This window comes from Gorilla gorilla, chromosome 9 (assembly GCF_029281585.2).
Source record: "Gorilla gorilla gorilla isolate KB3781 chromosome 9, NHGRI_mGorGor1-v2.1_pri, whole genome shotgun sequence".
NCBI classification, from domain to species: Eukaryota; Metazoa; Chordata; class Mammalia; order Primates; family Hominidae; genus Gorilla; species Gorilla gorilla.
In genome coordinates this window covers 70,208,545-70,330,440 of record NC_073233.2, presented here as the reverse complement: position 1 = coordinate 70,330,440, position 121,896 = coordinate 70,208,545, and the positions used below count along the sequence as shown (strand labels likewise).

The 121,896-nt window shown below is 44.8% G+C and overlaps 1 protein-coding gene and 2 pseudogenes across 3 annotated transcripts; all 3 read right to left on the bottom strand.

Annotated features, from left to right (window-relative positions):
- Positions 1-10,176: 10,176 nt before the first annotated feature.
- Positions 10,177-72,327, bottom strand: ASRGL1 (asparaginase and isoaspartyl peptidase 1). 3 transcript variants are annotated; one of them, XM_031016246.3, is made up of 6 exons: positions 72,138-72,327; positions 54,531-54,673; positions 53,856-54,013; positions 22,539-22,657; positions 20,159-20,269; positions 10,177-10,409 (listed from the first exon to the last, which is right to left on the bottom strand). In XM_031016246.3, exons 1-6 carry the CDS (start codon positions 72,325-72,327, stop codon positions 10,345-10,347), a joined length of 786 nt encoding a protein of 261 aa, XP_030872106.2. In that variant the 3' UTR covers positions 10,177-10,344. The 3 variants fall into 3 exon arrangements, with proteins under 3 accessions (XP_030872106.2, XP_030872104.2, XP_055210278.2); XM_031016244.3 differs by lacking the exon at positions 10,177-10,409 and adding an exon at positions 18,382-19,712; XM_055354303.2 differs by lacking the exon at positions 10,177-10,409 and adding an exon at positions 19,747-19,996.
- LOC109028716 (protein RCC2-like) lies at positions 34,769-40,737 on the bottom strand (annotated as a pseudogene).
- Positions 72,328-78,497: 6,170 nt separating the features above from the next.
- Positions 78,498-79,374, bottom strand: LOC101144156 (nucleophosmin-like; annotated as a pseudogene).
- Between the last annotated feature and the right edge of the window lie 42,522 nt (positions 79,375-121,896).

Sequence of the window (121,896 nt, the reverse complement as noted above, 5' to 3'; positions counted from 1 at the left end):
CTTTCCCTGTTTCTGCAGATGGAGCCCAGGGTTTCAGGGAGGGAGGGGGCAGGCTGGGACCTGTTGGGGATCTGGGCACTTTCTCATGCTCCTTGAGCTGCAAGTCATAGAAGGAGTGGGGTGAGAGCTGGGAATGTACCTTCCCAAGGCCACCAGCAGAACCAGCAGGCCCTTTGCTCTGGGATGAGCTCCCTCTGAGGGGTGGGGACAGTAAAGCGGACCGAAGTCCCTGTTCTGCGGGATGGAAACTGGCTCCCCTCCATTGTACAGGCCAGCTCTGGGGATTTGGGCAGCAGATTTGGGGTTGACAGCAGAATGACATGATCACCAGTTGACCTTGGCCAGGATGCCAGCTTACTTTCTCGCTTACTTCTGCAGGTTCTTTGTTCTGCGGGTGAGTCACCCAGGTCCTGCCCTCCGTGCCTGTCTGCCCTCTCCCACTTTCCCTGCCCTGAGCTTGTTCCCACTTGTAGATTTGGCAGGTCACTGCCAAGGCCCCTCTGCCCCCAACATGGCCAGTGCCCTAAGGGTGGGTTGTACAGGGAGGAGCTGGCGTGGTCAGTAGACTTGAATCAGGGACAGCTCGGCTGCTGAAGGCTGAGGGGGCCTTGCAGGGCTGCAGGTGCCTTGTGCACACAGGGAGTGGGTAGAGAAGGCAACCAGGGGCTCCTTCAGGCCTTAATGCTCTGCAGCCCAGTGAGGCTGTGCCCAGGGAGTCTGGCGAGGCCCTGGTCTGCTCCCCCGGCCAATGGCCTGATGCTGTTCCATCTGGGCACCCTGTCACTTTTCGTTCATCAGGGAGTACAGGGTGATTCAGGGTCTCAAATGCAGGTGTTCATGAAATGAAATAGAACTTCCCTTTATCCCCGTGCTTCTTTTTCTTTTTATAACAAATATACATCGTTATATTTTATTTTTATATTTATGTATTTTATATATATGTGACATCTACTACATGATAGAAAATATTTATGTCCAGGCAAGGTGGCTTACACCTGTAATGCCAGCACTTTGGGAGGCTGAGGCAGGCGGATCACCTGAGGTCGAGAGTTGGAGACCAGTGTGACCAACATGGAGAAACCCCGTCTCTACTAAAAATACAAAATTAGCCGGGGGTGGTGGCCCATGCCTGTAATCCCAGCTACTCGGGAAGCTGAGGCAGGAGAATCGCTTGAACCGGGGAGGCGGAGGTTGTGGTGAGCCGAGATTGCACCATTGCACTCCAGCCTGGCAACAAGAGATAAACCCCGTCTCAAAAAAAAAAAAAAAAAAAAAAGAAAAAAAAAAAGAAAAAAATATTTATAATGTAACTAATATAGCTAAAATAAAATGTAATTTCAGTCTCAAGCCTTCATTCTGTTAAGGGGACAGAAACTTAATCTTGGTCATCTTGGGGTCTCCCTCCCTGGGGCTGTGCCTGACTTCCAGGGGGCTTGGCGTTGGCAGGATTTCTGGTGCTTGAGGTCACCTGTCAGCCTGTCTCTTGTCATTGGCTATCCGCCGTGCCATCTGCTCCTGTGTGTCCTTGGCACTGTTCACGTCTCCAGCTCGCTGGCTTTCTCTGCCACCTTGGAGCCACTCCTGGGTGCACAGGAGTCTTACTGCTCCCACGCTGTGCTGGGGCCTGGGAAGACTGCTGTGGCCTACCTGCCTCAGTGTAGCACACACACCCATTTCTTCTTCTTCTTCTTCTCCTTCTCCTTCTTCAGACAGAGACTAACTCTGTCACCTAGGCTGGAGTGCAGTGGTGCCAAATTGGCTCACTGCAACCTCCGCCTCCCGGGTTCAAGCGATTCTCCTGCCTCAGTCTCCCGAGTAGCTGGGATTACAGGCACACGCCACCATGCCTGGCTAATTTTTGTATTTTTAGTAGAGATGGGGTTTCACCATGTTGGCCAGGCTGGTCTCGAACTCCTGACTTCAAGTGATCCACCTGCCTCAGCCTCCCAAATTGTTGAGATTACAGGCATGAGCTGCCATACCCATCCTGTTCTTGGAGGGCTCTTCTCTCTGTTCTCAGACTCTTCAAACCCACTCAGGAGCTCTGCCACCTCACTAAGGCTTAGTCTCTCTGGTAGCTTACCTGGAGAATTGGACACCTGGGGAGGATCATTTTTTAATGATCCTCCTGAGTAGCTGGGACCACAGGCAAGTGCCACCATGCCCTGCTATTTAAAAAAAAATTTTCAGCCTGACCAACATAGTGAAACCCTATCTATACTAAAAATACAAAACTTAGCCGGGTGTGGTGGCAGGTGCCTGTAATCCCAGCTACTCAGGAGGCTGAGGCAGGAGAATGGCGTGAACCCAGGAGGCGGAGCTTGCAGTGAGCCGAGATCGCGCCACTGCACTCCAGCCTGGGCGACAGAGCGAGACTTTGTCTCGAAAAAAAAAAATTTTTTTTTTGTGGAGATGGGGGTCCCACTATGTTGCCCAGGTTGGTTTTGAACTCCTGGACTCCAGCAATCCTCCTGCTTTGGCCTCCCAAGGTGCTGGGATTACAGTCATGAGCACTGTGCCTGGCTGATTTATCCAATAGTTTTTATATTTACCTAACCAGATTTTGATATTTTGGTTATCATCTGATATAGTAATATTTTATGTAAATAATTATTGAGTAATGCCGGGTGTGGTGACTCACTCCTGTAATCCCAGCAATTTGGGAAGCCGAGGCGGGCGGATCACCTGAGGTTGGGAGTTCAAGACCAGCCTGACCAACATGGAGAAACCCTGTCTCTACTAAAAATACAAAATTAGCCGGACATGGTGGCGCATGTCTGTAGTCCCAGCTACTCGGGAGGCTGAGGCAGGAGAATCGCTTGAACCTGGGAGGTGGAGGTTGTGGTGAGCTGAGATCATGCCATTGCACTCCAGCCTGGGCAACAACAGGGAGACTCTGTCTCAAAAACAAAAACAAAAACAAACAAAAATTCTCGAGTACCCAATAAGTAAATTTTTTTGAAACCAAAATGTCTATAAAATCTATAAAATTTAGGCAACTACTAAATGGTACCATTGATGTGATGTTTTACTTTTTTGAGTTGTTCTTTAGTTCTAAAACAAATACCATTGGGAAGGAATACATTTCAACTGTAAAGATATTAAAATACAGTAAAATATTTCCTGTATGAACTAAAATGTTCGCTTAACAAATATTATATCATACACTCTATCATTATTTTGAATGTGTTTTTTTTTTTTTTTTTTTTTTGAGACGGAGTCTCGCTCTGTCCCGCAGGCTGGAGTGCAGTGGCGCGATCTCGGATCACTGTAGGCTCTGCCTCCCGGACGCCCACCACCACGCCTGGCTAATTTTTTTGTATTTTTAGTAGAGACGGGGTTTCACCGTGTTAGCCAGGATGGTCTCGATCTCCTGACCTCGTCATCCGCCCGTCTTGGCCTCCCAAAGTGCTGGGATTATAGGCATGAGCCACCACGCCCGGCCCATTATTTTGAATGTTAAGCCCACATAGAAACTCTAAGTGGTCTCATAGAAGAACAGAATTGGAGTCCAGGTGCGGTGGCTCACGCCTGTAATCCCAGCACTCTGGGAGGCTAAGGTGGGTGGGTCACTTGAGGTCAGGAGTTCGAGACCAGCCTGACCAACATGGCGAAATCCCGTCTCTACTAAAATTACAAAAATTAGCTGGGTGTGGTGGTGCACACCTGTAGTCCCAGCTTTTTGGGAGGCTGAGGCAGGAGAATTGCTTGAACCTGGGAGGCAAATGTTGCAGTGAGCTGAGATCATGCCACTAAACTCCAGCCTGGGTGACAGAGGGAGACTCCGTCTCAAAAAAGAAAAAAAAATAAAAAGGGACACAATTGAAGCAACTCAAGTTCTACTTCTTGGTCTTTGCAGTCACTGTGCTTTTGCTGCTTATGTTGAATCTGTTTACACACAGGCATGGGTAGCACCCAGGAGGAGTTGAGATGAGAACCAGCTCTGAAGCCGCCTCCAAGGATTCTAGACCTTCATGAATTTACTCATGAAATGAGTTAGCTGGGCAAAAAAATGAGTAGGCAAAATGATGGCATTGTACCCTATAAATATATAGAATTATTACTTGTCAATATAAACAAATAAATCTGTATTTTTAAAAGACAAATGAACCTGTTGGGGATCACCCGTATAACGGGGAGTTCTGAGAAATAATTTCCATGTCAAATATAATGTCTACTTAAAAATAAGTAATAAACATGTTAATTTCTAGCTTGCATATATTATTATTATTATTTTGAGACAGGGTCTTGCTCGTCGCCTAGGCTGGAGTGCAGTGGCGTGATCATGGTTCACTGCAGCCTCAACCTCCAGGGCTCAAGCAATCCTCCCACCTCAGCCTCCCTAGTTGCCGGGACTACGGGCATGTGCCACCATGCCTGACTTTTTTTTTTTTTTTTTTTTTTTTTGGTAGAGACAGCGTTTTACCATGTTGCCCAGGCTGGTCTCAAACTCCTGGGGTCAAGCAATCCTCCCGCTTCAGCCTCCCAAAGTGCTGGGATTACAGGTGTGAGCCACTGCTCCCAGCCTTATCATTGTTTTTAAAGCCTTTTACAGAAGGTCACTGGTCTCAGCAGGGACCAACACTTAGTAACTCTTGCTCTTTACCTCCTGGCCACCCTGGGAATCCTTTTCTTGTCTGGGGGTGGGGTGGGGGTTCTGGAAGCCTGGCTCTTACACAAAACCAGCACCTGCAGGTCTTTCCATTCCTCCAAAGGACTGGGCTTTTGAACTGTACAGCCAGGAAAAGACTCCCTCTTCCTCTATCCTTTCCCTGGGGAAAGCAGCCTTTCCCTGGGGCTGCCTTGGCTTCCAGAGTCAGGGGAAGCTCTAAGAGAAGAAAGGAAAATAAGGCCAGGCATGGTGGCTCACGCCTGTAACCACAGCACATTGGGAGGGCTAGGCGGGAGGATCACCTGAGGTCAGGAGTTCAAGACCAGCCTGACCAACATAGTGAAATCCCATCTCTACCAAAAACACACAAAAAATTAGCCGGGCATGGTGGCGGGCGCCTGTAATCCTAGCTACTTGGGAGGCTGAGGCAGGAGAATCACCTGAACCCGGGAGGTGGAGGTTGCAGTGAGCTGAGACTGTGTCACTGCACTCCAACCTGGGCAACAAGAGCGAGTCGACTCCATCTCAGAAGAAAGAAAAAAAAAAAAAGAAAAAGAAAGGAAAATAAGAGGAAAGATACTATGGGTTAATGTTTCCAAAATTTGCCAGTGCAAGAGGAACGGCTTGGATGGTCTCGGCAGCTGCCTCTGGCTTGCCCCAAATCTGAACTCCTGGGAATTCTATCCTCTAGTCACTGCCCTGGAAGAAAGTAGGGAAGAGCTACTCCACCATCTGCTCTGGAGAAGAGATCTCAGGCCTAGAGAGGAGCTGTAATTGATGGGAAGTCGCATAGAGAGTTAGGGGCAGAGCCAGAAATGGTATCAGGTCCTAGGGTCCTCACTCTAGGAGTCTTCCTGCTGTTCTGAGCTGCAGAGCATAGCTCTGTCCCTGCCGTTTATTGCTCAGCTGTAAATGCACGCAACATCTTACCAGCAAACACAGTTCAATGCATTTATGCTCTGAACGTGATGCAGCTGTGGGGCTTATAAAAGCTGAAAAACAAGCACTATTGGCTGCTATTTGCTTTCCTCTAAAATCACTTGTGGGTCTTTCCTGGGTGGATTCATAATGCCAGAAAACATGATAACTGGAGAACATGCATCCCCCAGCCCCAAGGGCTGGAAATGGAGATGCCCTGGTCAGGCAAGGGGCAAATGTAAGCAACCTGTTCCCCAGGGTCCCGGGAGGGGCCCGGGCCTGGGTGAGGGGGCTACCTCTGGCTCAGCAGGGGATTCATGTCCAAGGTCAAGGTTGCCATCCACAGTGGCCCCATGAAGTCCGTTCTCCTGTAGCAACCACGGTGATCTTTTTTTGTTTGTTTGTTTGTTTGGTTTTTTTTTGAGACGGAGTCTCGCTCTGTCACCCAGGCTGGAGTGCAGTGACACCATCTCGGCTCACTGCAAGCTCCGCCTCCCAGGTTCATGCCATTCTCCTGCCTCAGCCTCCCGAGTAGCTGGGACTACAGGCGCCCGCCACCACACTCGGCTAATTTTTTGTATTTTTAGTAGAGACGGGGTTTCACCGTGTTAGCCAGGATGGTCTTGATCTCCTGACCTCGTGATCCGCCCGCCTTGGCCTCCCAAAGTGCTGGGATTATAGGCGTGAGCCACCGTGCCCAGCCGGTGATCTTTTAAAAATGTAAATCAGGTCATGTCCCTTCTCTGTGTAAACTCTTCCTGGCTCCCCATAACACTTAGAATAAAACTCCAGACCTCATGTGACCTGTTCCCACCTGTCTCTCCAGCCTCATTTTGTGTCACTACCGCCATATCCCTCTAGCACCCTGTGGCCACACTGGCCTCCTTACCTCCAGGGTACGGGACACCCTCGGAGCACCTCCGGCCTTCACTCTTGTTTCCCCTCTGCCTGTCCTCCCTCCTCCAGTTTATTTCCTGATTGCACCTTGTTCTCATCATAGGTAAGTCTTCTCTGATTACCGTGGGGCACCCTCCCCCACCCCCTGGGATCCCAGGGTCTGGCTTTCTTCCCTTCATCACCTTTGTCACCGTCTGAAATGATTTTGCTTCTGTGTTTCCTTGTGTAATTATCTACCTCTCCCTCTAGAATGTAAGCTGCATGCTCACCTTCGATTCTCCAGGGCCCAGCTACCTGGTAGGTGCTTATGAAATATTTATTGAATGGATGATGGGCTCTGAGCCTTTCACCCTACAGCCGCATTTCCAGGTGTTCTGGGAGCATCAGTGGGAAGGACGTGTCCAGTGCTCAGAGCGGTGTGTGGTACATACTAAATACTCAGCGTCCCACCGTGACAACAGCAGCGATAACCAACACCTCCATTCTGCCAGGCCCTGTGCTAAATGCAGTATCTCATTTAACCTTTGCAGTGATCCTCTGAGGTAGGCACTGCTCCTGTCCCCATTTTAAAGATGGAGAAACTGAGGCTTAGGAAGCTGCCCAAGGCCCTATAGTCAGCAAGGAGAGGAGCTAGGATTTAAACACCAGGAGGCTGCCCAAACCCACTGTCCATACCTGCCTGCTGAGTTCACTGTCCAAACCCACTGTCTACACCTGCCCTGCTGAGTCTATTGTCCAAACCCACTGTCTACACCCGCCCTGCTGAGTCCATTGTCCAAACCCACTGTCTACACCCGCCCTGCTGAATCCACCATCCTCCAGCCCTACCTCACCTCTCCCCTCGCTTGCAGCACCGGTCCCTGCTGGTTGCCTTCCATTAAGCATCCTCATCTTGAGGCTGAGTCCTTCTTGCTGTTCATAGAACCTCTGTACACCCTGAGTCTCAAAAACTGTTGCTGGGTGAAATGGAATTTAATTCTGGCCCTTCTTCCCTCCACCTGAAGCCCCTTCCGTTTTGGTTCCCTTCTTTTCTTTCTTTTTTTTTTTCTTGAGACAGGATCTGCCTATGTTGCCCAGGCTGGAGTGCAGTGGCGCAATCTCAGCTTACTGCAGCCTCTGCCTCCTGGGCTCAAGCGATCCTCCTGCCTCAGCCTCCTGAGTAGCTGGGACTACAGACATGCATCACCACGCCCAGCTACTTTTTGTAATTTTTTTGGTAGAGACGGGGTTTTACCATATTGATCAGGTTGGTCTTGAACATTTGAGCTCAAATGATCCACCTGTCTCGGCCTCCTAAAGTGCTGGGATTAACAGGCATAAGCCACCGTGCCTGGCCTTTTTAAAAAATTTTTATTTTAGAGACAGGGTCTTGCTCTGTCACACAGGCTGGGATGCAGTGGCTTGATCATAGCTCATTCACTCCTGAGCTCAAATGATCCACCCACTTTAGCCCTCTGAGTAGCTGGCACTGCAACAGCACCTCACCACCCCCAGCTGATTTTTTATTTTTTATAGAGACAGGGTCGTACTATGTTGCCCATGCTGGTTTTAAGTAATCCTTCCATCTCGGCTTCCCAAAGTGCTGGGATTACAGGCATGAGCCACCGTCCCGGCCTTAGTCCCTTTCTGAGGTGGTGATGGAGTTGACAGGGTGGTGACGGATGGGGTGGTAATATCATCCTTTCTTATATTATTCTTGCCAATAAAAATTGGCTTCATAGAATCAGATATAAAAGTTTTGAAGGAAAAGATCATGCCATGGGAGGGACTGATAGAACTTTGACAAACAGAAAGCAGTTGCTGTAAATGTCATCTGAACATTTTCATGAAATAACAGACTTCTCTGTAGTCTAAGCTGCTAAAGAGTAAGTTTTAAAATATGACCCTGATTAAAGTAATGAAGTCCTCTTTGTCTCTCTTTCTTTCCTTTGAAGGGTGGGACCTTCATGTGAAATGTTCAGGCCCTAAGGCGGGCACTTCTGGGACTCTGTCCCACAAGAGTCTACATAGTGCCAAGTATGTGGACGTTTGGAAGGATGCTGAACTTTCCGCTTTTTTTCTCTAAGCCTCAGAGGTCTTATCTGTAAATTGGGGCTGATGGAGGCCACCAGCCTCCACATCAGAGGGGTGGGCTGTCACAGCTTGTTAGGTGATGGGAAGAATCAAAGCTCCCAGAGGGTGTGGACTGGTGTGGCTGAGGGGCTGGTGTGGCTGAGGGGCTGGTGTGGGAAGACACTGTTGTGGGTTGGGCCCAGGGGCTTGGGGCTGCCTTAAGGGTCTCACAGTTGAATGGGGAGGCAGATGGACAAATCTGGCCATAGTTCATGGGAAGTCCCCTAAGAATTGCTCAGAGGAAAAAAAACACAACTTCTGGGAGAGTGCAGAAGGCTTCCTGGAGGAGGTGTCTTTGGGCTGGGTCTGGTGGGGGCTGGGATAGACCTCATGGGAGGAAGCAAGGTCAGAGCTGGGAGAAGCCAGGAGCCTCTGTCTGGTGCTTTTTCATCCCACACACATAAGAAGGCCCTACTACGCACCACGCCTGGTGCTAGCACTGGGCCACTGTCTAGAGGGGGAGACAGATGCTCATTGCAATTGCGACCGTTTCCAGGAAGGAGAGATTCAGGGGTGTTGGAGGGATCATCGGGTGAGGGGGTCGGAGGAGGTGGCCCTGAGTGAGCTGTATCGGTGTCTGAAGTGGGGAGGAAGAGCGCTGTGGGCAGAGGGAAGAGGGTGGAGCTCGGTGGTGGGAGGAAGCGGAGCACGTGGCACAGAGGCGCCAAGCGCTCACAAGGCTGCGACCCCGGGGAAGGGCCAGACCATAGCTGTGAGTGCCAAAGAGGCGTTGAGGTTTCACTTGGGAGTCCATGGGACACTACGAAAGGCATGAAAGTGGGGTCAAAGGAGGCGGGGCTGGGGAGGTAAGGGCAGCGCTCATGGGAGGAGGAAGTGCCCCCAGGGACTGGAGAATGGGGTTTGTTGGGGGGTCGGAGGGAGGGGGACACAGCCAGGCGCCAGGGCCACAGTTCAATTCAGGGTCTTTTTGAGCTCTGCGTGCTGAGCTCTCCTGGCCAGCAGCAGGCGGGTTAGGATTGGGGTGGAGTTTGGTTTCATTGTTATTTCTGCTTTGTGGCCATGGCTGTTGTTATGTGTGTTAAATGAATGTGAATGATCCCTCTGCCTGGGCTCATGGACTTGGATCCCACCCCACATGCACCCACGCAAGCCTGAGCCCTGCCATGGCCTCCCCTTGCTCCACACAGCCTGGCTCTGCCCTCAGCCCCACGGGCCTTCCTGTAGGCAGCAGCACCTTGTACACTGGGCCAGTGACTTGGGGGCCCCCAGGTGTGTACTCCTGTATCCCCCTGTTCTGTTCTCAGCTTCTCACCACCCCCACATTTGCTCCCTCCACCCCAACTCTCGTTCTCATGGAGCCCTGCCCTCTCTCTTCCTGCAGGCCCTGACCTGTTGGGGACCCTCCCGTAAGAGCTTCACCAGCGATTGGGAGCTGAGCTCTTGTCCTCAAAGGCAGGGGAGGGAGAGAGGGCAAGGGGACCCCAACCCTGTGAAGTCACTGGTGCAGATGGAGTTGCCCTGTAGGCTGTGGGGTTAGGAGGGGTGGTGGGCAGGGCTGGCTGTGTTTCCCAGGCCTCAGGGTGGGCTTGCCTCAACCAGGCACCTTCGCAGCCAGGGCTGAAGCACCTGTAATCCCGCCTTCCTCAGGACAAGTGAAGGACGCATCTAGGGATTCATTCTTTCATTTCACAGATATTTATTGCACATGGTGCCGGAGAATGGCTATGAGCAAGACAGAGGTGGTCTCTGTTCTCAAGGCAGCTACAGAGGGACAGCCACTACCCCAGCCCCCAACTATGAGCTTCCCAGAACTGTCCTGAAGGTGCAGCTGCAATGATACGGGCTCACATCCTGGCATCGTCATTTGCTAGCGTGAAAATCGCATTTCTCCAAACCTCGGTTTTCTCATCTGAAAAACAGGCACAGCACCTAGTTTGCAGGACTGGGAAAGTTACAGAGGGTTAATGGCAATGCGGTTGGCCTTGGGCACTCCTTGTTCTGACCTCTGGAGTTCGGCTGCCCTGCGGTCTGGCCCTGGCTCTGTGGAGAGGCTTTCCCAGGCCGAGGGGCTCACCAGGCCTTCCCTAGTGAGGAGCTCTTTCTGCCAGAGCTGAGCTCATGGGCAGGGCGGGGCGCAGAGGCCACATATCAGCCAGCTGTCCTCCCTTTCCTGGGAGCTGGTCCAGAGACGAGGGGCAGGGCGTCTGGTTTTCATTGTGCGGCCGTCTCTAATTCCTCTGGCATCTGAGCTACTTTTCAGAAGGAGGGAGACGCACTTAACTGGTTGTGACCCAGCTTGGTGCTGAGGAAGAAGCCCTGGGCCTGGGATCAAGCAGAGTTGAACTCGAAGCCTGCCTCAGCCACTTACCTGCTGTGTGACGCGGGTAAGGCACTCCACAGCACTGAGTGTCAGGGGCCCCGATTGGAAAATGGCAATGATGATTTCTGCCCTGGCTACTCCACAAAGTAGAAATAGATGCAAACGTGTTTCATAAAACATAAAATATGAAGCTGGGGTTCTCCTCTGTGTTAATAGCATGGAGGGTTGGGGTTCTGCCCAGTGCCCAAGCCCTGCACAGAAATAGCCGCGCCCCTGCTGGTCCATGTGTCCAAAATGGTTAAAGCAACTTTGGGTCCATGGAACAGAGGTGCATTTCAGAAGCTGCTGGCTGGTGACCATGAGGAGGGCCAGGGCTCAGAAAAGGAACGGCTCACTCTGGTTGGTATGGTTAATAAAATAATAGCTAACATTTACCGACGGCTTATGAAGGGGCAGGCACACTTCTGAGAATTTTCCAGTTGTTAATCAATCCTCATAACAACCCTCTCAGAGAGGTAACTATTGTTCCCCCTGTGAGGACCTTTGACGGAGGAAAGGCATTTCTGGAGAGGGAATTGGGTGTGCAAAGGCCTGGGGAGCCCCTCATATCCTGGGGGGCAGTGGAGGACCTGGCCTACAGCCAGGAGGGGCTGGCCTATGGGGCCTTGAAAGTCGGCCAAGGGGTTTAGACTGGATCCAGGCAGCAGGAGGAATCCCTGGAGCGCCCTGCGTGACCTCATTCTGGAGGATGGGTGGGATAGCGCTTCTGGGAGGGGCTGTGATGGACTGGCGTGGGTGGAGAGTTCAGGGAAGGAGGTGGGATTTCCTTATTCTTGGGTCTTCATCCTTGAGCACAGGCCCAGCTGCCACCCTAGTGGCCGCCACGGGCAGCCTCGATGCTGAGATGGGCTCAAAAGCCAGGCTGTGTGTGGTATGGGGTCTCAGAGCCCAGGCAGGGCCAGGGTGGCACCAAATGGCCTGCAGCTTAGTCCTGATGCTGCTTGTGCCCTAGCCCTCACAGGTAGCTCTCCAGGGGCCAACTGTACCCCATCCTGGAAGCTGACCCCAGGAAGGTCAGGGCAGTGCTGCCCGCTGGGTCCTAGAGGTGCCTGGAACATCTTGCTCACACCAGCAGGACACTCATGCCTTCCCCATCTGAGCCCGCTGCAGGCAGACCCTGGCCAGGGGCTGGCTGAGTTGGGGAGGGGGCAGGAGGGCTGTAGCCATGGTGGTTAGAGACAGGAGCAGTGTTGGTACCCTTTCTCTCAAATAAAATGAAGCCCCTTGCCAGGGAGGCCACGTAGAGCTGGCACGAAGGAGGCTTCCTGTCTGAAGGAGCTGGTGCAGACACACCGGTGGGGCACCCGGCAGAACAACAGCAGAGGATCTGCAACCACACGAACTGGCTGCCTGTTCTCTACACGAGTCCAAGTGAGAACTCTGGGCTGGGAATGCTAAGGAGGCGAGTGTGGGGAGAATTCTCAGTTCTGCAGGGTGCCTTGCCCTGAGTCCTGACCCTTTGTGCTTGAGAGCAGTGGACAAATATGTTGGAAGTTCTTTTTTTTTTTTTTTTTTTTGAGTTGGAGTTTTGTTCTTGTCGCCCAGGCTGGAGTGCAGTGGCATGATCCTGGCTCACTTCAACCTCTGCCTCCCGGGTTCAAGCAATTCTCCTGCCTCAGTCTCCTGAGTAGCTGGGACTACAGGCATGTGCCACCACGCCCAGTTAATTTTGTATTTTAGTAGACACGGGGTTTTGCACCACCACGTCCAATTAATTCTGTATTTTTAGTAGACACGGGGTTTCACCATGTTGGCCAGGTTGGTCTTCAACTCCTAACCTCAGGTCATCTGCCTGTCTTGGCCTCCCAAAGAACTGAGATTACAGGCATGAGTCACTGCGCCTGGCCATATATTGGAATTTCTAGGGAAGACAGGGAAAGGGCTTGGGGAAAGTGATGGACTTTTAGTCATGAGGCATCCAGGGTGTGATATTTGTGCCAGAGCCAGAGATAAGACAACAAAGATGGCCCAGAAGATTGTGAGGCCTGACAGAGAAAGGCCAGATCTGGGGTGAGGTCACCGGGGAGACATGCCGGTCTGCAATGAGCCGCCGCCGCTAAGGCGGAGTGGGCCCAGGGGAGGGGCGGGGAGCAGATGGGAGGAGGAAGGGAACTGGCCTTGGTGTTTCTTACTTTTAAAAAAGATGAAATACTTGGTGTCTGCAAAGAAAGTTGGGAGAATTTGGGGGTTCGAGCCCCCGGGGATCTTCACTGGGTAGCCAGGGAATGTGATTCTATGCCCGAGGTAAATGTTCCTGGATTTGGTGTGAGTGGCCTCCACCTGGGATAATTTGTAAACACTTCTGAAAGTGGCCCTTTGGCCAACAAGCACTTGGGGTAGCTCTGGCTCCTAGCTGGGTGGGAAAGGCTGAGGTGAGGGGAGTTGGGAAGGGAGCACACACGCTTTTTGTATGAGGGGAAGTGACCTGGGAAGAGGCCGCTGAGGAAGGGTGGGGGCAGGTCCTTTCCTGGTGGTGGCGCAGGGTGGACTTGCTCCCCACCTGCTCTTCTCACTCCAAGTCACCCTTTGCCAAACTTCTGGGTGGGGCCTTGTGCTTTGGCACAACCCATATTTCCCTTTCCAAACCCTCCCCAGCCCACAGGCCAGCACTGCATGGCTCCTGTGGTGGCAGGGTGTCGACATTTCTGTTTGAAATGGTCGGCCTGGCCCCTAGCACCTGTGGTGGTGTTCAGCCAGGTGCTTCCCTCACTCAACGAGGGGCAGCCTGACAAGCAGAAGATGCGACGCCGAGGGGCCCGGGGCCCTAACTACCCAGCAAGCAGTGCCAGTAAGAAAGGTGCCGGATTTGAACAATTCTGCTAAAAAGACAATTTTTGAGAAAACTGGGGAAATTTGAATATTGGCCAAATATTAGGTAAGGTGAACATTTCTTGGCAAGCAATGGTGGAGAGTGTTAACTGAAACATACATGGCATGGTCTCACTTTTGAAAAAATAATTATGCATATACACACCCAGAAAAAGATCTGCAAGAATATACAGTAAGATTTTAATAGTGGTATTCACTGGCTGATAGGAAATTTTTTCCGTTTTTTTTTTTTTTTTTTTTTTGAGACGGAGTTTGATTCTTGTTGTCCAGGCTGGAGTGCAATGGCGTGATCTTGGCTCACCACAGTCTCCACCTTCCGGGTTCAAGCAATTCTCCTGCCTCAGCCTCTCCAGTAGCTGCGATTACAGGCATGCATCACCATGCCCGGCTAATTTTGTATTTTTAGTAGAGACGGGGTTTCTCCATGTTGGTCAGACTGGTCTCGAACCCTGACCTCAGGTGATCTGCCCGCTTCAGCCTCCCAAAGTGCTGGGATTACACGCATGAGCCACCATGCCCAGCGTCCCCCATTTTTTGTTGTTGTTTTCTCACATGTGCTTTACATTTTTCATTATTCTTGGCCGGGCACGGTGGCTCACGCCTGTAATCCCAGCACTTTGGGAGGCCGAGGTGGGAGGATCACGAGGTCAAGAAATCAAGACTATCCTGATCAACATGGTGAAACTCCATCTCTACTAAAAATACAAAAATTAGCTGGGCATGGTGGCATGTGCCTGTGGTCCCAGCCACTCCGGAGGCTGAGGCAGGAGAATCGCTTGAACCCAGGAGATGGAGGTTGCAGTGAGCCAAGATCGCGCCACTGCACTCCAGCCTGGGTAACAGAGTGAGACTCCGTCTCAAAAAAAAACAAACAAAAAAGTTTAATAACAAACTGCTGCCCTGCAAGGTGACAATCCAGGGCCAAGGGGGGCAGGCATGAGGCCGGTGGCTGCTGAGAGGAGCCTCAGTATTACAGAGACAGGACAGGAAGACAACCTCTTTTCTCCTTGGCTGCCTGCTGTGGGTAAGAACTCTAACCCTTATCTGAGTTCTGCACATGATCCAGAAAGTGCTGATAATTGCATAGCAAAAAAGTTAACTCTTGAGATGATCAGTGATTAAAAAAAAAAAAAAAATCACCCCAGGCTGGTTTCCCCTATCAGCAGAGTCCATGGCTGGCCCCTACCTCTGTCACTGAAAATCCAACTTCATTTAAATAGTGGTTTGTAAAAATCCCAGAATTTTGAAAGCTAGAGCTGTCCATGTGTGCTGTTCTTTCTTGCTTTTCGCCTGGGGCCCTCTTGGGGCTGCCTCTAGATCTAGGAGCAGCAGCTTAGGGGTGAGAGCCGGAGGATTTGAAAATAGGGAAGGCTGAGTTAAACTTCACTTTAACCTGAGAGGGACAAGAGACCGTGGAAACTCCAATTTTTCTAGGCCTTATTTTCTCATCTTCCAAAAGGGTAGAATAATTCCTATGCCTCCTCCTGCATATTTTTAACTTCTCAGAAGAGATGTGCTATGGACAGCTGTGGCTCAGCTCTTTGTGGGGGTGTGGATGTGGGGTGGGGTGAGGTGGAAAGGCTGGTTTTGTTTAATGGCATTTACACTCTGGATGCAGCCACTAATGGGCACCCCCACCACCTCCCCCAACCTCCACTGTGTTCCAGGCCCATACTCCCACCCCCATTCCTAGGCCTGGTTCTGCCTCTGTCCTTCTGCCCATCCCCATTCCTCTCTGGGTCACGCCTACACCTATGCAAAAGGGAGAGGACACCTGCATTTTTTTTAGCCAGACAAGGTTGATGGGGCCACTTCCTTGTTCCCATGAAACAGCTACAAAGGCCGGGTGCGGTGGTGCTGTAATCCCAGCACTTTGGGGGGCCGAGGCGGGTGGATCACTTGTGTTCAGGAGTTCGAGACCAGCCTGTCCAACATGATGAAACCGTGTCTCTACTAAAAGTACAAAAAAATGAGGCAGGCATGGTGGCAGGCGCCTGTAATCCCAGCTATTCGGGAGGCTGAGGCAGGAGAATTGCTTGAATCTGGGAGGTGGAGGTTGCAGTGAGCTGAGATCGCGCCACTGCACTCCAGCCTGGGTGACAGAGCAACACTCCGTCTCAAAAAAAAAAAAGAAAGAAAGAAAGAAAAAGAAACAGCTACAAAATCCAAATGCAGTGATGGTTTTGTGCAAAGATGAAGGCTGATGGGAGGACTTCAGAGGAGCAGGTGGGGGGCGGGAAGAACGAGTGTCCCTTCCCAGCCTTCCCCACACACCATCACCTCTGACAACAGGACACTGAAGGGGACTAACGTGTGCCCCACTCCTTCCTTTGGTCTCAGAGTTTACAATCCCTCAAGCTAGAGAGGAAGAAGTCTAGGAATATTATTTGAGAAAAATGTGTATTATGCAACAGCTACGAGGTCAAGGCCCTTCCTTACCCAGGACTCTTCTCTGCAGCCCAGCAGTGGGGCTGAGTCCTGACTGCAGCATCTCCTGCGTGGGGACACTTGGCCTTGGCTCAGGGCCCGTCTTGTGCTCCTTATTATCCCACCATTTTGGTGGGTGAGCCACATGACGATGTATCTGTCTTCCTGGCTGGAAGGAGCAAGTGGGGGCGGGGCCGGGCTGCTAGAGGTTGTTCACCGTGGGATCTGGCATCCGGCATCTGGCAGCGCCCAGGGCAGAGCGAGCTTCCATTGTTGATCTGGGTGGGTTCTTCGGGCCATTTACTAGCGTTTGTGTTTTGGACAATTCTGCTCTAAAATAAATTGTAGTATTTGGACGAAAATGAAGGTCAGGAAGAGGAATGTTCTTTTGGTTCCAAATTTTCTAAGTAGACTGCTCTGATCCAGATAGAGTACCTTCCCTTTGGGCGGCTGAAGCCATGGATAGTTTATAGTTTGCTGCCCTCTTGTGGCACAGAAGTGATAAAAAGATTGTCTTCCCCTTTCAGATGCTGTCAGGCTCGTTTCTCTGTTTTGACAGTGAGCAGTCCATGGACAAGCTGTGGGGCAAAAGCAACAACTGTACGTGGTCTCCATTTACAGAACTCCTAGGCTGGTGGAGGTGGCTTTTGGTACAACTCAGGTCTGAGGGCAAAAATACACACTTTGGCTTTGCACAAAGGAGCTGACGACACCGTACGTACTCCGGTACCTGGGCTGCCCAGCCAAAGAGGTCAAGTGGCCACAAGCTGAGCCTACAGTAATCTTTAATCTAGAGTAAATTTCCTTGTGAACTGGAGAATTGGTAAGACAAGCTCAAAACCAGATCTTTGAACTGGCCTCCCTATCCCCCAGCTCCCTCCTTCCTTTTTTCTATCTCCTTAGCGATTGTTGTCTTCTCCAAAGTGTCTCCCCTTTCCAAACCCCAACATGATTCTGTTTTGCCTCCTGTTATGGGCTGAATTCTGTCCTCTCCCAAATTCACATGCTGAAGCCCTAACCCCCAGTACCTCAGCATGTGAGTGTATTTGGAGACAGGGCCTTTGAAGAGGTGATTAAGGTTAAATGAGGTCATTAGGGTGGACCTTAATCTGACTAATATTATAATTTACATATTATATATAATATATATTATAAATTATAAATCATATATTTTTATATAGTATATATTATACAATATATGATATATAATATATAGTATATAATATATATTATATAACAAATTATATATAATACATAAAATATATAATATATATTATATATAATTATATAATCATAGTATATAATTATATTATATATCATATATTATATATAATAGTATATATATTTATATAATATATGATATTATATCATATAATATATGAAAATATATAACATTATTTATATAATATATATTATATCATATATTATATATAATAGTATATATATTTATATAATATATGATATAATATATATTATATAATGTTATATATTTTATTATATATAATATATTATATGTAAATTATAATATATATTATATATTGTATACATTATAATACATAAATACACCATATTAGATATATTGTAACTTATATATTATATAATTTATATATTACATAATATATAAATTATAATATATATAATATATAAATTATATCTAATATGGTGTCCTCATAAGAAGAGGGGATTAGGACATATAGAGACAGATGGCAGGGCTGTGCACGTACAGAGGAAAGACCACGTGAGGACACAGTGAGAAGATGGCCAGCTATTACACAAGCCATGGAGAGAGGCCTCGGGAGAAACCAACACGGCCGACACCTTGATCTTGGACTTTTAGCCTCCAGAGCTGAGAAAATATTAATAAATTTCTGTTGGTTAAGTCACTTAGTCACTTAGTCTGTGGGATCGTGTTGTGGCAATCCTCAACTAATACACCTCCTAATAAAATACTTGTTTCTAAAGGGGGAGTTGTTGCATGTTGAGGTTTTTACTGTGCACCTCTGTCTGGGGTGAATGCTGGCAAACTGCAGGAAGACTGAGCCATAAACCCTATCATGGTTTGGCTTCTTCCTTGACCCACTCAGAAAAAGTTCAGTTCTTCTGAAAAACTCACGAGTACTCCACAAGGCGGCACATATCACCCTCCACACCATCCTCATCTCGAGGTCTCTGTAGTACACCTGAGACCAAGGGGGGAGCTCGTGTACATTCTGGTCTTTGTCAACAGTGACTCCCAACCACACCCTTATTCTTTCAAAATATATTTTATTAGCGGCACATGGAATGTCAAGTTAAGCAAATTCTTTCCAGAGAGAAGGTGAGCCTGACAGACTAAAACGTTGAGCATGGATGATACAGCAGAAATAACATTTTCAGTGTAATGAGAGATAAAGGGGAATACTGTCCACCGAGGAAATGACTTTCTTCACCATGCTGACCACACTGCACAGCGCCCGATCTGGCTGGTGAGGATGGGGAGGTGGGAAGAATCTCAAAGCACTGGACAGGGTGAGGACTCAGGAAGTCATGGGGTCAGCCCTATAGCATCAGCTCCTCTCTGTTGTTGGAGAGGCCCTGAGCCCCATTACTCACTATACGAGGACCAGAGCGTCTTTGGCAGGTGGAGGCTGGCTCACGGGAGAACACCAAGTGAGGGGGCTCCTCTGTGAACCCAAGGAACTTCAAGGAACCCCACAGCGTCTCCACTATGACCTCCCATCTCCAGGTTAGGAAGCTATGGATTCCCAGAGGGTCCTTTGGAAGTATCTAGAAATGTCCAGGTAAGTCAGAGAAGAGCTGAACTTTCTTAGAAAAATCACTTTAGTCTCTCATACAGGAAGAACATTTTCCTTAAAGGACTCTGGTTCTTTTCCCTGATGTTCTTGTGCAACGTTCTGAGGGTCATCTGGACTTCGCCCACCACTGCTTCTACTGCTGCTGTGTCACTTTCAAACACCTCCACCTCCACCGGCCCCTCCCTTCCCACCTTTCAGCTCACAGTGTCTGCAGGCTGTGGGTCTCCCACATCTGTCATGTCAGGATCATGCTGCTGCTTTCTTTCTTTTTTTCCTTTTTTTTTTTTTTTTGATACAGGGCCTGGCTCTGTTGCCCAGGCTGGAGTGCAGTGGAGTAATCATGGCTCACCTCAGCTTTGACCTCCAGGGCTCAAGTAATCCTCCTAATACGGGCATTTCTCTCATCACTTCAGAACCCGCCCCACAACCAAACATTCAGATGCTTATTAAGGCAACAAAACAAGTGACAGACGGGACAATTTTTCCAATTCTAGATCTAATTGATTAGGCTATGTCTCATGAGGAGACTGTACTTGACCTCTAAGCTAGCATCTGGAATACAATCTTCCAGCGGCTTAGGGAAGGTCGGTGATAGTAGTATCGTCAGGATCAATTCCGAAGTGCAGCTTGCCGTCCTTGGCGGCTGCCCAGGGCATGGAGGTGGAGGTCCACTTTGCCACCCAGTCTCCTGTTTTGCTAACCACGATGAGGCCACCTAAACCTTTAACCCTTGACTTCATATAACCCAACGATAGGTCCGCAGCCTCTTCTACCGTCTTTCCTGAAAACAAGGAAGGGTTGAGAAACAACACACGTTACTGAAAGGAATCTCATGGGAAAATCACTTGCCATTTGAAATGCCAAAGTGAGCTAGCAAGGATTTTTGGTAAATGAACGCCTGAATGCTTAAAAGGAGGGTCCTCACCTCCTTGCCCTGAGACAGCGCCCTAGCATCAGCCCGAGCAGAGGGGTCTTCCCTCCCACATCCAGGCTCAATGTCTCTCTACTGCCCCCTTCTCCTGAGATGTGGAAGATAACAGTACTCAATGCTCTCCCATTCCAGACCTAAGGGAAGGCGGAGAGTCAAAACAAGGTGTTAACGGCCTGAAAGCAACATCTGTAGCCAACAGGAAAGGGTTTCCTACACTTCTCCATGCGCTTACTTATCAAATACCTTCTATGCACTTATCTTCACAAATTATTTTACTTGTCCTGTGGTCTGTGTACCTTGTTCTATGTGGAACAGGGTGAGTCTGGCCAGGTTCACCTTCAGGATGCTTTCCCCATGCCCTGTGGTTGAGATGGCTCCGATGTCATTGTCGGCATAACCTCCAGCTCCTGCTCAAAAAGGGTGATTGTTCTGAGCAGTAACAGTCAAGAAATTCAAATCCATATTAGAAGTCGGACACTACATGAAAGTTAAATCGCGAAGGGTGCTCAAGTACAGACAAAGGTCAGGTTAGTAGCCATGATCTGCGGAGGCAAAGGTGGACTAGAAAGCGTCATGTAGATGCCCCAGAATTTAGGAGGATAAAGGGAGCCTCAGAGGGGCAGGCCTGATCTTTCACAGAGCAGCTACAGCAGGACAGCATCTCCTTGGCCCCAAAGCATAGCCATTCCTTTTTGCTCAATGAAGCCACCCTCTCCCTGTCTCCTCCTCAGGCCCCACACACTATGGAGGAAGAAACAGCATGACTGCATTATATGGATCTCTAGCAGGGCCATCATGTTCCAGTGATTTGGGGAAAACGATACCCACAACCTAACATCCATGCACACTGTCTAATGGAGGGCAGTTGTATTTGTTGAGGGTGGGCATAATTGGACCTGAGGGAACTATTCTGGGCTATCCACTTAAGTGGGGGTCTGGAGTGAAAGCTACTTTGATAAGATTTCTTCCTTATTTTGGGCTTGGATTAAGCAACCTTACAGCCTTCTCTGAGTCATTCTTGTATCTGTTCACACACAGCTACCAGCCTCAGAGTCCTTTAGCCTTGGAAGGATTTGCCTTTACCCTCCCACAGTTGATACAGAAGCACAGAAGATTGACATTTGCCTTACTTATTGATGCTGGACATGGGGCAAGGACTCAGGAGTTGAGATGCCGCACTGGATTGTCACAAGGCCCCAGAGGTTCTCAAAGGCAGATAATCCCTGGCTCTGGTTCTGGAGGGAGCTGACACTGGGCAGCCAATGAACTGCTGCAGTGGGAGGAGGCGCCTTTACTTTTTCTTATAAGCTTCTGCTGGGGAATTAACTGACCAGGTCCCATGGTGTCAATGTGCCCTAATATTTGGAAGCAGCCAAGTCTTTGCTTACTTTTCAGTTACTCTAGGACCACAGAAGGCCAGCTGTCTCCAAGGGTGGTCCTGGCACAGGCATCGGGTGTGTGAAGGTGTCCTCCCCGCCACATGCACTTCTCAGGACAAGTGCATTGCCTGAGGTGACCACTGCTGAGCCTAGCACCATCCCCCCTGACTGTCCAGGCGGGGGCCTGGCCAGTGGCAGTGCTCCTTGGGGAGGCTCCTCAGAAGGCCAGGCAGAGCACACCTGGTGCTCACAGCTGGACAGAGTCCTGAGAATTTAGCTTATGCCTTTTCTTGTCAAGATTTACCACTGTAACTCAAGCTTAAAATTAATTTCTAGGATCTAACCTGGAGTGGCCCCGTGGCCTGGTCTGAACGCAGCTGAAGCAAGCTGCACTACTGACCAGGCATACTTTGGTGGGATTTTTGCCAAGGAGAAAGAAAGGTAGACTACTTCACATCTCTTGGGTGATATACCAAGGAGAAGAGGAGTTACCAAGCCTCTACTCTTTTTAAGGAAGCTTCCAGTGTCTCTGAGCTCATGACAGAAAAAGGGTGTCAAGAATTGTCAAGAGTGTAGATTATTACTAAAGACTAGAGCAACACATTAAAAAGGGAAGGTAGGGCTAGTTTTCCTCTAAAAGAATAAGCTGCTCTTTAGGGCAGATGGAACAATTTAGCTGCTTCTCAAAACTTCAGTCACCTGCAGGGGTTCATGAGGATTCCTGCATGACAAGTGTGAAAGTCTGCATGGAGTGAAACATAACAGCCCCCCGGCCCTGCCTCTCACCCACTCCCAGGAATGAGATGGCGTGCTTCCCCGTTAACGTAAACAACATCTCAATCTATAATGTGTCTGTAGAAGTATGTCACTTTCATGCTGCTCAGATCTAACAACTGCAGTCTCAGATTTCTCAGATTGCTAATCAGAGCCCATGTCTCGGGAGTAAGTCTTACTCAAGTAAGTCTGCAGATCCTGAAACTGTGGCTAAAGAGAAGACAGAATCACGACAGGGTAGACTGGGGGCAACGTTAACATCCCTGTCTCCACTTCTCTCCCCAAGTTGTTCCAAAAAGGCATGCAATCTAGTAAAAACAGTGGCGCCAGATACAAACACCCTCTCAAGGCAGCACCCCGAACAACCCCTTCCAACCCCATTGTCACTCCCAGACATCCTGGAGATGCACCAGAAGCAGAAAGGGAACGCAGCAAGAAACGGAGAGGGGCAGGGAATAGAGAGTGAGGAGAGCCTGAGGGCGGGAGAAGAGGGGAAGGGGCAGGAGCCATCCCTTGGTCCTACCTAGACACGGTGAGTCCCCAACGCGGCCGACCATTTTATTAACGATACCGCCTGTGGAGGTTGCGTAGGCTACATTCCCTTTGCAGTCCAAGGCAACAGCACCCACGGTTCCCAAGTTTCTGCCAAAAATAAACAGAAAAAAAGCGACAGGCTGAAAATGAGAATGAACACCATAACCAACAATGTACCTTAAAACCACTTAAAGTTTCATGTTATATGTTGATGGGGCACCCATTTAATTCCAACATTCTAGAGAGAACCTGCTTGCTTCTCATTCTACGTGTAAGTTACAGGTGGATTGCTGGACACTCCTCCACACCTCAGCTTTAAAAGTACATCCAATCCCAACACCACTGTTTTCTAGCTGTGACGCTAAGTTTTATTTTGTGTCTAATTGTCCCCATCATAAAATGGGGATAAAAGTAAGAGTGCTTCTCAAACTTTAGTGTGTATAAGAATTCCTGGGGTGCTTGGGCCCACAGAGACTCTGAAGCTGCCACCAAGAGGAGAAAGGAAAGGAAAAAGTGAGTTGGTAGATACAGGCTGGGACCCAAAATCCTGCTTTTTTTTTTTTTTTTTTTTTTGAGATGAAGTCTCACTCTGTCGTCCAGGCTGGAGTGCAGTGGCACAATCTTGGCTCACTGCAACCTCTGCCTCCCGGGTTCAAGTGATTCTCCTGCCTCAGCCTCCCAAGTAGCTGGGACTACAGGCATGCACCACCACACCTGGGTAATTTTTATATTTTTAGTAGAGACGGGGTTTCATCATCATCTTGGCCAGGCTGGTCTCAAACCTCTGAGCTCAGGTGATCCGCCTGCCTTGGACTCCCAAAGTGCTGGGATTACAGGCGTGAGCCACTGTGCCTGGCCGATCCTGCGTTTCTGACAACTTCCCGGGTGTCGCTGATGCTGCCTGCCTATGGACCCTGTGCATGGGGTTGTCGTAAAGATCAAATCCGTTAATTTTCCCCTAACATTTTATTATGAATTCTCGAATACAGTCATGTGCCACCTATGATATTTTGATCAACAGACTGCATATAGGATGGTGGTCCCATGAGATTATAATACTCTATTTTTACTGTACCTTTTCTATGTTTAGATACACAAGTACTTACCATTGTGTGACAACTGCCTAGAGGATTCAGGACAGTCACATGCTGCACAGGTTTGTAGCGCAGCAGCAACAGGCCGGACCACATAGCCTAGATGTGTATTAGTCTCTCCTATCTGGGTTTGTGTGAGTGCACCCCTATGATGTTTGCACGGCCATGAAATTGCCCAACTATGCATTTCTCAGGATGCATTTCTTGTCCTGTCATGAGACGCGTGACTGTAACAAAGTTGAAGAAATTGTACACGAACACCCCATACCCACCAGCAAGGTTCTATAATGAATTGTATTTGAAGCACTGTTTTAAGTGCTGGGACACAGTGGTAAAGCTAAACAAAGTCCCTTCTCCCGTGGAGCCTGCATTTGGGGTAGAGGGTGGTAGTAACAGGGCAATAATATGTCAGGTGACAAAAACAAAACAAAAAAACAAAAAACCCAACCAAAAAAAACAAAGAAGCACCAGGGAAGAGTGATGGTGGGGAGGTGCTGTTTTACACAGGGTGTCTCTGCAGGACAGAGGGGCAATCACGCCATCCCAGCTGCTGGGGAGGAGTGTTGCTGACGCACAAACATGCCTGCCATGTGCACGGAATTTGAAGGAGGCCAGTGTGGTTGGAGAGAATAAAATGAGGGAGAGCGTGGTAGGAGAATGATCAGAGGGACAGCCAAGGCCAGATCACGATATCTCTTGACAAGTGGGGTGACCATACACACTAGTTACCCAGGCCAGTTCAAATGTATGCCTGCTGTCATGGCTTAATTATTAATAGTGCCACTTTTACTCTCAAAATTAAGTTCCAGTTTAAACACTAAAGAATATAATCATCCTACCTTTAGGCCATTGCAAAGGCTTTTATTCTGAGTTAAATGGGAGGACGCTGGGCAGTTTGAGTTAAGAAGTGACACAACCTGAGTTCAATCTTAAAAATAATCATTCTTGGCCAGGCGCGGTGGCTCACACCCGTAATTCCAGCACTTTGGGAGGCCGAGGCAGGCTGATCACCTGAGGTCAGCAGTTTGAGACTAGCCTGGTCAACATGGTGAAACTCTGTCTCTACTAAAAATACAAAAAAAAAAAAAATTAGCTAAGTGTGGTGGCGTGTGTCTGTAATCCCAGCTATTTGGGAGGCTGAGGCAGAAGAATCACTTGAACCCAGGAGGCGGAGGCTGCAGTGAGCTGAGATTGTGCCATTGCACTCCAGCCTGGGTGACAGAGTGAGACTCCATCTCAGAAAAAAAAAAAAAAAAATCATTCTTTCCACTCCACCCGCCCTCCAGTAGAATGGCTAAAATGAAGAGGCACATCAAACCCGGCAAGGATGTGCAGGAACTGGAACTCTCATTCAGTACTGCTGTTAGTGTCAATTGTACCAACATCTTTGGAAAAGCATTTCACAGTATCTACTGAAACTGATCATATGCACATTCCATGACTCAGCAATTATACACCTGTGTATCTGTCCATCAGAAATGTGGACAGGTGTTCACCATAAGCACATACTCAAGTGTTTACAGCAGCAGTAGGTGTAAAACAGTAGTCCCCCCTTATTTGCAGGGGATACGTTCCAAGACCCTCAGTGGATGCCTGAAACCTCAGCTAGCGCTGACCTCTATAAACACTATGTTTCCCCCTATACTGTATGTACATATCTATGATAAAGTTTAATTGATAAATTAGGCACAGTAAGAGATTAATAATAAAATAATACAATTATAACAATATACTATAGTAAAAGTTATGTGAATGTGGTCTCTTTCTCAAAACATCAGACCGTAGTTGAGTGTGGGTAACTGAAAGCACAGAAAGTGAAACTGCAGATAAGGGGGAGCTACTATAACCCTAAACTGGTACAGTCTCTAACTCCTGACCTCAAGTAATCCACCTGCCAGAAAAAAAAATTAAAATCTGTTTTTATTTTATTTTTATTTATTTATTTTTGAGATGGAGTCTTACTCTGTTGCCCAGGTTGGAGGGTAGTGGCGTGATATCGGCTCACTGCAACCTCTGCCTCATGGGTTCAAGCTATTCTCCTGCCTAAGCCTCCCGAGTACCTGGGACTACAGGCGTGTGTCACCATGCCCAGCTAATTTTTGTATTTTTAGTAGAGACGGGGTTTCACTATGTTGGCCAGGCTGGTCTCGAACTCCTGACCTTGTGATCCACCCACCTCAGCCTCCCAAAGTGCAGGAATTACAGGCGTAAGCCACTGCACCTGCACCCAGCCTATTTTATTTCATTTTTGAGATGGAGTTTTGCTCTTGTTGCCCATGCTGGAGTGCAGTGGTGTGATCTTGGCTCACTGCAGTCTCCACCTACTGGGTGCAAGTGATTCTCCTGCCTCAGACTCCCAAGTAGCTGGGATTACAGGCATGCATCACCATGCCCGATTAATTTTGTATTTTTAGTAGAGACGGGGTTTCACCATGTTGGTCAGGCTGGTCTCAAACTTCTGGCCTCAAGTGATCCACCGCGCCTGGCCCTAAAATCTTTTATATGGCAAAAATACCATAGCAAAAGCAAAATAAAAACAGCAGATTTGGGATTTTTTTAAATTTTATTTACAGCAGAACATAACCTTAAGGCTCATAAGAAAGAGCCAGGTACAGTGGCTTGTGCCTGTAGTTCCTGCTACTCAAGAGGATGAGGTAGGAGGACCACTTGAGCCCAGGAGCTCAAGGCCAGCCTGAGCAACATAGAGAAATCCCATCTATCTATAAAGAATGTTAAAAAAGTAAAAGAAAAAACAATGAGACTGATAAGAAAGGGAAAAAATAATTCAAAGGAAAAAATGAGTGTAGGACAAAAATAGGCAAATTTGTAAAAAGGAAAAACCCATATACAAATGTAAAATGCTCAAACTCATTAATTGTCAGGGAAGAGCAAATTAAAGTAACAGTGTTACCCTTTACCTGTTAGATAAGGAAGGAGGGTTCTCCCAGTCCCTGCTGGTGGTGGGCCCACCTCTAACATTTGCAAGGGGCCATGGCAACAATACAAATACAATTGGAGGCCCACATACCATATATTTAATATTGGGAAGTTATAAGCATGTTCTATCCTGTTACTGTGGTAAACGTATCTTGAAAAATCGGTATTTTTCTTGTATATATGTTTCACTGTATATAAGGTGAACTTTATTATTTTTTTTTTTTGAGACAGTCTTGCTCTGTGGCTCAGGCTGGAGTGCAGTCGTGTGATCTCGGCTCACTGCAACTTCCATCTCCCAGGTTCAAGTGATTCTCCTGCCTCAGCCTCCTGAGTAGCTGGGATTATGGGCATGCACCACCACTCCCGGCTAATTTTTTGTATTTCAGTAGAGACGGGGTTTCACCATGTTGGCCCCAGGGTGGTCTTGAACTCCTGAGCTCAGGCAATCTGCCTGTCTTGGCCTCCCAAAGTTCTAGGATTACAGGCATAAACCACCGCACCCAGCCATAAATGTTTTGATATACATAGTGAAATTATGATTACAGTCAACCAGAATAACATACCTATCATCTCACAATTACCTTTCTTTATTTTTTTGTGGTAAGAGTACCTAAAATCTACTTTTTTAATTTTTTTGAGATGGAGTCTTGCTCTTTCGCCCAGGCTGAAATGCAGTGGTGCCATCTCAGCTCACAGCAACCTCTGCCTCCCGGGTTTAAGGAATTCTCTGCTTCAGCCTCTCGAATAGCTGAGATTACAGGCGTGTGCCACCACACCCAGCTAATTTTTCTGTGTTCTTAGTAGAGATGAAGTTTCACCATCTTGGCCAGGCTGGTCTTGAACTCCTGACCTCATGATCTGCCTGCCGTGGCCTCCCAAAGTGCTGGGATTACAGGTGTGAGCCACTGCGCCCGGCCTTTTTTTTGTTTTTGAGATGGAGTCTTGCACTGTTGCCCAGGCTGGAGTGCAGGGGTGTGATCTTCGCTCACTGCAAGCTGACAAACTACCAATGATGACTTAACTTAGTTATTATTGTGCATACCAGGGTCATTTGTTAATCGGCTGGTGATGGCAGACGAATGGCAAACACACACACACACACACACGTGCATGCACACACATGCACACACACAGACGCATTTAATAAATTATGTATTTATTCCATTAAAATATTTTTTCTTGGCTTCATTCCAGGGAGTACTGATTTTCTTTTTTTTTTTTTGAGACCGACTCTTGCCCTGTCGCCCAGGCTGGAGTGCAGTGGTGCGATTTCGGCTCACTGCAACCGGGTTCTAGCAGTTCTCCTGCCTCAGCCTCCTGAGAAGCTGGGACTACAGGTGCACGCTGCCACGCCTGGCTAATTTTTTATATTTTTTAGTAGAGATGGGGTTTCACCATGTTGCCCAGGCTGGTCGTGAACTCCTGAGCTCAGGCAGTCCACCCACCTTGGCCTCCCAAAGTGCTGGGATTACAGGCGTGAGCCACCAAGCCCAGCCTGATGATGTTCTTATACTTAACGTGAATTCTATTGACAAAATGGCAAAAGACAAGCTTTCTTGAGTCAACATAGTTTTTAGCAAGTTTTTAATTTATTTTAATTTGGAGAAGCTTCCCTCTGCTGAAGCAGCAGCAACTGGAATTACCAACAAAATTCTCAAAGCAGTACTTAGATTTAGAAATGAATACTGATTTTTACATTATCACACTCAAATACTATATGGATTTGTGGGGAAACGAAAGAGAGATCATGCTGTTACTGTGTCTATGTAGAAAGAAGTAGACATGAGAGACTCTATTTTGTTCTGTACTAAGAAAAATTCTTCTGCCTTGAGATGCTGTTAATCTGTAACCCTACCCCAACCCTGTGTCGCAGAGACGTGCTGTGTTGACTCAAGGTTTAATGGATTTAGGGCTATGCAGGCTGTGCTTTGTTAAAAAAGTGCTTGAAGGCAGTATGCTTGTTAAAAGTCATCATTCTCTAATTTCAAGTACCCAGGGACACGATACACTGCGGAAGGCTGCAGGGACCTCTGCCTAGGAAAGCCAGGTATTGTCCAAGGTTTCTCCCCATGTGATAGCCTGAGATATGGCCTTGTGGGAAGGGAAAGACCTGACCGTCCCCCAGCCCGACACTGTCCCCCAGCCCGACACCCCACCCATAAAGGGTCTGTGCTGAGGAGCATTAGTAAAAGAGGAAGGCCTCTTTGCAGTTGTGATAAGAGGAAGGCATCTGTCTCCTGCTTGTCCCTGGGCAATAGAATGTCTGGGTTTAAAACCCGATTGTATGTTCTATTTACTGAGATAGGAGAAAACAGCCTTAGGGCTGGAGGTGAGAGGTGCTAGCAGCAATACTGCTCTTTAATGTTTGTATACATGCACATCAAGGCATAGCACCTTTCCTTAAGCTTATTTATGACACAGAGACATTTGTTCACGTTTTCCTGCTGACCCTCTCCTCACTATTACCTTATTGTCCTGCCACATCCCCCTCTCCAGATGGTAGAGATAATGATCAGTAAATACTGAGGGAACTCAGAGACTGGTGCCGGTGGGGGTCCTCCGTATGCTGAGCACCGGTCCCCTGGACCCACTTTTCTTTCTCTATATGTTGTCTCTGTCTCTCCTGCCTCAGCCTCCTGAGTAGCTGGGACTACAGGCACCCGCCACCGGGCCCGGCTAATTTTTTGTATTTCAGTAGAGATGGGGTTTCACCCTGTTAGCCAGGATGGTCTCCATCTCCTGACCTTGTGATCCACCTGCCTCGGCCTCCCAAAGTGCGGGGATTACAGGCGTGACCCACCGTGCCCAGCCTCTTATTTCTTTTCTCAGTCTCTCGTCCCACCTGATGAGAAACGCCCACAGGTGTAGAGGGGCTGGCCACCCCTTCATCTGGTGCCCAACGTGGGTGCTTTTCTCTAGGGTGAAGGTACGCTAGAGCGTGGTCATTGAGGACAAGTTGATGAGAGATTCCCAAGTACGTCTACAGTCAGCCTTGTGGTAAGCTTGTGCCCTCGGAAGAACCTAGGGTAACAATGGGGCAAACTGAAAGTAAATATGCCTCTTATCTCAGCTTTATTAAAATTCTTTTAAAAAGGGGGGAGTTAGAGTCTACAAAAAAATCTAATCACGCTATTTCAAACAATAGAACAATTCTGCCCATGGTTTCTAGAACAGGGAACTTTAGATCTAAAAGATTGGGAAAAAATTGGCAAAGAATTAAAACAAGCAAGTAGGGAGGGTAAAATCATCCCACTTACAGTATGGAATGATTGGGCCATTATTGAAGCAGCTAATTTAGAACTGTTTCAAACAGGAGAAGATAGCGTTTCAGTTTCTGATGCCCCTGAAAGCTGTGTAATAGATTGTGAAGAACAGGCAGGGATAGAATCCCAGAAAGGAATGGAAAGTTCAAAAGTTCACATTGTAAATATGTAGCAGAGTCTGTAATGGCTCGGTCAACGCAAAATGTTGACTACAATCAATTACAGGAGGTAATATATCCTGAAGCATTAGAATTAGAAGAAAAAGGTCCAGAATTAGCGGGGCCATCAGAGTCTAAACCACGATGGCCAACTCCTCTTCCAGCGGTAACATTACAACCTCAAATGCAGGTTAGACAAGTACAAACCCCAAGAGAATATCAAATAGAGAAAGATAGTCTCTGTCACGGCAATGCCAATCCAAATACAGTATCCACAATATCAGCCGGTAGAAAATAAGACCCAACCGCCAGTAGCCTATCAATACTGGCCGCCAGCCGAACTTCAGTATCGGCTGCCCCCAGAAAATCAGTATGGACAGCCAGGAATGTTTCCAGCACCACAGGGCAGGGCGCTATATCCTCAGCCGCCCACTATAAGACTTTATCCTACAGCACCACCTAGTGGACAAAGTAGTGCATTACATAAAATTATTGATAAGGCAAGAAAACAAGGAAATATTGAGGCGTGGCAATTCCCAGTAATATTAGAACCGATGCCACCTGGAGAAGGGGCCCAAGAAGGAGCGCCTCCCCTAGTTGGGGCCAGATATGAGTCGTTTTCTATAAAAATGTTAAAAGATATGAAAGAGGGAGTAAAACAGTATGGACCCAACTCCCCTTATATGAGAACATTATTAGGTTCCATTGCTCATGGACATAGACTCATTCCTTATGATTGGGAGATTTTGGCCAAATCATCACTCTCACTCTCTCAATTTTTACAATTTAAGACTTGGTGGATTGATGGGGCACAAGAACAGGTCTGAAGAAATAGGGCTGCCAATCCTCCAGTTAACATAGATGCAGATCAACTATTAGGAACAGGTCAAAATTGGAGCACTACTAATCAACAAGCAATAATGCAAAATGAGGCCATTGAGCAAGTTAGAGCTATCTGCCTTAGGGCCTGGGAAAAAAATCCAAGACCCAGGAACCACCTGCCCCTCATTCAATACAATAAGACAAGGCTCTAAAAAGCCCTACCCTGATTTTGTGGCAAGGCTCCGAGATGCTGCTCAAAAGTCAATTACCGATGAAAATGCCCCCTGTAAGGTCATAGTGGAGTTGATGGCATACGAAAACGCCAATCCTGAGTGTCAATCAGCCACTAAGCCATTAAAAGGGAAGGTTCCCACAGGATCAGATGTAATCTCAGAGTACGTAAAAGCCTATGATGGAATTGGAGGAGCTATGCATAAAACAATGCTTATGGCTCAAGCAATAACGGGAGTTGCTTTAGGAGGACAAGTTAGAACATTTGGGGGAAAATGTTATAATTGTGGTCAAATTGGTCACTTAAAAAAGAATTGCCCAGCCTCAAATAAACAGAATATAACTATTCAAGCTACTACCACAACAACAGATAAAGAGCCACCTGACTTATGTCCAAGATGTAAAAAAGAAAAACACTGGGCTAATCAATGTCATTCTAAATTTGATAGAAATGGGCAACTATTGTCGGGAAACAGCAAAGGGGCCAGCCTCAGGCCCTGCAACAAACTGGGGCATTCCCAATTCAGCCCTTTGTTCCTCAGGGTTTTCAGGGACAACAACCCCCACTGTCACAAGTGCCTCAGGGAATGAGCCAGTTACTACAATACAACAATTGTCCCCTGCCACAAGCGGCAGTGTAGCAGTAGATTTATGTACTATACAAGCAGTCTCTCTGCTTTCAGGGGAGCCCCCACAAAAAATTCCCACAGGGGTATATGGCCCACTGCCTGAGGGGACTGTAGGACTAATCTTAGGAAGATCAGGTCTAAATCTAAAGGGAGTTCAAATTCATACTGGTGTGGTTGATTCAGACTACAAAGGTGAAATTCAATTGGTTATTAGCTCCTCAATTCCTTGCAGTGCCAGTCCAGGAGATAGGATTGCTCATTTGTTACTCCTGCCTTATATTAAGGTTGGAAACAGTGAGATAAAAAGCAAGGAGGGTTTGGAAGCACTGATCCGGCAGGAAAGGCTGCATATTGGGCAAGTCGGTTCTCAGAGAGCAGACCTGTGTGTAAGGCCATTATTCAAGGAAAACAGTTTGAAGGGTTAGTAGACACTGGAGCAGATGTCTCTATCATTGCTTTAAACCAGTGGCCAAAAAATTGGCCTACACAAAAGGCTGTCACAGGACTTGTTGGCATAGGCACTCCTCAGAAGTGTATCGAAGTACTATTACATTGTTTAGGGCGGGATAATCAAGAAAGTACTCTTCAACCAATGATTACTTCAATGATTACTTCAACCAATGATTACTTCATCTGTGGGGTTGAGATTTATTACAACAATGGGGTGAGGAAATCACTATGCCTGCTCCATTATACAGCCCCACGAGTCAAAAAATCATGACTAACATGGGATATATACCAGGAAAGGTACTAGGAAAATATGAAAATGGCATTAAAGTTCCACTTGAGACTGAGAGAAATCAAGAAAGAAAAGGAATAGGGTATCCTTTTTAGGGGTGGCCACTGTAGAGCCTTCTAAACCCATTCCATTAACTTGGAAAACAGAAAAACTGGTATGGGTAAATCAGTGGCCGCTACCAAAACAAAAAGTGGAGGCTTTACATTTATTAGCAAAGGAACAATTAGAAAAGGGACATATTGAGCCTTCATTCTCACCTTGGAATTCTGTGTTTGTAATTCAAAAAAAATCTGGCAGATGGCATAAGTTAACTGACTTAAGAGCCGTAAACGCCGTAATTCAACCCATGGGGCCTCTCCAACCCGATTGCCCTCTCCGGCCATGATCCCAAAAGACTGGCCTTTAATTACAATTGATCTGAAGGACTGCTTTTTTACCATTCCTCTGGTGGAACAGGATTGTGAAAAATTTGCCTTTACTATACCAGCCATAAATAATAAAGAACCAGCCACCAGATTTCAGTGGAAAGTGTTACCTCAGGGAATGCTTAATAGTCCAACTATTTGTCGAGCTCTTCAACCACTTAGAGACAAGTTTTCAGACTGTTATATCATTCACTATGTTGATGATATTTTATGTGCTGCAGAAATGAGAGACAAATTAATTGACTGTTATACATTTCTGCAAGCAGAGGTTGCCAATGCAGGACTGGCAATAGCATCTGATAAGATTCAAACCTCTACTCCTTTTCATTATTTAGGGATGCAAATAGAATATAGAAAAATTAAGCTACAAAAAATAGAAATAAGAAAAGACACATTAAAAACATTAAATGACTTTCAAAAATTGCTAGGAGATATTAATTGGATTCGGCCAACTCTAGGCATTCTTACTTATGCCACGTCAAATTTGTTCTCTATCTTAAGAGGAGACCCAGATTTAAATAGTAAAAGAATATTCACTCCAGAGGCAACAAAAAAAATTAAATTAGTGGAAGAAAAAATTCAATCAGCACAAATAAATAGAATAGATCCCTTAGCCCCACTCCAACTTTTGATTTTTGCTACTGCACATTCTCCAACAGGCATCAATGTTCAAAATACTGATCTTGTGGAGTGGTCATTCCTTCCTCACAGTACAATTAAGACTTTTACATTGTACTTGGATCAAACAGTTACATTAATTGGTCAGGCAAAATTACGAATAATAAAATTTTGTGGAAATGACCCAGACAAAATAGTTGTTCCTTTAAACAAGGAACGAGTTAGACAAGCCTTTATCAATTCTGGTGCACGGCAGATTGGTCTTACTGATTTTGTGGGAATTACTGATAATCATTACCCCAAAACAAAAATCGTCCAGTTCTTAAAATTGACTACTTGGATTTTACTTAAAATTACGAGACATGAACCTTTAGACAATGCTCTGACGGTGTTTACTGATGGTTCCAGCAATGGAAAGGCAGCTTACACAGGGCCAAAAGAGCAAGTAATCAAAACTCATTATCAATCGGCTCAAAGAGCTGAGTTGGTTGCAGTCATTACAGTGTTACAAGATTTTAATCAACCTATTAATATTGTATCAGATTCTGCATATGTAGTACAGGCTACAAGGGATGTTGAGACAGCTCTAATTAAATATAGCATGGATGATCAGTTAAACCAGCTGTTCAATTTATTACAACAAACTGTAAGAAACAGAAATTTCCCATTTTACATTACTCATATTCGGGCACACACTAATTTACCAGGGCCTTTAACTAAAGCAAATGAACAAGCTGACTTACTGGTACCATCTGCATTCATAAAAGCACAAGAACTTCATGCTTTGACTCATATAAATGCGGCAGGATTAAAAAACAAATTTGATGTCACGTGGAAACAGGCAAAAAATATTGTACAACATTGCACCCAGTGTCAAGTCCTACACCTGCCCACTCAAGAGGCAGAAGTTAATCCCAGAGGTCTATGTCCTAATGTGTTATGGCAAATGGATGTCATGCATGTACGTTCATTTGGAAGATTATCATATGTTCATGTAACAGTTGATACTTATTCACATTTCATATGGGCAACCTGCAGACAGGAGAAAGTACTTCCCATGTTAAAAAAAAAACATTTATTATCGTTTTGCTGTAATGGGAGTTCCAGAAAAAATTAAAACTGACAATGGACCAGGATACTGTAGTAAAGCCTTCCAAAAATTCTTAAATCAGTGGAAAATTACACATACAACAGGAATTCCCTATAATTCCCAAGGACAGGCCATAGTTGAAAGAACTAATAGAACACTCAAAACTCAATTAGTTAAACAAAAAGAAGGGGGAGACAGTAAGGAGTGTACCACTCCTCAGACGCAACTTAATCTAGCACTCTATACTTTAAATTTTTAAAACATTTATAGAAATCAGACTACTACTTCTGCAGAACATCTTACTGTGAAAAGAACAGCCCACATGAAGGAAAACTGATTTGGTGGAAAGACAACAAAAATAAGACATGGGAAATAGGGAAGGTGGTAACGTGGGGGAGAGGTTTTGCTTGTGTTTCACCAGGAGAAAATCAGCTTCTTGTTTGGATACCCACTAGACATTTAAAGTTCTGCAATGAACCCATCGGAGATGCAAAGAAAAGCGCCTCCGCGGAGACAGAAACACTGCAATCGAGCACCATCGACTCACATGATGAACAGAATGGTGATGTCAGAAGAACAGACGAAGTTGCCATCCACCAAGAAAGTGGAGCCACTGACTTGGGCACAATTAAAGAAGCTGACACAGTTAGCTAAAAAAAAAAAAAAGCCTTGAGAACACAAAGGTGACACAAACTCCAGAGAGTAGGCTGCTTGCAGCTTTTATTTATTTATTTATTTATTTTGAGATGGAGTCTTGCTCCGTCACCAGGCTGGAGTGCAGTGGTGCAATCTCAGCTCATGGCAACCTCCACTTCCCAGGTTCAAGCAATTCTCCTGTCTCAGCCTCCCGAGTAGCTGGGATTACAGGCACATGCCACCACGCCCAGCTAATTTTTCTATTTTTAGTAGAGATGGGGTTTCACCATGTTGGTCAGGCTGGTCTTGATCTCGTGATCTCGTGATCCACCCGCCTCGGCTTCCCAAAGTGCTGGGATTACAGGCATGAGCCACCATGCCTGGCCGCTTGCAGCTTTGATGATTGTATCAATGGTGGTAAGTCTCCCCATGCCTGCAGGAGCAGCTGCAGCTAATTATACCTACTGGGCCTATGTGGCTTTCCCGCCCTTAATTTGAGCAGTCACATGGATGGATAATCCTACTGAAATATATGTTAATAATAGTGTATGGGTACCTGGCCCCACAGATGATCGTTGCCCTGCCAAACCTGAGGAAGAAGGAATGATGACAAATATTTCCACTGGGTATCGTTATCCTCCTACTTGCCTAGGGAGAGCACCAGGATGTTTATTTTTTATTTTTATTTTTTTTCAGTAGATAATGATGTTGTTTATTTAAAATGTTTACTCCAAGAAATATATATATATATAAATAAGACAATTACAGCACTAAACCAGGCACCTTCGACCAAATCACAACCTCCTCTTTGATTCCCCTTCACACTAAGCCTCTTTCGAATTCTTTTTCCTGAGCTAGAAGACCAGTCAGATGCTCGCAGGGATGTGCCAAGCACATTCCCAGCCGGGCAACTGTGTACCTTTCTCTAGGAGTGCACGGCACCCTTCCCCCACAACTCTTTGTTTTAAAGGATTTAACCCATCAGGAAGCCCATTTTTCAATCTAAGCCAGAAGGAGGTGCGGGACAAGGCAGTCCTCACTTTGAAGGTCCCTTTCCTGCTCCAGTCCCTGGGCTAGGGTTCTAGAAGAGGCTGGCTGCCGGGTTTACATGAGGCCACCGAAGATCTAAGTCCAGCTCTGCCCAGGGCAGCTCCTGCAAAGGCTGGGACCTCAGGTGCTGCGTCCTCAACCCTCTCGGTGACCACGACTCAAAGGAGAGACCTCAAGGGTTCCAGGAGCACAGGTGCCTGGGCTGCGTTCCAGGAGAGACCTGTCCAGGGAAATGGATCAGGCTGTCGCATGGAAGCTTGAGTCAGAGATGGTGGTTTTGGGGTGATTTGGACAAATTAGGTTAGTTTAGCAAACTCTGAAGTGGCAGAAGCTTCTCCCCTGGACTACTGACTGAACACAGATCAAGAGATGCGCGTGGCATCAGACTAAGTCTTAGAGAGATGCAGGCCAGTCTCCTCCCACATGGCCTTGGGACTGGCTGGACAGACACTGCTACATGCCCTCCAAGGGCAGGAGTCATGGTAAGGAGCGACTGGGGTGGAAAATAGGGAAAAAAGGTAACAACAACTAGATCATTTTTGGCATTTTACATGGAGACAGTGACAAGTGGTAACAATAGCTAAAGAAAAAACTTGAAGAGACCAATATTTAACTTTCCCGTCCACCCAAATCTCACACTTAAGTTCTAGTCCCAACTCCCCCATAAGAACCACTGAAATAAGTATCTATTTTAAAGCACCCAAACCAGTCCAGACCCTCTGGAAACCAAGAGCCCCAGCTCCAGCTGTTGCCTCTCTTGGGTCCAGGCAAGAGGAGGGTTCTGGGAAAGGCACCTCATAACTCACTCAGCGCAGCGCACACAGCGGCTAGCTTGGGCACGGGCACTTGACGGGGACGCGGGTGGCAGTCACGGCATCCGTGCTGACGTGTGAGGAAGGGGACTCTTTGGTAATCCCAACTACTTGGTACTAGAGCCAAGCAAATGTGACTAAAGGGAGCTGGGTCAGCAGAACGGTACCCCGAGTCTCAGCAACAGGATGGCCCGCACGAGGCAGGATCCAGGCAGGGGAGAAAAGAAGACCAAAGCACAAGGCGATCGAGGCTGGTACAGCAAGGGCTGATCCTTCTTGCAAGGACTGGAGAATGCATTTGACTGCTGGCTGATCAATCTCTAATTGGCGAGTGCGCGTGACAAGGCTCAGCCCTGGCTCTGCAGGGAGCCATGAAGCTGACTCAACTGATACAAATGTTCCCACCTCTGCCCCATCCCCAAGTCCCCATGGTTCCACAATCACCTGATTTTCCTTTGGACTTCTTTAACAGCTAAAGTAGATATAAGTGGCTAAACACAGATCCCCAATCCCCCACCAGGGGGGACACAGCTGATTCTACAATGTTGCAGCCAGAAGGCTGTGGGTGTACAGGCAGCCAAGAGGAGAAACAGAACTGACACCGGCCTAGGCCGATCTGCAAGAAAAAGCGGGAAAGGAGTGACCCGGATGCTTCCGAAGCACGCGAGCATGATTTTGGATGGAGGTGGGCCGGCGACTTCGCCTAGCTGCTGCCGGTTCCTGTAAGGGACATTTTTTCTGAGTAAATGGCGATTCCTCTTCCATGTAGCATCCACTTAGATCATGATGCTAATTATAACTGGAAAGGAGTGTTTTGGGGAGTGTATTCAGGAGAGGAAGAAAGAAAGAAAAAAAAACCTAGATTGCTCAAAGTTTCTGCCTCTTTGTAGGAATGGTAAGTCAACTACGAGCAAGTATTTTAATTCGACATTAAGAGGAAAAAAGGGTCTTTGGAAAGCAAACAGAAAAAAAGGTAGTTAACGTTGGATCATTTGTAAAACGGAACCTCAGGGAGTCTAAATAAAAATGCACCTTCGGTCCACTTTTGCTTTTTTAAATTCCTTGTTTGACTTCCTGTCCCAGTGCACATGGAAATGACAGCTGCCATGAGAGGTGTGGAGTCGGAGTCGTCTCTGGGAGCATCAGAGGGTTCGGGGGCTGTATTCTGGCAGTTTCTTGATCTTTTCTTTCTCAGTTTCACTTTCATCTCTTGCTATCACCAAGGAGTGTGAGTAGCCCATGGCGACCGGCTCTGAGAAAGTGCCATGCAGAGTCTTCACCTCCTGGGCTGCAGTGGAAGACTTGGGCTTGTGATCCCTGTAGCCCAGTTCCCCAAAGGTCAGTGACGGGCCCCAGCTGATGGTGCTCTTGTCGGCTGCCACAATGATGCTGCTCTTCCCACAAGCCAGGCTCCAGATTCTCCAGCTGCAGAGGTCCTGCACTGCTTTTGGGTACATGGTAGATTCATGGGAGGTGTTGACCCCCAGAAAAACAGACCACCCACTTCACTGACGGCAAAGGAGCAGGTGTAACCAGCATAGATCTGGGAAGCCCCATGCCCAGGGAAGTCAAATAGCTTCACCAGGCGGGGGACCATCTCATCCTTCTGCTCTGTGTAGCCCAGCCAGCCATAGCCACTGAAGCCCCAGGAGAAGACTCACTTCTGGGAGTCCAGGACCAGCATGTGGTTAGCGCCACAGGCCACGTCTCGCATAACCATATTTGGTACAGGCAGAATCTGTCTTTTGTCTTCTCAATGAAGATGGCCACTCGCCGGGGAACTAGTTTGCAGTCATACTCTATCTGCTGTGCCCGGGCAATGAACTTCCCATCTGAGTTGTGTCCCAGCTGACCACATTCAGGGCACCCAAAGGAATAGAGGTTTCCTTTGCAGTCCATTATCATACTGATTTTCAGCCTCACAGGCCATTTTGGTAATTGGCAGGCTGTACATTATCTGCACAGGGCTGGGGACAGCGTCTGTCTAGTTGCCAAGGCCCAGCTGCCCCATCTTGTTTTCCCCAAACGCAAACATGGAGCCCGTTTCCATCAAGGCCACGGTGTGGTTCCGCGCACATGCTGCACACAATCACTTCGTGGCTGAGACCCTCGGTGAGTCTGGGGGCTTCTACTCTCTTGGTGTCACCATGTCCCAGCTGCGCCTTCTCATTTCGACCCCAGCTCCACAGCTTTCCTTCTGTGGTGATGAGGAGGCTGTGTGCAGCACAGGAGCCCGAGACCACTGTCCGCACCCGGACCCCCGCCAGGCACCCATACCTATGGGGTCCCCACAAATTCTGACGGATATTGCCGTAAGCAGCTTCCTGGTTAGGAACTTTTTTTTTTTTTTTTTTTTGAGACGGAGTCTTGCTCTGTTGCCCAGGCTAGAGTGCAGTGGCGCGATCTCGGCTCACTGCAAGCTCCGCCTCCCGGGTTCATGCCATTCTCCTGCCTCAGCCTCCTGATTAGCTGGGACTACAGGCACCCACCACCATGCCCGGCTAATTTTTTTTGTATTTTTAGTAGAGACGGGGTTTCACCGTGTTAGCCAGGATGGTCTGGTTCTCCTGACCTTGTGATCTGCCCGCCTTGGCCTCCCAAAGTGCTGGGATTACAGGCGTGAGCCACCGCTCCCAGCCTTGTTTAGGCACTTATTTTCGACCAATCAAGTCCCAATTGGTTGCCCCCAAAATCAAAAGCTCCCCTTTGCACTTTGTGAGGAAGTCCCTGTGGCCTTCCGCAGTGTATTGTGTCCCTGGGTACTTGAGATTAGAGAATGGTGATGACTTTTACCAAGCATACTGCCTTCAAGCACAGCCTGCACAGCCCTAAATCCATTAAACCTTGAGTAAACACAGCACATGTCTCAAGTTTGACGTGCTTCTTGGTGTGCTCGGGTTCGGCGACCACCACAGCCGCACCGCCCACCTTGCCTGCTGCCACAGGCTGCGCCACGCGCTTGCCCCTGCCGGGGGCCCTGTCCAGCTCCAGGCTGTCCTCGTCGCCGCTGCTGCTGCCACCACTGCTGCTACTGCAGCGCCCAGGAAGCTCGCGCTTCCGGCTGCGGGGCCGCCACGTTTCCTGGGCCCTGGCGTGGGCAGTGCCGTTGCCCGAGCTCAGCTCCTCCCAGGCCGCCACCGCCGCCTTCTTCCTGGGCATGGTCGCGGCTGGTTGAAGTGATGAGAAACCAGAGAGAAAAAAGGAAGAGAAGCAACTAAAAGACGGATCGGAGGGCTTTTTTTTTTTTTTTTCTTCCCCCGGCCCAGACGAGGGCTCCAGCCCACTCAGATACACTTAAAAATGCGCCAGGATGTTTAATGCTGCAATCCAAAATTGGTTGGTAGAAGTACCTACTGTCAGTACCACCAGTAGACTTACTTATCACATGGTAAACAGAATGTCACACAGGCCACAGGTAAATTACTTACAGGACTTTCCTTATCAAAGATCATTAAAATTTAGGCCTAAAGGAAAACCTTGCCCGAAGGAAATTCCCAAAGGATCAAAAGACATAGAAGTTTTAGTTTGGGAAGAATGTGTGGCCAATAGTGCAGTGATATTACAAAACGATGAATTCAGAACTATTACAGATTGGGCACCTTGAGGTCAATGCTACCACAATTGCACAGGACAAACTCAATTGTGTCCCACTGCACAAGTGAGTCCAGCTGTTAATAGTGACTTAACAGAAAGTTTAGACAAACAGAAGCACACAAAATTACAGTCTTTCTACCCTTGGGAATGGTCGAGAAAAAGGAATCTCTACTCCAAGACCAGAAATATTAAGTCCTGTTTCTGGTCCTGAACATCCAGAATTATGGAGGCTTACTGTGGCCTCATACTGCATTAGAATTTGGTCTGGAAATCAAACTACAGAAACAAGAGATTGTAAGCCATTTTATACTATCGACCTAAATTCCAGCCTAACAGTTCCTTTGCAAAGTTGTGTAAAGCCCTCTCATATGCTAGTTGTAGGAAATATAGTTATTAAACCAGACTCCCAAACTATAACCTGTGAAAACTGCAGATTGTTTACTTGCATTGATTCGACTTTTAATTGGCAGCACCATATTCTGCTAGTGAGAGCAAGAGAGGGCATGTGGATCCCTGTGTCCATGGACCGACTGTGGGAGGCCTCGCCACCCATCCATATTTTGACTGAAGTACTAAAAGCCATTTTAAATAGATCCAAAATATTCATTTTTACTTTAATTGCAGTGACTATGGGATTAATTGCAGTCACAGCTACGGCCGCTGTCGCAGGAGTTGCATTGCACTCTTCTGTTCAGACAGTAAACTTTGTTAACCATTGGCAAAATAATTCTACAAGATTGTGGAATTCACAATCTGGTATTGATAAAAAATTGGCAAATCAAATTAATGATCTTAGACAAACTGTCATTTGGATGGAAGATAGGCTCATGAGCTTAGAACATTGTTTCCAGTTACAATGTGACTGGAATACGTCAGACTTTTGTATTACACCCCGAGTTTATAATGAGTCTGAGCATCACTGGGACATGGTTAGACGCCATCCACAGGGAAGAGAAGATAATCTCACTTTAGACATTTCCAAATTAAAAGAGCAAATGTTCAAAGCATCAAAAGCCCATTTAAATTTGGTACCAGGAACTGAGGCAATCAGGAGTTGCTGATGGTCTCACAAATCTTAACCCTGTCACTTGGGTTAAGACCATCGGAAGTACTATTATTGTAAATTTCATATTAATCCTTGCATGCCTGTTCTGTCTGTTGCTAGTCTGCAGGTGTACCCAGCAGCTCCGAAGAGACAGCGACCGTCGAGAACGAGCCATGATGATGATGGCAGTTTTGTCAAAAAGAAAAGGGGGAAATGGGAAAAGAGAGATCAGACTGTTACTGTGTCTATGTAGAAAGAAGTAGACATAAGAGACTCCATTTTGTTCTGTACTAAGAAATATTCTTCTGCCTTGAGATGCTGTTAATCTGTAACCCTAGCCCCAACCCCATGTCCAGAGACATGTGCTGTGTTGACTCAAGGTTTAATGGATTTATGGCTATACAGGATGTACTTTGTTAAAAAAAAGTGCTTGAAGGCAGTATGCTTGTTAGAAGTCATCACCATTCTCTAATCTCAACTACCCAGGGACACAATACACTGTGGAAGGCCGCAGGGACCTCTGCCTAGCAAAGCCAGATATTGTCCAGGGTTTCTCCCCATGTGATAGCCTGAGATATGGCCTCATGGGAAGGGAAAGACCTGACCGTCCCCCAGCCTGACACCCGTAATGGGTCTGTGCTGAGGAGGATTAGTAAAAGAGGAAGGCCTCTTTGCAGTTGTGATAAGAGGAAGGCATCTGTCTCCTGCTCATCCCTGGGCAATGGAATGTCTCGGTGTAAAACCCGATTGTATGTTCTATTTACTGAGATAGGAGAAAACAGCCTTAGGGCTGGACGTGAGAGGTGCTAGTGGCAATACTGCTCTTTAATGCACCAAGATGTTTGTATACGTGCACATCAAGGCACAGCACCTTTTCTTAACCTTGTTTATGACACAGAGACCTTTGCTCACATGTTTTCCTGCTGACCCTCTCCCCACTATTACCCTATTGTCCTGCCACATCCCCCTCTCCGAGATGGCAGAGATAATGATCAATAAATACTGAGGGAACTCAGAGACCAGTGCCAGCGTGGGTCCTCCGTATGCTGAGCGCCGGTCCCCTGGGCCCACTTTTCTTTCTCTATGTCTCTGTGTCTGTTTCTTTTCTCTGTCTCTCGTCCCACCTGACGAGAAACACCCACAGGTGTGGAGGGGCAGGCCACCCCTTCAATCATTTCACAGTATCTACTGGAACTGATCATATGCACATTCCATGACTCAGCAATTATACACCTGTGTATCTGTCCATCAGAAATGTGGACAGGTGTTCACCAAAAAAGCATACACAAGTGTTCACAGCAGCAGTAGGTGTAAAACAGTAGTCCCCCCTTATTTGAAGGGGATACGCTCCAAGACCCTCAGTGGATGCCTGAAACCTCAGCTAGCACTGACCTCTATAAACACTGTTTTCCCCTATACTGTATGTACATACCTATGATAAGGTTTAATTGATAAATTAGGCACAGTAAGAGATTAACAATAATAAAATAATACAATTAAAACAATATACTGTAGTAAAAGTTATGTGAATGTGGTCTCCTTCTCAAAACATCAGACCGTGGTTGAGTGTGGGTAACTGAAAGCACAGAAAGTGAAACTGCAGATAAGAGGGAGCTACTGTAACCCTAAACTGGTTACAGTCTCTAACTCCTGACCTCAAGTAATCCACCTGCCAGAAAAAAAAAATTAAAAATTTTTTTATTTTTGTTTATTTTTGAGATGGAGTCTCGCTCTGTTGCCCAGGCTGGAGTGCAGTGGCATGATCTCGGCTCACCGCAACCTCTGCCCTGTGGGTTCAAGCTATTCTCCTGCCTCAGCCTCCCGAGTAGCTGGGACTAAAGGCGTGTGCCACCATGCCCAGCTAGTTTTTCTATTTTTAGTAGAGATGGGATTTTACTATGTTGCCCAGGCTGGTCTCGAACTCCTGACCTTGTGATCCACCCGCCTCGGCCTCCCAAAGTGCTGGAATTACAGGCATGAGCCACTGCACCCGGCCTATTTTATTTCACTTTTGAGATGGAGTTTTGCTCTTGTTGCCCAGGCTGGAGTGCAATGGTGTGATCTCAGCTCACCGCAACCTCCACCTCCTGGGTGCAAGTGATTCTCCTGCCTCAGCCTCCCAAGTAGCTGGAATTACAGGCATGCGCCACCACGTAATTTTGTACTTTTAGTAGAGACAGGGTTTCACTATGTTGGTCAACTGGTCTCAAACTCCTGACCTCAAGTAATCCACCCGCCTCAGCCTCCCAAACTGCTGGGATTACAGGTGTGAACCACTGCGCCTGGCCCTAAAATCTCTTTTTTTTTTCTGAGACAGTTTCGCTCTGTCGCCCAGGCTGGAGTGCAGTGGCGTGATCTCGGCTCACTGCAAGCTCCTCCTCCCAGGTTCATGCCATTCTCCTGCCTCAGCCTCCCAAGCAGCTGGGACTACAGGCGCCTACCACCATGCCTGGCTAATTTTTTGCATTTTTAGTAGAGATGGGGTTTCACCGTGTTAGCCAGGATGGTCTTGATCTCCTGACCTCGTAATCCACCCGCCTCAGCCTCCCAAGTAGCTGAGATCACAGGCATGCGCCACCATGCCCGACTAATTTTGTATTTTTAGTAGAGACGGGGTTTCACCATGTTGGTCAGGCTGGTCTCAAACTCCTGGCCTCAAGTGATCCACCCGCCTCAGCCTCCCAAGCTGCTGGGATTACAGGCGTGAGGCACCACGCCTGGCCCTAAAATCTTTTTATACGGCAAAAATACCATAGCAAAAGCAAAATAAAAACAGCAGATTTGGGTTTTTTAATTTTATTTACAGCAGAACATAACCTTAAGGCTCATAAGAAAGAGCCAGGTACAGTGGCTTGTGCCTGTAGTTCCTGCTACTCAAGAGGATGAGGTAGGAGGACCACTTGAGCCCAGGAGCTCAAGGCCAGCCTGAGCAACATAGAGAAATCCCATCTATCTATAAAGAATGTTAAAAAAGTAAAAGAAAAAACAATGAGACTGATAAGAAAGGGAAAAAATAATTCAAAGGAAAAAATGAGTGTAGGACAAAAACAGGCAAATTTGTAAAAAGGAAAAACCCATATACAAATGTAAAATGCTCAAACTCATTAATTGTCAGGGAAGAGCAAATTAAAGTAACAGTGTTACCCTTTACCTGTTAGATAAGGAAGGAGGGTTCTCCCAGTCCCTGCTGGTGGTGGGCCCACCTCTAACATTTGCAAGGGGCCATGGCAACAATACAAATACAATTGGAGGCCCACATACCATATATTTAATATTGGGAAGTTATAAGTATGTTCTATCCTGTTACTGTGGTAAACGTATCTTGAAAAATCGGTATTTTTCTTGTATATATGTTTCACTGTATATAAGGTGAACTTTATTATTTTTTTTTTTTTGAGACAGTCTTGCTCTGTGGCCCAGGCTGGAGTGCAGTCGTGTGATCTCGGCTCACTGCAACTTCCATCTCCCAGGTTCAAGTGATTCTCCTGACTCAGCCTCCTGAATAGCTGGGATTATGGGCATGCACCACCACTCCCGACTAATTTTTTGTATTTCAGTAGAGATGGGGTTTCACCATGTTGGCCCCAGGGTGGTCTTCAACTCCTGAACTCAGGCAATCTGCCTGTCTTGGCCTCCCAAAGCTCTAGGATTACAGGCATAAGCCACCGCACCCAGCCATGAATGTTTTGATATACATAGTGAAATTATGATTACAGTCAACCAAAATAACATACTTATCATCTCACAGTTACCTTTCTTTATTTTTTGTGGTAAGAGTACCTAAAATCTACTTTTTTTTTTTTTTTTTGAGATGGAGTCTTGCTCTTCCGCCCAGGCTGAAGTACAGTGGCGTGATCTCAGCTCACAGCAACTTCTGCCTCCCGGGTTTAAGGAATTCTCTGCTTCAGCCTCTCGAATAGCTGAGATTACAGGCGTGTGCCACCACACCCAGCTAATTTTTCTGTATTTTTAGTAGAGATGAAGTTTCACCATCTTGGCCAGGCTGGTCTTGAACTCAACCTCGTGATCCGCCTGCCTTGGCCTCCCAAAGTGCTGGGATTACAGGTGTGAGCCACTGCGCCCAGACTTTTCTTTCTTTTTGAGACAGAGTCTTGCACTGTTGCCCAGGCTGGAGTGCAGTGGCGTGATCTCGGCTCACTGCAACCTCTGCCTGCCAGGTTCAAGTGATTCCCCTGCCTCAGCCTCACGAGTAGCTGGGATTACAGGCGCCCACCACCATGCCCAGCTAATTTTTGTATATTTAGTAGAAATGGGGTTTCACCATGTTGGCCAGGCTGGTTTCAAACTCCTGATCTCAGGTGATCTGCCCACCTTGGCCTCCCAAAGTGCTGGGATTAGAGGCGTGAGCCACTGCATCTGGCCTCTAAAATCTACTCTTAGCAAATTTCCAGTACACAATATTATTAGCTATAGTCCTAATATTATACTTCTCCAGACATACGCATGCTACATAACAGTAATTTTGTACCCTCTGGCTTACACCTTCCCATTTCTCCCACTCCTGGTAACTACCATTCCATTCTTTGTTTCTACGTATTCAATGTTTCTTTCTTTCTTTTTTTTTTTTGAGATGGAGTTTTGCTCGTCACCCAGGCTGCAGTGCAACAGCGTGGTCTCGGCTCACTGCAACCTCTGCCTCCTAGGTTCAAGCGATTCCACTGCCTCAGCCTTCCAAGTAGCTGGGATTACAGGCACCCACCACCACACCCAGCTAATTTTTATATTTTTAGTAGATACGGGGTTTCACCATGTTGGCCAGGCTGGTCTTGAACTCCTGACCTCAGATGATCTGCCTGCCTCAGCCTCCCAAAGTGCTGAGATTACAGGCGTGAGCCACCACCACTCCCGGCCTCAATGTTTCTTTTTGTTTTAGATTCCATATTTAAGTGAGATCATGTAGTATCTTTCTGTGACTGGCTTATTTCACTTACTATCATGTTGCTGCAAATGGCAGGATCTCCTCCTTTTCTTACAAGGAATTATATTCCACCGTATATATACATTACACTTTATCCATTCTTCATTGATGGACAGACACTGTAGTTGTTTCAATATCCTGGCTATTTTGAATAATGCTGCAATGAACATGGAAGTGCAGATATCTTTACTAGATGGTGATTTCATTTCCTTTGGGTATATGACCAGAAGTGGGATTGCTGGGTTATAAGGTAGTTCTATTTTTAATTTCTTTAGGAACCTCCATACTATTTTATCTAGAAAAATATTAAAAAGCTATGGTTTTCACATGACCGAAAGCTGACAAACTACCAATGACGACTTAACTTAGTTATTATTGTGTATACCAGGGTCATTTGTTAATCGGCTGGTGATGGCAGATGAATGGCAAACACACACACATACACACACATAGACACATTTAATAAATTATGTATTTATTCCATAAAAATATTTTTTCTTGGCTTCATTCCAGGGAGTACTGATGATTTTTTTTTTTTTTTTTTTTTGAGATGGACTCTTGCCCTGTCACCCAGGCTGGAGTGCAGTGGTGTGATTTCAGCTCACTGCAACCTCCACCTCCTGGGTTCTAGCAATTCTCCTGCCTCAGCCTCCCGAGAAGCTGGGACTACAGGTGCACGCTGCCACGCCTGGCTGATTTTTTGTATTTTTTAGTAGAGACGCGGTTTCACCATGTTGCCCAGGCTGGTCGTGAACTCCTGAGCTCAGGCAATCCACCCACCTCGGCCTCCCAAAGTGCTGGGATTACAGGCGTGAGCCACTAAGCCCGGCCTGATGATGTTCTTATACTTAACGTGACTCCTATTGACAAAATGGCAAAAAAGACAATCTTTCTTGAGTCAACATAGTTTTTAGCAAGTTTTTAATTAATTTTAATTTAGAGTAGCTTCCTTCTGCTGAAGCAGCAGCAACTGGAATTACCAACAAAATTCTCAAAGCAGTACTTAGATTTAGAAATGAATACTGATTTTTACATTATCACAGTCAAATACTATATGGATTTATATATAAATTGTGATTGCAGAGTGCATTAAAATTTTTAACTTGATCATTTAAATCACAATCACTTATAGTCTTTTTATAATCTTTTAAACAGTATCTAGGTCTATGCAGATAAATTCTTTTACGTTTTGATGCTGGTATATTCTGAAGAAAATCAAAAACAGGAGAATGTTATTCAATTTTGTTCAAATCTCTCTTCAGATGATACTATGCTCTGATTTATACTGAATTGAAAAATAGTTTCTATAGAAACTGGTTTAGGAATTATCTGTCTATGAATTTTCTTCAAGCTAGGTAAATATTTTTGTTCCCTTGTTTCAATTTCCCTGGATTTTGTTGGAACATCATTTTTGTTGTATATCTCACATGCAGTTTTGATTTTGTTTCTATAAACTTAAAAAAAATTTAAATCGGCCAGGCATGGTGGCTCACGCCTGTAATCCCAGCACTTTGGTAGGCTGAGGTGGGCAGATCATCAGGTCAGGAGATTGAGACCATCCTGGCTAACATGGTGAAACCCCGTTTCTACTAAAAATACAAAAAATTAGCCGGGCATGGTGGCGGGCGCCTGTAGTCCCAGCTACTCGGGAAGCTGAGGCAGGAGAATGGCATGCAGGAGAATGGCGTGAACCCTGGAGGCGGAGCTTGCAGTGAGCCGAGATTGTGCTACTGCACTCCAGCCTGGGTGACAGAGCAAGACTCTGTCTCAAAAAAAAAAAAAAAAAAAATTAAATCCTTTAAAGGTGAAGTAGCCACATATATATATTTATATAGATGTGTGTGTGTGTGTGTGTGTGTGGGTGTGTGTATGTCAGATAAGCAAGGAGATACTCCCAGAAAAAAAAATTTAAATTTATATATATATATATATATATTTTTTTTGGTTACGGTTTTGTTAAATTTATTAATAGAAATCAGATTTATACTAAATAATACAAGTTCAAAATTAATTTCACTTTTTGTTAAAGTCCATGATTTGCTCTTTGAAGACTTTTTATGGTTTTGCTGAATTCTTCTTACCTAAATTCAATTTAATTACTTCAACAGCATTTCGTTGGTATTCTCATCGTGCACCTGAGACTTGTTATAGGGTGAAATATAAGTTTAGTCAAGATATTCCATCTTTGGGCATATCTAGAAGACACTGCATTTATTCCCTCTATTGTTCCAAAGCACCACCATTAGTGGCACAGTGGAGGTCATGCATCCTAGAAACAAATTTCAAACGATGGGCTGTATATGTCACATAGTATGCTTCTGGATTCTTAGCCAAGCTTCTTGCTTGTACATCTCTCATTTACCAACCACATTTGCTCCATTATCACAGGCTTGCCTTCAACAATCCTTGAAATTAATGTCTAAAACAGAAAGTTTTCTTTCAATTCTTCACTTAATTCAAAAATCACACTTTAAGGAGGAGATATAAAGCCAATGAAACATGGAATGATTTAGACTTGTTTTTCTTCAAGCAGTAATGACTCATGGTACTATGAGTACCACGGTACACTCTAGTTGAACTGAGTAACTATTTTATTAAAAAATTTTGGGCTGGGCACGGTGGCTCACGCCTGTAATCCCAGCACTTTAGGGGGCTGAGGCAGGCAGATCACGAGGTCAGGAGTTTGAGACCAGCCTGGCCAACATGGTGAAACCCCATCTCTACTAAAAATACAAAAATTAGCCGGGCATGGTGGCATGCGCCTGTAGTCCCAGCTACTCGGGAGGCTGAGGCAGAAGAATCTCTTGAACCTGGGAGGCGGAGGTTGCAGTGAGCTGAGATTGTACCACTGCACTCCAGCCTGGTGACAGAACAAGATTCTGTCTCAAAAAAAAAAAAAAAAAAAAAAAAAAATTGGCCAGGTTTGGTGGCTCACCAAAGCACTTTGGAAGGCCAAGCAGGAGGGAAGATCCCTTGAGCTCAGGAGCTTAAGACGAGCCTGGGCAACATGGCAAGACCCCGTGTCTACTAAAAATAAAATTAGTCAGGCATGGTGCATGCCTGTAGTCCCACCTACTTGGGAGGCTGAGATGGGAGGATCACTTGAGCCTGGGAGATTGAGGCTGCAGTGAGCTACGACTGTAACACTGCACTCGAGCCTGGGTGACAAAGTAAGACCTTGTCTCAAAAAAAACAAAAAAACAAAACCCCACAAAACCAAAAAATTTATTGACAAAAAAATTTTTACAAACGATTTCATGTCTCACTTTATTCTCCATTAAACTCATAATCTGTTGGAATTCTCTATCCTAGGTAATGATCATTACTTTCGTTATTTTTGTCTTAATTATATGTTTGGCATTTTACCAAATTTTGAAATCTCTTTTACTAAACCTAGAAAATTTCCATTGTTTTTTGCACACACTGTACTGACGGTGTCATGAAAAGAATGATTAGGCTTGGCTAAATATTGGACACATTGTATTATTCTTTCAAGAACATTACATCAGTATTTTATATTGTTTTCTGTTTCCGGTAAAATCAATTGTTTATTCGGCCTCTTTCCCTCAATTCCTGTAACCGGATGTGTGTTTTTTTGTGTGTGATTCTTCATGATTAGCAATTAAATCTTCCTTTAGTAAAGAAGGAAGTTGCCATGATTTCATCTGACTTGTTCAAACTGTGGATTTGGTAAGAATAATTTTCTTACTAATTTTAATTGTTTTGATTAATAAGTAGATCTTAATTGAACAAAACCTTTGTAATGTCTTGTTTGTGAATTTTATGTGGGTCACCCTGGAAGAAGACTGCTTACTTTTACTGCTTCCAGTGTTGGAAAATGCAAGCAGCCTGCTTCTTTGAAGATTTTTACTTTCTTTTTCATTTTTTCTTTTGTGAGCTCCACTTTATAGCATTCTTTTTCTACCAAAATCTTGACTTATACTCATTTTCAATAATCTAAGGGATTAAAAGTGAAATATATATCCAAAGTATAAAAAATGAGAATGTATTTTCATAAAAAAATAAAGGACTAATCTTAAAAAATTAAAAAAAAAAAAACTTGGCCGGGCATGGTGGCTCATACCTATAATCCTAGCACTTTGGGAGGCCGAGGTGGGCGGATCACCTGGTGTCAGGAGTTCGAGACCAGCCTGGCCAACATGGTGAAACCCTCTCTTTACTAAAAATACAAAAATTACCCAGGCGTGGTGGCGCACACCTGTAATACCAGCTACTCAGAAGGCTGAGGAGAATTGCTAGAACCTGGGAGGCAGAGGTTGCAGTGAGCCGAGATTGTGCCACTGCACTCCAGCCTGGGCAACAGAGTGTGACTCTGTCTCAAAAACAAACAAAACCAAAAAAAAAAGAAAAGCAAAAAACAAAAAAAAGAAGTAATTTGCAGATATAATTTCCAAAAAGTTACAAAAGTAATTGTAAAATATACAAAATTTGTATTAATGTTAAAGTTAAAATATGAATTATAATTAGTAAACACAATACATAAAGGCTAAAATTACATGAAAGCTAAAAATTTTACCACTGTATTTTTTGAAATTAACTACATCTTTTAAATATTTTCATCAAAATAAAACCATTCATAATTCTAACAGTCAATGTCCATGTAGTTGCTAACACGGAGAGTTAGCAACTACAGGAGCTTTTTGTTTTTCTCTGTTATCAGTTTTTCTCACACAGGTTCTGTCTAGACCTGTGCTGTGCACTTACAGAAGCTGCAGCTCCATGTGGCTACTGAGTGGCTGCTAGCTAAATGTGGCTGTCCTCAGTGAGATGTACTGTAAGTGTAAAACACATCAGATTTTGAAGATTTAGTATAAAAAAAGAGCAAGACATCTTATAATTTCTTATATGCATTACATATTGAAATATTTTGGATATATTTGGTTAAATAAAATATATTATTAATTTCACTTTTTTTTTGAGACAAAGTTTTGCTCTTGTTGCCCAGGCTGGAGTGCAATGGCGCGATCTTGGCTCACTGCAACCTCTGCCTCCTGGGTTCAAGCGATTCTCCTGCCTCAGTCTTCTGAGTAGCTGGGATTACAGGTGCCCGCCACCATGCCTGGCTGATTTTTGTATTTTTAGTAGAGACAGGGCTCACCATGTTAGTCAGGCTGGTCTTGAGCTCCTGACCTCAGATGTGATCCACTGTGGATGTGGCCACTAGAAAATGTTAAATTACATTTGTGGCTCTCACAGTATTTCTACTGGACAGTGCTGTTCTAGACCTACCCATACACAAACTGAAGAGTAACAGTCCCCATGTGCAACTTCTACAGACACTACACTAACTCATGAAAATCTTCAGAGTCCAGAGTGCTAACCATTACACCACAGAACCCTCCCTTTGACAATCTTCAGAACTACACATTCTAACACGCAGAGAGGCAAGAAAATGGATACCTAGCACTACAGGGAAATAATACTTTGTGATGCAAGAATCTATTTCATCAGTTAATTAATTTGTCTTTTTCTCTTACCTAAGTCCTTCTGCTGTTCGAATCTTCCTCACACTCCAAAGCAATGTCCATTTCTGATGTCAACAGTGGCACTACCCACAAACTTTGAACTCAGGTGCCTTTTGCTTCCAAGACATAGAGCAACGGATGTGGAGATTTCCTTGATGGCTGAATGGTGTTAGTCACAAGAGCAATGATTGGGGTTACTGGTCAAGCTGTGCCAATGTTGAGTGACAAAGGGGTCCTATGTGTTCTGGAATAAGTCAATTGTTTTGTGTGTTTTTGATATGAGGGTCCTTTAAAGTGCAGGGCCCATGGCAGGAACCCCTCTTGCTTACGTGTAAAGCAGCAGTGGCTGGTGGAGAGGTGTTAATAAATTTCTGGAAAGCAATGTGGTGACATCTTTCAAAATGAACGTAAATCATGCATAAGGCAACCCCACTGCTATGACTCTAGCCCACAGACACAAAAGCACACTCAGTCAGGCTGTCAACAGCTGCCAACATAAGGTCAATCTTTTTTTTTTTTTTTTTTTTTTCTGAGACGGAGTCTCGCTTTGTTGCCCAGGCTGGAGTGCAATGGTGGGATCTTGGCTCACTGCAACCTCCGCCTCCCGGGTTCAAGCGATTCTCCTGCCTCAGCCTCCCGAGTAGCTGGGATTACAGGCACGCACCATCATGCCTGGCTAATTTTTTGTATCTTTAGTAGAGACGGGGTTTCACCGTGTTGCCTAGGCTGGTCTTGAACTCCCGAGCTCAGGCAATCCGCCCGCCTCGGCCTCCCAAAGTGCTGGGATTACAGGCGTGAGCCGCCGCACCCGGCCAAGGCCAATCTTTTAAAACAGACTCTGAACCTGAGGAACACATCAGAATTACCTGGGAACCCTTTTTATAATATACCTGTCTGGCTTCTTCACCTCAGATCTATTTAAATCTGATTCTTCTGACGGGGTGGCCTAAACATGCATATTTTGAAAAAGCTCCCTAGGTGATACAAGGTATACCTCTGGTTAAATATCATTACTCTAAAAAGTATGCGGAGTCAATAAATTTAATTCCATTATAAACTCCCAGGCCATATTCACATTTTACTTTCAAATTTTGCTTTAAATAAGCAGTCCTTTATTTAGGATTTCAAAATCTGTAACAGAAAACTGTAATTCAGAAAATGACTAATTTGAATTTCTAAGAGTTGTGCTGATTTCTCTAAACTATGAAAGAGTACTTAAGTTTATAAGGTACACTAGATCACAGATAACCTGTTTAGTCTATTTAAGATAAACTGATCAAGAAGAATCCAGATAACTGATACATTAATACGTGAAATTCTTCTACTAAATCATGTCAGAGGCTGGGCTCGGTGGCTCACGCCTGTAATCCCTGCACTTTGGGAGGCCGAGGCAGGTGGATCACCTGAGGTCAGGAGTTTGAGACCAGCCTGGCCAACATGGCGAAACCCCGCCTCTACTAAAAAAAAAAAAAAAAGAAAAATGAGCCGGGTGCAGTGGTGTGTGCCTGTAGTCCCAGCTACTCAGGAGGCTGAGGCAGGAGAACCGCTTGAGCCCGGGAGGCGGAGGCTGCAGTGAGCCGAGATCGCACCACTGTACTCCAGTCTGGGCAACAGAGAGAGACTCCGTCTCAAACAAAACAAAACAAAACAAAACAAAAGAATTGTAGATAACCAGGTATTTGCCAAACTTTCATATTTTAATAACTCCCAAATAATGTGAGCCACAGGTAAGACTTACTTTTGACAATCTGTTTTCTGAGCACCTTTTTCGTGCTTCTCTTTTTCCAGGCGCTTTTTGTTTCTCTCTGTCACCAGTTTTTCTCCAGGAATCTCTGGAACCCCCACAGCTGCTGCAAACTGCGCTGCGCCTTGGTCAGTCAGAAAGCAATGAGGTGTCTGAGCCAGAAAGAAAAGAGAAAATGATTGTTTTTTGAAAATTTTACATCTTTTTAACTGTTCCAACTGTGTTGAAATAATTACTTCTCTCTGGGTGCAAAGGATCAAAAATACAAATTCCAGAAAATGCTTTTCTGTATGCTGAAAAAACCCTGACTGAGTTTTTGTATTAAAAAAGAAAAGACCCCAATTGATGGGACATTACTAGAGATGCGATTTACATATACGTTAAATTTAGAGAACTCAATCCATCTTTAACACATGCTATTAAATAGCTGGTCTGGTCGGTTTGTATGTGGTGTGAAGAAAATACAGGAAGATAAAGTAATCATTCACTGGTCAAGTGATTCCTAGTCAAAAATCGTGGCTGATTTGAGAAACTCAAATACATTGCGTCTGTTTTGTATATATTTTTAGGAGAACAGTGATCTCAAGTATTTCTGCACAGTTGGAGCCCTTATCACTGCAGTATAACGATAACAATTCATTAGGAAAAGGCTGCTTTAGTCACATATACCTTTTCCATGACAAGCCGAGCAAGTTTAATGGGATTTGCTATACACCGGACTGCGGACACTGCTCCTGCAGATAGGTCTTTTCCATCCATGATACTAGCATCCATTTCAACCTCACCATTTGTGTTCAAGACAGACCCACAACCTAAAACCAAAAAGAAGTTGAAAAGCAAGAATTAAGAATTTAGAAATGGCTCCAGATTTTCCTCTAATTTGCCCCCTTTAATCCATCCTCTATTCCATTGCCAGAGGAACATTTTTTTTCAAGAGAGAAATCTTGGCCGGGCACAGCGGCTTATGCCTGTAATTCCAGCACTTTGGGAGGCCGAGGCGGGCAGATCATGAGGTCAGGAGATCGAGATCATCCTGGCTAACATGTGAAACCCCGTCTCTACTAAAAATCCAAAAAATTAGCCAGGCATGGTGGCCCGCACCTGTAGTCACAGCTACTCGGGAGGCTGAGGCAGGAAAATTGCTTGAACTTGGGAGGCGGAGGTTGCCGTGAGCCGAGATCGCACCACTGCACTCCAGCCTGGGCGACAGAGCGAGACTTCATCTCAAAAAAAAAAAGAGACAAATCTTGACTTGGAGGCTGGGTGTGGTGGCTCACTCGAGGTCAGAAGTTTGAGACCAGCTTGGCCAACATGGTGAAACCCTGTCTCTACTAAAAATATAAAAACTAGCCAGGCGTGGTGGTGCGTGCCTGTAATCCCAGCTACTCGGGAGGCTGAGGCAGGAGAATCACTTGAACCCAGGAGGCGGAGGTTGCCATAAGCCAAGGGTGACAGAGTGAGACTCCGTTTCAAAAAAAAAAAAAAAAAAAAAAAGAAATCTGACTTGGCACTCCATGACCTACAAAATAAAAAAGTACAAAGCCCTTCCTAACCTGGCCTTTGACCTGCTTTTCCAGCTTCATTTTCTTTCCTTGGCTATATTTTACTGAAATAAGGTTTCCCTGAAGATAGTAGTCCCCTTATCCACAGCCTTGCTTCTGAGGTTTCAGTTATCCTCAGTCAACCATGGCCCCAAATTATTAAATGGAAAATTCCAGAAATAAACACTTCTAGCATCATCCCACTCTGTCCTTCAGAGGGACGTGATTCCTCCCTTTCTCCAGCATATCCACACTGTATAGGTTACCTGCCTGTTAGTCACTTAGCAGCCGTCTCGAATACCAAGCAGATCAGCTGTAGTAGCACCTCTCAGTGCTTGTGTTCAAGAAGCCCTTATTTTACTTAATAATGGTCTCGAAGCACAAGAGTAGTGATGCTGGCATACTGTTATAATTGTTCTCTTTTATTATCAGTTATTGTTATTAATTTCTTACTGCGGCTAATTAATATATTAAACTTTATCATATGTATGTATGAAAAAAAAACCAGTCGATATAAGGTTGAGTACCATTGGTGGTTTCAGGCACCCACTGGGGGTTTGAAACACATCCCCCATAGATAACGGAGGGCTACTGTATACTAGGAGCCCACGTGTCTCTGTGCCTTTGCACATGCTGTTGTTTTTACCACTAGCACCCTTTCTCTATATTTCTCTGCCCAGATAATGCCTACAAATCTAGCTATGCTTCTCAATCTCTTTGTGCTTGTTTCTTCATGTGTAAAGTGAGTAAGAACATCAACCCATTTAATCCTTACAACCATCAATGAGGTAGGTATTGCATATTAAACACTTAGAATAATGTCTAGCATGTGTAGGCAAACAGTGTTTGCTGCCCTGATTACATGCCAGTTTAACAGGTGGGGAAACCAGAAAAGCAACTTTCCCAATATCAAATGTCTTCTGGGTAAAGAGCAAGGAATCAAATCCAGGTGTGTGGCTTAGACATCTACTTTCTTCTGCCAAAGAAGCTCACATCTTTTCCATCTGGCAATAATAAGGCATCCCCTTACACTGATCAGCGCAGGTTAGAGAAGACCTGATAAAAGATTTATATAAATAATATCCAAAGTCTTAAAACATAATATGCAAAATGTCTAGAATACAAGAGAAAGTCAGTCATCATATGAAGAACCAAGAACATCTCAACCTAAGGAAAAAGAATTAACAGATGACAATACCAAGATGACACAGATGTTAGAATTACCTGACAGGAATTTTAAAGCAGCCATTGGCCAGGCATGCTGGCTCATACCTGTGCTTTGTAATCCCAGCACTTTGGGAGGCTGAGGCAAGAGGATCTCTTGAGGCCTAGTTCAAGACCAACCTGGACAACACGGCAAGACCCCATCTCTTAAAAAAAAAATTAGCTGGGCATAGTAGCACACACCCAAAGGCCTAGCTACTTGGGAGGCTGAGGCAAGAGGATCACTTGAGCCAGGGGTTTGAAGTTGCAGTAAGCTGTGATCACACCACCGTACTCCAGCCTGGGTGACAGACTAAGACCCTGTCCCTTTAAAAAAAAAAAAAAGCATCATAAAAATGCTTCGATGAACTTGAAATAACTAAAAAAATTATAAAGTTTCAGCAAAGAAATATAAGATGTAAAGAAAAACCAAATGCAAGTTAGAGCTGAAAAAATGTAATAATCAAAATAAGAAATCTCAATGGATGGGCTTAACAGCAGAACAGACAAGACAGAAGAATTACTGGACTAAGAAATCACTCAGTCTGAACAACAGAACAGGGCCTGGAAAAAAACAAAATGAACAGAGCCCAGCCAACCAGTGGGACCATAACAAAAGAGTTAACATTCAAGTCATTAGACTCCTAGATGGGAGGAGAAAATGGGTGGGAATGAGAAGTATTCAAAAAAATAATGCCTGAAAATTCCTTGTATTTGGCAAAAAGCATACATCTACCAATTTAAGAAGGTGAGCAAGCCCTAAATAGGACTAAACACAAAGACATTCACACTAAGACACATCATAACCAAACCACTGCAAACTAAAGACAAAAAAACATTGAAAGTAGCAAGAGAGAAATGACACCTTACCTATAGGGGAGAAACCAGTTTTAATGACAAAGAATTTGTCACCAGAAACTACGGAGGCCAGGAGGAAGAACAGCATTTTTCAAGTGCTGAAGAAAAGAACTATAAATTCAGAATTCTATATTCCGCAAATATCCTTCAGGAATGAAGGAGAAACCAAGATACTCTCAGATTGTATTAGGAAGGTGCCAAAAAGGGGTAGGTTTCATTCTGAGGCTGCTGCTTTTTCTTTTTTTTAGACACAGTTTCACTCCGTCACCCAGGCTGGAGTGCAGTGGTGTGATCTTGGCTCACTGCAACATCTGCCTCCTGGGTTGAAGTGATTCTCGTGCCTCAGCTTCCTGAGTAGCTGGGATTACAGGTGCGCCACCATACCCGGCTAATTTTTATATTTTTAGTAGAGACAGGTTTTCACCATGTTGGTCAGGCTGGTCTTGAACTCCTGACCTCAAGTGATCCACCCACCTCGGCCTCCCAAAGTGTTGGGATTACAGGCGTGAGCCACCGCGCCCAGCCTTGAGGCTTCCTCTCTTGGCTTGTAGGTGGTTACTATCTCCCTGTGTGCTCACTGCTCCATGACCTCTTCTTGTGCCCATGAGAGTGGGCAAGCTCTCTGGTGTCTCCTATAAGGACACTAATCCTATTGGTTCAGGACTCCATCCTTATGACCTCACTTAATTTTAATTACTTCCTTGGAGGCCCCATCTCCAAACACAGCCAGGTTAGGGCTTCAACACTTAAATTTTGAGGGGGACATAAACATTCAGTCCATAACACAGATAAGGGCAAATGGAAAGAATTTGTTGCCAGCAGGCCTAACCTAAAAGAATGGCTAAAAGAAGTTCTTGGCTGGGTGAGGTGGCTCATGCCTGTAATCTCAGCACTTTGGAGGCCAAGGTAAGAGAAGTGCTTGAGCCCAGGAGTTTGAGACCACCATGGGCAACACAGGGAGACCCTGTCTCTACAAAACAATAAAAAATTAGCTGGGTGTGGTGGTGCTCACCTGCAGTTCCAGCTTTACTCGGGAGGCTGAGGTGGGAGGATCACTTGAGCCTAGGAAGTCAAGGCTGCAGAGCTCTGATTGTGCCACTGCACTCCAGTCTGGGTGTCAGAGTAAAATTAATACCTTGTCCCCACCCCCACCAAAAAAAAGGATTTTTTTTTTTTTTGGAGATGAGTTTCACCCTTGTCGCCTAGGCTGGAGTGCAGTGACACGATCTCTACTCACTGCAACCTCCGCCTCCCAGGTTCAAGTGATTCTCCTGCCTCAGCTTCCTGAGCAGCTGGGATTACAGGCGCCCGCCACCACGCCCAGCTAATTTTTGTATTTTCAGTAGGGACGGCGTTTCACCATGTTGGCCAGGCTGGTCTCGAACTCCTGACTTCAGGTGATCCACCTGTCTCGGCCTCCCAGAGTGCTGGGATTACATGCTTGAGCCACCAGGCTCAGCCAAAAAGGAATCTTGGAACACTGGGAAGGAAGAAAGAATAAAGAAAGGAGAAAAAAATGGGTAAATATAATAGACTTTCCTTCTCCTCTTGAATTTTCCAAATTATGTTTGCCAGTTAAAGCAAAATGGTAACATTGTCTGAAGTGGTTCTCAATGTACATAGCGGAAATATTTAAGACAATTATATGATCAGCAGGGGAGGGTAAAGGGACTGTAAAGAAAGGTAAGGTCTCTAGGGTCTGCTTAAATGGTAAAATGTTAACATTTTTAGACTGTGATAAGTTACATGTGTTTATCCATGTACAGCATAATATCTAGAGCAAATAGCTAAAAAATCTATATAAAGAGATACACTCAAAAATACTACAGCTAAAACAAAATGAAATTCTAAAAAATGCTCAAACAACCCATAGGAAGGCAAGAAAAAGAAAGCAAAAACAACAAACAGAACACTAGACATACAATAGCAGGTTTAAATCTCAACATATCAGTAATTATATAACACGTAAATCTTCTAAATATACTAATTAGAAGACAGATATAGGCAAAATGGATAATTTTATTTTTCTTTTTTGAGACAGAGTATTGCTCTGTTGCCCAGGCTGGGTGGTATGATCTCGGCTCACTGCAACCTACGTCTCATGGGTTCAAGCAATTCTCCTGCCTCAGCCTCCTGAGTAGCTGGGACTATAGGCATGTGCCACCACGCCCGGCTAATTTTTGTATTTTTAGTAGAGATGAGGTTTCACCATGTTGGCCAGGCTGGTTTTGAACTCCTGGCCTCAAGTGATCCATCTGCCTTGGCCTCCCAGAGTGCTGGCATTACAGGCGTGAGCCACTGTGCCTGGCCTGGATAAAAAATTTGACCAAACTATATGGGGTCTACCATTTGCCCCAGAAATCACATTCCTGGGCATTTATCCCAGAGGTATGGACATTTATGTTCATATAAAAACGTGTTCATGAATGTTCATAGCAGCTTTATTTGTAATAGTCCCAAACTAGAAACAACCAAAATATCCTTTCCCGGGTGAATGTTTAAATAAACTGTGGTACAACTATACTAGAGAATACTACTCAGCAATAAAGAAATAAATTATATGGGCAACAACTTAGATGGATCTCAAGGGCAAAAATGCTGAATGAGAAAAGCCATTTCCAGAAGGTCACATACTGTATGATTCTGTCAGAGACGTTTGAACCAGAGCAACTGCATCTTGAATAGGAGCTGAGTAAAATAAGGCTGAAACCTGCTGGGCGGCAGGCATTCCCAGATGGTTAAGGCATTCTAAGTCACAGGATGAGACACAAGGTCAGCACAAGATACAGGTCGTAAAGACCTTGCTGATAAAACAGGTTACAGTAAAGAAGCCAGCCAAACCCCACCAAACCCAAGATGGCCACGAGAGTGACCTCTGGTCGTCCTCACTGCTCCACTCCCACCAGCGCCGTGACAGCTTACAAATGCCATGACAACGTCAGGAGGTTCCCCTATGTGGTCTAAAAAGGGGAGGCATGAATAATCCACCCCTTGTTTAGCAGATCATCAAGAAATAACCATAAAAATGGGCAACCAGTAGCCCTCGGGGCTGCTCTATGGAGTAGCCATGCTTTATTCCTTTACTTTCCTAATAAACTTGCTTTCATTTTACTCTACGGACTCGTCCTGAAGTCCTTCTTGCGTGAGATCCAAGAACCTTCTCTTGGGGTCTGGATCGGGACCCCTGTCTGGTAACAACTCCATTTACAGAACATTCTCAAAATAATAGTAATAAGAAAGAGATAGTGATTGCTAGTTGTTAGGGAGGATGTCATACTGTGATTTACAAGGAGAAACACATAGAGCTGTCCCTCAGTATCCGGGGGGAATTGGATGTGGGACCCCTGGAAACATTGAAACTGCCTTTGCAAAAATTATTTCAGTGAGAAAATTATGGCAGTGAAAGAGATCTGAGCTAACATACCACCCCATCTTGCCTTTCCCTTAATTATTCCTGGGCTATTGGGCAGAGCTAACTTTGAGAGACATTTAGGCTATAGTTAAAAGGATAACAGGCCTTGCCCCAAATGCAACTGCTTTTGTAAAGTGAATGAAAGTTCATCTAGGCTGGGCACGGTGGCTCATGCCGGTAATCCCAGCACTCTGGGAGGCTGAGGTGAGAGGATCACGAGGTCAGGAGTTCGAGACCAGCCTGGCCAACATGGTGAAACCCCGTCTCTACTAAAAATACAAAAATTAGTTGGGCATGGTGGTGCATGCCTGTAATCCCAGCGACTCAGGAGGCTGAGGCAGGAGAATCACTTGAACCTAGGAGGTGGAGGTTGCAGTGAGCCGAGATCGTGCCACTGCACTCTAGCCTGGGCGACAGAGTGAGATTCCATCTCAAAAAACAAACAAAACCACAAAAAAACAAAAAAGTTCATCAAGCTGGGGGAGGAGAGGAACCTGATTCTAATGAGGTGTAGACACAGACTGCCAACCATTCCTTTGGGTACCACCACTACTGCAGATTGGCCTTTTGCGATATCTTTTCAGATTTTTATCCATGTCTGACATGCATGGCTCCACCTGGACCTGCCAACCATCTCTCCTGTGGCCTCGCCCAGAAACAATTCAGTGCACAGGAGGACAGTTTTAACCCTTTTACATTTCTTTTTTTTTTTTCTTTGAGGAGTCTTGCTCTGTCACCCAGGCTGGAGTGCAGTGGCGCGATCTTGGCTCACTGCAACCTCCATCTCCCAGGTTCAAGTGATTCTCCTGCCTCAGCCTCCTGAGTAGCTGTGATTACTGGCGTGAGACACCACGCCCAGCTAATTTTTGTATTTTTAGTAGAGACGGAGTTTCGCATGTTGGCCAGGCTGGTCTTGATCTCCTGACCTCAGGTGATCCACCTGCCTCGGCCTCCCAAAGTGCTGGGATTACAGGCGTGAGTCACCACGCCCGGCCATGACCCCCTTTCATTTCATCTCTGCCCCAATCAGCAGCAAGCCTTGCCAGTCGCACCCCTTTCCCTAAACTGCTTTTGAAAAACCCCTAACCCAGGAGCTTTGGAAGAGATGATGAGTACTAACTCCATCTCCCACATGGTGTGGCTGGCCATGTGGTCTATTAAATTTTTTCCTTACTACAATGCCACGATCTTTATTTGTGTAGCAGGCAAGAAAAACCCCTTGGGCAGTTACAATATCAAAATCCATGGATGCTCAAGTCCTCTACGTGAAATGGCATAGTATTTGCATATAATCGATGCGCATCCTCCTGTATACTTTAAATCATCTCTAGATCACTTGTGATACCTGATACAATGTCTACATCACTTATGATACCTGATACAATGTCTACCATATCAGTTTATTAGTGTGGATTCAATGTAGTACTTCGTGTGAGGCAAGTTTTGCTTTTTGGAACTTAAAATTTTGCAAAGGCAATTTTTTTATTTTTTAGATGGAGCCTCATTCTGTCGCCCAGGCTGGAGTGCAGTGGGGTGATCTTGGCTCACTACAACCTCTGCCTCCTGGGTTCAAGCAATTCTCCTGTCTCAGCCTCCCAAGTAGCTGGGACTACAGGAGCCACCATGCCCGGCTAATTTTTGTATTTTTAGTTTCACCATATTGGTCAGGCTGGTCTTGAACTCCTGACCTCATGTGACCCACCCACCTTAGCCTCTCAAAGTGCTGAGATTACGGGCATGAGCCAACACACCTGGCTTGCAAAGGCAGTCTTACACGGTTTTTTTTTTCCCCAAATATTTTCAACCTAAGATTGGGTAAATTCACAGGTGTGGAAGGCCTGGACACAAAGTTTGGTCTTCCTGTTTCCTGACACACAGCTCCTAAAATACTTGGAAGCGCCAAAGTGGTAAGTTATCTTTTTGTATGCCAATGAGATGACTGATGGTTAGGGGCTAGATAGCCTCAAAATGGGGAGCTGGTTGCCAGGGAACCAATCGTGTAATTAGAGGGCCTGAACTTTCAGTCTCACCCCTCTATCTCCGAGGAAGGGGAGAGAGACTGATGGGTTAGTTGATAACCAATGGCCAACGATTTAATCAATTGTGCCTATGCCATGAAATGTCAACTAGAGAAAAAAAATTGAGCTTTTAAAGAATTAGTTTTATTTAGAAATCTTACTGAGGACTATAGACTGATGACTATAGTCCAGAGGGGTCCTTCAGAGAGGTGCTGTCAAACTGCTTCAAAACTGTGTCTCCCCTTAGAGCTGATACACAGGTTGTGGAGGGTTAGTACATGCTCAAAGGTTACATCAGACTTCCTCAGAAGTTACATTAAAGCAGAATCACATCAAAGTTTGGGTGCAAAAGTGCATCTGGCTATAGATGACAGAGGTATGCATAATCGCTAACCTTGTCAGACGTTATTTTTCTTTTTTTTTTTTGAGACGGAGTCTCACTGTCGCCCCAGGCTGGAGTGCAGTGGTGCCATCTCAGCTCACTGCAACCTCTGTCTCTCAGGTTCAAGTGATTCTCGTGCCTCAGGCTCCCAGGTAGCTGGGATTACAGGCAGCCACCACCATGCGAGGCTAATTTTTGTAGTTTTAGTAGAGATGGGGTTTCACCATGTTGCTCAGGCAGGTCTTGAACTCCTGACCTCAGGTGATCTGCCTGCCTCGGCCTCCCAAAGTGCTGGGATTACAGGTGTGAGTCACCGCGCCTGACCCAGATGTTATCTTAAGTGTAGGAAAAGGCAAGACTAGGATCATTTATCATTTAAGACATACAGTGACTCGGGCAAGAGACATGGGGGCTGTGTGCTCTATCCAATTTTGTCTTCAAACCATTCTTCCAGAAAGCGGCACATCTGCACATCGTCACAGAGTCAGGGGCTTTATGAAATGATGTTGGCATGAAGAAATTAGCAAACATGGCTTCTTACGTTTGTTACTCAGTCTCACAGAAGCCTCCATAAAAACCTGTAAGGGCTGATGATGGGAGAGCTTTTGGATTGCTAGATATGTGAAGGTGCCAGGAGGGTGGTGTGCTGAAGAGGGCAGGGAAGGTCCACACCCCTTCCCCCATACCTTGCCCTATGCATCTCTTCATCTCCCTGTCTGTATCCTCCATTATATCCATTATTCATATAATAAACTGGTAAATATATTTCTCTGAGTTCTGTGAGCTGCCCTAGCAAATTAACTGAACTCGAGGAGGTAGTCATGGGAACCCCAATTTATAGCTGGTTGGTCGGAAGTAGAAGTGACAAGCTACTACTCAAGATTGGCATCTGAAGTGGGAAGCAGTCTTACGGGACTGAGCCCTGAACCTGTGGGATTGGACTCTGACCCCAGAGAGACAGCGTCAGAACTGAACTGACCTCACCCTATGCAACTCTTCATCTGTATCCTTTATCACAGGAGTCCCCAACCCCCAGGTACTGGTACTGGTCTGTGGCCTGTTAGGAACTGGGCCCCACAGCAGGAGGTGAGTGGCAGGTGCATGAGCATTACTGCCTGAGCTCCGCCTCCTGTCAGATCAGCAGTAGCATTAGATTCTCATAGGAATGTGAACTGTGCCTGCGAGAGTCTCTGTGGAAACACTGTCTTCCATGAAACTGGTCCCTGGTGCCAAAAAGGTTGGGGACCACGGCTTTATCATATTCTTCATAATAAATTGGTAAACATAAATGTTTTCCTGAGTTCTATGAGCCATCATAGCAAATTATCAAGCCTGAGGAGGGGGTCATGGTAACCCTTGATTTGTAGCCACATTGGACAGAAGTGTGCATAACCAGGGGACTTGCAATATGCCTTTTCAACAATTGGTGCTGGGCCACGGGTGGTGGCTCACGTCTGTTATCCCAGTACTTTGGGAGGCTGAGGCTGGTGGATCACTTGAGGTCAGGAGTTCAAGGCCAGTCTGGCAAACATGGTGAAACCTTGTCTCCCCTAAAAATACAAAAATTAGCCAGGCATGGTGGTGGGCGCCTGTAATCTCAGCTACTCGGGAGGCTGAGGCAGGAGAATTACTTGTACTCAGGAGGTGGAGGTTGCAGTGAGCCAAGATCACGCCACTGCACTCCAGGAAAAAAAGCAAAAAACAAAAAACAACCCTGAGTTCCTCAAAAATCTAAGAATACAGCTACCATGTGATACAGCAATCCCACTGCCGGCTACACACCCAAGAGAAAGGAAATCAGTATATGGAGGAGTTATTTGCACTCCTTGCCTGCTGCAGCATTGTTCACAATAGCCAAGATTCGGAAGCTACCTAGATGTTCATCAACAGATGAATAAAGAAATGATACATATACGCAATGGAGTACTACTTAGCCATAAAAAAGAATGAGATTCTGTCATTTGCAACAACATGGATGGAACTGGAGGTCATTATGGTAAGTGAAATTAGTCAGGCACAAAAAGAAAACCTTCACATGTTCTCACTTATTTGTGGGAGCTAAAAGTCAAAGCAATTGAACTCATGAAGATAGAGAGTAAAAAGATGGTTAGCAGAGGCTGGGAGATAGTGGGGGTGGGGCAGAAGGGGGGATAAGTAATGGGTACAAAAAATAGAATGAATAAGAGTTAGTATTTGATAGCACAACAGTGACTATAGTCGATAATTTAGCTATACATCTTAAAATAACTAAAAGAATATAATTGTTTATAACACAAAGGATAAATGCTTGAAGGGATGAATATCCCATTTACCCTGATTATTATGCATTGCATGTCTGTATCACAATATCTCACGTACTCCCATAAGTAAATACACCTACTATGTAGCCACAAAAAAAAAAAAACCAAAAATGGAATCTTGATATATACCTTGCATCGTATACAAAAATTTATTCAAAGTGAATCACAGACCTAAAACTTCTAGAAGACAACATAAGAAAAATGTTTGCAATGCTGGGTTAGGCAAATATTAAGATACAACACAAAAAGCATGACTGGTTTAAAAAAAAACTGATAAACTGGACTTCTGCAAAGTTGAGAACTTCTGCTTTTTGCAATAAAATATTGAGAAAGAAAAGACAAACCACAAACTGAAAGAAAATATCTGCAGATTTTTCTGCATTGACACATCTGATAAAAGCTATATCTAGAATATATAAACAACTCTTAAAAGTCAATAGTAAGAAACAACACCAACAAAAAAATCAGCAAGACTTTGATACTTCACTGAAGAAATATGAACGACAGGCCAGGCGCAGTGGCTCACACCTGTAATCCCAGCCCTTTAGGAGGCTGAGGTGTGTGGATCACGAGGTCAGGAGTTCAAGATCAGTTTGGCCAACATGATGAAACCCCATGTCTACTAAAAATACAAAAATTAGCTGGGTGTGGGGTCACATGCCCTGTAATCCTAGCTACTCAGGAGGTGGAGGTTGCGGTGAGCTGAGATCGCGCCATTTCTCTCCAGCCTGGGCAGCAAGAGTGAGACTCCATCTCAAAAAGGAAAAAAAAAAAAAAAGAAATGAATGACAAAAAAGCACATGAAAAGATGTTAAATATCACTTCCCATTTAGGGAAATGCAAATCAACATCATAAGATTCCACTATATGCCTACTAGAATGGCCAAAATAAAAAATGCTGACACTAGTTAGTGCTGGTGAAGATGTGGATTAAGTGGAACTTTTTTTTTTTTTTTTTTTTTTTGTGGAGCTGGAGTCTTGCTCTGTTGCCCAGACTGGAGTGCAGTGGTGCCATCTCGGCTCACTACAACCTCTGCCTCCCAGGTTCAAGCGATTCTCCTGCCTCAGCATCCCGAGTGGCTGGGACTACAGGCGTGTGCCACCATGCCTGGCTAATTTTTGTATTTTTGGTAGAGACAGGGTTTCACTATGTTGGCCAGGCTGGTCTCAAACCCCTTACCTTGTGATCCACCTATGTCGGCTTCCCAAAGTGCTGGGATTACAGGCATGAGCTGCACCCAGCCTGTAAGTGGAACTTTCATACATTGCTAGTGGGAATGTTAAAGTTTGGCAGTTCCTTTTTTTTTTTTTTTTTTTTTTTTTTTTGAGACAGGGTCTCACTCTGTCACCCAGGCTGGAGTGCAGTGGCACGATCTCAGCTCACTGCAACCTCTACCTCCCAGGTTCAAGAGATTCTCCTGCCTCAGCTTCCCGAGCAGCTGAGACCACAGGTGCCCACCATTGCACTTGGCTAATTTTTGTATTTTTAGCAGAGACAGGGTTTCACCATGTTGGCCAGGCTGGTCTTGAACTTCTGACCTCAGGTAATCCGCCTGCCTCGGCCTCCCAAAGTGCTGGGATTATAGGAGTGAGCCGCCGCGCCCGGCCAGTAGTTTCTACTGAAGTTAAATTCTTGCCATAAGCCAGCAGTCCCACTCCTAGGTACTCACCTAAGGGAGATAAAAACTTATGTTCACATAAACACCCATATGCAAATGTTTACAGTGATTTTATGTATAATGGCCCCAAATGGAACATGTCCTTTAGCTATTACATGGTTAAACCAACTGTGGTATATTCATACAATGGAATACTACTCAACAAAAAGGGAAAAACTACTGATATCCACGTCTACACGGGTAACACTTTAATGTATTATGTTAACCAAAGAATCCAGACTAAGGCTACACATTGTGTGATTCCATTTATGACTTTTTTTTTTTTTTTTTGAGACAGAGTCTCTCTTTGCTGCTCAGGCAGGAGTGCAGTGGCATAATCTTGAGCCACTGCAACCTCCCCCTTCTGGGTTCAAGTGATTCTCATGCCTCAGCCTCCTGAGTAGCTGGGATTGCAGGTGTGCCATACCATGCCTGGCTAAGTTTTGTATATTTAGCAGAGACAGCATTTTGCCATATTGGACAGGCTGTTCTTGAACTCCTAGTCTCAAATGATCCACCCGCCTTGGCCTCCAAAAGCGCTGCCATTTATGTGTAAAAAGTGAAGTGGAGGTTCCTCTTCAAAGACTTTGCTCCCTAATTAGGAATAAACAGTAACTTCTCTTAGAAGCAAAATTTATTCAAAGACCTGTGCTAACATTCTTAAATATCTGCTAGCCATAATAAACAAATCACTGTACTTTACGTTCTTAGCTCCCACAATTTAGCCTAAATATTTGCCCTGGAAGGCTTATACTGGTCCAAGCAAGCATTAGGTCACAGCCTGTTCCTCTTCCTTATTTAAAGGTGTTTTTACCTATCTCAGCATCCCACAAGTTACTTCCTCTTTCCTTTGTTCTCCTCTACCTTTGCCTCTTTTAAAAAACTCTAAGTTGCGAGCCAATAGAAACAAATAGAAAATGTAAGGTCCTGTTTCAGCCAATAGAAACCGGACACAGCAGTAGGGTAAATGCGTCAGGTTATAAATAACCCTGTCTCCTTTGTTCAGTATACTCTTGGGACAAAACTGCTGACAAGTGTACCCTTTCTACAAAAAATAAAAACGGCCTTATTAAATAAAATAAATTAATGTTCGAATACTATTTCTTTACAGCACCAAAAAACAAACATTTCAAACATACGACATCCTGGAAATGACAAAACTACACGAATAGTAAACAGATTAGTTGTTGCCAGGGGCTGGGAGTGAATGGAGGCGTGGACTCAAAGGGATGTGGGAGAGTAATGTAACTGGTTTATATCTTGATTGTGGTGGTAGTTACATGACTATATGTCTCTTTCATGGAACTGTATACTAAAAAGGGGATCTTACTATATGAAAATTATACCAACAAACCAACACCAAACCCATTAAAATTGTATGGTATTAGGCTAGTAGATTCTAAACCTGGTTGTATCTCAGAATCACCTGGGAATCTTCAAAACAAAGAAATGAATACCAATTCCTAGACCCCACTACAGATTTTTACCTTATTGATTCTACATTGTAAGTCCAGAAAGAGACTGGATAAATGAAAAAAATCCTGTTTTCAGCCGGGCGTGGTGGCTCACGCCTGTAATCCCAGCACTTTGGGAAGCTGAGGTGGGCGGATCATGAAGTCAGGAGATCCAAGACCATCCTGGCTAACACAGTGAAACCCCGTCTCTACTAAAAATACTAAAAATTAGCTGGTCCTGGTGGTGGGTGCCTATAGTCCCAGCTACTCGAGAGGCTGAGGCAGGAGAATCGCTTGAACCTGAGAGGTGGAGCTTGCAGTGAGCCGAAACTGTGCCACTGCACTCCAGCCTGGGTGACAGAGCGAGACTCAGTCTCAAAAAAAAAAAAAAAAAAATCCTGTTATCTCAAAGATTCTCTAACAGCTTGTAAATTGAACTGTAGAGAGAATATCTCAAGTGCTGTGTAAATATCATTAAGCTCCAGTGAAAGCAAATGGTCATTTGGTTGCCAATCTAAGTAAGTTTTTAAAGAATATTCCTAGCATTCAAATTTAAAAGTTCAATCTTTACAGTGTTGGTATCTAAAAATCAACCACTTTTCAATAAACTATTATGAAATAAGCTTTAAACATAAAGTCAAATCCATACTGAAACAGGAATAGAATGTAAATAAACATAATGTTTTTACAAATGTTCAGGCAAGTTGTGTCATGAATGCTAATTACTGCCACTGAACTTAATACCTACTGGGAGTCAGCTTTTTGTATGAAGTTCCCAAACAGTTATTTATTCTAGAGGATTATAGCAGAGGATGCTGGGAATATTGCTTGCCGGTACTGACCTTGGCTGGGAAAAGCCAAGGTCCACAGTACGCTGTTAAAAGTCCCACCTTTCCCCCCATAATCTTTGCTTTCCCTCTTTTCAGCTCTACTCTTTTCTTCCTCAATATGCGGAATAGACGACATTTGAAAGATGAGAGGGCAGACGTTGAGAAGGAAGGCCTCTGGATACAGAGCAAAAAAATGAGAACTAGCTGCTCCAATTCCCTAATCTGTGCTTCCCAATGCATGCAGATGACAAATTGTTAGAATAAGAGATGGTCGGAAACCAGAATGACCCATTTCAAATGAAGGTCCTGTGTAAATAAGTGAGGGTTTGACAGCCCAGGGGGTGCTGAGTGCTAAGAAGCATAAGGTTTAACAAGTCACCCACAGAAAGAGCTGGCTGCTCCCTCTGCTGGCGAAGTCAGTGCCTATCTGGTAAATTCTGGCTCTACAAATGGAGCAATGAAAGCACACTATTAGGTCTCATTTTAAATTCAGATGAACTTAATTTTATTTTCAGAGACAGAGTCTCACTCTGTCACCCAGGCTGGAGTGCAGTGGTGCAGTCTTGGCTCATTGCAGCCTTGACCTCCTGGGGCTCAAGGAATCTTCCCACCTCAGCTTCCTGAGTAGCGGCGGCTATAGGCTTGTGCCACCACGCTCAGCTGATTTTTGTATTTTTTTTTTTTTGTAGAGATGGGGTTTCGCCATGTTGCCTAGCCTGGCATTGAACTCCTGAGCTCAAGTGATCCGCCCACCTCAGCTTTCCAAAGTGCTGGGATTACAGGCGTGAGCCACTGCACCGGTCTCAGGAAGAATTACACAATTTTTCACAAGTGTTAAAGAGTGCTGCGTAAAGGGGACAGAACAAAGAGTAAATATTTGATAATTAATTAAGATTTCCTGAAATTCTTTTCCCTGACAGATGGGTGGTATAATTCCAGGAAGTATTTCAATCTCTAGCCTAGATCTTAGGTTTGCCATTTTAAAACAAAGAGATGAATGTCTTCCAGCAAGTTAATCTTTTTGTGCCTTAGTCTGATCTGAGAAATGAGGATAATAATTATGCCTAACTTATACCTAACTCATTTAACTCAACTGAGTTTAAGTGATTAACTCATAAGTGAATCATTTAATGTTCATTATAGGTTAACTTGAGTTAGTTTAACACAAGTTAACCAACTTAAGAGAGTTACATGATCAACTCATTTAATGTTCAGATTCAATAAATCAAGCAAATTTCTTAGACCACTGCCTGATACATGGTAGATACTCATATTAGCTATAATGATTAGTATTCCAAAAAAGGGTGGACTGAGTGAAAGAAGCAAAACACAAAGGAATACACTCTGCACTCCAAAGTTAACCTGAAAACTTTGGAACCTTGTCGGGGGAGGTAGGACATGCCTCATTATTCCCTCCTCCCTTTTGGAATCCAGGCCCAGCTGACCAGCACTAACATTAAAACAGATCTTAAGACTGACAAAGCAGACTTTGTAGCAATAAGATACCAAATTCCAGCGGGACTCTAGTATGACATCACATGACAGATAGCAAGCCCTGAAAGTGAAGTATTTTACCCCAAATTACGTTTCTTCGCCGTATCTTGAAATAGTCCTGCAAAGCTAAAGCTATCTCTTGTGGGGAAAATCTACATTCTGAAGAGAATCCCCTTCCTTTTCTAGGCCTTTTTCCTGATTCAGGAGAGAATCAACTCTGATAAGAAACATTCACAATTTATTTTCTCAATAGACTGCTACCTGGAGACTTCCTCTGCCTAAGGGAAATCTTGGTCTCCTCAACCCCTTATCTTAATGTAGACATTCCCTTCTTTTTTCAGTTTTTTTTTTTTTTTTTTTGAGATAGTCTCGCTCTGTCGCCCAGGCTGGAGTGATCTCGGCTCACTGCAACCTCTGCCTCTCAGGTTCAAGCTATTCTCCTGCCTCGGCCTCCCGAGTAGCTGGGGTTACAGGCTCCTAGCACCAAGCCCGGCTTTTTTTTTTTTTTTCTTTTGTATTTTTAGTAGAGATGGCTTTTCACCTGTTGGCCAGGCTGGTCTCGAACTCCTGACCTCAGGTGATCCACCCGCCTTGGCCTCCCAAAGTGCTGGGATTACAGGCGTGAGCCACCGTGCTAAACCGCCTTCTATTAATTCTATCTGCAGCCACAAGTCCTTATATAATCCAGACATTCCCTTCTGTGGATTCCAGGTGTTTGGACAAAACTTTAAATCAATTGTTCATCAGAAAATCTTTGAATCTTAACTATGACCTGGAAACCACTCCCCCTCCCGCAGTAGTCTCACCTCTCCAGATGGAACCAATGTACGTCTTGTATGTATTGATTGACATCTTATGTCTCTCCAGAAGCACACATTCTCAGGATTTCCCAAGAGCTGTATCAGAGCCATTGGTCACTCATATTTGCCTCAGTATAAATCTCTACAAATATTTTAGCGTTTGACTCTTTTCAGCACAGGTAGAAAAATTAAATATTGTTTCTTTTTTACATACTTAGTTTCACCCCAAAGCTCATTAGATTCCCTAACACTACGTAGGTTCTATTTATTCTGAAGAAGGAGCTTGACCTGACTCACATTATTTACTAGCTGAAAGGCACATTTACCTGCGTTGAACTCGGGATCGTCTTCCAGGGCGACGACAGCTCCCTCTACGGCATCCACGGCGCTCCCGCCCTCCCGGAGGATGCCGTAGCCCACGGTGGCGGCTCTGACCATGCCCTGGTGCACTCGCTCCTTCCGATCCTTGGAGATGGGACCGGCTCCGCCGCCGTGGACCACTACGATGGGATTCATGTCGGCGGATCCTAGGCAGCAGGAAGGCGAAAGCGTCGTCCAAAGCCAGCCCAAGGAAGCCGCGCGGGTACAAGGTCCTCGGGAGACCCTGTGGGGACAATGCCCAGTCTCTGTTCTGAACGGCTGGGTTCGCAGCAGGGGGTGGGTAGGGGCGGCTCGGTCGAGCTTGGTACGAAAAGCCCAGGGGCCCGGCGCCCTCCCGCGTTCCTCTCCGCCCCCGGCCCGGACCTGCTGGGGTCTCAGTTTCCCCGGGGACGTTAACCCGCGCCCACCGCCGCCCGCCTCCAAGCCCCGGCGCCGAAGGAGGATGTCTATTTCGCCTTCGGGAAAATGTCTATTTTCGTTTATTTCATTCGCCCTCCCGCGTCTCGGGCGGCTGCTCCGGGAGGGCCGCCGACTTACCCAGGGCACCGCAGGACGCGGACGCCGAGACCTCAGGCTGGGTCGAGCCAGCCCCGCAGCCGCTCGGTACCGCCGCTCCCCGACGCCGGCTCGAAACCGCTCAGCCCGCAACCGCTCTGGTCACAACGGTTCTGCGCCTGCGCACGAGGGCGGGACCGCCGCACGGCCCAGTTCCCATAAAGCCCCGAAGGCCGGCTGGCGCGCACCTGTCCCAGTCCTCTCAAGAGTCTACGCTCTTGGCCGGCCCGAGCTTCCTAGTGGCACGCGGGGAACCTCCTGCTCCTGACCAGGCTAGGGGCTGGGTGGTTGGGTTGGTGGGGAGAAGCGTGAAGTGACATGCCACGATTTTGTAATTGCAGATTGAAAAGCAACGCTAGGCTGTGCGCAGTGGCTCATGCCTTGTAATCCCAGCACTTTGAGAGGCCGAGGCGGACGGATCACCTGAGGTCGGGAGTTCGAGACCAGCCTGACCAACACGGAGAAACCCTGTCCCTACTAAAAACACAAAATTAGCTGGGCGTGGTGGCGCATGCCTGTAATCCCAGCTACTCTGGAGGCTAAGGCACGAGAATCGTTTGAACCTGGGAGGCGGAGGTTGCGGTGAGTGGAAATCGCGCCATTGCACTCCAGCCTGGGCAACAAGAGTGAAACTCCGAATCAAAAGAAAAAAAAAATTAGACTGGGACAATGGGCATAAACAGGGACAGATCCAGGCAAACTGTGATTGATCTGTGGATAGGAGAGTCCTTTCCCTTCTTGTTTACCCACAACTAATAACATATTTTACCACTCTTGGGAATTCCCTTTACTCCTGTTTTACCTTCGTTTCCTGCCTTAAGGCCCAGTTTAAATGAACCCCTCCTGCAAAGCCTTCTCCCTGGCACCCCACTAAGGATCAGTCATTCCCTTTCTAGTGACCTATTGTTAGAGATTACCACAAATTTATTGCCTTCAAACAACACACATTATCTTACAGTTCTGGTGGTCAGAAATTCAAACTGGGTCTGCAGGGTTGAGTTCCTTCGGGAAGCTCCAGAAGAGAATCTGTCTTTTCTTGCTTCTACAAGCTGCCTGTATCCTTGGCTCATGGCCTCATCCTCCATTGCCAAAGCCAGCAGCCTAGCATCTTTAACTCTCTCTCCCTCTGGCCTCTGTTTCTGCTGCTACGTCACTTCTCTCTCTGTCACCATCATCACGATTTTCTTCTCTGACTCTGACTCTCCTGCCTCCTTCTTAAAGGATGTCCCTTGGGATGACATTGGGCCCACCCAGATAACCCAGGATAATCTCCCTTTCTTACAATTTCTATTCTCATCTGCAAAGTCCCTTTTGCCACGTGAGGAGTGTTCACAGGTGGAGATTCGGATGTGACACCTTTGAGGGCCGTTATTCTGTCTCCCACACTCACCTCTTGGAAGAGGGTTATTTTAGCACGTCTCAACTGGTCGTGAGCCTAGTTGTGTCATCATAATACAGCTCACCATCATTTGGTTTCAGCTATTTATAGGAACCTGAACCCTACCCTATGCCTAGCCCTAACTCAAACCCCATCTCTACTGTTTTTCCTGATTGATCTGGAATTCAATGATCTGGCTGAGGCTGGGGAAGGTGGCTGGTGGCCCAAGCGGGTAGAGTGTTGGTTTCCATTTGATCCTCCCATCTCAGCCTCATGCGTTTATCTACTTCTCTGATGGGCTTCGTATTCCCCATCCCAATCCAAAGTCTCTTAGATAAATTCTCTAGAAAATAAACTTCTGGTCTTTGAGGAGGAAAGAGGAAGCATCTTTTTGTCTGGCTCTGTGGGATAGGAGAAGGAATCTGGCTAACTCCTCTGTAGACGATGTTCCATCAACAATCATTTTATGGATTAAGGATTGTATTCAACTGTCCCTGACGAAACGTGACCACAGTGGTTTAACCAGATAACTGTTGATTTGAAAACAACAATAACAACAACAACAACAACAACAACAACAACAACAACAACAACAACAAGACATCTAGTGGTTGCTGCCCAGGCTGGTGCAGCAGCTCCAAGGTGACACAGATGTCCCATCTCCTTCTCTTCCCTTCAGCATGTGGCTTTCACATTTATGGTACTCCTAGGCACCTTGATCACTATTGGGGCAGAAGGAATGGGGAAGGGCAAAGGGAAGAAGGCTTTTGCCAGCTCCCCTTTGTTCCTTTAATTCAGGAAAGCTCTCTAGCTTTCCTAGAAGTCCTCCAAGTGGACTTTTATTGACCAGAACTGGATTGGGGGGCTGCCCCTAGTGGCAAGAGAGTCTGAGTTTTTATTTTAGCAGGGTACATCATGGCCCTGGATAAAATCAAGGTCTCTTGGCAAGAAGGAAGGGTGACAGGCTATTGGAGAGACCACTGGGAACACCTGCCACTCCTGCCTCCCCATCTTTGAGATTCCTGTGTGTCTAAGCCCTGAGTCTCTCAAGCGTTCTCCAGAACAAATGGATTCACCTCTCAAGTAGATTACAACTTCCCTTAATCTGCCATTTGTTATTCATCTTCCAAAGTGACCTTTTTTACCTGACATTGTCATCTCTCCCATTCTTCCTGTCTTTGTGGGTAATATTCTTTTTAAGATTGTTTACTATCATTTTAGAGGGATTTTTGAAGGGAGGAGTAACCCATTTGTGTGACTAGGGAGGTTGACTACAGCCCCAAGGAAGTGATTCTAACTACAGTGGCTCTGGATGTTCTAGGAGGAGGAGGGTTGGGTTAGGGAATGCCAGAGTTGGGGAGAGGAGGTGGGACCAGAAAAGGAGGGACTGGGCAGGGACTGGGCATTTCTGGGTCAGAAATGAAGGAGGCATATTAGAGAGATTGACGAAGAAGAAATGGGGGTGGGAGGGAGGAAGAGAAGAAAAAAAGAAAGAAGCAACTAACATTTCCTTCCTTTCCTTCCCTTCCTTCCCTTTCTTTCCTTTCTTTCTTTCTTCTTTGAGACGGAGTCTCGCTCTGTTGCCCAGGCTGGAGTATAGTGGTGCGATCTTGGCTGACTATAATCTCCATCTCCCGAGGCTCAGACATGATTCTCCTGCTTCAGCCACCCAAGTATCTGGGATTACAGGCATGCACCACCACGCCCAGCTAATTTTTGTATTTTTAGTAGGGACGGGATTTCAACATCTTGGCTACGCTGGTCTCGAACTCCTGACCTCAAGCGATTTGCCCACCTTGGCCTCCCAAAGTGCTGGGATTACAGGTGTGAGCCACTACACCTGGCTGCAACTAACATTTTCTGAAGGTCCACTGGGGAACCGGCAGGCTGCCTTTACTACGTTCTTACTGCCTAGCAACTTCCCATCCCCACCAGTCTCAGCTATATGAGGAAAAGGCTTTTGGCTGACCCCACTGGGGGCAGGATGGGAATCTGTGAGACTCCCTCCAAATTGTAGAATGTGTAAAAGTATCTTGAGCCTGCCACCTTCCTATCTTGAGCTTCGCTTTCAAACAAGAAGCGGGACACATACCTTTCAACTCTGAGATCCCTGAGCTTATTTAGGAGATTTAGTACCCATGAATTTGTTCAGGAACGGGGCCTGAGGCTGTTTTTAGGAAGCCCACATCAGCATTTTGTGCAATAGCACTTCTTTCTAACTTTCTTCTCCTCTCTGACCACAGAATTGTAATTCAGTTAGTGATATGGGATGGGGGCAGGGAAGTGCTGGGTAGAGAAGGGCATGGTCCCTGGCTAGGGCTCCACCCCTGGGCCTGTGCCCATGGACCTAGGTGAGGACAGGCACTCCTGCCTTCAGGCCCAAATGTTGCATTTTCCAAGACCACTCTGGCCCACCACGCCCCCATCCTGTGCCTATAAAAACCTCGAGACCCAGCCGCGCGCGGTGGCTCACGTCTGAAATCCCAGCACTTTGGGAGGCCGAGGAGGGTGGATCATGAGGTCAGGAGATCGAGACCATCCTGGCTACCACGGTGAAACTCTGTCTCTACTAAAAATACAAAAAATTAGCCGGGGGTGGTGGCACGTGCCTGTAATCCCAGCTATTCAGGAGGCTGAGGCAGGAGGATGCTTGAACCCGGGAGGTGGAGGTTGCAGTGAGCTGAGATCACGCCAATGCACTCCAGCCTGAATGACAGAGCGAGACTCCATCTCAAAAACAAAACAAAACAAAACAAAACAAAAAAACACCTCAAGATCGTAGGGGGCAGGCACACAAGCGGCTGGACGCCGAGAGGAGCACGTCGGTGGAAGAGCACACTGACAGGTGCCAACAGATGCCGGCAGGCCATCGAGCGGTGGAGCCATGGTGGAGTTTGGCCGGGGCAGTTGGAGGAGAGCCTGGCCACTGGGCAGCCCGGCTCGGCAGGGAAAACCACCTTTCCACTCCATCCCCCTTCTGGCCTCACTAAGAGCTACTCCTCAATAAAAAAACCTTGCACTCATTCTCTAAGCCCATGTGTGATCCGATACTTCTGGTACACCAAGGCAGGAACCCAGGGATACAGAAAGCCCTCTGTCCTTGTGATAAGGCAGAAGGTCTAATAGAGGTGATTAACACAAGCTGCCTGTGGATGGCAAAACTAAAAGAGCACCCTGTAACACACGCCCACTGGGGCTTCGGGAGCTGTAAGCATTCACCCCAGGTGCTGCCGAGGGGTCAGAGCCCCACAACCTGCCCATCTGTATGCTTCCCCTAGAGGTTTGAGCAGTGGGGCACTGATGAAGCGAGCCACTCCCCCTGTTGCATGCCCTGCAAGGGGGATAAGGAACTTTTCCCGTTTCATTAGGGTGGAACATGTATGGGTGCTTGAATTTGGATTCCTATAAATATTTTGATTTATATCTGGGCTGTCTCTTTTAAACTCAAAATCAATGGCTGAGCATAGTGGTTCATGCCTGTAATCCCAGCACTTTGGGAAACAGAGGCAGGTGGATTTCCTGACCTCAGGAGTTCAAGACCAGCCTGGGCAACCTGGCAAAACCCCATCTCTACCAAAAACACAAAAAAATTAGCCGGACGTGGTGGCATACATCTGTAATTCCAGCTATTCAGGAGGCTGAGGTGGGAGGATTGCTTGAGTCTGGGAGGTAGAGGTTGCATGAGCTGAGATCACACCACTGGACTCCAACCTGGGTGACAGAGTTGGACCCTGTCTCAAAAACAAAACAAAACAAAAAAACCACACACACAAAACTGAAGTCTGGAAGTCTCATTGGGAGGAGAGTCATGATATGAAGAGAAATACAGGAGAGAGGAAAAGCGCATAATTTTATTCCATTGCATATAGTTAAAAAATGAAATGGCACAAAATAATTTAAAATGAAAGGTATAGTCTTCTCTCCCCCATCACCACTGCCTACTCCCCCACCTCCCAATGCTGGCATTTCTACCTAGGGGCAGCCACTTTACAACTTTTGGTTATATCTTCTGGGAGATTGCACCACATCTCTCTCTCTCTCTCTTTTTTTACTTTATTAAAATACTGAATTTTATTTCACATGTATGTTTTTGTCTCCCCACCATTTCCATGTCTGACCACCGCTACTACTTAGTCCTATCATAACATTCCATACCTACTTAAAACCAAGTAAAGGGTGGAGTTCCATCTTTAAAAACTAAACAGACATTTTCAACAACACATTCTTGGCAATGGAACCTGGACAACATTTATCAAACACGGTAGGGAAAATTCTCACTCTGCATTACAAAAAGGACAGCCAGATATCAACTGTTACCAAAATGAAATAAGATGGAAAATTTTTAACAAACTGTTTAGACTATTTTCTTAAAGAGACTTCCTCCACTGTCAGAGATCTTGAATAGCCTCCTGGTCAGTCATCCGGAAGCAGTTCTTCACATAATTGATGAACTTGGCTTCCACTTTGGGAAGAGAAGCACCTTTTTCTATCCTTGCTTGCATGTTTGCTTTAATGTCTTCTACAGAACTAGGTCCTTTTGGTGTTTTAGGAGTTTTTTCCTGTTTTTTGAAGGATTCTTGTCCTTTTGATCTTGGTGTTGACGATGGTTTTGAGTCTTTTCCATTCTGATTTGACTTTTGTGCATTTTTGGCTGGAGTATCTCGTATAGATTGCTTCACTGGTGCTTTTTCTTTGGTTTCCTTATCATCAAAATCATCATCATCATCATCTTCATCATCATCATCATCATCTTCATAACCATCATCTTCATCGGCAGCAAGTTTTACTTTTTTCTGTGGAAACTTGCTACCACCTCCAGGGGCTGATCGCTTTCCAGATATACTTAAGAGTTTCACATCCTCCTCCTCTTCATCTTTTCTTGCATCTTCCTCCACAGCTACTAAGTGCTGTCCACTAATATGCCCTAGCCCTGAGCCACACGTCAACCGTAAGACACTGGTGGTGTTATTTCAAAGCCCCCAAGGGAAACCATTGGCTGTACAGACATTTTCAAAGTTGCCAGTGTTACTTTAATTGGACTGCCTTTGTAATTCATTGCCTCTGCTTCAGCAGTGTGCAATTCATCCTTTGCACCAGCCCCTAAACTGACCATTCTTAAAGATAGCTGGTGCTCATCTTCATCATTATCCACCTTAAAGTGATCATCTTTGTCGGCCTTTAAGTTCACAACTGAAAAGATAGTTCTGGGGTCTCAGGGGGCTCATGTCCATGTCCATCGAATCTTCCATTGGGTGGTGGCACGCACTTAGGTGGGAGAGAAGGTGGATGGAGATAAACGACCACTGCTCAAGAGAACAGCCACGCAGGATGGAATGACACCAGGGAAAAGCTGCACCACATCTTTTACAGATAAATGTATACACCCACAATTCCCTGATTTAACATTACTTACTGACTTCTTGGTTGGCTAGATGCAGATTGGCTCATTTACTGCTTCTCCTTTTCTGCTTTATTCTTTTTTTTTTTTTTTTTTTTTGAGACGGAATCTTGCTCTGTCACCAAGGCAGGAGGGCAGTGGCACGATCTTGGCTCACTGCAACCTCCTCCTCCTGGGTTCAAGCGATTCTTCTGCCTCAGCCTCCCTGTAGCTGCTTTGGGAGGCCTCAGCACCTCAGTGCCTGTAGCTAATTTTTGTATTTTTAGTAGAGACGGGGTTTCACCGTGTTAGCCAGGATTGTCTCAATCTCCTGACCTCATGATCCACCCGCCTTGGCTTCCCACAGTGCTGGGATTACAGGCATAAGCCACTGTGCCCGGCCTATCATTGGAAATTTAAGTAATAAACTTACTCTTAATTTCTAGTTCTATCAACTAGAAACAATATCTCTTGCCTTTCCACATTGTAAGAGCAGGATATTGGTGTCGTTTCCTTCCCTTCATTTCTTTCCCCTTTATATGGAACTCTTTCCTCCTTGGATATGGAACTACTGTACAGTTAAGTCTTATGTGATTGGGCCATAGGTGCACTCTAGAAGTCAGAGATAAATAACTTGTGTTTGCACTATTGAGACTGTGTAAAATGCATGCACTGCAGATTCAGATCATCCATGATGATGATAGTTTTTGTTGGGCATAGTGTTTCCCCATCCCTGGGTTCTGTTCATTTTCTTTCTTTTTTAAAAAATTTCTTTCTTTTCACCTGATTCTTTGTAAGTGTGCAATGTTTCTTTTCTTCTTTCATTATCTGCCTTATCAGATCTTTAATTTTTTTTTTTGGAGACAAGGTTTGGCTCTATCACCCAGACTGGAGCACAGTGGCGTCATCACGGCTCACTGCAACCTCCGCCTCCTGGGTTCAAGCCATCCTCCCACCCCAGCCTCCTGAGTACCTGGGACTACAGGTGCACACCATCACACCTGGCTAATTTTTGTGTTTTTTGTAGAGATAGAGTTTTGCCATGCTGCCCAGGCTGGTCTTGAACTCGTGAGCTCAAAGCAATCTGCCCGCCTTGGCCTCCCAAAGCAGATCTTTAATTTGTTGCCATTCCCGAGTGTAGTAGAAAATGGCCAGGGTCCTCTCCTTTCCTTGGATTCCTTCTCTTTTCTTTCCATGTTCATATTATTGACTGTTCCCCAGGTCTGTTGACTACTCTCTCCTGAAGACCTCTCCTCATTTTTCTTAAGAGTTGGATCCAGCACCTTCTGGATTGGTTCTCCAGCTTGAAGAGGGCATATGGAGGGATTTCTCAGCTTCCACAATCACGTGAGCCCATTCCCATAATAAATCTCTTATGTATCTATGTATGTATCCTATTGGTTCTGTTTCTCTGGGAACCCAGACTAACACACGAATTTTTTTTTTTTTTTTTTTTGAGATGGAGTCCCACTCTGTGGCCCAGGCCAGAGTGCAGTGGTGTGATCTTGGCTCACTGCAACCTCTGCCTCCTGGACTCAAGCCATTCTCCTGCCTCAGCCTCCTGAGTAGCTGGGGTTACAGGTACGTGCCACCATTCCCGGCTAATTTTTGTATTTTTAGTAGCGATGGGGGTTTCACCTTGTTGGTCAGGCTGATCTTGAACTCCTGACTTTGTGATCTATCCGCTTTGGTCTCCCAAAGTGCTGGGATTACAGGTGTGAGCCACTGTGCCCAGCCAACACATGAATCTTACATTTTTGATTTACTTCATCATTTTGCTGGAGAATGTCCTCAAGTGACTCCCTAACAGAATAATTGTTCTATGCTTTAGCACATGCCTGAGCATGTGGTAATTTTGTTCGAAAGCCTTCTATAATTTCTGACTATCTCTAGAATAAAACTCATATAAAAAAGGAGCGCTCAGAGCCCTCCTAGGTTTAGCCTTAAGTACCTTTCCATACTTTTCTTCCATTCCCTCCCTCTCCCCTCTGTGTATTTTATGTTCTTGCCACACTGATTTGACATGCATTCTTCTGAGGGACCATGTGTGGCTTCTCCTCTAGGCATTTACTTTGCTGGGAACCACTTTCTCCCAAGATCATAGTTCATCGGTTCCAAGACGCCTAACTCAGTTCCTACTGAGTCAAAATCATAGCTCCTTTAGCGCTTTTTTCAGTACTTCCTTCCTTTCTTTTTTCTTTTTTTTTTTTTTGAGATGGAGTTTCGCTTTTGTTGCCCAGGCTGGAGTGCAGTGGCACAATCTTGGATCGCTGCAACCTCTGCCTCCCAGGTTCAAGCCATTCTCCTGCTTCAGCCTCTTGAGTAGCTGGGACTACAGGCGCCCGCCACCACGCCTGGCTAATTTTTATAGTTTTAATAGAGATGGGGTTTCACTATATTGGGCAGGCTGGTCTGGAACTCCTGACCTCAGGTGATCCACGAGTCTCAGCCTCCAAGTGCTGGAATTACAGGCATGAGCCACCGTGCCTGGCCCAGCACTTTCCACATAAGTGTTGTTATAGACTTCACTAGTCATTCTTTTGTTGTTGTTATTGTGATGCATTATTTATTAACAATGACATTTCTATATAGCTTGGACTATAAATCCTCACACTTTGTGCCTGGCAATAATTAGTATGAAACAAATGACAACATGTGCAAAAGGAGACTTTCTATCATTCTGTCTACACTGATTATATAGGATTCTCTAAAGAATTATTTTAAAAAAGCTTCTTTAATCATATAAAACATTAAGTGTAATAAAGTAATTCATATGAATTCAAATTTTCTTTTTCTTTTTCTCTCTCTGTCTTTTTTTTTTTTTTGAGATGGAGTCTCACTCTGTCGCCCAGGCTGGAGTGCAGTGGCGCCATCTCGGCTCACTGCGACCTCCGCCTCCCGGGTTCAAGTGATTCTTTTGCCTCAGCCTCCTGAGTAGCTGAGATTACAGGCCCCTGCCACCACACCCAACTAATTTTTGTATTTTTTAGCAGAGACAGAGTTTCGCCATGTTGGCCAGGCTGGTCTTGAACTCCTGATCTCAGGTGATCCGCCCGCCTCGGCCTCCCAAAGTGTTGGGATTACAGGCGTGAGCTGCTGCGCCCGGCCTAAATTTTCTTGATAATGATGGTTCTCTTCCAGAGAACTGTCACTTTTCATTCGCCTATTTTGCTATGATGTTGCCTGTGCTGTTTTCTTCAGAAAAATGTGCTTGGATTAAGTGAAGAACTGAAGGGGTGGCCTGCCCCTCCACACCTGTTGGTGTTTCTCATCGGGTGGAATGAGAGACTTGAGAAAAGAAAGAGACACAGAGACAAAGTATAGAGAAAGAAAAGTGGGCCCAGGGAACTGGCAGTCAGCATACGGAGGACCCGCGCTGGCACCAGTCTCAGTTCCCTTAGTATTTATTGATCATTATTGGGCATTTCTTGGAGAGGGGAATGTGGCAGGACAATAGGGTAATAGTGGAGAGAGGGTCAGCAGGAAAACGTGTGAACAAATGTCTCTGCATCATAAACAAGGTAAAGACAAAAGTGCTGTGCTTTTGATGTGCATATACATAAACATCTCAATGCCTTAAAGAGCAGTTTTGCTGCCAGCATGTGCCACCTCCAGCCCTAAGGCGGTTTTCTCCTATCTCAGTAGATGGAATATACAATTGGGTTTTACACCGAGACATTCCATTGCCCAGGGACGAGCTGGAGACAGATGCCTTCCTCTTATCTCAACTGCAAAGAGGCCTTCCTCTTTTACTAATCCTCCTCAGCACAGACGCTTTACAGGTGTCAGGCTGGGGGACGGTCAGGTCTTTCCCTTCCCATGAGGCCATATTTCAGACTATCACGTGGAAAGAAACCTTGGACAATACCTGGCCTTCCTAGGCAGAGGTCCCTGTGGCCTTCCGCAGTGTATTGTGTCCCTGGGTACTTGAGATTAGGGAGTGGTGATGACTCTTAACAAGCGTGCTGCCTTCAAGCATTTGTTTAACAAAGCACACTCTGCACAGCCCTTAATCCATTTAACCTTGAGTTGACACAGCACATGTTTCAGGGAGCACAGGGTTGGGGGTAGAGTTACAGATTAACAGCATCTCAAGGCAGAATAATTTTTCTTAGTACAGAACAAAATGGAGTCTCTTATGTCTACTTCTTTCTCCATAGACACGGTAACAGTCTCATCTCTCTTTTCCCCACAAAGAACCTTCTACGTAAAATTCTCAAAGTACTTAATATATTTAAAAAATCATGTTCAGATTTTAAAGGGCTAGTTCTAATGTACCTTTTTTGTTTTTAACTTTTATTTTAAGTTCAGGGGTACAAGTGCAGGTTTGTCACACAAGTAAACTTGTGTCATAGGGGTTTGTTGTACAGATTATCTCATCACCTAGTTCTTAAACCTTTTACTAGTCATTTTTGTTTTAGAGATAATTTCATAAACATCTGACTTCCTGACTTACCCCACTTAGTTCCTGGAGGATGGTTAATGTCAGTTTTAACATTAGTCTTGAGTATCATACCAAGAGGTTTTGTAGCAGGACGAGCCAAAGACAAAACCTCTTAGATACCGAGTAGTAGAAGGAAGGGCTTTATTCAGCTGGGAGCATCGGCAAGCTACTGCCTTAAAATCTGAGCTGCCCAATGCACAATTTCTGTCCCTTTTAAGGGCTCACAACACTAAAGATTTCACATGAAAGGGTCGTGATTGATTTGAGCAAGCAGGTGGTACGTGACAGGGGCTGCATGCACCGGTGGTCAGAGAGAAAGAGAACAGGGCAGGGAGTTTCACAGTGTTCTTCTATACAATGTCTGGAATCTATGAATAACATCAGTTTCTAAGTTATGAGTTGATTTTTAACTACCGGGTTTAGGCCAGGCAGGCCCAGGCCTGGTTTTGGGCCTGGCGCCGGGCTGCCTGTCTTTGGTTTTACTTCCTTGTCATTTTTTCTTAAAACAGGTACTGAGTATAAAACAGTATAAAACAATATGAGAGGGTCTCTCTCTTCCCTGAGTTTGAGTTGATTGCACAGAGAGGTTTTCACCTAGAGTTTGGTGCCCCCAAAACTCCAGGTCAAAGGGCAGTGAAGAGTCACACCAAGTGTGAAGTGAGAGGGCCAGGGATGGAATTCTGTCCTTCCTTCTCCAAGCCTCGTGCTCTCCCTGTCCCTAAATGATTTGTCATCCTCTGCAGTTTCATATTGTAACTCACTTACAATTTTTTTTGGAAAGAACTAAGATGTAAGTAATAAATCAGTTCCTGTTTGTTCTAGTAATTTATTACCAACCCTATACTACGGATTTGTAAATACTTATATCTTTTTATCTATCTACTCTCTATAATTGTTTCCTCATCCTAGACTGCAGGTTCTCCTTGGCAGAGATTGTGTCTGAAGCCCATAAGACACAATCCTCTTGGGCACAGGAGTTTTGCCAAGCAGCTTCTCAATAGCTTGTGCTGTGGCTAATCCTGATGACGAAAAGGTAATATGGTGATAGCAAGATTTGAATCTCTGTTCTTTTCTGATGGGATAAACGAAACAGCCAAAGAGACTTCTTTTAGAGCACCATCATTTCTTAGCGTCTTCACCAGGGGTCGGTGAGATGAAGCAGCCGCCCTCCAAGGCGGCCTCAGCCATCCTGACACCTCCAATGCGGAGGTGTGGGGTGCAGATACAGCGCTCTGGCCCCAAGGAGGCGCTGTTTCCCCAGGGATCGGCTGGCGGAGGCTTTGCAATGATGAAGTTGGCCTGTGGTGGGAGCCTCCTCCGTCTGTGGCCACCTTTCTTTGATACAAATAGTGTGCGCCCTGCGTAATGTCCTGGGTGACCTGTAATTTCCTCTTCTCACTCAGTAGTATATCTTGGACACCATTCTGTCTCAGCGCTATCGGTGGTTGTTTAGATTGTTTGCGATCTTAGCAAATGTAAACATATTTGTGATGGTCATGACGGCACCCACATTGCCCGGAGCCGGGGCTGTTTATAGAAATCACTCTTCATCTAGCCATAGGAGGCAGTCCTCACCTTCTCAGAAGGAGAACTGACTTACCTGGCTCTGGAAGTGGGCAGCGGGCTAGAGGGCACGTAAAGCTTTGCCTCTTCTTGGCTCTCCCAGGGGCTGGCCTGCCTTCAGGGTTAAGTCTTTTCCTCTTGCGACCTCTGGGGTATAATCGTCTGCAATTGTTAGAGCACTGCTGAAGGTAGATAAGAGAGTTATTCTCATTTTCCACGTGCATGCATCCTCTGCTCTCCCCTCTGCACGTTTTTTGTTTGTTTGTTTGTTTTGTTTTTTGTTTTTTTGACGGAGTTTCACTCTTGTCGCTCAGGCTGGAGTGCAATGGCGTGATCTCGGCTCACTGCAACTTTCGCCTCCTGGGTTCAAGTGATTCTCCTGCCTCAGCCTCCCGAGTAGCTGGGATTACAGGCGCCCGCCACCACGCCCAGATATTTTTTGTGTTTTTAGTAAAGACAGGGTTTCACCATGTTGGACAGGCTGGTCTCAAACTCCTGACCTCAGGTGATCTGCCCGCCTTGGCCTCCCAAAGTGCTGGGATTACAGACGTGAGCCACCGTGCCTGGCCCTTCCGAACATTTTTAAGCTCACTGGGGCAGGCCTGGAGATGGAGCCACAGTGGTTCGCAAAGTTCATTTTGGCCTAGAATCTAACTTGATGTCGAGATCTTGTGATGGCTCTTAGGTTGGTGTAAAAGTAATTGCGGTTTTTGCCATTAAAAGTAATATTTTACTCCCAGGAATATTTTTCACTTGATTCAAAACTCAGAAGAGATGTGATGCCTTCATACCCTCAAAGCAACAGTGTGGGCTTGGGAGGCAGAGGACCCAGGTTCAAATCCTGATCCTTTCATTCATTTACTAGCTTTGTGACCTTTGGCAAATCACCCTTTCTGAGCCTCAGTTTAGTATTCTGGAACATGGACTATTTAAATAGTGGGTAGAATGAACGTAACACATTGCCTGACACATATTAAATGCACAATAAATGTTAGCTATTGTTGTTTGACCTGTGCTCTGAAACAGTCAAAATGGCATAGAAATTATCTGATCCCTGAAGGTTTGTGAAAATTAGTAAATCTTATCTGGGCTGGCGATCTTTTGTGAGTTAGATCAGAGGTTCACAAACCATGGCCTGTGGGCCAAATCCAGCCCTACACATTTTTTTTTCCGATACAGTACGAAAGCTAAGAATGGATTATATATATATATATATATATATATATATATATATATTTTTTTTTTTTTTTTTTTTTTTTTTTTTTTTTTTTTGAGACAGAGTTTCACTCTTGTCGCCCAGGCTGGAGTGCAGTGGCGCAACCTCGGCTCACCACAACCTCCGCCTCCTGGGTTGAAGTGATTCTCCTGCCTCAGCCTCCCAAGTAGCTGGGATTATAGGCATGAGCCACCACGCCTGGCTAATTTTTGCATTTTTAGTAGAGACGGGGTTTCGCCATGTTAGCCAGGCTGGTCTCGAACTCCTGACCTTGTGATCCACCCGCCTCGGCCTCCCAAAGTGCTGGGATTATAGGCATGAGCCACCGCGCCCGGCCCTGGATTTTATATTTTTAAATGGTTAAAAAAATCAAAAGAAGAACAGTACTTTCTGACACATGGAAATTATGTGAAATCAAATTTCAGGGTTCAGAAATAAAGTCTTCTTGGGAAACAAACATATTTATGTGAAAGGAAATCCAGGATGGAAATGGCTATGTCAGAGGCATCTAAAAAGTTGGTGGGTGGGTAGGAAGAGTTGGACCCAGGCCTATACACACCCAGACAGAATGTCACCTGTGGAACTGGGCCAAACTGTAAACATCCTGAAGAAGCAGGTACATTTAGTTTAACCTATTTATATTGGGCCTGATCACAAATCTCCTGGGGAGAGAGCTGTGCCAACATAAGCTGATCATCAGCTAGAGACATTCTAAGCTGTCAATCAATCACCATTAATCATAGACCATGCTAAGTTGTCCCACTTGTGTAAATTTACAGTAAACCTCTAAAAGCTCCTGCTCAACCTCACTTGGAGGGAACATGATTTAGCTGCTTGCTAGATTTGTGTCTCCCGCATTGCAATTCCTCTCTTGTTTGCTGCCCTGCAGGGTTTTGTTTTTTTTTTGGTGGGGGGAGATGGAGTCTCGCTTTGTCCTCAGGCTGGAGTGCAGTGGCGTGATCTCGGCTCACTGCAATCTCTGCCTCCTGGGTTCAAGTGATTTCCCTGCCTTAGCCTCTTGAGTAGCTGGGACTACAGGCACGCACCACCATGCCCAGCTAATTTTTTGTATTTTAGTAGAGACAGGGTTTCACCATGTTGGCCAGGATGGTCTCGATCTCCTGACCTCGTGATCCACCCGCCTCAGCCTCCCAAATTGTTGGGATTACAGGCGTGAGCCACCATGTCCAGCCCTTATTTCTCAATAGTTGACACTCATTTGTTTGTTACATATTGTCTCTGGCTGCTTTCACCCTAAAGTGGCAGGGTTGAGTAGCTGGAACAGACGATGGTGGCCTACAAAGCCTCACATATTTTCTTCCTGGCCCATTGCAGAAAGTTTGTTGATCCTGAGTTAGGCGATTGACACTTTTCTTTCTTCTACACTTATTAGCCTTTCCAGAAGTATGTGTAATGAGAGGAGGATTCTCTCCTTTGCATGTTGGTCTAGCTAGTTGATTAGCTATTTGATCTAGCTAATGGTGTAGCTAATTAGAGATGGCAGGTAGTTAGCAAACATTTTACTTAGATTATCATTTAGACCTCCATTACTGTAGAGCTGTGTAGAGCAGTGTATTAGCTGGGGTTCTCTAGAGAGACAGAACCAACAGGAGATTATATATAACTATATGTTTGTATAAATATATAGGGGGATTTGTTAGGGGAATTGGCTTATGTGAGGATGGAGGCTGAGAAGTCCCATGGCAGGCCAGCTGCAAGCTGGAGAACCAGGGAAGCCTGAAGGGTTTCTCAGTCCAAGCCCAAAGGCCTGAGAACCAGACAAGTTGATATTGTGAAATGGAAGTCTGAGGCTGAAGGCCTGAGAAACTGGGAGGCAGCTGATGTATGTTCCAGAGTCCAAAGGCCAGAGAACCTGAAGTTCCTATTGCCTAGGGCAGGAGAAGAAGGGTGTCCCAGCTCCAGCAGAGAGACAGCAAGAGCAAATTCACCCTTTGTCTGCCTTTCTGTTCTACGTGGGCCCTCAGCTGATTGGGCCCACACTGGGTGAGGGTGGATCTTCCCAGTGATTCAAATGCCAACCTCTTCTGAATACACCCTCACAGACACACCCACAAATAGTGGTTTACCAGCTATCTGGGTATCCCTTAATCCAGTCAAGCTGACACCTGAAATTAACCTTCACAAGAAGGGAAAGCTTAAAATGAAGCCTGAGTGTTCCATTCCTGTGCATCTTAGGGTCAAGGGCCCGTGCTGAAATTCCTGTGCTGAGTGTCTGCGTGGGGTGACCCTGGCAGCCTCACTTGCTTCTTCTGAGCTGGACTAACATTGTTATCCTCCCTATGCTCAAATAAATCTAGACCATTCTCTTCCAGGAGCCACTCTAGAATATGTTCCTTTCAATTGATTAATGAGAAGAAATAATGTATGTGAAAGTACTTTATGAGATGTAGAATAGAATAATATATTGGACATGATTGTTATTTTATAAAATAGTCTTGGCTGAGTTCATTTAATTTGCCTGACACACCCTGGAGCAGCCTTTCCAGCTGCCAGCTGATGTCTTCCTCCAGGTTATCCTGGGCTCCTTCTCTGCTGCTCGTGTTGGGTTCTGCCCTTTGGACAAAGAATGGTGTGCTTGCTGACCCAGAGCTGCCTTTCCTCATTGGCATTCCTGTTGTTTTATTTTTGTTTTTGTTTGTGTTTCTTTGTGAGATGGAGTTTTGCTCTTGTTGCCCAGGCTGGAGTGCAATGGTGCGATCTCGGCTTACTGCAACCTCTGCCTCCCAGGTTCAAGCAATTCTCCCACCTCAGCTTCCCAAGTAGCTGGGATTACTGGCATGTGCCACCATGTCCAGCTGATTTTGTATTTTTAGTAGCGATGGGGTTTCACCATGTTGGTCAGGCTGGTCTCGAACTCCTGACTTCAGGTGATCCACCCGCCTTGGCCTCCCAAATGTTTTACTTTTGTTAACCGAGGTCATCCTCTTTTTCTGATGGCAAACCCAGCTTCCTCCTGCCAATGTACGATGACCCAAGGAGTTGCTGTGCCTTTGGGAAAAGTGGGGAGGGGATGCAACAGAAGCTGGAGTGTCAGCAACAGAATCCCAGGCTCCTCCCCTCCTATAGGCAGGTTAACTTCAGAGCCTCCGGGAGCATGTCCAAGTATCCCGGAGGAGTCATCCTATATATCCTTTTTGGTTTTGGATTTTCTCATCACTGCTCCAGGCAATTCTGCCCATCACTCCTTTTGTCAAGTTTACCCAGGGCTGATAACCACAGGTCCCTGACTCGAAAGCCAGAACCATCAGCTTTCAGTGGGAGCTATAAAGGTCAGTGTTGCCTTAGCCTCAGATGAACAGACACTCTCCTCAGAAGCACGGGCAAGCGGGAGTTTCACACTGGCCTGTTTTATACGTGGGCAGCTGAGGCTTTGTGCCTAAATGCAGGAATTTGCATGATCCCTATGCCCATTGTTTTTTTGAGACCCCAAATTTATAATGACTTCATCCCACAAGGCAATGCCTTGATAGGCTCTAGAGAATCTGCCAACTGCGTTATCTTCTCTCCAAAAACCTCTTCTCTCCCTGTGTCCCCATCCCACCATCCACTCACTCCTTACCCCACTCCATTCCTGCCACCAGCACACTTGTCATCCAAACTCTTCCCTCCAAGGTCAACCTGTCTGCTCAAACATTACATTTAAACAATTTTTATTTGAGACTGTTGCCCAGGCTGGAGTGCAGTGGTGCGATCTTGGCTCACTGCAACCTCCGCCTCCTGGGTTTAAGCAATTCTCCCGCCTTAGCCTCCCGAGTAGCTGGAACTACAGAAACCCACCACTACACCCGGCTAATTTTTGTATTTTTAGTAGAGATGGTGTTTTGTCGTGTTGGCCAGGCTGATCTCGGACTCCTGACCTCAAGTGATCCATCTGCCTTGGCCTCCCAAAGTGCTGGGATTATAGGTGTGAGCCACCGTGCCTGGCTACATTTAAACAATTTTATAGGAAAAAATAATAATAATCTGATTAAAAGTGGGGCAAAGATCTGAACAGGCATTTCTCAAAAGAAGACATACAAATGGCAAACAGGCAAATGAAAAGGTGCCCATTATCATTGATCATCCAAGAAATACAAATCAAAACTACAATGAAATATCACCTCACCTTAGTTAAGATGGCTTTTATCCAAAAGACAGGCAATAACAAATGCTGGGGAGGATGTGGAGAAAAGAGAACCCTTGTACACTGTTGGTGGGAATGCAAATTAGTACAACCACTATGGAGAACAGTTTGGAGGCTCCTCAAAAAACTAAAAATAGAGCTACCATATGATCCAGCAATCCCATTGCTAAGTGTATACCCAAGAGAAAGGAAATCAGGATTTTGAAGAGATATCTAACTCCAAGGTTTACTGCAGCACCATTCACAATAGCCAAGACTTGTTAGCAACCTAAGTGTCTATCAAAGATAAATGGATAAAGGAAGTGTGGTACATATACACAAGGGAGTATTATCCAGCCATAAAAAGAATGAGATCCTGCCATTTGCAACAACATAGGTGGAACTAGAGGTCATTATGTTAAGTGAAACAAGCCGGGCACCGAAAGACAAACTTTGCATGTTCTCACTTAATTATGGAAGCTAAAAATTAAAACGACTGAACTCATAATGATAGAGAGTAGGTCGGGCGCGGTGGCTCACACCTGTAATCCCAGCACTTTGGGAGGCCGAGGCAGGTGGATCACGAGGTCAGGAGATTGAGTCCATCCAGGCCAACATGGTGAAACTCTGTCTCTACTAAAAATACAAAAATTAACTGGGTGTGGTGGTGTGTACCTGTAATCCTAGCTACTCTGGAGGCTGAGGCAGGAGAATCACTTGAACTTGGGAGGCGGTGATTGCAGTGAGCTGAGATCGTGCCACTGCACTCCAGCCTGGCGAAAGAGTGAGACTCCATCTCAAAAGCAAAAAAAAAAAAAAAAAAAAAGAAAAGAAAAGATAGAGAGTAGAAGGATGGTTGCAAGAGGCTGGGGAGGGTAGTGGGGGGGGGGGTGGGAGGAAGTGGGGATGGTTAATGGGTACAAAAAATAGTTAGAAAGAATAAATAAGACCTAGTGTTTGATAGCCCAACAGGGTGACTATAGTCAATAATAATTCAGTTGTACATTTAAAAATAATTAAAGAGTATAATGGGACTGTTTATAACACAAAGGGTAAATGTTTGAGGTGATGGATACCCCATTTACACTGATGTGATTATTATACATTGTATGCCTGTATTAAAATATCTCATGTAACTCATAAATTATATATATACCTACTGTGTACCCACAAAAATTAAAAATAAAAAATTTTAAAAAGGCACTACATTTAAAATACACTTTGTAATTCTTGTCTTGCTTGGTCTCATAATAGCATTCGAATCTTTTTACCGCTCTGTCCTCCAAATTTCCTCTTCCTTTCTCTGTGGCCTCTCACTGTCTTAGGCCTCTTCCTCCCTCCTTCTCTGGATCTTCCTTCTCAGTTTCCATTATGAGCCCCACCTGACCTATTGGTTGTTTTTCAGGGCTCCAGCCTAGACTGGCTTTTTTTTTTTTCTTTTAACTCTAATCTTTCTCCCTAGACCCACTACTTCCCTGGCTTCAGTTGTTATCTGTACACTGACAACTCCCAGGTATTTACCTGTAGTCAGACCTTTTATCTCACTTGCAAATCCACATATATCACTTGTTCCTTAATATCTTATCCATTCATTCCATGGCTATTGAGCTTCCATTATGTTCCAGGCCATGTTTTAAGTACTTACAGGACATCTTTGAACAAGACAGGGTTGGTGCCCCCACCTACATGGACCAGCTTACATTCTGGGTAAAATTAGGGTGTCAACAGACAGACACAAACAAGTGTACGGGATAATTTCAGAGAGCAAAAGGCATTCGAAGAAAATAAAACAGGGTGATAGGATATGAATACCTCTTATAGTTAGGAAAGCTCTTTCTGACGAGAGGACGTTTAGGTTTAAATGTGACTAGTAAGAAAGAATCAGCTGTGCAAAATCCAGAGGTAGGTCTGTCCAGGCAAGGAGGAGCAGGCTTGTTGTGCTCAAGAAAGAGAGAGAAGACTGCTGTGGGTGGACCACAGTAAGAGAGAGAGAAACATGAGATGAGGCTGTGCTAGTCAGTAAGGTCCACCACCCCGAAAGCCTTGGTAAGGAGTGTGGCTTCGTGGCAGGGCACGGTGGCTCATGCCTGTAATCCCAGCACTTCGGGAGGCCGAGGGGGGCAGATCACGAGGTTGGGAGTTTGAGACCAGCCTGACCAACATAGTGAAACCCCGTCTGTACTAAAAATACAAAAATTAGCCGGGCATCATGGTGTGTGCCTGTAATCCCAGCTACTCAGGAGGCTGAGGCAGGAGAATCACTTGAACCTGGGAGGCAGAGGTTGCAGTGAGCCAAGATCACGCCACTGCACTCCAGCCTGGGCGACAAAGCCAGACTCTGTCTCAAAAAAAAAAAAAAAAAGGTGTGGCTTCTATACTAAGTGTGGCTTCCATCCTAAATGTGGCTTCCACTGCCAAGCCACTGGAAGTTTCTATGGAACAATTTTTTTTTGAGATTGAGTCTTGCTCTGTCACCCATGCTGGAGTGTAGTGGCATGATCTCGGCTCACTGCAGCCTCCATCTCCCGGGTTCAAGTGATTCTCCTGCCTCAGCCTCTGAGTAGCTGGGATTACACGAATGCACCACCACACCTGGCTAATTTTTGTGTTTTTAGTGGAGACGAGGTTTCACCATGTTGGCCAGGCTGGTTTCGAACTCCTGACCTCAGGTGATCCACCTGCCTTGGCCTCCCAAAGAGGGATTACAGGTGTGAGCCACCACGTCCAGCCTCTATGGAACAATTTAAATGATCACTTTGGCTTCTCTGATGTCCTCTAGGCATCTCAAGCTCAGCATATCCCAAGCCAAACTTAATATCCTTCCTCCAAACCTTTTCTGTCTCCAGGACTCTCCACCTCATAAACAGCACCGTCATGTTCCCAGTTGCTAAGTCGGAATTTCTGGTTTTTCTTTACCCACTCGCATGTCCATTCTTCTATCATGTTTATTTTACTTCATCTTTTATGTCTAGGTTTCTGGGAAAGGATATAGCAGTCCCTTCAGGCCAGGATAGGTCCCTGTAAGATGCGCTCATAGAACCCCTATTTCTCCCTTGGAGAGTCTTCCCCAGCTGAAATTAGTAACTGTGTAGCTGGAGTCTATGATTTCTCTCCCCTGCTGCATTGTCAGCTGTGTGGCTCTCCGGCTGTCTTGTGTATCCGTGGGGCCTGGCACAGGCAGGGATGGATTTTGATTCACCTCCTGAAGACGCATCCATTTTGACTTTTTTGTTTTGTTTTTTGAGATGGAGTCTCTGTCACCCAGGCTGGAGCGCAGTGACATGATCGTGGCTCACTGCAACTTCTGCCTCCCGGGTTCAAGCGATTCTCTTGACTCAGCCTCCTGAGTAGCTGGGATTATAGGCATGCGCAGGCACGCTCAGCTAGTTTTTGTATTTTTAGTAGAGATGGGGTTTCCCCATGTTAGTCAGGCTGGTCTGGAACTCCTGACCTCCAGTGATCTGCTTGCCTCAGCCTCCCAAAGTGCTGGGATTCCAGGCGTGAGCCACTGCGCCCAGCCTCATTTTGACTTTTGTTTCTCTCACTCACTCGATATTCACTTTCTCCTGCATGTCTCCTGTGGACACAGACTTTTGTTCAGATCCCATCTTCCTTTTGGTTCTGCACCTCGTCTATTCCCAGGCTGGAGGCTGCAGGGGGCGACCCCCCATGTGGCACATTATAGGCATCATACCATGGACCTCACATGGGCCCTGTCTTTTGGGAGCTGCCTCTCTAAAAGTGACCACACAGAATGTTGCAAAGTGCTAATCCCTAGGTTAATGGACCACATCTTTGAAGGACACAAGTACCCCCCAAACACAAAGGCCATGAAACTGTGAACTCCAGGAGGACAGGGGCCTTATCCGTCTTCTTCACTGTTATAGCCTCAGAGTTCAGTATAGAATCTGGCCCATAGTGGACAGTGTTCATTGACCGGAAAAAGGCAGAAATACTTTACATGAAAACTAAGGCGGCCATGGCTTTGACATTGTGGCAGTTACAAGCTGTTCATTGGAAAGAATACTGAAAACAAAGGTCACACCTGCGACTTTACCTCTGTCTTGTTTTTCTTTATGATTTATGATCTAGAGCTTTTATGATGCTCTCCAGGCTTTGCAAAACAATTTGAATAATTGTTTTAAAAAATTTGAACACCTCCTTAACAGTAAGCAAAATCAAACTACCTGAGGCTGCAAAAGAGGCATCCATCAAGATAATTAGGGTTTCTAATTTATAAGCAGGGAGCTATTTCTACTAAATGGATGAATGGTAGGCACTAAATAATTTTCCATGATGCCAGATGCTTTCCGATGATCATAGGGCACTGTTCATCCTAATTACTTTCCAGTGTACTACTACCAACAATTCATCAACAAGCATTTGTCAAATATTAATAGCATGCCCAACCCTGGGATTTGTAGACATTGTGGAGGATACAAAAGGAATATGACATTTCTGCAAGACACTTTCAGTCTAGTGTGGGTTGCAAGTATATGTGCCCAAATGTATGAGGTTGGGAAGAATTGGTGAGTGCAGTGGTTCTAGATCTTTGTTCTGACTTCACAGGGTTCACATGGGCCACAGGTCCCCATCAGGAAGATTCTGTTACACACAGTGGTCCTCAGTAAGCATCTGGAAAGAATGGGGAGAAGAGGGCTCCCTGCAGTCATAATTATAATGGTAATTTACTGTTTACTAAGGGCCAGAAACTGTGATAGGTAGTTTCCAGGCACATCTCAGCTGATCCTTACAACAACTATATGAAGTATGTATTATTTCCTCTATTTTACAAATGAGGAAATCAAGATTAGATAGGTTGAGTAACTTGTTCATGGTGACACAGCAAGGGTCTGGGATCAAGAGTCAATGGATGTCTGAGCCTGTGCTTTTCACCACAGCTCAAATTGCCCCTGTCAACTTCTTAGCATCTCCTTAGGGGAGCAAGCTGCCTCTCCCAAAACCTTCCCAGTAAAGAGTCTGTAGACCAGAAAATTAAGGGAACTCAGCATGGAAAGATCATGTTGAGGTGTGAGAGTTTTTTGATAAGGAGGCTCCATAGATTATTCTTGAAGGGATCTGCAATTTTTCTGGCAGAGGGAGAGGGAGATTCAAGGAGAGGGTGTGAAGACAAGACCAAAGACCAACATGACCGAAGTCCAGCTCCTCACCCTTGGGTGCTCCATGTGCTGCCCTTACTGTGCCAAGAAGCCATCAGTGACCCCATTAGTGGGATGTGAGCTGCAGAACCTTGCCCTCCAGGTGCATGCAAGGCCCCTGTCTCTGTAGCTTTCCAACTGCAGTGCTCGTGGTGGGACCAGGTACCAGCAACCAAGGGAATGTCAAGGGGCTCCCAACACCCTGCTGCTGGGCCAGTCTCCAGGCGGATCTGCGAAGGTTTCTGCTGGAGGGAAAGGGCTGGGGTTGGAGAAACTTCTACTGTGTCCTTGCCTTACTTTGCAAGCCAGCCACAAACAGCTCTGTGCTTGGGTCAGAAACATCAAGGGAATGGCTAAGATCTGTGGAAACAGCTTCACCTGAAATACCAATGCAGGTGTAACCAGAATATTCAAATTCTGTTAAAAGAAAAATATCCGTAGGTGGCCTGAGCACAGTGTCCTGTGTCTCCTTTGGTCACTGCCTTTTCCATCTGAAGCTGGTTACTCTTGATCTTTCCAGATTGAATATTCCCACCCGAAGTATTAATAAATGGAGATAGCACCAGAAAAACTTGGGTGTATACATTTATGTATGTGCATGTGTGCGTGTGTGTATGTGTGTGTGTGGTGTGTATCTATATACTATTGGGTATATAGATATAAAACTGTAATAATATATTACTGTTTATACATAACAATAATTATGTACTAATTATGTAATAATTTAATTATATTTGCATGATAGATTATTATATACATAACTAGCTATGTATATATAGTTATGTAATAATTATAATTATATATAATAATATAATATATAACTATATCTTTATATGTAATGTATTATTATACTAATAGTTATACTAATAGTATAACTAATGTATATAATAATCTATGATACAAATATATTATTACATAATATATAATTATTTTTATGTATAAACAGTAATATATTATCACTCATATATACTCAGTATGTATACTATAGTGTACATGCCATTATATATACTAATAGTATAGTATATATAATATATAGTATAGCATGTATATATAGGATATATATAGTATCTATAGTTACATTGGCAACAGCCCCCAGTTGGTCTCCCACTTCCTCACTCTTGCCAGAAGACTCTTTTCCAAGTCATGTTTCCCTTTGATTTCCTTGACAGAAATGCTCCTTAGTAAGTGTAACAAGTTGCAAAAATTTAACCTAGATCACAACTTAGAAATATAGAAAAAGTATAATTAAAAATCTTTTTATTGTAACTTGTCTGGCCTTCCTCCTAAGTCCCCTACCTACTAGTTACAAAAAACAAAACAAAACAAAACATTTCACTAAATGTCCAATCCAGTTAAAAACTTAGGATCTGATTAGCAAATCACCTTTAGGCAGGGTTAACCCTCTTTTGGATAAAATTGTTCTACTTTCAGCTGGCCTGCACCCTGCCCCTGCTTCTCTCTCTGAGATGCTGTCCCACGTGTGGGAGGGGTGGGGTATGGTTTGCATGACCTCACCCGGTGAAGATGAGCTGGGTGGCCTGAGGACAGTGTCCTGTGCCTTCTTTGGTCACTGTTTTTTCCTTCTGAAGCTGGTTACTCTTGGCCTTCCCAGGATGAATATTCCCAGAAGTTTGTATTTTTGTTGAGGTATAAAGTAAAATCATTCATGTTTCAAGGTTAGTGGGAGGGACTCAGCCAATTAGCTACCAAGGGGACTTAGCCAACCACCTAGCAATCAATATGATTTTGCTGGTATGGTAAATAAAAATTTAGGGTCAAAAGACATAACCCTTGTGAATATCATCTCTGTAAATTAGGTTGGGAAAACTTCGGTAGAGGACTGTCCTGCTTGGGATTAGTTTGTGATGATTCTTTTCCTTGGCAAGAAAAGCTCTAGGTTTTTGCAGCGCATCCTGGTATAGAAAACCACCTTGAAACCACTGCCACCGAAGGTAACTGTATTAGGCTCCTGGCAGGAGAGAGCACACTCAGATCGAGGAGAAATACATAGGGGGACTCTTTACAAAGGTGTGGGCAGGAGGTAGGAAGCACAAGGGATAGAACAGTACCCTAGGACCAGAGCGACAGGGCTCTGTGACCACTCTTAGCTCTGAAGATATAAGGGAAATAAGCAGTTACCAGAACCTAGGGACAGAAAGAGCTCTGCAGAGGATGCTGCTTGATATGAGCTGTGGCCTTTGGTCAAGGGATGCTGCCACCTTACAAGGGGGAAGGTGGGGGAATAAAGACTTGATCTCTTTCTCCTCTCTCCCTCATCTCTCTCTCTCTTTCTGTCTGCCTGTCTGTCTGTCTGTCTCTCTCTTTTTTGAGACAGAGTAATGCTCTGTTGCCCAGGCTGGAGTACAGTGGCACGATCTTGGCTCACTGCCACCTCTGTCTCCTGGGTTCAAGCAATTCTCCCTGCCTCAGCCTCCCAAGTAGCTGAGATTACAGGCACACCCACCACCCCAGGCTAATTTTTGTATTTTTAGTAGAGACTAGGTTTTGCCATGTTGGTCAGGCTGGTCTCAAACTCCTGGACCTCAGGTGATCCGCCTGCGTTGGCCTCCCAAAGTGCTGGTATTACAGGTGTGAGCCATCGGGCCCAGGCTCTCTCCCTTATCTCTTGCCAGTGCTTCTCATTGGCCAAATCCAACTGGAATCCAGAGGGCAAAGGGGTCTGTCTTTGTAGAACATGCAGGTTAGCCCACCAGGCCCTGGAGCAAGATAGAGAATTATAAATTATGATGATAGGTGGGGTGGGTACCAATGCAAGACCTCCATCACAGTAGCCATCCTTGGAAACACAGAAGTAGGGAAGGAGGCCCCGTGCATCTGAGGAGAGGACTATGATAAGACTCTATGTATTTTGAGGGCTTAAATGATAAATGATTTCATTCTGGGGTGGGGGGCTGGTTACTGAGGGAGGCAAGAAGGGTAGTTCTGGGTTCATGAGGTGGGAGGTGCTAGTCTTATTCTGGGCTGGCCTGGAAGGTAGAGTGTAGGGATTGGAAAGAATTAGTTGCCTTGAATTAAGACTTAACAGCCAGGCTGGATGTGGTGGCTCGTGTGTGTAATCCCAGCACTCTGGGAGGCCGAAGTGGGTGGATTGCTTGAGCCAGGAGTTTGAGATGAGGCTGGGCAACATGATGAGACCCCGTCTCTACAAAAAATACAAAAATTAGCCAGGTGTGGTGGCACACGCCTGTTGTCCCAGCTACTTGGAAGGCTGAGGTGGGAGAATCACTTGAGCCCGGTGAGGTTGAGGCTGCAGTGAGTTATGATTGTGCCACTGCACTCCAGCCGGGATGACAGAATGAGACTCTATCTACAAAAAAAGAAAAGAAAAGAAATGAAACGAAAAGAAAAGAATTAAGGTCTTGCGATTGAGCATAAAATGGGGAATTACCCTGCCCTGAAAATGCTATCAAGGGCTACATGCCTCCTTCTATAGTACCAGCCGGAGCAGAGCACACAGCACGCTGTGGCACTTCCTTGCAATGTCCTTTTTTTTTTTTTTTTTTTTTTTTTTGATACGAAGTCTCGCTCTTGTCCCCCAGGTTGGAGTGCGATGGTGCGATCTTGGCTCACTAACTTCTGCCTCCCGGGTTCAAGCGATTCTCTTGCCTCAGCCTTCCAAGTAGCTGGGATTACAGGCACCTGCCACCACGCCCGGCTGATTTTTGTATTTTTAGTAGAGACGGAGTGTTCACCATGTTGACCGGGTTGGTCTCGAACTCCTGACTTCAGTTGATCTGCCCGCCTCGGCCTCCTAACGTGCTGGGATTACAGGTGTGAGCAACCACGCCCAGCCCCGCAGGAGAGGCTCCACTTGATCTTGACCGGAGGAGTTCCAGCCACGGCGGGGATGCCGAGCAGTCTCCTGACCAGCAGGTGGTGCTGTGGCGCAGCGGCAGAGAGCAATGCGGGCCGGTCCTGTTGAGTGTCTCTGCTGCTGCCTCATGTTTGTGGGTGACAGAGGCAGAGGAGCTTCAACCTGAAAGCCCTGGACTTCATTGCCACACACAGAGTGGGATGCCCATTTCCTGAAGATTAACTTTCACGGGGAAAAAGCTACTGCAGCCGGTGGCCAGGACTCGGCCAGAGACTCAGATGAGCTTCTGTGTGGTGAATGTGTAACTCTCCAGGACAACTTCTGCTCTGCTGGCAGCCCTCACCCACCCGGCCCAGTCAGCGCATCTGGATGGGAAATGTGCCCCTTGCTCTCCCTCTCTTTCTCCTTGTCCCTTCCCAGAACATGGACATGATGATTGGAGCTCTGGCATTCTTAGAATATGAGGCCACCTTGAGTATTGAAACCATAAACTGAGTAGGGTAAAATTCAGACACAGAAAAAAGAGCCTGGAGCCTGGGAAATTGATTATTATGGAGTCAGTGTACCAACTTTACACTGCCTACTCCCAGATTTCTTTTAAATAAAAGAAGAGAAACCGGCTGGGCGCGGTGGCTCACGCCTGAAATCCCAGCACTTTGGGAGGCCGAGGCAGGTGGATCACCTGAGGTTGGGAGTTTGAGACCAGCCTGGCCAACATGGTAAAACCCCGTCTCTATTAAAAATACAAAGTTAGCCAGGCATGGTGGCGTGTGCCTGCAATACCAGCTACTCGGGAGGCTGAGGCAGGAGAATGGCTTGAACCCTGGAGGTGGAGGTTGCAGTGAGCCGAGATCCCACGATTGGACTCCAGCCTGGGCAACAAGGGCAAAACTCCGTCTCAAAAAAACAAAACAAAACAAAACAAAAAAACACCAAAAAAGAAACCACCATCTTGTTTATGTCAGTCATTTGGGTGTTATTTGTAGCCAAACATATTTCTAACTGATACACGTAGCCCGATACGGTTTGGATCTGTGTCCCAACCCAAATCTCATATTGAAATGTAATCACCAGTGCTGAAGGTGGGGCCTGGTAGGAGGTGATCGGATCATAGGGGTGGTTTCTCATGGTTTAATGTCATTTCCCCTTGGTGCTGTTGTCACAATAGTGAGTTCTCATGAGATCTAGTCGTTTAAAAGTGTGTGGCCCCTCCCCCCAACTTGGTCCTGCTCTTGCCATGTAAGATGCCTGTTCCCACTTTGGCTTCCGCCACGTCTAAAAGCTCCCTGAAACCTTGAAGCAGATGCCACCAGCTTCCTGTGCAGCCTGCAGAACTTTAAGTCAATTAAACCTCTTTCCTTTATAAATTACCCAGTCTCAGGTATTTCTTTACAGCAGTGTGAAAATGGACTAATACAAAGCCTAATACGACTTGCCACACAAAACCTTTCTGTGGACAGAATCTTAAAGAAAGAACTTCAGTAAGAAGAGAAATAAAACCAGAATGCTGATATGAGAGGTGTGGGAAAGCAAATATTTTAGTAAAGTTTATTGTTTTCCAAGAAAACAAGAACTAATAAAAGAGAAAGTGAACTGAGACAACCAGGGATTAATTTTAGATGTCGTAAAATGGTGAGGATGGAGGTATAATGTAGGAGTGATTGAAGGGAGGTGAGACTGAGCTAGTGCACTTTTTTTATTTGGGGAACAACACAGGTACTAATAAGTTAAAGGATTGATGGAAAAATTATACCTGTATATAGGTCAGTAAGTAAGGGACAATCATCAGAACAGCAAAAATAGAATGCATAACTTTCGAACCAGCAGAATGAAATTAGTCCATAGTAGGAACGTTTAAAAAGTACTGGAAGTAGAAAATATAAAGTGGCAGAATTAAACTCTAATGTAAGCAAGAAAGTTAGAAAAAAGTATAGGAAATAGAAAATAAAATGAGGTAAGAGAAAGGTGCTCAACACCATTGATCATCAGAGAAATGCAGATCAAAAGCTGCAATGAGATATCATCTCATCCCAGTTAAAATGGCTTATATCTAGAAGACAGACAATAACAAATGCTGGAGGGGATATGGAGAAAAGGAGACCCTCATACCCTGTTGGCATGAGTGTAAATTAGCACAACTATTATGGAGAAGAGTTTGACAGTTCCTCAAAAAACTAAAAATAGAGCTACCATATGATTCAGCAATCCCACTTCTAAGTATATACCCAAAAGAAAGGAATTGTTATATTGAAAAGATATCTGCACTCCCATGTTTGTTGCAGCACTGTTCACAATACCCAAGATTTGGAAGCAACCTAAGTGTTCATCAACAGAAGAATGGATAAAGAAAATGTGGCACATATACACAACGGAGTACTATTTAACCATAAAAAAGATGAGATCCTGTCATTTGCAACAACATAGATGAAATTGGATATTGTTACATTAAGTAAAATAAGCCAGGCACAAAAAGACAAATATTTCATGTTGTCACTTATTTGTGGGATTTAAAATCAAAACAATTGAACTAATGGAGATAAGAGAGTAGAAGGAATGGTAGTAGAGGAGTGGGTGGGGGAAGTGAGGATGGTTAATGGGTACAAAACAATAGAAAGAATGAATAAGACCTACTATTTGATAGCACACAGGGTGACCATAGTCAGTAATAATTTAACTGAACTTAAAAATAACTAAAATAGGCTGGGTGAGGTGGCTCATGCCTGTAATCCCAGCACTTTGGGAGGCTGAGGCAGGTGGATCATGAGGTCAGGAGATTGAGACCATCCTGGCTAACACGGTGAAACCCCATCTCTACTAAAAATACAAAAAATTAGCCAGGCGTGGTGGCAGGCGCCTGTAGTCCCAGCTACTGGGGAGGCTGAGGCAGGAGAATGGCGTGAACCCGGGAGGTGGAGCTTGCAGTAAGCCAAGATGGTGCCACTGCACTCCAGCCTGGGTGACAGAGGGAGACTCCATCTCCAAACAAACAAACAAACAAACTAAAATAGTATAACTGGATTGTTTGTAACACAAAGGATAAGCGCTTGAGAGGATAAATACCCCATTTTCCTTTATGTGATTATTATGAATTGGATGCCTGTATCAAAACATCTAATGTGTCCTATAAATATATATACCTACTATGTACCCACAAAAATAAAAAACCAAAAATAAAGTGAGAGAAATAAGCACTAATGTAACAGTAATGAAAATAAATATAAACGAGTTAAACTCATCGTGTCAAATGGCAGAGACTCTGAGATTAAATAATAAAACCTGGTAATCTCTTGTTTATAAGAAACATTGAAAACAAAAGAATATGGAAAGTTTTAGGATATGACATCAGTGTAAAAAGATCAGTAGTATTTCTATACACCAATAATGTCCAAACTGAGAGTTAAATCAAGAATGCAATCCCAGGGCAGGCACAGTGGCTCATGCCTGTAACCCCAGCACTTTGGGAGGCCTTGGCAATGATTTAAAGAAGTCTCCAAAAGCAATTGCAAAAAAACAAAAATAGACAAGTAGGACCTAATTAAACTAAAAAGCTTCTGCACAGCAAAAGACTATCGACAAAGTAAACAGACAACCTACAAAATGGGAGAAAATATTTGCATACTATGCATCTGACAAAGGTCTAATATCCAGCATCTATAAGGATAAGGAACTATAAGGAACTAAAACAAATCAACAAGCAAAATACAAACAACCACATTAAAAAATGGGCAAGAGACATGAACAGACACTTCTCAGAAGAAGATATACCAAAGAGATACCATCTCACACCAGTCATAATGACTATTATTAAAACATCAGGAAATAACAGATGTTGGCAAGGTTTCAGAGAAGAGAGAATGCTTATACACTGCTGGTGAGACTGCAAATTAGTTGAGCCACTGTGGAAAGCAGTTTGGAGATTTCTCAAAGAACTGAAAATAGAATTACCACTCAATCCCACAATCCCATTACTGGGTATATATCCGAAAGAAAACAAACTATTCTGAGTGTATGACACACACAGAACAGTTCATTGCAGCACTTTTCACAATAGCAAAGTCATGGAATCAACCTAGGTGCCCATAATTGGTGGATTGGATAAAGAAAATGGGGATTTATAACCACACATTTTCTATGTAACTTTTTGTATCAGAAAAATCTCTACAGGTGACCTCATATATGATGGTGGGTGAATGAATTGGTAGAGCTCTCTGGAGGGAGATTTTGCATGATCCAATATTGTAAATGTACACATGAGAGGCTGGCAGGATGGCTGAACAGCAACAGCTCCAGTCTGCAGCTCCCAGTGAGATCAACACAGAAGGTGGGTGATTTCTGCATTTCCAATGAGGTGCCCAGCTCATCTCATTGGGATTGGTTAGACAGTGGGTGCAGCCCATGGAGGGTGAGCTGAAGTAGGGTGGGGCATCGCCTCACCAGGGAAGCATAAGGCATCAGGGAACTAACTCCCTCCTCTAGCCAAGGGAAGCTGTGAGGGACTCTGCTGTGAGGAATGGTGTACTCTGGTCCAGATACTATGCTTTTCCCATGGTCTTCACAACCCACAGACCAGGAGATTCCTTTGGGTGCTTATGCCACCAGGGCCCTGGGTTTCCAGCACAAAACTGGGCAGCTGTTTGGGCAGACACTGAGCTAGCTGCAGGAGTTTTTTTTTTTTTTTTCATACCCCATTGGCACCTGGAATGCCAGTGAGACAGAACCATTCAATCCCCTGGGAAGGGGGCTGAAGCCAGGGAGCCAAGTGGTCTAGCTCAGCGGATCCCACCCTCATGGAACCCAGCAAGCTAAGTTTCACTGGCTTGAAATTCTCTCTGCCAGCACAGCAGTCTGCAGTAGATCTCGGATGCTTGAGCTTGGTGGGGAGAGGGGCATCATGATTACTGAGGCTTGAGTAGGCGGTTTTCCCCTCACAAAGTAAACTAAGCCACGGGGAAGTTTCAACTGAGCGAGGCCCTTCACAGCTCAGCAAGGCCACTGCAGTAGACTGCCTCTTTAGATTCCTCCTCTCTGGGCAGGGCATCTCTGAAAAAAAGGCAGCAGCCCCAGTCAGGGGTTTACAGATAAAATCCCCATCTCCTTGGGACAGAGCACCTGGGGTAAGGGGCAGCTGTGGGCGTAGATTCAGCAGACTTATATGTCCCTGCCTACCGGTTCTGAAGACAGCAGTGGATCTGCCAACACAGCGTTCGAGCTCTGCTAAGGGTCAGACTGCCTCCTCAAGTGGGTCCCTGACCCCCGAGTCTCCTGACTGGGAGACATCTCCCAGCAGGGGCTGACAGACACCTCATACAGGAGGGCTCTGGTTGGCATCTGGTGGGTGCCCTTTTGGGACGAGGCTTCCAGAGGAAGGAACAGGCAGGAATCTTTGCTGTTCTGCAGCCTCCGCTGGTGATACCCAGGCAAACAGAGTCTGCAGTGGACCTCCAGCAAACTCCAGCAGACCTGCAGCAGAGGGGCCTGACTTTTAGAAGGAAAACTAACAAACAGGAAGAGCATCAGCATCAACTAAAAGGACGTCCACTCAGAAACCCTGTCTGAAGGTCATCAACATCAAAGACCAAATGTGGATAAATACATGAAGATGGGGAGAAACCAGCACAAAAAGTCTGACAATTCCAAAAACTGGAATGCCTCTTCTCCTCCAAAGGATCACAACTTCTTGCCAGCAAGGGAACAAAACTGGACAGAGAATGAGTTTGACGAATTGACAGAAGTAGGCTTCAGAAGGTGGGTAATAACAGACTCCTCTTAGCTAAAGGAGCATGTTCTAACCCAATGCAAGGAAGCTAAGAACCTTGAAAAAAGGTTAGAGGAAAAAACAAAAGGTTAGAGGAATTGCTAACTAGAATAACCAGTTTAAAGAAGAACATAAATGACCTGATGGAGCTGAAAAACACAGCATGAGAACTCTATGAAGCATACACAAGTATCAGTAGATGAATCGATCAAGCAGAAGAAAGGATATCAGAGACTGAAGATCTACTTAATGAAATAAAGCATGAAGACAAGATTAGAGAAAAAAGAATGAAAAAGAATGAACAAAGCCTCCAAGAATTATAGGACTATGTGAAAAGACCAAGCCTACATTTGATTGGTGTACCTGACAGTGACAGGGAGAATGGAACCAAGTTGGAAAACATTCTTCAAGATATTATCCAGGAGAACTTCCCCAACCTAGCAAGACAGGCCAATATTCAAATTTAGGAAATACAGAGAACACCACAAAGATAATCCTCAAGAAGAGCAACCCCAAGACACATAATTATCAGATTCACCAAGGTTGAAAGGAAGAAATGTTAAGGGCAGCCAGAGAGAAAGGTTGGGTTACCCACAAAGGGAAGCCCATCAGACTAACAGCGGATCTTTCTGCAGAAACCCTACAAGCCAGATGAGAGTGGGGGCCAATATTCAACATTCTTAAAGAAAAGAATTTTCAAGCCAGAATTTCACATCCAGCCAAATTAAGCTTCAAGTGAAGGAGAAATAAAATCCTTTACAAACAAGCAAATGCTGAGAGATTTTTGTCACCACCAGGCCTGCCTTACAAGGGCTCCTGAAGGAAGCACTGAACAGGGAAAGGAACAACCAGAGGCAGCCATGGCAAAAGCATACCAAATTGTAAAGCCCATTGACACTATGAAGAAACTGCATCAACTAATGAGCAAAATAACCAGCTAACATCATAATGACAGGATCAAATTCACACATAACAATATTAACCTTAAATATAAACAGGCTAAATGCCCCAGTTAAAAGACGTGAACTGGAAAATTGGATAGAGTCAAGACCATTGGTATGCTATATTTCAGGAGACCCATCTCATGTGCAAAGACACACATAGGCTTAAAATAAAGGGATGGAGGAATATTTACCAAGCAAATGGAAAGCAAAAAAAAGCAGGCATTGCTATCCTGGTCTCTGATAAAACAGACTTTAAGCCAACAAAGATCAAGAGAGACAAGGAGGGGATTACATTATGTAATGTAATAAGAAGAGCTAACTATCCTAAATATATATGCACCCAATACAGGAGCACCCAGATTCATAAAGCAAGTTCTTAGAGACCTACAAAGAGACTTAGACTCCCACACAATAATAGTGGGAGATTTTAACCCCTCACTGTTAATATTAGACAGATCAACAAGACAGAAGGTTAACAAGGATATTCAGGACTTGAATGCAGCTCTGGACCAAGTGGACCTAACACACATCTACAGAACTCTCCACCCCAAATCAACAGAATATACATTCTTCTCAGCACCACAATGCACTTATTCTAAAATTGACCACATTATTGGAAGTAAAACACTCGTCAGCAAATGCAAAAGAATGGAAATCATAACAAACAGTCTCTCAGATCACAGTGCGATCAAATTAGAACTCACGATTAAGAAACTCACTCAAAACCTGCACAACTACATGGAAACTGAACAACCTGCTCCTGAATGACTACTGGGTAAATAATGAAATTAAGGCAGAAAATAATAAGTTATTTGAAACCAATGAGAACAAAGATACAATGTACCAGAATCTCTGGGACACATTCAAAGCAGTGTTTAGAGGGAAATTTACAGTGCTAAATGCCCGTAAGAGAAAGCAGGAAAGATCTAAAATCGACAGTATAACACCACAATTAAAAGAACTAGAGAAGCAAGAGTGAACAAATTCAAAAGCTAGCAGAGAATGAGAAATAACTAAGATCAGAGCAGAACTGAAGGAGATAGAGACACGAAAAACCCTTCAAAAAATCGATGAATCCAGGAGCTGGTTTTTTGAAAAGATCAACAAAATAGATGGACCGGTAGCCAGACTAATAAAGAAGAAAAGAGAGAAGAATCAAATAGGCACAATAAAAAATGATAAAGGGGACATCAGCACTGATCCCACAGAAATACAAACTACCATTAGAGAATACTATAAACACCTCTATGCAAATAAACTAGAAAATCTAGAAGAAATGGATAAATTCCTGGACACATACACCTTCCCAAGATGAAATGAGGAAGAAGTCGAATCCCTGAATAGACCAATAACAAGTTCTGAAATTCAGGCAGTGATTAATAGCCTACCAACCAAAAAAAAAGTCCAGGAAGGGACAGATTCACAGCTGAATTCTACCAGAGGTACAAAGAGGAGCTGGTACCATTCCTTCTGAAACTATTCCAGACAATAGAAAAATGAGGCTAGCATCATCCCGACACCAAAACCTGGCAGAGACACAGCAAAAAAAGAAAATTTAAGGCTAATCTCCCAGATGAACATCGATGAGAAAATCCTCAATAAAATACTGGCAAATTGAATCCAGCAGCACATCAAAAAGCTTATCCACCACGGTCAAGTCGGCTTCATCCCTGGGATGCAAGGCTGGTTCAACATACGCAAATCAATAAACATAATCCATCACATAAACAGAACCAATGACAAAAACCACATGATAATCTCAATAGATGCAGAAAAGGCCTTTGATAAAATTCAACAGCCCTTCATGCTAAAAACTCTCAATAAACTAGGTATTGATGGAACGTATCTCAAAATAATAAGAGCTATTTATGACAAGCCCACAGCCAATATCATATGAATGGGCAAAAGCTGGAAGCATTCCCTTTGAAAACTGGCACAAGACAAGGATGCCCTCTCTCACCACTCCTATTCAACATAGTATAGAGAAAGAAATAAAGGGTATTCAAATAGGAAAAGAGGAAATCCAATTGTCTCTGTTTGCAGATGACATGATTGTATATTTAGAAAACACCATCAACTGACAAAGAAGTTTATTTATCTCTGTGGTTTACAATAACTTTACCCTTCACCTTTTATTTTTGGTGAAAAACCTGGTTAGTAAGCAATTTTAATTATGTTCCAGCTGTGGATCCTAGGACCCAGACAGAAGTGCAGATAAAGTCTGACTTTTCAGCTTCTAGCTCCATGAGTCCCAGGCCTTACCTATGTGTAAAGCAGGCAGTATACGACCTTGGAACATTTAGCAAAACTGGTATCTAAATTGTATGATTTAGACAACCTATTTGCATTTTGATGACACTTGCCTTTTACTAATAATCCTTCAGACTATTTTTATTTCTTCAAGTCATGTGAACTAAAACATTTGATTTAAGCGCTTATTTTTCTTTAAGCCAATCAATCAGAGCTCTTTTTATAGACATCACACACAGCACATATATAGCAACATTGAGAAACAGAAGATTCAGCACTTGTAGGATTTTTCACTTGGCAGTTTCTTAATTGGATTACTGGCTTTAGGGTGGAGCCCTTGAAGGAACAGGGCTATGTAGCATACCTAATAAACAGACACAGCTGAAGGCAAAGGCAGATCCCTAAAATTAAGGGTGCCATTTTATACCTGATCTTGGGTCCCTAAAAGGAGGGAGATACTATGGGAGAAGACAGTCTAGTGGTTCTATCATGCATTTCACTGCAAGGGAACCCAAAGCCAATTGGCTTATTCTGTAATTAGCCCATTCCCCATGGGAGTCTCATCTCTTAGTTGGGGGTGAGGATGTTGCCATATCTTTCAGGTGGCCAAGAGCACGCTTCTTTGACTATAACTACTATTAGCCATCCCTAACATTGAATTTTCTATCTAGTTATTACACACCAAAGCTCTCTCATAATGTGAAGTAATTTGACACCCCCAAAACTCAAAATGGCAGAGTACACAATATGTAACGGAACAGAGCCTTTGATTTTGAGAAGTAACTGCTTTTAATTTTGGGGGTTTCATGAGGAAAACAGAGGTTTTTTTTTTTTTTTTTCCCAAAATGGGGTCTGTGGTGCCTCCTCTGTTTTTCCCAAGGAGTCCCGTGCTACCAGAAGTTATCTTAGGGCTTCTCATGCGTGCACTAAGAATGGTAAGATGAAAAATGGAGAAAAATAATTCAGTTGATTGAGAAGAAAAGAGCCTTTTTCCCAAAAAACAAGATTCAAGAAGAGAAAAGCATAAAGACCTTTTCAATATACGTATAACTTGAACACATCCACTTTTAATTAAGCTGAGCACTTTTAAAGAAAATCCTTTTAAATTCCTTGTTACTTGACTTTAGCCACACCAAGCCATTAAGATTTTTGGCTTTTGAACTTTACGAAGAGTTACCTCACGGGTAAACCGATAAGCCTTCCTATTGGGAATGGTGTTTCCCCTATTTCTTTGCCTTCCCTGTTTTCTCTTCCCTTCTGTTTTCTCTGTTGGCCTACTGTAGGAGACACATCGCTCATCTCCAAAATTTTCTTTTTTTGAGACGGAGTCTTGCTCTGTCACCCAGGCTGGAGTGCGGTGGCGCGATCTCGGCTCACTGCACGCTCCGCCTCCCGGGTTCATGCCATTCTCCTGCCTCAGCCTCCCCAGCAGCTGGGACTACAGGCGCACACCGCCACACCCGGCTAATTTTTTTGTATTTTTAGTAGAGACGGGTTTCACCGTGTTAGCCAGTGTGGTCTCGATCTTCTGACCTCATGATCCGCCCCCCTCGGCCTCCCAAAGTGCTGGGATTACAAGCATGAGCCACCGCACCTGGCTCTCATCTCCATAATTTTCTTCTGCTTTCAGAGCTGCCTGTTTTAGCAGCAGTTAGGGTTTGGCTTAGGAGCAGCATAACATTCTTCCGTGAGAGGTCAACTACCTGAGTTAAACTTTGGAAAGCTTCTGTATACCTATCATGGTTGTCAGAAAATCAGCCTAAGTCACCCTTTGCTTGCCTAAGGTCCTGCAATGAGAAGGGAACTTGAAGCGTCCTCAAATAAGGGAATCCTCAGGTGGTTTCCCTGGAGCTTGCTTCTCTAATTTTGGGGAATTATTCTCTTTGGGCCTGCCTGATATGATTGCTAAAAGAGCTGGGTTGATTTTCAACACTTGCAAAGGTCTAGTGAAAAGTCCGTGCCCTTCTGCAAAAGGAAATAAGCCACTTTTTCTTCAAAGTTTCAGGGCCGAAGGAGTCCCAGTGCTTTAAAATACACTCCAGGGGAGTGCATGTTAAAGACGATCTGTTACCCATCTAGAAAGTAAAGTGAGGCCAGGAGTTCAAGACCAGCCTAGCCAACATGGCGAAACCCCATGTCTACTAAAAATACAAAAAACAAAAGTAGTCGGGTGTGGTGGCAGGCACTTGTAATCCCAGCTACTCGGGAGGCTGAGGCAGGAGAATCACTTGAACCCAGGAGGCAGAGGTTGCAGTGAACCAAGATGGCGCCATTGCACTCCAGCCTGAGCAACAAGAGTGAAACTCCATCTCAAAAAAAAAAAAAAAAAAAAAAAAAAGAGAAGTGGGGATAAAAGCATCCTTTTAGTCTCCTTCCTTTCAATATGTGATCCAAAATGGAGACAAACACAGTAGGCAGAGTCCACGCAACTATCTTTTCTCCTTGGTTCCCGAATCCCAGCACCCATTAAAATGTGCCACTCATAACTGCAGGTGTGACCTTCCAAGCCATGGCACTAGAGAAACTAAACTTTTGGGCCTTAGTCATGCCTTCCTCAAGCAGTCTTAGTCCTCTGCCTTTTATTTCCCTTTGACCTCCTACACTTGTGTGGCCAATGTGTTTTCCTAAAAAAATGGATTTCAAGAAAAACCACGTAATTGGGCAAGGCCCCTTTAAGGGAGGGGACATGCTAGATTGAACTCTATATCCTGCTATTATGGCATACAATAAAATATTTACCCATAGAAAAATGCTTCCGGTTAACTTCCGGACTTAAAGTCCCCTTACTAATTAAGTACTATCTTAATCAGAGACAGAATAGGTGCCTTAAAGGAACGTAGGTGCTGAATGGCCATTTTCCTACTGATGGGACAATCTCAGGACTAAAATCTGGCTGTGGAAGACATTTTACCCCTAATTGTTAAAAGCAGAGCTTTCCCGTCCACAGAAGTAGCAGTAGAAAAGCGCAAAATGGAAAAGTTGTGAAGCAGCAATGTACCGCAGAGAACCAGCAATGTGTCTCATGAAGAGGATTTTTATTTCCACTAGGTGGCTTAGAAATACCATGGGCTCACCAGAAAAACCATAGAGAGATATTTATTGAGTTACTGCCCGCCGTGATTTGTGGTCTCTTCTAACAGACCTGTTTCCCTGAACTGTAAAGATTCCTGCACATTAGACAGAGAGAGAGAGAGAGAGAGAGAGAGAGAGAGAGAGAGAGAGAGAGAGAGAGAGAGAGAGAAAGAGACTGCAGACAGAGAGAGAAAGAAAGTTTGGCCACAGGATAGCTGGAAGAGAGCCTTGAGATTAAAGGGCACATTTAAAGGTGAGATTCACTCCATACTCACCAGTCTGATGAAAGAGTTCCTTTTCCTGGCCAATGCACCAAAATGATATGGCTCTGATGAGTGGAGGAACGCCAGGGTTCTTGGTCCTTGCACCAGTTTGGATAAAATGATACGGACACACGTGGAGTGGTTTTAAGGAGTGAAAAGTTTAATAGGGAAGAAAGGAAGGAAGAAGAAAACAGCTCCTCTGTACAGAGACAGAGGGAGGGGGGATTCGAGCAAAGAGAAACCCCTGAGAACTAATGATCTTAACTGTGGGAATTCCCAGCGGAACCAAAAGCAGATTCAGAAGCATTCTGTGTTAGGACATACGGTAAATGAACACTCCTTGTCGGCAAAATTCATTAGATTCAGTTTAACATTTTGTGTTGAGAAGGAGGTGATTGATTTCTTTGACTTATTATTTATATTTTTTATTTTGTTACATAACTGTAGGACTTGACAATTAGTGCTCAGTGTGATGAGTAGTTTTCCTTTATTAATTAGTTTATTCCTTATGTGAATCCCATGAGGTAGACACTATATATATATATATATATTTTTTTTTTTTTGAGAGGGAGTCTTGCTTTGTCACCCAGGCTGGAGTATAGTGGTGCAATCTCGGCTCACTGCAACTTCCACGTCCCAGGTTCAAGCAATTCTCCTGCCTCAGCCTCCCAAGTAGCGGGGATTACAGACACCTGCCATCACGCCTGGCTAATGTTTGAATTTTTTTTTTTTTTACTAGAGACAGGGTTTCACCATGTTGGCCAGGCTGGTCTTGAACTCCTGACCTCAGGTGATCTGCCTGCCTCGGCCTCCCAAACTGTTGGGATTACAGGTGTGAGGCCACTGTGCCTGGCCGTAGACACTATTTTTATCACTATATTTTACAGATGAGGAAACTATGGCTGCAAGACTGAGCAACTTGCTGAAGAACTCATAGAAAATGCCAGAGCTGAGCTTGAGCCCAGCTAGTCTGGACCCCACATTGAGCTTCTCCTTATTCCTCAATCAGTGGATACATTCTAATTTTGAAAGATCTAAAAAGCACTTCAGAATTAAACAAAACACAAAGCTGCCCTAGTAAGATCCTGTTAGAAGTTACATAGAGGTTACATTGAATTTATAGAAGAACAGAGCGTAGCTGACATCTTTAAATTTTCTACTGTTTCATCCAGGAATCAGGTGTGTGCCTCCCTTTATTTAGATTTCTCTTTATATTGTGAATAAAGTTTCATAATTTTATTCTTATAGACTTGCATGTTTCTACTTAGACAGATTTCAATATATTGTGATTGCTGCTATTTTTATTCTTGCAAATTGTACCAGTTTTAACATTATATTATGGGCTAGCTTAAAGAAAAGCAATAGATTCTTATATTCTTGTATTCAACTGACATAACGGACTCAGTTTATTCATTTTAAAAGACTTCCCAGTTGATGTCTGAGATGTTTCCCAGAGTTGATCAACTGTCTATAATAGTGTACAGTTAATTGATTTAATTTTTTTCAACAAGGATTTTTTCTTTTGTGCAGGTAATATTCTAAACAACATGCTTCCCTCCATTTATTTTTTCTGAAACACTTCATTTTTTAGAGGACTTTCAGGTTCACAGCAAAATTTAGTACAAAATATTGATTACACATCTAACCCTTGTCTCCACACAGGAACAGCCTAGCCTCCCCCATGACTCACATTCTGACCCAGAGTTATACACATTATTTTTTTTCACATTTTCTGGTTTATTATAAAGGATACTGCAAAGGATTCAGATTAGGATACATGTAGGGCAAGGATTTGGCAAGGGGTGCAGAGCTTCATGCCCTCCCTGGGCGCGCCACCCTCCAGGAACTTTCCACGTGCTACAAATGCCTCATTTCTTCCCAAAGTAGTTGCAGATGGGTAAAAAGGTGACAAGCTGCTAGTCAACTAAATAGAAATTTCAGAGCTGAGAGCACAACCAGCTCATGAGAATCCAAGTCCTGAGCTCTTTTCCGTACCCTTCAGGGGCTGCCACCTCACATCTCTTCGTGAACAATATGTTCTGTTTTGTATTCTTTGTTATTGCAGTTAGAGTCAACAGAGCTAATGGACAGTGTTCTAGACCCATTCATCTAAAATACTTGGAAATCTTATATGATGTTCTGAATGATAATAGTGAAGCAGTGCATGACTTGGAAGATTTTGAACAAAGAAAGACGAAATAATATTTGATATGCTCCACCAAATCATGGTATTTCATTTCTCAAGCCTTCTCATTAACTGAGGTTGCATGAGGTTTAGCTATTCTGGCCTGGGGAGGGGAGAAGTAGAAGTTGCAGGGCTCATAGGAAATCCTGGAGCCTGAGTTTTTTTCCCAGAATTGAGAACCCTAGATCCTGCACCATTATCTTTCTGAGTGTATGTCTCTTGGGATGTAAGAAAAAGAGGAAGATAATAGGTCTGCCCCAAACCTTTCACACCTTCCATACTGAGCCTGTTTCATTGTGCTTCCTTCCCAGGCTCTGGGCTGCCCTCTTCTGGAAGAGGTGCTTTCTAAGACAATCAATCCAGAAGTGTCTAAGACTGAATACAAAGAAATTCTTCAAGAGTTTATAGATGACAATGCCACTGAAAATGCTGCAGATGAATTGAAGCAATGTCTTTCAACCTGTCAGATGAAACTCTGGCCAATGTTGAAGTGTTTATGGTAATTTGTTTTCTTCTTATGTGCTTTTGAAAACCACTGACTGGGGTCAAGCAAACTCTTTATTTCTCACTAATAATGCAAAGCCCCTGGTGAGCAAGACTTTTCTTACATTGGTTAATTTAGTTGAATGGTTAGTCTAACAACTTTGTCATCAAGAAAACCATCCAGGGCCTCTTTGTTTCACTCCACTCACAAAATCCTCAGTGGATGATAAATGAATAGGGCAAAGAGGAAAAAGGATGGTTAGGGAAATGCTTACCTATCCCCAGAGCTCCCAGTTCACACCCAGAAACACAGACACAATCACACAAACCAGAAACACACACATACACATTCAGACATACACAAACATACAGACAAGCACACAGACCCAGATACAATGACACAGACAACATACATTCAGACAACACAAACACAGACAGAAAGACAGGCGATGACATAGACACAATCACAGAAACATAGAAACACACACAGACACACACACTCAGAAACATGCACACACAGATACAATCACATGAACACACACATGCAGATGCACAAATACACAGACATGGACACGATCATAAAAACACAGAAACAGACACACACATTCAGACACGCACGAACACACTCAAATATACAGACACAAACAAACACACATCTTCTGTCTAGAAAAAAATAATTTTCCAGAAGACACTCACCTATAGAGGCAATCTGCAGAGAAAAGTCCTCTTCTTTTTCCTCTTTCTTCAAGAAAAAAAAAATTTTAAAGTGTTCATTAAAAAGCATTATATTTGGGTAGAGTTCAGAAAATATCATTTGAGCAAGATTCTATACAGCTTAATGAAAATAAGTTAAAATGCACTTCCAAGTAATCAAAATTTATTAGCAGAAATGATGAGAAACCTTGGACTATTCAATACACAAGTGTAGATCATGTGTATGAAACCACCACAGAGGAAGGAATTTTCTAAAACAAAATCCAATAGTTTCACGGTATTTCTTTCAAATTATATGTAGATATTGTCGAGAGTTTTCTCTAGCATTTATTCACTATCCTAAAATTCTGCTTTAATCCTTCCATGGTAGAAAAGTTAGAAATATACCAAAAAAATCCCCATAAGGATGAAAGTGAACATCACCTCGGGAAATCCTGTCACTTCCTACAACATGGATGAATCTTGAGGACATAATGCTGAGTAAAATGAGGAGTCACAGAAACACAAATGCTGCATGACCCATGCACATGGACATCTGCAGAGTCAAAGTCAGAGACACTGAAAGGAACAGAGTGGTTGTCAAGGCTTGCGTGCAGAGGAGAAAGGGGTGTTGTGTTTAATGGGTCCAGAGTTTCAGCTGTGCAGGACAATTATACTCTGGAGTTGGATTGCAAAACCACCTGAACACTCCCGAACACTCCTGAAGCATACACTTAAACCATACGGAACACTCCTGAACCATATGCTTAAAATGGCAAACCATATGCTCAAACCATACGGAACACTCCTGAACCATATGCTTAAAATGGCAAATTTGATGAGATGTACATTTTACCCCAACTAACAATTTATTAAAAATTAAATATCCATTGCAGTGAAGTGTGATGGGATTTGTTCCTTTCAAAGCTTGCTTAGACTACTCACAGTCTACAGTGCCAATAATTTGTAGGGCACAAAAGTAGTGGTGGAGGGTGTCAGACTGCTGCCAATATGTCTACAATGGAAGGTCACACACATAGTCAAACTTTCACATTTACTTGCATTTGAGCTAAGATTTTAACAATCCTGGATGGTGGGGAAATGATCCAGAATCAGCAGCACTTCTTTGACTTCAATAAATGTCTCTTGAATGATGGCATTAACAAGGAGGTCATTGTCATTTTACTACCAGCACTAGCTTTTTTGGATGCTAGATGTTTGTGGGTAAACCCAGGAAAGCAGTGAGATGTTTCTATTTTTTAAGATTTTATTTTGTTAGAGAGTGCTGAAATCTAAGTGACATCTCTGTTTTTGCTTTCTAGGAATCAATATATGGCAGTAGGTTCTGTGTTTTATTTTAACTTTCCACAAGGCCTTTGGCTCATAGGACTAGAGTGTGGTGAGAAACCAACTACCAATTTCTATAACCCACAAGTTTTCTTAATCTTAAGTGCTTTAGCTACAAACTGCAGGACAATTGTTGAAACTTGCTTTTCATTTTCATTTCAATACATTAATTTAAAAACTAAAGTTTCAGTTTTTTCTTCCATAAAAAATGGAGTTTAGAGGGCCTCATCCCATATCACCCCCTTATGTGCACATGTGTAAACAAATACGCTCACTTGTGAAAGAACTCATTGTCATGGATTGAAGACAGCAAAATGTTGCTTCCTTTGTCTGTCCACCAAGCTTTGGTCCTGTCTCTGAAGACTGTTTCTCTGTCCCCATCCACCTCCTTACGTGACTCTCTGGGGTCTCAGGCTCTGGGTTCTGAGGTGGGATCCTGCTCAGAGGCCCTGCTTTCACTCCAGTCCTCCTGTACATGGTTAGCCCTGCTGGCCATGCAAGGCTCCTCCACACTGTCTCTGGGCCTCCTTCAGGTGTGAGGGGCTGAGACCAGAGCCAGCTAAAGAGGGGAGGCCTGCAAAGCAGGGTGGCTCCTGTATGGATTTTAAACTTTGATTTTTGCTCGTCATGAATGTTGGCCTCAGTTTTTATTTTTAAAGATGTTGTAGCTGGGCGCAGTGACTCACACCTGTAATCCCAGCACTTTGAGAGGCCAAGGTGGGTGGATCATGAGGTCAGCAGATTGAGACCAGCCTGGCTAACATGGGGAAACCCCGTCTCTACTGAAAAAATAAAAAACAAAAAATTAGCTGGGCATGGTGGCACACGCCTGTAATCCCACCTACTCGGGAGGCTGAGGCAGGAGAATCACTTGAACCCGGGAGGCAGAGGTTGCAGTGAGCTGAGATCACACCACTGCACTCCAGCCTGGGCAACAGAGCAAGACTCCATCTCTAAAAAAAAAAGCAAAAACACATGTTGCATGAAAATATCATATATGCAATGTACAAAAATCACAAGCATTCTTATACACCAATAACAGACAAACAGACAGCCAAATCATGAGTGAACTCCCATTCACAATTGCTTCAAAGAGAATAAAATACCTAGGAATCCAACTTACAAGGGATGTGAAGGACCTCTTCAAGGAGAACTACAAACCACTGCTCAAGGAAATAAAAGAGGGTACAAACAAATGGAAGAACATTCCATGCTCATGGGTAGGAAGAATCAATATCATGAAAATGGCCATACTGCCCAAGGTAATTTACAGATTCAATGCCATCCCCATAAAGCTACCAATGACTTTCTTCACAGAATTGGAAAAAACTACTTTAAAGTTCATATGGAACCAAAAAAGAGCCCGCATCGCCAAGTCAATCCTAAGCCAAAAGAACAAAGCTGGAGGCATCACACTACCTGACTTCAAACTATACTACAAGGCTACAGTAACCAAAACAGCATGGTACTGGTACCAAAACAGAGATATAGATCAATGGAACAGAACAGAGCCCTCAGAAATAACACCACATATCTACAACTATCTGATCTTTGACAAACCTGAGAAAAACAAGCAATGGGGAAAGGATTCCCTATTTAATAAATGGTGCTGGGAAAACTGGCTAGCCATATGTAGAAAGCTGAAACTGGATCCCTTCCTTACACCTTATACAAAAATTAATTCAAGATGGATTAAAGACTTAAACATTAGACCTAAAACCATAAAAACCCTAGAAGAAAACCTAGGCATTACCATTCAGGACATAGGCATGGGCAAGGACTTCATGTCCAAAACAACAAAAGCAATGGCAACAAAAGACAAAATTGACAAATAGGATCTAATTAAACTAAAGAGCTTCTGCACAGCAAAAGAAACTACCATCAGAGTGAACAGGCAACCTACAAAATGGGAGAAAATTTTCACAACCTACTCATCTGACAAAGGGCTAATATCCAGAATCTACAATGAACTCAAACAAATTTACAAGAAAAAAACAAACAACCCCATCAAAAAGTGGGCGAAGGACATGAACAGACACTTCTCAAAGGAAGACATTTATGCAGCCAAAACACACATGAAAAAATGCTCATCATCACTGGCCATCAGAGAAATGCAAATCAAAACCACAATGAGATACCATCTCACACCAGTTAGAATGGCAATCATTAAAAAGTCAGGAAACAACAGGTGCTGGAGAGGATGTGGAGAAATAGGAACACTTTTACACTGTTGTTGGGACTGCAAACTAGTTCAACCATTGTGGAAGTCAGTGTGGCGATTCCTCAGGGATCTAGAACTAGAAATACCATTTGACCCAGCCATCCCATTACTGGGTATATACCCAAAGGACTATAAATCATGCTGCTATAAAGACACATGCACATGTATGTTTATTGCAGCATTATTCACAATAGCAAAGACTTGGAACCAACCCAAATGTCCAACAATGATAGACTGGATTAAGAAAATGTGGCACATATACACCGTGGAATACTATGCAGCCATAAAAAATGATGAGTTCATGTCCTTTGTAGGGACATGGATAAAACTGGAAATCATCATTCTCAGTAAACTATCACAAGAACAAAAAACCAAACACCGCATATTCTCACTCATAGGTGGGAATTGAACAATGAGATCACATGGACACAGGAAGGGGAATATCACACTCTGGGGACTGTGGTGGGGTGGGGGGAGGGGGGAGGGATAGCATTAGGAGATATACCTAATGCTAGATGACGAGTTAGTGGGTGCAGCGCACCAGCATGGCACATGTATACATATGTAACTAACCTGCACAATGTGCACATGTACCCTAAAACTTAAAGTATAATAAAAAATTAAAAAAAGAGAAAATATCATATATGACAGCATTATGTTATTATTTTAATCATAAAAATATGATTAGTGAGTTTAGCAGCAAGTCCTGAAATTGTTCAGTTTCCTGTAGTCTTGTCTCTGCAGTAGGAATGGGGTCCATCCTCCCCTGCTGCACAGTGAGCTGCAAAGGCTGTGAGGGTTGAGGGGAGTGAGTGTGCCTTGCAGGGACCCAGAATAGCAGGGGATGTTTAAATGGAACCTGGGGTCTCCCTCATGTCGTGTCCTCATCATTCCTGTCATCAGGGTAGGATTATTCCTACCTCTTCTGCTTTCACCTCAGCCTGTCCCTCTTTTTTTCTGGTGTCATTTCTTCACCTAGGAATACCCTGCCTATATCTCAGAACAACTCAGCTCCACCAGAGCTGACTCTTCCCTCAGGCAAGGCAGTGTGGATTCAGGGCCACAGTTGGAGTCCATGATAATGTTATAATTAGAAAAAATCATTTTCTAAAGTGACTTCTTGTCAATGAAGCTAGCCAGGAATATATAAACCATATTAGCAACGCAGTTGCCAAATAAAGTAATTATGTTTTTATGGAAAAGTGGCTTACAAAGACAATAATACCTGTGACCTACAAAAGTCATAATGAGGCCTTGTCCCCAGCACCTTCCCAAACCACAGTTTTGCTTAAGATCCTGAAAGGGAGGAAAATGGAGAAGAAATTCAGAGCTAGGAACTGGAAGATGTGCACACAGTACTCAGAAAATGCGAATCTGTTCAGTGAAGGCCCCTGGGGAGGTGGCCAAATATGTTCTAGAGAGGAAAGAGGCTTCAATGGAAGGGGCTGCTCCAGGATTCCCATGCTACATCGGGAGCATCTCATAATGAAAAACAGGTTTGCTCTGGTGGCCGAGTCTGTGCCAGAGCATTCAGGCCCATGTAATTGACAGAGGACATGACCCAAGGAAAGGAGACAGACCTAAGAGCTTCTGAAATTGCCCAGGAAAATGAATACTCATGAAGGGTCTAAGCCAGCATGAGAGTGATGAGAAAGTATGACTCAGATCCTTGAGGCATAAGGTGCTCACACCCAGCACCTCCTGAAGACCCCTGGGAACTCATCACTGTCTTCCCCAGTGTCCTGGCTCAGTGGGGCATACAGGTCTCCAAGGCGGCTACACTGGGGAAACAGATGAGACTCCAAGTAGCTTAGACCAACCATCCAAGGTAACTTTTGTCAATGATGGGGAAAGCCCATTTTGGTGAAGACTCAGGCAAGGAGAAACAGCACATTCAGAGCAATGCTCAGAGTCGTGCTTGATGGAGAAGATCACTTGTGTATTTCAGTTGAGGGGAGCACATGGCCCATTGAGGAATTCCTCAGTGGGATGGAAAATACCTGCTTCAGGCAGGGATGGATGCTGGGGCCCTGAGACAGAACTGGATGAAGAGGTGTGGAGACTGAGGACTGGAGTGGTGCCCAATGGGAGGGACACTGATTGTGAATGGCTCCAGCCCCAGCACTGACTGTGTAGAGAGTTCCAGGGGGAGCAGGGATACAGACGTGGGGAGCAGGGATACAGACGTGGTGACCAGCCCAGGGCCCGACCACAGTTTTAGGGGCTGGATGTAGTGGTCTATGGACCACTGAATGAAACTATTGGGAACCAGGACCGCAACTGCCTGGGGTTGTCTCTCCAACCTTTACAGGTTTACGATAGCTGAGAGCATAGAAACTATGTTTTGTGACCATAATTGAGTTCAGTTAAAATCAAGAACAGAATTACAAGAAATTCTCCAATCACTTGGAAATGAAACACCCTACTACCAAAGGATTAATGGGTGATTAAATACTTTTTGAAATTGTTGTGAAAGTGTCTGTGTCCAGCCCTGGGCTGAGATGTATGGGCAGGGACAATGGATAAACCCTTCTCTACTCTGGCCTCCCGCTGGGATAGTTGGGGGACAATGCTCTTTTGCTTCCTAGATGCCCTCTGATTTGTTGAGAGCATTAGGGTCTGTGAAGCACTGCACTATTCTCTTAAATTATGAGGCCTGGGATGACATCATCTTTCTCTACATTTTCTTCATACAGTCAACTATGGATGAATCAGAATGCCTGGGAACACTGCACTCTGATCACATTTATCCCATTTGCGCTGAGCTTTAGTTCCTTGCAAGGGTCTGTCTTCTATTTTATTTTTATTCCTAGGCTTGTCTCCATACAAAGTAAGGGGTTT

What these genes read in the sequence shown, in the direction of transcription:
- ASRGL1 (XM_031016244.3), bottom strand. Translation starts at nt 72,327, where the DNA reads ATGAATCCCATCGTAGTGGTCCACGGCGGCGGAGCCGGTCCCATCTCC. An exon ending in CTCGGCTTGTCATGGAAAAG is followed by an intron (nt 54,014 to 54,530) that starts GTATATGTGACT and finishes TTTCTGGCTCAG; the next exon opens with ACACCTCATTGCTTTCTGAC. An exon ending in CAGAAAACAGATTGTCAAAA is followed by an intron (nt 22,658 to 53,855) that starts GTAAGTCTTACC and finishes TATTTTTGGCAG; the next exon opens with AAACTTGGGAACCGTGGGTG.